The sequence below is a fragment of the Euprymna scolopes genome, chromosome 35, assembly GCF_053919585.1.
Source record: "Euprymna scolopes isolate OS-2025 chromosome 35, ASM5391958v1, whole genome shotgun sequence".
Taxonomy (NCBI): domain Eukaryota; kingdom Metazoa; phylum Mollusca; class Cephalopoda; order Sepiida; family Sepiolidae; genus Euprymna; species Euprymna scolopes.
In genome coordinates, this window is record NC_136516.1 from 20170811 (window position 1) to 20314989 (window position 144179).

At 35.4% G+C, this 144179-nt stretch overlaps 1 protein-coding gene across 1 annotated transcript; it reads right to left on the reverse strand.

The window, feature by feature from the left end:
* Positions 1-5780: 5780 nt before the first annotated feature.
* On the reverse strand, positions 5781-89172 carry LOC145259725 (zinc transporter ZIP6-like). The gene is made up of 8 exons (XM_080117414.1): positions 87657-89172; positions 37463-37781; positions 33449-33618; positions 25486-25656; positions 22108-22249; positions 16924-17265; positions 9082-9269; positions 5781-7773 (listed from the first exon to the last, which is right to left on the reverse strand). The coding sequence occupies exons 1-8, from the start codon at positions 88170-88172 to the stop codon at positions 7630-7632; spliced, it is 1992 nt and encodes a 663-aa protein (XP_079973540.1). The 5' UTR covers positions 88173-89172; the 3' UTR covers positions 5781-7629.
* Between the last annotated feature and the right edge of the window lie 55007 nt (positions 89173-144179).

Sequence of the window (144179 nt, forward strand, 5' to 3'; positions counted from 1 at the left end):
CTCCCACCATCCATATATTGTAAAGAAAGGAATCGTCCGTCGACTACAATACCGAGCAAAAATATTGCTTGGTCTTTTGGTCAAGATCAAAGTGTAGTATCTGTTCTTCAGATGCTGCACTTCATTTTCTTGTTCTCTTTCGATGGAGGAGAAATCCTTCACGACTGAGACAATTTTTATTTTTGTACCTTTTCTCCACGTTAAAAAACGACCCTGGTGTCTAACTCTGTCCCGTGGGGAGGCATAGTAAATAGGTACAATACCGAGCAAAAGCAATATGTAGTAACATCAGTGCATATCAAGAGGAGATGGACAGTTTAAGAGAAACCCTTCACCAAAACAACTATCCAGAGAACATGACATCAGCTCCAAGAAATCTGGACCAGACATCAAAGGACACGACTCAGAAACTCACTAGTTTGTATACCATACAGGAAGAACTTGCTTGAAAAACTTCAACCAATATGTAATCCATATGACATCAGGGGAGTATTCAGGAGCGATTCAACTCTCTGAAAACAGATTTTGAGAGTCAAATCTTCTACAGAAAAAGCCATGACTAAGAACTGTGTACATGGGATCTCATGTAAATGTGGAAAACTATACAAAGGTGAGATGTGTCGTCCATTAAAAGTACAGTTAGAAGCACATTGAAAAGCCATCGTATGTGGAGAGAGTGGAAAATTGGGTGTATCTGGAAGGAAAAGAAAAATCATCTACCATTATGAGATGAAGATAAACTCATAAGCAGAGAAGAACGGTGAAGAGTAAGACAATTCAAAGAAGCAGAACATCTTAGAACTGCACGCCTGTGGAACTCTGTTCCGTCTGCCTGTTTCCCACCGGACTACAACTTGGATGTCTTCAAGTCCAATGTTAACAAATTCCTAATGAACCGCCCCCTTAAGTAAACACTTCATCAAATCTCCACACAAACGTAATGTACTTTTTTTTTTTTTTTTTTTTTTACATGGGTGTCACCACTTATCAAGGCCAAGAGGCCACTCGAGGATAAGGGTTAATAGGTATACATTAGTCATTGTGATTTTAGCATAGTAAACAGTGGGAATTTTGTAACTTGGATTACTTAGGGGGACGATTCAATTAGAACTTGTTCACATGGACTTTTTTTTTTTTCATAGGCATCAACACATTATCAAGGCCAAGAGGCCACTCAAGGATAAGGGTTAAAGAGTGTACAGTAGAAATTGGACAATATAATAATCATTAGTAATGAAAATTTGTTAAATTTGATAACTTATATGGAACAGCTCATCAAGAACTTATTTACGTTAGACTTGAAGACAACCATATTGTAGTCAGCCGGAAAGCAGGAAAACGGAAGACAATTCCACAGGCGTGCAGTTCTAATAAAAAAGCTTTGTTCATGGAATCTACGTTTAGGTTTAGGCACAGATAAAAAGTGAGGGGAATTATTGATAGTGTTTACAGCTAGACGAGTGTTTCTTGTGAAAGTTTTGCGAGGGGGGACCATAGATTGAAGCTCAGTCGAACACTTTCCATGAAAATAACGATACATCAGAGACAGACTAGCAACATCTCTTTTGTGAGATAGAGGTTGCAAGGAAGAGAAAAGGACATCCCCTACGAGACTACGAAGTCTATTTTGAACTCTATCAAGGCAGGACAAGTCCTTTCTAGCAGCTCCTGCCCAGATGTGGCAACAGTATTCCATCCTTAGACGTACCTGGCTCTTATATAGATAGAGAATTGCACCAGCAGTGAGATATCTACTGGATCGATAGAAAGATCCCATCATTTTTTCAGCGGCCTTGGCAACAGATTTGATGTACGTGTTCCATTTAAGATCAGGAGTAATGGTCAAGCCCAGAAGCTTGCCAAAACTTGAGGCCTCCTGAAGACGAGAGCCATTGATTTCAATTGATGCCAGATGGGGATCAGAATGTTGATGATGTAAAGAGAGAAGCTTGGTTTTAGATGCATTAAAAGTAACCAGCCACTCCTTTCCCCATTGTACTACGTGCTCAAGATCAGAGGAGAGAGAATTGGAGAGAACTTGGTCGTTTACCGTCTTAGATGTGCTACCATAAATGGTAGTGTCGTCAGCATAAATGTCTACAAATGATGTAAGGATGTGATTTGGAAGATCATTAATGTAGATCAGGAAAAGAGTTGGGCCCAGGATGGACCCCTGAGGAACACCGGCATTAATACTGTGAGCTTCTGATTTTTGCCCTTCAACTACTACTCTTATGAACCTATCAGAAAGAAATGATTTAATAATTGAGAAGACATTTCCAGCTATACCATAGCTAGAGATCTTATGAAGTAAACCTTTATTCCATACCCTATCAAAGGCCTTAGATATGTCAAGAGCAATTGCCCTAGAAAGGTTGCCTCCGTCGAGAAATTTGCTAATCCTATGAGATATAACTGTAAGCACATCTGCTGTAGATCTAGCAGAACGGAAACCATATTGAGTGTCACTAAGGTTATTTTTGTTGAGATGGTTGATTACTTCTGTATTTAACACAGATTACAGCAACTTACTCATGACGCATAGGAGACTTATTGGCCTGTACTGAGAGGGGGATGAGCGATCACCTGAATTCTTAAATACAGGGCATACTGATGAAATTTTCCAGGGAGATGGGAAACTATTCTCCTTAAGACAACGTTTAAATAGTTTTGTAAGTATGAGTGCTAGTTCAGGTTGAAGTTTTTTGAGTACTATAATTGGAATACCGTCCGGACCAGTTGCTTTAGTGGAATCAAGGTTTTTGATTAGCTTGGCAACATCACGTACAGATATACGTATATCACAGTGTGTTTTCTGATACAGGAGGAAATATTGGGGGTTGGCGGCCTTGATCGCAAAAGGTAGAATTAGCTGCAAAAGTTCTTGACAAAGAGTTTGGCTTTGTCTGATGCTGACAAGATTACCTCAGGTCCATTGATAATAGTTGGGATGGAGCACACGCTTCTGTTCAGAATTCTGTTTGCTATTTGCCAAAACTGGTGGGAACCAAGCCGCTGCTCAGCTACTTGCAATAACCCTCATCCCTGAGTGGCTTCCGGGCCTTGATAAGTATTGATCACTGTAAAAAAAAAAAAAAAAAAAATGCTGGGGGACAATTGATTACTAAGTAGACCTAGTATAGAATTTAAAACAATATGGGAACCGTTAATTATAAATAATTGCTAATTTATACAGTAATAAGTAAATAAACAATATATATATATATAATGAAAATTACAATTGAATTTACCAAAATGATCCAAGATGGTAAAATTAAAGTAAATTATAAATATTAAAGAATTAATATTTATAAAATTATCTCAGCCAGATATAAAAGCTCGATAAAACCAAATAGGAAATAGAGCTTATAATATGAGCAAACAGTTAAAATCCATATGTAAAACTTCAAGAAAAAGTTTCTTGAAGTTTTACATTTGGATTTTACCGTCACTGGATTTTTTATCTTCTACCAGACTATCCATTCGTGTGTAATCACATTTTTCTTTACCATATTCCCTCTGCTTCACTTTTTTTGTTTTTAAGTAAGATCTTTGAATTACTTGTTGTTTCATCAAATACTTCTGCATGCAAAATCCAATCCCGCATTTTGCTAATTCCTATCCTCTGATGAGAAGGAAAGTATTTCTTCGAAACTCCGGATTAAGGACTATCCATTTATCTAGTGTTTCCTTTTCAGATTAAATATGTTTTTAACTCATTTCAAAGTGTTTTTTAACATTTTATTAACTGTTTGCTCATATATATATATATATATATTTGTATGTATGTCTGCCTAAAACTTTTGACAGAGGCGATGAATTTTAACGAGATTGGTATCGTTTTGAAGCTTGACCCTTTGGACGACAAATATCAAAAAATTGGCTAAAGCATTAATTCCTTCATCTTCAACTGGTCAGTTTTCTACAAGGAGGAGTCATTTTTTTTCGCAAGTCATCCACTCTTTTTGATTGACTAGCCTTAATTTTGATGTTCGCCACCAATTTGGATGCAATGGCAAAGACGTGACGTTTTGTTTTCATGTTCTTTTCCTCCTTCGTGGTACAGGTTGGAGCCTGCCTGCCAACTACCACTTAAAAAAAACAAAAAAAAAAAAACACCTCTCTCTACCCAACCTGCCTACTGTTTTGATTCTACTACTTTCTTTTCGGGGTTCCTTACCCGGGTACCCCTGCGAGTTAATAATAAAAAGTGATATTTACGACTATAAATTAAAATAGGTTTAAGGCTCCTAAAATTTGTTCTAGAATTGTCCACAAGGACTTGTGGTGCAGTGGTTAGAGTTCTTGGAAAAATCAATTGTAAAAGTGATATTCTCCTGAAGGTTGAAGGTTCAATTCTCAGTGTGGGCAATTGTAAATACAGTTGTAAATTACTTAGAACCTATATCCAGTCATGACTGATGGAAAAAGAAAATTCTCCATTACATTGGCTTCTTAGAAATTATTTGTATTTTTCAGATTTCTGTCAAACTCAGAAATCTACATAGAACGCTTTATTTAATCTACGAGGATAGCATGCTCTTGTTCCATCAGCCATGACTAGGTAGAAATCCAAAGTAATTCGATCAGAATAATATGTTCTTTTTATTACCAAAACTAATGCAAAGATTTTCTTTACAGTATATATATAAAAAAAAAAAAAAATACTTTTTAAAAATCTTTTGTTTTGCTCTTTGCAAGCATTTATTAGAATTAAGGAGTCACTAGCAGGGTGCCCTGTGATTGAATAAAAAACAACCAATCACAAGCTTCCTTTTTAGATCATCACCAATGACCATTAGAGCGGTTTTTACAAATTCTCTTTTGCTTGTTGGACCCTCAAAAGACAACACTCCTCGTTAGCTCTCCATCATTTTAACACCTGACACACGTGAGGATTTTCAACAACAACTGCAGCACAGAACCTTGAGGCTTCCTTTTTTTTTTTTTTTCCTCAACCCAGGAAACATACACTAAACAGGATGAATCTGACAGATAAGTGCTGCAAAACACGCCTTTTTTTTTTCAAGGAAACATTCTTTCTTCCTTCTCTTTCCTATAAATACAAGTTTTTATAATACTTTGCCCGGGTGTAAAATAGGCTTAAACATGATATTTTAATTTGTCCAAATTTCGTATATATTATTATAGAGTCATGATTTCAAAAGTAAAAACAAAAATAAATAAATAAAAATTTAAAAAAAATGCATTTGGATGCCATCAGCTAAAATCGAAACTGAAAGCAAAACTGTAGCATTCAAATCTGGTGACGTTACCACTGTACAAACGTGACACGCATATGAAGTGATTAAAAATAAACTAAGGTGAATGTACAAAATATATTACGATTTTTGTCAATTTTGACCCGTTTAAAAACTATTTTGACCAGCTAAAAGACCCATAAAAGATCCGATCATTCGAGGCTCCTAGTGCCGCTCTGCAACTTTAGTTTTGGAAGAGATAGTTTGAAAACATGGAGACAGACAGGCAGACATAGCGCCTTTTATATATTAGATTTTCCATTTGTGTTGTGTTCCTTTCTTGTCGACGTCACAATATTTTATTACCATATATAGTTGGGAAATTCTCTACACATTTTAACACTATTCAAACCTTTTCTTTGTTATCCTCACACACACACACACACACACACACACACACACACACACACACACACAGTCTGAATCTTGATTGTCTGTGGCATATCAACCCCTTTAATCTGTCAACGTCACAATACAAAAAAAAAAAAAAAAAAAATCAATTAATAGACAAAAATCAAATGGGAATTAGAAATTAAATGCCAATTTTTATTTAAAAAGAAAAAAAAGTTTTTTTTTTTTTTCATATTACATAAACATTCAAAGATTGGAATTTCAAAAATATTTCATATCAAAGCTACCTTAAAAATTAAATCATTATAAAAAAAGAAAAAAAAAAAGAAAAGGAAAAAAGAAAGAAAAAGTTTTCTTTTTTTGAAGCTTTTGATAAAATAAAAAATAAAATATACTTCTGTATTCATTTTCTTTTATACTTCTTTTGCCCTGGTAGCATAAAGATCACACAAGAGCAGGGGTAACCTTTGCCTCATCCATGGCAGCAGACGAGCGGTGGAACCCTTACCGTATTGGTAACAGCAGCAGACAAGAGCGGAGAGAGCCGCCTTACCAATTGCAACACCGCTTTTTATTTCATGGCTTTTTCAATTTTTTTTTTTTTTTTTTTTTTTACAACATGATGAAGATGATTAAGTCTAAATTTAAATTTAAAAAAAGAAAAAAAAAAAAATGGGATGTTACTTTCTGTATTAAAGATGAAATATTTACACAATTTTTTCAAGCACAATTTTTAAGATATAAACAGCAAAGCTAATGTAGCAGCCAATTTGACCCCCGACCCCATAAAATCTTTGTTGATATGTTAACCTTGCACACCCTATCCCTTACTATTTTTGCCACCAGCAATATTTTGTGATGAAAATTTTTTTTTCTTTGATGTAAAAGTCCAGCAGTCACATATCCAGAGAGAGCAAGACACGAAAAAAAAATGTGTGAGAGAGAGAGGAGAGGGAGAAAGAAGTGGAGGGAGAAAGAGAGAGAGAGAGAGGGAGGGAGAAAAAGGGAGAGAGAGAGGGAGAAAAAGGGAGAGAGAGAGGGAGAAAAAGGGAGAGAGAGAGGGAGAAAAAGGGAGAGAGAGAGGGAGAAAAAGGGAGAGAGAGAGGGAGAAAAAGGGAGAGAGGGAGGGAGGGAGAAAAAGGGAGAGAGAGGGAGGGAGAAAAAGGGAGAGAGAGGGGGAGGGAGAAAAAGGAAGAGAGAGGGGGAGGGAGAAAAAGGAAGAGAGAGGGGGAGGGAGAAAAAGGAAGAGAGGGGGAGAAAAAGGAAGAGAGGGGGAGAAAAAGGAAGAGAGAGAGAGAGAGGGAGGGAGAAAGAAAAAGGGAGAGAGAGGGGAGGGAGAAAAAGGGAGAGAGAGGGGGAGGGAGAAAAAGGGAGAGAGAGGGGGAGAAAAAGGAAGAGAGAGAGAGAGAGGGAGGGAGGGAGAAAAAAAAAAAATGATAAAAGCTAACTATTTGCAGAATCATCATTTAAAGAAAGACACCACAAACACGGATTTCCTAAGTACCAAAAAATTTGAAATCTGACGTGGGTGGAATTGTGTTTTGTAAGAGAATTTTCTTTTTTTTTTTTCAGCATTCTTACGACAAGAATCGTTAACAAGAGACAAAAAAGCAACAATTTATTTTGACCAATGAGAAAATAGTCACTGATCAGCGTGCTTACAATGTCAGCACGTCTGTTCTTTTTTTTTTTTTGGTCCGTTAATTGGGTTGAAGCCAGCAGTCCACATTTTAAAACGATGGGTAAAAATAGACTTTACCCAGAAAAAAAAAAAAAAAAAAAGTCATTTGTTGTCGCTCTTTTTTTCTTTTAAGAAAAAAAAAAAAAAAAAAAAAAAAAAAAATCTAAATGTCGATGTGAGTTTAGCACCCGAGTTCACCTTGGCTGTCGACTGGAGAACCCAAAAAGAAACTGGCTCAATATTAATCTGCTGCTACTGCTGCTGTTATGCAACTCGTGGAAGACACCGAGAGCTGAGAGTCAGAGCCCTCCCCAAAACGAGAGATTCTCAGCAGTTTCACAAAGCATTGATTAAATCGTGTTCGTAGTATGCAATCAGCCACATGATGCCAGCGCCAATGAACAGGCCTAAACACTGGATGAACAGGTGGAAAAATGGATGCTCCCCTTCTCGCGTTTCCACAGAAGAAATTTCAGGTAACTGGAAAAAAAATAAAAAAGATTAAATTTCACATCTGTTTTAAATAAGTTTCCATCTAAAAAATATAAAAGATTTTTTTATCAGGTTGACAAGAAAGCTCTTGCAGTTTTTAACTTCAGATGAACATATCTCGGCTTATTTTACTTGCTAGTAATGTAAAAATCTTATGTTCTAGTGGCGATGAAGTCACTGAAGGCGTATTTGATATTGCCTTGATTCTTGAAGTATTTCTCATGCAGAAAGTTCTTAAGATTGTTGAAAAATGGTAGTCGGTAGGTGAAAAGTATGGAGAGTATGGCGGATTAGGCAGAGTTTCGTAGCTCAATATGTTCAACTTCTGCAGTGTCAGTTTAGCAACGTGCAATCGAGCATTGTCGTGAAGGGGAATTGGACCTTTTCTAATGACTAATGCTGAGTGTTATTGTTGAAGTTTCTGATGCATTTCATCCATTTGTTGACAGTAGTTCACCGCTGTAATGGTTTCGCCTGCATTCAAAAGGCTAATGGACGAGACCGGTCGCAGACTGTCAAACAGTCAGCATGAGCTAATTTTGGGGCAACTCTGACTTCGGGAAGTGTCATGCAGCTTTGTTGGTGTCTAACCACCAAGACGAGGAGGTAGTTCTGGACGTAGTTAAATGAGAAAATTTTTTTACTGAATCATTTTTTAAAAATTTATACTATTTTTCTACTGAATCATTTTTTAAAAATTTTTGAATAGAAAAAGTAGGATTTTCAAAGCAATGTCAAAGCAAGGAGGGGGGGGGGGTAACAACAAGGAGTTAAAAAGCAAGGGTGAAAAAAAAACCCAACAAGGGTGAAAAAAAAAACCAACAAGGGGGGAAAAAAACAAAGGGGAGAAAACAACGAGGGGGAAAAAACAACAAGGGGAAAAAAGACAAGACAAAAATTGTGACTTTTGCTAAAATCAAAGTGTAGTCTCAGAACAGATACTACACTTCATTTTATTTTTTATTCTTAGTCACTGAACGAGAAATCCTTCTAGACTAAGTTTTATCTCAATGTAGAGTGCCCCCTTTTCAGGGAGTTTTCTGCAAATTTCAAAACCAACGAGGTAGAGACAAAAAAAAAAAAGAAGCCTTTCAGGTTATATCGAAATTACATCAAGTACCAGCACACACACTTTCTGTTTAAAGGGTTGCGAAAACTTCATGTAAAGTTTTGTTTGATGAAGCACTTTCAAAATGAAGAGTTGGAAAGGAAATAAATTTTGAGATTATAATTTATAGTTTGTCAATATGAGGCGTAAATGAGATCAGTTCAATGAAATTGAAATGCGATTCTTACCATATCAACTAAAGCAATGTAGAGAAACATCCCGCCAACAGCAGCAAAAATCCATTCAGTAACGGAGCTAATGTTACCGAGTAACACGCCAATAATCATGCCAACCAAACATAAGATGGAAGAGACAATATTATAAATGATGGCTTTTCGTAAACTCATTCCTGCACGGAGTAAGACAGCAAAATCACCTGAAACACAAAAAATGCAGAATTTTATATCCGTATATTAAATTAAATAAATTTTTTAATATACATATACTAGCAGACCACCCAGGATTGACCGATTGTAAAATACGCTTAAATATATTTTAATTCATGTACATTTCGTATTTATTATTACACAGCAAATTCTCTATTGATTATTATATTGTACCCAATATACATCGTAATGATTTCAAAAGTAAAAAGACTCTGGTGCCATCAACTGGAACCAAAACCAAAATATTTAGTGATCCAGCCTTAGTGATTATTAGAGCTAGGACAACAGCATATTCTTTTCATTGTTTTGATTCTCAGGTATATATCCATTAATATCTTATATGTTTATATATATTGTTTTGATCCTAAAGGTATATATCCATTAATATCTTATGTCTTTATGTAGAGTGATGTGGTTCTCGGTTGATTAATTGCGTTTGTGTTGGATATATACTCGAGAGTAAAACAATGAAAAAAATATGCTGTTGTCATAGCCCTAGTTGTTATTTTATGCTTCAACTTCTGTTAATGTCTGAACTATCGCTAGATGGATAAAAGAAAGGCAAAAAATTAAGTGACTTCAAGCTCAAAATGTATATGCATGCATGCTTACAAATCAGTTGATTTAATACTCCCAAAGGACATTTTTTATTTTTCAATTTTGACCAAAATGTAGCTATTTTTACAGGCTAAAAAACAAAATCGAAAGTGTTACCAAGGTCTAAGTACCATATATAACAAGTTTCAAGTATGTAGCCCAAATATTTAGAGAGGAGTTTGGTAGAGACGTTTCAGATACACATAGACAATGTCACTTTTATATATATATATAGATATATATATATATATATATATAAAAATACACCTGTTTGCTAGCATGTCTTTATCCTAAATTCTATGCAATTATGCACAATGTAGAAACTATGCTATGAAAGAATTAAACGTAATCGAGAAATGATACTAATCACTTAATGACACACCATAAAAAATGAATTAATAAACTCTTGTTTTTCAAAAGAACTTGCAAAATAGTCAACCTTCATAAAGTCACTCGCATATATGACAGTATATTAAGTTCATTTTAATAATGTTTGCATAGAAAAAGTAGGATTTTAAAAGCAATGTCAAAGCAAGAAAAAGAAAAATCATTAAATTATTTCAACATGCCTATCAAATTCAATGATTTCAACATGCCTATCAAATTCAATGATTTCAACATGCCTATCAAATTCAATGATTTCAACATGCCTATCAAATTCAATGATTTCAACATGCCTATCAAATTCAATGATTTCAACATGCCTATCAAATTCAATGATTTCAACATGCCTATCAAATTCAATGATTTCAACATGCCTATCAAATTCAATGATTTCAACATGCCTATCAAATTCAATGATTTCAACATGCCTATCAAATTCAATGATTTCAACATGCCTATCAAATTCAATGATTTCAACATGCCTATCAAATTCAATGATTTCAACATGCCTATCAAATTCAATGATTTCAACATGCCTATCAAATTCAATGATTTCAACATGCCTATCAAATTCAATGATTTCAACATGCCTATCAAATTCAATGATTTCAACATGCCTATCAAATTCAATGATTTCAACATGCCTATCAAATTCAATGATTTCAACATGCCTATCAAATTCAATGATTTCAACATGCCTATCAAATTCAATGATTTCAACATGCCTATCAAATTCAATGATTTCAACATGCCTATCAAATTCAATGATTTCAACATGCCTATCAAATTCAATGATTTCAACATGCCTATCAAATTCAATGATTTCAACATGCCTATCAAATTCAATGATTTCAACATGCCTATCAAATTCAATGATTTCAACATGCCTATCAAATTCAATGATTTCAACATGCCTATCAAATTCAATGATTTCAACATGCCTATCAAATTCAATGATTTCAACATGCCTATCAAATTCAATGATTTCAACATGCCTATCAAATTCAATGATTTCAACATGCCTATCAAATTCAATGATTTCAACATGCCTATCAAATTCAATGATTTCAACATGCCTATCAAATTCAATGATTTCAACATGCCTATCAAATTCAATGATTTCAACATGCCTATCAAATTCAATGATTTCAACATGCCTATCAAATTCAATGATTTCAACATGCCTATCAAATTCAATGATTTCAACATGCCTATCAAATTCAATGATTTCAACATGCCTATCAAATTCAATGATTTCAACATGCCTATCAAATTCAATGATTTCAACATGCCTATCAAATTCAATGATTTCAACATGCCTATCAAATTCAATGATTTCAACATGCCTATCAAATTCAATGATTTCAACATGCCTATCAAATTCAATGATTTCAACATGCCTATCAAATTCAATGATTTCAACATGCCTATCAAATTCAATGATTTCAACATGCCTATCAAATTCAATGATTTCAACATGCCTATCAAATTCAATGATTTCAACATGCCTATCAAATTCAATGATTTCAACATGCCTATCAAATTCAATGATTTCAACATGCATATCAAATTCAATGATTTCAACATGCATATCAAATTCAATGATTTCAACATGCATATCAAATTCAATGATTTCAACATGCATATCAAATTCAATGATTTCAACATGCATATCAAATTCAATGATTTCAACATGCATATCAAATTCAATGATTTCAACATGCATATCAAATTCAATGATTTCAACATGCATATCAAATTCAATGATTTCAACATGCATATCAAATTCAATGATTTCAACATGCATATCAAATTCAATGATTTCAACATGCATATCAAATTCAATGATTTCAACATGCATATCAAATTCAATGATTTCAACATGCATATCAAATTCAATGATTTCAACATGCATATCAAATTCAATGATTTCAACATGCATATCAAATTCAATGATTTCAACATGCATATCAAATTCAATGATTTCAACATGCATATCAAATTCAATGATTTCAACATGCATATCAAATTCAATGATTTCAACATGCATATCAAATTCAATGATTTCAACATGCATATCAAATTCAATGATTTCAACATGCATATCAAATTCAATGATTTCAACATCCATATCAAATTCAATGATTTCAACATGCATATCAAATTCAATGATTTCAACATGCATATCAAATTCAATGATTTCAACATGCATATCAAATTCAATGATTTCAACATGCATATCAAATTCAATGATTTCAACATGCATATCAAATTCAATGATTTCAACATGCATATCAAATTCAATGATTTCAACATGCATATCAAATTCAATGATTTCAACATGCATATCAAATTCAATGATTTCAACATGCATATCAAATTCAATGATTTCAACATGCATATCAAATTCAATGATTTCAACATGCATATCAAATTCAATGATTTCAACATGCATATCAAATTCAATGATTTCAACATGCATATCAAATTCAATGATTTCAACATGCATATCAAATTCAATGATTTCAACATGCATATCAAATTCAATGATTTCAACATGCATATCAAATTCAATGATTTCAACATGCATATCAAATTCAATGATTTCAACATGCATATCAAATTCAATGATTTCAACATGCATATCAAATTCAATGATTTCAACATGCATATCAAATTCAATGATTTCAACATGCATATCAAATTCAATGATTTCAACATGCATATCAAATTCAATGATTTCAACATGCATATCAAATTCAATGATTTCAACATGCATATCAAATTCAATGATTTCAACATGCATATCAAATTCAATGATTTCAACATGCATATCAAATTCAATGATTTCAACATGCATATCAAATTCAATGATTTCAACATGCATATCAAATTCAATGATTTCAACATGCATATCAAATTCAATGATTTCAACATGCATATCAAATTCAATAGTTTCAACATGCATATCAAATTCAATAGTTTCAACATACATATCAAATTCAATGATTTCAATATACATTAAATAAAATAATTTCAATATACATATTAAATAAAATAATTTCAATATACATATTAAATAAAATAATTTCAATATACATATTAAATAAAATAATTTCAATATACATATTAAATAAAATAATTTCAATATACATATTAAATTTAATAATTTCAATATACATATTAAATTAGATAATTTCAATATACATATTAAATTAGATAATTTCAATATACATATTAAATTAGATAATTTCAATATACATATTAAATTGTTTTATATAGATATATTAAATTAGAAAAAAATAATCTTGTATTAATATATTAAAATATTTCACACACATTATAGCCCTATTGGTAACAGACCACTATGGACAATAAAAGAGCGAAAGTTCCTTTTCTTTAGCATTGGTCCATGTTATTAAAAAAAAAATTAATTTAATTTCTTCGCAAATACAATTATTCCTGATTGGAATATTTTTTTGCAAGGAAGGCATCTTCCTTTTCTGCAATAAACTTAAATTACAAGATGGAAGTCATTTTTTAAACCAATCTCAAATCATGTAAGGGAGATAACTACGATCAATCAACATTATGTTTTTTTTTTTACACAGTGATCACCATTTATCAAGGCCCGGAAGCCACTCAGGGATATGGGTTATTGCAAGTACATTACGTTAGTGTGGAGATTTGATGAAGTGTTTACTTAAGGGGGCGGCTCATTAGGAATTTGTTAACGTTGGACTTGAAGACATCCAAGTTGTAGTCCGGTGGGAAGGAGGCAGACGGAACAGAGTTCCACAGGCGTGCAGTTCTAAGAAAGAAGCTTTGTTCATGGAATCTACGTTTTGATTTAGGCACAGATATAGAGTGGGGGAAATTTTTCACAGTAGATTCAGCTAGACGGGTGTTTTTCGTGAAAGATTGGCGAGGGGGGGGACCAGAGATTGGAGTTCAGACGAGCACCTGCCATGGAAATAATGATAAAACAAGGATAGGCTCGCAACGTCTCTTCTGTGGGAGAGAGGTTGGAGGGTAGAGAAAAGGGCATCCCCCACTAAGCCACGAAGTCTATTTTGTACTCTGTCAAGGCAGGATAGGCTATTTTTAGCAGCTCCAGATATGGCAACAGTATTCCATCCTTGGACGTACTTGGCTTTTATATAGATAGAGAATTGCATCAGTAGTGAGATCTTCTGGAGCGGTAGAAGGATCCCACCATCTTTCCAGCGACCTTGGCAACAGACTTGATGTTTTTCTTTTTCGACCTTTTCACCTTAACATTATGCGACCACTTCTTGGGGTTTTGTGTATCTCACCAATGCATCACTATTGGTGCTTGTCCAGAATTTCTCCTACACTAAAACAGAAAATTAAAAGAAAAGTCTGATGTACTTAAACGTGATGTAAATAAAATATCACACCAAAAATCATGTAAATTTATTAAGTAGTTTTATTTTTAAATAAGTAAATCAGATTGTGGCCACCTTAAAAACAAGGGAAGATAACTCCCAAATAATTAAAACTTGCAAGATTTTAGAAAGCCATTCTTAACATATGGACATAGGAAAACAAATCCCTTAAAAAAAAAATAAAACTACTTGAGTAATTTGTGATTTTTGGAATATGACATTTTCTTTCCATCTCAGATATGTTAATCATACAGATCGTATCAGAGCACGTATGAAAGCGTGTGAAAATATCAGCAGCAACTGAAGGATAGATGGCTAGCGAGGGTATTACGAGCAGCAACCGTTTGAGCACGTATGCAAAGTAGCAAGTGTGCGTGGGTTTGCATGATAAGGAAAGTGAAAGAATAAATGGACAGCACGTGATCGGAGAGAAGGAAAAAGTGCGCCGGGAGTGAAGGTAAGAGGTACCAGGCGAGATGGACATGTGGCCCTGTGGTGGCAATAAGAGACTTCTAAGCTGGTGTTGAGATTTTTTTTTTTTTTTTTACATAGGCATCAACACATTATCATGGCTAAGAGGCCACTCAAGGATAAGGGTTAAAGAGTGTACAGTAGAAATTGGACAATATAATAATCATTAGTAATGAAAATTTGATAAATTTGATAACTTCTTTGGAACGGCTCATCAAGAACTTATTTACGTTAGACTTGAAGACAACCATATTGTAGTCAGCCGGAAAGCAGGAAAACGGAAGACAATTCCACATGGCAGGGGTTTTGTTAATCTCACGACAGATGAAATGAACAGTATTACAAAAAAAAAAAAAAAAAAAAAAAGCAGGCATTGTTTGGAAATTAACAATAAATGACTTGTGTTAAAACAGGAAAAAAAAGTCAGATATGTATTTCTTTCCGATTTATTTTTGTTTGTTCCTGCAACATTACAAGATATTTTTGTTTTTAATATAGGAGCAATTCTGAAAAAGCACCATTATTTTTTTTTTATTTAGTATGAACCATTGTATTCAGTTTACATTAGTTTTTCATGGTAGCTGGGACAGCTTTTTAGAAACCTAAACTATCTTTAAACAAGTCTTGTTCTTTCTATAAAGGCCATTCTACCCCCCACCTCCATTCTTTAATCTTCCTCAATGAACTCACCTTACTACCTCAATTGTTCTATAATCTAACTAGAGAACTCTCACCAATTCTTTCAATGTGACCAAACCAACAAAGTCTCCTGTTCTGCACAATCTCTCTATAGTGCTCAGATTTAATCTTCCTGGTTTTAATACTAACTTGCTATTAAAGATTCCATGCGTTGTTGAAATGAAACTTGAACAAAGTTACATCATTTGTTTTTGTTAAAAAAAAGTAGTAATGAAATTTTGTCGGATCTTTAATCCAGTTTGATCAAATATTTATTGCTTTCTTTAAAATTAATTTTCATTTATCACAGGATTGCATTTATAAAGATTTTTCATTCACTAAAATTATGCACTAAAATTGGCTTCTGAAACAAGAGCACACAAAAACTGAAAATTTCCCAATTTCCAACAAAATTCAGACAGTCATAATTTTTTGGATGTGCTATCAAAATAAATTTGTATTATTTTTTTTTGTTATGTGGCAATGTTAAACATTTTTAGACATAAAAAAAAAAAAAAAATTTTGATTTGAAACATCTACTACTGTTTTTCTTTTGACTTTTTAATGGAAATTGTTCCAGACAAGGCATGAAACCACTTGATGCAAGAAGCTTAAGAAAAAAAAAAAAAAAAAAAAAAAAAAAAAAATCTTGCTGCAATTCTTAACTTCATACTTATGTGAACTGGGATTTTCTCACCTAAATAACATTAAAAAAAAATAAATAAAAATAAAAAAAAAGACTTAAAAATATTGAAGAGTTAAGAGTGTCTCTCACATTTGCCCAAATATTGCTGCAGTAGTTAAAAAACACCAGGCACAACCATCCCACTGATATTCACCATTATTTTATACCAGATATACAGAATACAGGTCATATTCATTTAGGTGAATAAAAATTCTTATATAATCTATTTTTTATATTAAGAAAAAAAAAAAGCATTTATGAGTAGAAAATATTTATATTTTTTTATAAGTGCGCAGTGAAAATAAAAAAAAAACTGTGTGCTACCACATAAAAAAGGTTGGGAAGAACAGCCTTAAACTAATAAATTACCAAAACCTGGTATTGCCTTAGATTTGTGGACGATCTGTAAAATATACTCACCGATTTCATGAGGCAGTTCATGGCAAAGAACTGCGATAGCGGTACTGCAGCCAATGGTATTACTGTAACCAAAAGCAGCACCGATTGCCAAACCATCACACAAATTATGGATACCATCACCCATGACAACTATCCATGCCATGGCTGGAATGTTGTGACCATCAGAGTCTAAACATGGGAAATGTGAGTGGCCGTGTGATTGATAAAAGTGGGAGTGATCGTTGTTTGTGTTGTTATGTGATGGTGACATCATTGTTGTGTGTTCCTCGTCCGACTGGTGAACCTGCTGGTGGCTGCACTCTATCAAGTCAGCATGGCTGTCTTCAGCCAAATCTTTTAAAGCTAGAGAAAAAAAATAAATAAATATAAAATAAAAAAATGTTAGCTATTCATTTATATTTCATACTAGCTGACCGCCTGGCGTTGCCCGGTCATACAATACACTCAAACATGATATTTTAATTTATGCAGATTGTGTATGTAATATTATAGAATCAATCCTCTATTGATTATTATATATTACGAGAGATTATTTTCCCTGCGGGCTAATTTGCAAACAAAAAAAAAAAAATAAATAAAAAATAAATAAATATAAAAACAATGATAATATCATTCATCAAATTCTGTCCATGTTTGTTTACAATATCACGTCAGCTGATATTTGGGCTTGACGATGAATGCCCTGGAAAAGTCACTACTGATTAATCTTTAGTTTTAAAATATGAAAATGAAAAAATGATTTGCAGCGATTTTAAATGGTACCTCTTCTTTTATCGTAAATTGAACTCCTTAATAAGAAAAAATTAAAATAAAATGGTGCGATACACCCGGACTTGAACAGGGGAACCCTTCGATATGTAGCTGAATGCTCTACCACCGAGCTATATCTCCAGATGACAATAAATCTAAGAACACTTCCAGATATATAAATTACTATTGTGTGAAATTTGCAAAAGATAGGCTCAGCCGTTTAGGAAGGAAGTCACACACACACAGACTTTTCTATAATAGAGATTTTGAAACAAGTTTTATTTTGTTTGCTGATGTTTGCATCTTTGGATGGCTTTCAATTGCTGCCGTCCACACAGCTGCCAATTTGATTCGGAAGAAAAGGCAGATCCATGTTAGCAATAGTCATTAATATTGAACATCTTTAAAATTAAAAAAGGCTTTGAGAGCATTACAAAAAGCATCCCCAAGATGTTGAGTACTTTGGATTATTGCTTCCCATCAAAGGCTATTAAACTAAACTGCTAAAACCATCTTTGGGTTACAACCTGCTCTTTCTATTGAGCACTGTTATGGCTCCCCGGCAACAGCCAAGGAAAAAAGACAGAAGTTATTTATCCTGGCTGACACTGTGTTTAAACATACCTGCTTTACCTAGAGTCCAGAGCACTACTAAAATCAAGCCTACTCATATTTGGATTACTACCTGCTCTATCCAGGGTATTGAGCACTTAATTAAGGAAACCTCTATGCACTACTAAAATTAAGACCCCCCCCCCCTGCTCTACGCAGTGTTACTTTTGAATAAGTTTCTCCTGGGCAACAGCAAGAAAAGAACAAGGAAGTTAGTTATAGTCAGCTAACGTACTTCCTAACTTCCGGTATGATTGCTACCAGAAGCGGTGACAAAGCAAATCAGTTCCTTCATTTTTTTTTCTCACATCTATATCTCCCCTGTGCATGTTTTTTTTTTTTTTTTTTTTTTTTTTTACATTTTTCTGATCTTTTTTTTTTTATTTAATAATCATTAAAAAGTTAATTTTGGTCTTATTTTAATTTGGTCCTATTATTTAAAAAATTTTTTTTTAAAGAATTATTAAAAATGCGTTTAAAAATCTTTTTAAGTAATGAACTATTCAGTTCATGAAGCAATGAAAGCCATGGAACCGTACATAACGAAAACAGTAATGAAAAACTTGGACAAAATTTGAAACCCGTTTAGTGCAATGTGATGGTTGGCAAGGAAATATCTATTTGTACTTTGTTTTTTATGAGGTTTGAAATGTTATTTTGATTTCAATAATTTTATTTGTTATTTTGATTACAATTACAATCTTGATTACAATAATTTTATTTTTATACTTTCGTAAACATTACAAAAAAAAAAAAAAAAAAAAGTAAATAAAATTTTTATTTTTAAAATTTCATAAACATATTTCTTATAAAATTTCAAATAAAATAAAAACTTATTTTTTAATTTTGCTATTAAAATTGCAAATAAAGTCTAATTGCGTTATTTTTTTTATTAATTTTGTTAATTTTTATTGTATATTTTTCATTCACGTCCTTTTTTTCTATCTTATTGCAATAAGTCATTTCACAATTAGAAATACTGAAGAACAATAAAAGTGAAGGGACTAATTTGCTTTGTTACCACTTCTGGTAGCATCCATGCCGGAAGTTAGGAAGTATGCTAACTGACTATTACCTTCATGTTTCATCCATTGTCATATCGCTGTGTTATCAGAAACTCTTAGTCTCGTAAAGCAACGTTTCTCAATGAGGGACCAGGAAATATTTTCATGAGGCTCACAAAGCCAATTTAAAAGGGGTAAAAAACAAAAAAAAATTGTATGCAATTCATTTACATTTGATATTTTGAAAAAGCTTTTATCAAAACAACATTTCACGTTTGTTTGCATCGCAAGTTCAACCGATATTAAAGTCGATATAAACATGTCATTCAATAAGTTGCGGGCCAAACTAATAAAACAACATTTTTCACCTCAAACAAGGCTTGTTGCCACTTGGAGCATAAGGGACTATGATTTGGGATCATGTCTAACAGAATTGTTGAGAGTTGGACAGCATCAAGCAAGATATTTGTTCACATTACATTTAAACTTCTCCAAGCTAGTAGTCACGAAAACCCCCATTTAGCCCCAAAAGTCCCCAGGGGACGTCAAATCCGGGTGAAAATGAACAAACGGTGCAGTTTCAGGCCTTAACATATGTAAATTTGAGTTGTGCACCATGCAAAGAAAAAAAAAAAAAAAAAAAAAAATCCGTTTGCTCCTTACACTAATTTCCATGTTTTTAGAATTTCGGTGAAGATATGTTTATGTGTGGAGAGAATGTGAACAAATTAATTTATGCACACAGCAATTTCCGACACATATTTTTGTTCAAAACTTGTGCATGCAGTTCAACCATTAAACAGATTTTAAGTTTGCTGATTTGGGAGAAAGGATTTTATAAAAATAAAAAGTGCACTTTAACTCGCCAGAAGTATGTTTTTCTGTCCTTTTTTAGAAGAGGTTTACTAGCAGAAAAGAGAAGATAATCCAAAATCAATATCTCAAGTAAAGATAAATAAATAGAAAAAATATGTCAAAATATTAAAAACACGACTTACAATTCCTAAGACTTTTTTTTTATTTAAAAAAAATTATCTTAAAAAAAAAGAAAAAAAAAAAAAATACATTTCATCCATACATCTATTACAATAGAAAAATGTGAGCATGAAAAGTAACATGGTTAAGCTTAAACATGGAAAAGAAAGGACTAGTTAAAACTGGAAAAGAAAAAGGACAAGATATGCTAGTAAAAAATATAAATTTATAACTTAAAATATTGCAGCATTAAGAATTGCTTATATCATGTTATAAATTTAATTTTACAAAATAAAATTTTATAAAAATAAAAATGTTTATAGCATGATTAACGACCATCTTTGGTCATTTGCCAGTTTAATGCATTCTACTCTTCTCAAACAATGTGGTGATTGAATGAATATTGTCACTATGTGTAAAAGTTCTGACTTGTTTCTTTTCAGTATTAAAATATCAAAATATGTGTGGGGGGTGGGGAAGAAAAACAAAAAAACTTTCAAATATGCTAATTTACCGTTATGCAATTTTTTTTATATGTTTAATAATTCAAAAAACATGGAATATTTTAACAGAAATTAAATGATAATTTAAAAAAAGAATATAATTCAAATTTAAACTACATAAGTACAAATAAAGGACACCTGTACAAATAAATCTCACCTGTCTGTTTAAATGTATGTATGTATGTTTGTATGCCTGCCTAAAACTTTCAACAAAGGCGACAGATTTTCACGAGATCAGTACCGTTTTGAAGCTCAACCCTTCGGACGACAAATACCAAAAAAATGGCCAAAAACATTAATTCTTTTATCCTCAACTAGGCACTTTTCTACAGGGAGGGGTCGTCTTTTTTTCACCAATCTTTTCGATTGACTAGGCTTAATTTAAACATTTATCGCTTCCAGTTTGGCAATGGACTCAACAGCAAAGACGTCACTTTTTTTTTCCTTCACGGTACAGGTTCAGGCTTGCTTGTCTACGACCACTTTTATTTATTTATTTATTTTTTTGCTCAACACACACTTCCAAACACCCAAGCAATGAATGCCGAACACCCAGGCTAGTCTATAATTTAAATCTCATCTGTCTGCTTAAATGTATGTATGTTTGCCTAAAACTTTCGACAGAGGCAACAGATTTTCAAGAGATCAGTTATCGTTTTGAAGCTTGACCCTTCTGAAGACAAATATCGAAAAATTGGCTAAAAACATTAATTCCTGGGCACTTTTCTACAGGGAGGAGTCGCTTTTTTTCGCAGATATTTTCGAAAATCATCCCCTCTTTTCGATTGACTAGCTTTAATTTGAACATTCGTCACTTCCAGTTTGGCGATGGGTGTAACAGCAAAGACTTTCATGGTCTTTCCCTCCTTCGGGGTACAGGTTCGAACCTGCCTGCCTATTACCACTTTTTTTTGCTCAACACACCTCCAGGTAACGCCGGGCACCCAAGTTAGTAGATTAAATAAAGGGTTTTTTTCAGAAGGATAACTTTCTATTTGGCAGTAAAAATTGAATGAAAAGAAAACTATTATAAAACAAAACAACTAAAACAATATTTGCAATATAAAAAAAAAAAAAATAAAATTCTTTATTATATTTATTTTTCAATATACAAGTAAATAAAAAAAATATAACATGTTAAGAAACAAGTCGGAACTCCTACGCATGGTGACGGTATTCAATGAATCGCTGCATTGTTCGACTTTTCGGCCTTCATAATAGATCAATAAAATGAGTTAAACCGCCAAATTATTTTGTTTTCAACCATAAAACTAAATTTTTCATAATTCTGTAAAAATATTTACAAGTGGTTCGAGACGAATTTTAAACGTGATACAAACCTCTGTTGGGATGAACCATCATGACGACATCCTCACACGATTGGTAGTGAGAGTTGCGGCTTCGATGCGTGCTCAGTTTACCACCACCATCAGTTTCTCCTTCTGTGATGGTGGCCACCTGAGAGCAATTTCGCTTTCGTTTCTAGAAAAACAAAAAAAATATTCCGTTTATTCATCAAAAGATTACTTTTATATATACTTTAACAAAGGTTGTTAAAAAAAGAAAAAAAAAAAAAAAAAAAGAAAAAAGAAATTTGACTATTTATACTTTAATGTCTAAACAAAATTCAGTGCATATTTAGAATTACGCTTAAAAAAAAAAAGGCAGAAAAATTTGCTATGATGTTTGCACTAGTCATGGAACGAAAATGTCATATTCCAAAAATCATGTGGATTTTGCTAGTAAACGAAAATACTCAGTTATCAAAGGTCAACTAAAGATAAATTTGTTTGTATGACCCTGTTCTGGAATGCATAAATTGAACAACTTCTAAAAGTCGACACATTTCAAAATCATACAAGATTCATGAATAACACATCAGACTCACATATTACATCTCCAATCAAAATAAATTCAGATCACAACACCAGTCACTCCATTAAATCAAAAAGCAAAGTACTAAAACTATTTGGACATATCAAAAGATGTGAAACTGGATTATTTAAGATACTTAGAAGGGATGAGAAGGCTCTACAAACAAATTTATCTTTAGTCGACCTTTGACAACTAAATATTTTCGTTTATTAGCCAAATAGAAAAGTGAAACCCACGTGATTTTTGGGATATGACCATTGTTCAGTGAGGAGTATGTACATCATAATATTTTTTGGTACTTGTACACTAAAAAATGAAAATGTTGAAAAAAAGGTTATATTGTACATATCCGTGTTGAACTGAAGATCTCCGGGGGAAAAAAAAAAAAAAAAATTTCACTTAATTTGATTTTTTTTTTTTTTTTTTTTTTTTTTTTTTTTTACAGCAGAAAAACACGTTTTTATGACAGCATGTTGAAGGGAGCCATTTTGAATTTTTTAAATTTTTGTTTGGATTTTTAGAAACACCACGGGGAAATAATTTAAAATGCCGACACTCCCTTCCCATAATACTAGCTTTTCTTCCTAAAAATCAAACATTTTTCTCGGTATCATAACAAATTGTTTTTTTGCTGTAAAAAAAAAAAAAAAAAAAAAAAAAAACTACTTGATGAAATTAACTGAAAAAAAAAAAAAAACTACTTGATGAAATTAACTGAAATTTTTTTCCGGAGAACTTCATTCCATAATGGATACATACAATTTAAACTTTATTTTTTTTCAATATTTTCATTTTTTAATGTCTTGATTAAACTGTACAAGTACCATTTTTTTTTTTTAAGTGCAATTCTACATATGCACTAACATTTCTGTTCAGATTTGAAAGTATAAAAGTTAAAATTTCTTCAGATGTTTTTAAACAGCTTTCATAAAAAAAAAAAAAGAAAAGAATATTAATATTTAACTTTGCTCTAATAAGTAATAAGCTTTGGAAGATTGTCGGTGAAAGAAACACAATTACCAAAAGATAAACGTTTAAATTATTTCTAGTCTCCATTTTGAAAAAAACAAAAACAAAAGAAAAGTCACTTGCAAATGTGACCTTTTCACTTGCAACGTAAAGCCCTAGATGATACAAGGAAAATCAAAGTTAAGGAGGCTATGCTAGCAGATTTTGTATTTATCATTGCAGAGCAAATTCTCTACTGATTATTATATTGTACCCAATAAATAGTAGTGATTTCAAAAGTTAAATAAAATATGACTTGGGTGTCATCAGCTAGAATCAAAACTAAAACAAATAGCGCTCCAGACTTGGTCGTTACCGTTTGAACTATTAATTCTCATCTCAAAAATCAAGAATTTTGATCTATGATGAAATTATCGAACTTCAAAAAATTATAAATGGAACAAGTGAAGCATGCATGGTCCCCAGTGAGCGCACAGTGAACACGGTATAACAAAAAAAAAAAAAAAAAAAAAAAAAATGACTAAGTTCAGCATTGCCCCCCCCCCCATTTACCTAGCACCATGCAAAACTGCTAAATAGACATATACAGAAAATTTCAGACAAATATGGTAAAATAATCCCAAAAATGGAGTGTTTTTATTAGCCCTAAAAGAGCCTCTGAAGCACATCCAAGTGTTATTGTGAAGTATAGACAAACAAAATTATATAGAAATCAGTTAGTTACAACTTTTCAGAAAGTTTTATAAAAATCCAAGGCATCAATTTTTTTTTTAATAAGCACAAAAGTGTCAATTTTATCCATTTTAAACGGTCAAAAAATCGCTAAAATGTGCAACCTAGCAACACAAGTGCATCCTAGCAAAAAGAGGTTGGTGAAGAGCTTCCATACATGTCTGCTACCTCTTCACCATCCAAAAGTCTGAGGGGGGAAAAAAAAAAAAAAAAAAAAATGTTTCTAAGGAAATTTTTCTGGCATCGAAGAAAAAAAAAATTACTTGAAAAACATACCCACCCACCCACCCACCCACCCAAAAAAATTTGTTTGAATTTTCTTTTATAAAATAAAAATATACTTGTCAAAAAAAGAAAAAAAAAAAAAGATTGCTTAAAATTATTTATTGGACTAAAAAAAAAAAAAAAAAAAAAAAAAAAAATTGCTAACACTTCTTTGAAAAAGAAAAATTTTGCTTAAAAATTATTTGACACAAAAAAAAAAAAAAAAAAAAAAGTTTCTTCACAGTTAATAAAAATAAAAAAATGACAGGTTTTTTCTTTTTCATTTTTGTTGATGTTTCTATATTTAGAATTTTACTATTTTTTTTATGTAGCGTTATGATTTCATCAGCAACGCTCAGCATTATCTGGCTGTGGACGTCATGCTCCGGAGAAAGCTGAACAAACACGGAGTTACGTCTGGTTCAAAGGATGCAAAAGTATCAAAAAATCTGTATGATGTACATACCTATGACGAAATGAAAACATTTAAAAATAAAAAAAAATCATGTAAAAAGCTTGAAAATGATTTAATTTATAAAAAAAACTACTTGCAATCAAGTAGTTTTTTTTAATAAAATCATTTTCAAGCAATAAATGGAATTTGCAGGCATTACAAAAATCTTGCAAGTTTGAATTATTGCAGAGTCATCTTCCTTGTTTCTTGAAAATATTTTAAAGATGGCAATCCTACTCATAAAATTTGATTTTCTTAGTTAATAAAAAAACTATTTGATCAGTTTGTAGGTTTTGGAATATGACATTTTTCATTTCATCATGGATACGTAGCTCATACAGGTTTTTTTTTTTTTAAATTTTATTTAAAAAAATTTTTTTTTTAATATGAGGGAATTTTGAGGAAAAGAATTCCTAAGATTTACCTTTCTTTTATCTGTCCGCATCAATGTGAAAATGGTCATAACTCTTTCGATAATAAAAAAGATTATGATTCCAAGAAGACCAACCAGTCCTTTTAAAATGGAAGTTTTGTCGTGCCCATGGTTAGTCAACTGATTAGGACATATTTCATGTGAATGATCCTCCGATAATGCCTAGATGAAAAGAAAGAAAAAACAATTCATTACGAAAAAAAAAAAACTATAATCGGTTTAATATAATAAAAGAAAAAGTTTTGGTAAGTATGAAGGATTGAACCCGAACCCTTAATGCAAAGTTGGAAATTAAACTGTGAAGAAAAAAAAAAAAAAAAAATGTGCGACATTAACCACTGAGCCACCACGAAATACTAACGGAAACACGTTTGAATTTATTTAACTATTTAGAATTGGCAGGTGCCCGTTTTAATGACTTAATGAGGTCACCTTTGACTGCGGGGTAGTATTTTATTTACTGGGGGGGGGTGTTAAACCAGCTCCCCATAACAAGAGGATTGTCCAAATTAAATAGCAATTGTCTGATATAGGGAGAAACTCCACATTGATCAAAGCTGATTGCTTTTGGACGTTCCCGGCGATCACATCAAGCTCCGTTTCGCTTTGATTATTATATGAAAAAGCTTAACGCACATACGGCGATCGAAAATTGTTGAATATTTATCTTTTGAAAGTCAGGCAAATTAAATAGACAGGCGACCTCGGTTGTTAACTCGTAGATATTATCATTTAGGCATGATATAAAAAGTTTTAAGAAGTTGTGAGGCGACCAATCAGTTCTCGGAAAGAAGCCTTTCTTGGATATACACGAAAATGCACACAAACATTTTCACTTTTATATTTATAGATATTCAAATCAGTCAAACTTGGCCAGGTTAAACTACATTTATTTGTAAGAAAAATGCATTAAAATAAGTTAAAATACAAAACCGCACCCATCTAAGTGGAAAAACAGTTTTAATTTTTGCCTTTGGTTATAGTTATGTTATGGTTAAATCAGTCTTTAACTTGACAGGATTAAACTACATATGGGTATTAATATATTAGGTTGGTGCAAAAACTATCGTTTCCTCACATGTTACTTTTATATATGATTTTTTAATTAATTCATTGATATATATATATATATATATATATATATATATATATATAGCCATGTTATATATCATTTTGAAGCGTGTTTTTATCTCTATTGCAACATGTTATTCGTTACCGTTCTTTTTTTTGTAGGCTTTTCAACAGTATTGACAAAATTTAAATTTGCATGATTTTCTTGTTCCGGTTCAAATTAGGCCGATAAATTGCAGAGACAGCTCATGATATCAATAATGCATTTGGCCCAGGAACTACTAACGAACGTGTGGTTCAAGAAATTTTGCAATGGAGACTAGAGCCTCAAAGATGAAGATGGTTACGGCCAACTGACTGCGGTTGATAAACATTTGAAAGCCTTAATCCTCGCAAAACCATATGAGATATTAATGTTGAACTCAAGTCGTTCGCCATTTAAAGCAAATAGGGAAATCAAAAATAGTTGGATAAATGGGTGCCACATGAATTGAACGATAATAAAAAAAAAAAATCATCGTTTTGAGGTGTCTTCTACGCTCTTTCTGCACAACAAAAACAACCCATTTCTTGAGTGGATTGTGACATGTGATGAGAAGTGGATCCTCTAGGACAACTGGTGATGTTCGGCACAGTGGTTGGATGCCGGAGAAGCTCCACAACACATCCCGAAGCCAAAATTGCACCAAAAAAAAAAGTTATTGTGACTGTTTGGTGGTCTGTGGCTGGTCTCATTTATCACAGCTTCTAGAATCCGGGCGAAACAATTATGGCGGAGAAGTACTGCTGAGAAATTGATGAAATGCACCAGAAGCTCCAACATATGTGCCCGAGATAACACTCGCCGGCAGGTTGCTCAACTGACCCTGCAGAAGCTGAACGAATTGGGCTACGAAACTGCCTCATCCGCCATATTCACCTCATCTCTTACCCACCGATTATCACTTTTTCAAGCACCTCGACAACTTCCTGCACGAAATATGCTTCAAAAGCCGAAATGATGCCGAATCGGCCTTCAATGACTTCATCGCTTCCAGAATTCCAGATTTCTATGCTAATGGGATAAATAAACTTGTTTCTCCTCAGCAAAAATGTGTCGATTCTAATGGTTTTTATTTCAACCAATAAAGTTTATTATGAAAGGAGTTATGACTTTTTTAAGTTGAACGTCAAAAAACGACATTACTTTTGCACCAACCTAGTATAAATATATTGTTGGCCTTGCGCATGCCTTGAATAGCAGTAGTGGCTTTTAATATCCAACTGAAGACAAGACAGCTATGAAATAGGTAAGCAAGCAAAATTTTTGAAACTGGAAGTCAAAAATCAGACAGATGGTTTCATCAACCAAGAAAGCAAGTTGATCTGAGTTTTATCTTTAACTATATATTTTCAGAATGTGTGAGAGAATATATATTTCTATTGCCAGACAACACTGATTGCAATGTTGTCTGGCAGTGGAAATAATATATATATTATATATGGCTACTTCGTTTAATCACATAGATTAATATACGAAAGTATAAATTTATGCGTAAACTTTAAGTATTTACTTTAACAGTGCTCAATACGTAGGTAGAGCTAGGTAGTAAGTTATAAAACATTTTATAACTTACTATATATATATATATATATATATATATATTATAGTACTGGTTACTGCATAATTACTCTGAAGAAAAGATAAAATCCATCTATATTCATCAAGTTCTTAGAGTTGCTGGAACCCTTTCAAAAATTCTTGTGAAATTTGCTTAAATTATTTGCTCGATGATATATGTATGAAATGAGCATTGTAATATTAAGCCACTAACTTAGTGTCAAAAGTTCAATGTAACTTTGTGTGAACTGATTTGCTTGTTAGAATCAGTTGGAAGGATCGACGCACCAACAACAGCGTCCTGAGTGAGGCTGACATTCCTACTATCACCGCTACTGTTGCTCAACGGCAGCTCAGATGGACTGGTCATGTTGTCCGAATGCCGGATCTCTGCCTCCCAAAACAGATTTTCTACTCTCAGCTTGTTGAGGGAAAGCGTGCCCAGGGTGGCCAAAAGATGAGGTATAAGGACAACATCAAAGTAAATTTAAAGCGGTTTCATATGGACCTTCAGACATGGGAGGACGTGGCTGGGAACAGGTTGGCGTGGAGGAGCGCTGTCCACGAAGGTGCTGCGCTTTATAGCAGTGACCTAAATCAAGCTGCTGAGGATAAACGCAAGCACAGAAAGGACAGATTATCAACCAGACACACCCAACCCAACCCCACCCCACCCCACCACCACTACCTTTATCTGCCCAAATTGCACAAGAAAAATTGGGTCTAGGATTGGGCTCTATGCTCACCTGAGGACCCACAGAAGCTACAATGGAGGACAGTCTTACTCGGACACGAGTGACCGCCGATGATGATGATGATGATGATGATATATCTGATAAAAAATGACATTTTTTGCACCAACCTAATAAAATAATGTCTGTCTTTCCATGTATATTCTACCCTATTTTATTCATTACACAAAGCTTATATATATATATATATATATATATATATTACACACACCCCCTGGGACTTAATTGGTTAATAAGATTTTTTTTTTAATAGATATTTTTTTCTCATTTTATGATAATCATATGCACCCTTGAAAGTTGAACACACGTTTGATGAAGTTATATTTCCCGAAATCTACAGATCCTCCATCTGATCCTAGCACCAGTAAGAATGCAACAAATATAAAATACTTAAAAATATATACATGGACACATACACAAACACATATATAACAAATATATTGTATTAATAAAAATGCATCTGCATGGCTTATTCTACCATCATACCTTAATTTGTATCGGAAAAAGTATCGAGTAAACGTTTGTGTCCATTCGTTACACCTTTGTATTGTATTGCCTTCTATAAATTTAAATTTCACTTATCAAAAAATACAAAAAGAAAATAACAAACAAGCAGAAAAAAACAAAACAAAAAAAAACACATTAATTGTAGCAAACAAACGAGATTGGTATATAAATGAAAGTTACCCCCCCCCCCAAAAAAAAAAAACAAAACAAAAAACCTTCACCTTAAAAAAATCACACAACCATAAAGAAAAAAAATATTAAGATAAAAGAAATACATGTGCAACACTTGGCGGACTTGAACGAGAATCACTTCCCCCCCTGCTGTCCAATTTTTATAGTATGTTTTAGTATGTAGTTCAGTTTTTGAGGTTGGTGGTGTTTATTCTGAAAGCCGTTCTTAACATGGGGAGGTTGAGGATGTTTATACTACGCTGGGTTATGTCGTAAAAAATACCAATACCGGTTAAAATTATAAGGAGTGGGGTGGTGATTTTTGTTCAGGTCCGTCCAACACTGATTTTCCAGCACTTTTTGATGATCAGACACTTTTTAAAATCCCGACAAAAAACACGAGCGAAAACGTGATAATCTGGTTGCTAACAGATGGATTTGTGCACAATCAATTTGTTTACTCTGCACCTGCTGGTGGTAGGTTCCTTTTATTTTGCTAAAATTTAACCAGAGTTATGATTCCACATGCAAATTCAAATGTCAGCTGTAACCATTTATTCGCATTTAATTCTTGTTTATGTTTCAATCTATACATGTTGAGATACGTGTGACAAAGACTGTGGACTGGACAATGCCAGGTTGTCTTGCTTGTTGCGACAAGACATCAGTTCTCTTGGGTGGTCCTTTTATCATGAGATTTCACATTGTTGGATGTAACCGTGATGATGGTGATAAAAAGTATAAATCTGTTTTCTTAACAGATAATCAAAATGACCACTAGACGAAGAAAAGATGAAGACAAAGATAAAAACCAGATGACCAAGCCACGACAAGGAGTTATGAATAAGTCTTCGCCAGTTTAAAGACTTTTAATTCACAAGGAGTTGGAGAGTTAAATGTTCTCAAAAGTTTTGAAGATTAAAAAGTCATTGGAAACTTGAAGGGTCCAAACGCAAAGTTATTGAATTTTATTTGACAAGTTTATTTTATTTTCAAAAATGTAACCCCAAGCCGTCGGGAGTGGGGTTACCTTTAAGGTGCGGCCCAACTATGCTCCCAGCGACGCAGACCATAGGGTTTTATATCTAGTAAGTATTGGGTGTTGATGGTGAAATTGGATGATGCAGCAAAATGGTTAATCTGGCAAAGATTCTGGAATCAATGGTGCCAGAAAAGCTGTATGAATATGTACTTGAATGGCATATATATATAAATATAAAAGTGAAAGTGTCTGTCTGTGTGTACCTGTCTATGTACATTTCCCTACGCAATAACTGTCAATTTTCAGTCTACAGACTCGAAATTTGATATACAGTGTATTGAGATTTGGGAAAATCTTTGTAATCCGTTTTCGGCCAGAAATTTGGCTGTTAAGGGGTCAAAGTTTGACCTTTGAGAACTCTACCAAACTCCTCCGCCAATTCTGGGTCTAAACACCTGAAATTTTAGATATAGGTTGCTTGGACATGGATCTAACTTAATAACTTGATTTGAGCCCAAAAATGTCAAGGGGTTATAACAGGGGTCAAAGCTAAAAAAAATTTGACCTCTGTAGTCTCTAAGAAATTACTCAGACAATTTCTGGTCTAAACATTTGAAATTTTACATAAAGGGTATTCAGAGATAGGGCAAGCTTTTTAATCGGTTTAGGTCAAAACTTTGAGTTAGCAATATATAAATGTATGTATATTTGCAGGTCTGCCTAAAACTTTTGACAGAGGGGAGGCATATTTACAAGATCATTATCATTTTGAAGTTCGACCTTTCAGACAACAAATATCGAAAAATTGGCTAAAAACATTAATATCTTCACCTTCAACTGGGCACTTTTCTACGCCAATATTTTCAAAAGTCATCCTCTCCTTTCGATTGTCTAGCCTTAATTAAAACCTACACCACTTCCGGTTTGGCGGTGGTCGTAACAGCAAAGATATCAGCCCCCCCCCCCGTTCTTTTCCTCCTTTGTGGTACGGGTTCGAGCCTGCCTTCTTACTACCACTTTTTTTTTTTTTTTGCTCAACACACACCTCCAAACATCCAGGCAACGTCGGGCACCTATGCTAGTATAATATATATATATATATATATATATATATATATTTGGTAAAACTGGTAATTAGTAAAAACCTGAAGAGAGTGCTCAATACTATTGCAGAGCAAATATGTGTTTTATTATTTTAAAACATTACATATATATATATATATATATATATATATATATAAGATCAAATAGTTAATAAGACATGTTAAAAACATATTTAATCTGAAAAGAAAACACTTAATAAGTGGATAGTCCTTAATCCGGAGTTATTTATTTTATATATATATATATATATATATATATATATATATATATATTATATGTATACAGGATGTAACACAATGTTAAACGAGCGACTCATGCTCTCTACTGATCCAAACTATGGCAACAGGACCATTGCCAGCACTCTCAAAATGCAAGTCAAGACAGTTTAGGGCACATCTCAATGAAGCTTCCAGCCACGGTTATGGTCTTTGGTGTGATTTCAAGAGAGGGCCACATCATGCCATCTCACATCTTCAAAGTCGGCTTGAAAGTCAACACCAAAGTGTACCGGGATGTGCTGAAGAATGCAGTGATCCCCTGGTTCAATCAGGTGGCTGTTGGCAGACCCTTGGTGTGGCAGCAAGACTTAGCGCGGGCCCACAAGTCCAAAGAGACCCAGGCTGGATTCAGAAGGAATGCTACGACTTTGTACCATTCTCCCCCGACCTGAACGGATTACTTCATTTGATCATATATCGAGTACATCACCAATATAACCTCCCACAACATCAAAGCCAGCCTGATCGTCGCCATCCACCGAGTATTCGCTGGCACTTGTGGAATATCCATGTTCTCAGTACCAAATCCATATCGAGACAGTGATTGAGGCTGAAGGAATATATGTCAGCTCTGATACATAACCAAGTTACCCGAATGGATTTTTTCAATAAGTTTTAAAATAAAGTTGTATTGATTTCTTTAGGGTGACAACTTTATCATTTCCACACTTTGTGTGTGTGTATATATGTTTGTATATTTTAGCAGCAAGCACATCTGATTGAACACGACAGTTCTTTTTTCTGATTTTGTTGGATAACTTTTCAATTCGTCAAACAGACTTTCTTTTATTTCGGCTGGCACATTGTATATTATGGCGCACAGTAGTTGTTTGGCCATATTCTTTAAGCGCTTTCAATTGGTAAATCCGATCATCGTCAGGAGTGATTGTTGTTGTCATTTTCTTTATTGAAGCTTGGTGTATTTATAGTTCTAATTTTTAAAATTTGTTTTATTGATTATAAAAAGGTGGATGCAGGATGGGTAAGAGCGAATTACTTTTATTTTGGTTTGATACCGAATTAATACGTACAAGGCGTGTGAATGAATTTCCACTTTATTTATGCAGTTATATTCATTTATATTCGGCTGTATGAGTGAGTCATTTAGGGTTAATGCTGCATATGAAGAAAAAAAAAAAAAAAAGCTCTATAATTCCGAAAAGAAAAGTGACAGAACACCTCTTCACTTCACAAATAACTGTCATCTTCAGTGTTTTCTCTCAGCTTTCAAAAATAACTGTCCTCCCCAATTCATCCTTCTTAAAGCAGCTATTCCCCTCGTATGCAAATTAATGCCACATATAAAAAGAACTCATCTACAAACCCAACTTCTTTGCGTTTCTTTCTCCCCCACCCGCACCTGACCAGCAAACAAACAGATACACTGCCACTTTTGCGAGTATTTTTTTTTTTTAATTAACATCTCAAATATAGACAAACAGCAATCATTCGAAATAACACGCACACAAAAAAAACAAAAAAAACTTACATGTGGTAGAAGATGAAGAAGAGCATCGCCACTGAGAGCTCCAATTGCTACGGCAACCAAACATTGTAAAAGATGGTTATAAAAGACCTTTTGCATGAAAGGTATGACGATTACACCAAGTAGACCAACAAAGCTGATGCCAATCACTGCTAAGGAACTCCAAAGCCAAACTGTAACAGAAACAAATGAGATTTTTGGAAAACATGCATTGGTTGTGAAAGAGAAAACTAGGATTTTCTCAACATTCGACTTGATTATCGATATAAAATGTGTCGGCAATAGACTCAGAAAATGGGTAAATAAGAAAAATTGACATGTAAATAGGTTACTCTCAAGGTGATAAAAAAAGTAAAAATAAGGGCTAAGAGAAGCCATCTCTCACGAAAGTTGATGTTAAAATTTATATATATATATATATATATATATATATATATATGAGAGATAGAGTGAGAGATTAATAATTGTGAAATTATCAATCAAGTTTTCATAGAAGGAAAGATCCAAATCAAATTTATATGTACAATTGTTTCGGAAATGATATCTGTTCATTCATTCGATATCGACAAATAAAACCATCGAGAAATAAGTAAAATATTTCTGAATATTGTCTCCTCATCAGCATAAATGGGAGGGGGGGGGCGACACCAAATTTTAACCAGCTTATTGAAGTAAATATAGTTTGTGAACCTTTGTAAGGGAGTGTTTCCATATTTTTTTTTAAACTGTAAGGAGGCCTCTCGGTGCGCAAACCTTTGATAAAGATATTGTTTAAAATCTAAAAGAGATTGTTAGTGTTTGTAACCATTTTTTAAAAATCTAATTGATCTTATAACTGTAATACTCTGAGCACTTTGTTCATTTAGACCCTGTCTATTACACGATAATATATATATATATATATATATCTATATATATCTATCAAAAATCTTGGAAGGAAGGGTCCCAAACACAATAGTAGAAAGAACGCCACCAGCGGCAAGAGAGGCTGTGCTATATAAAAACTACACCTGGGACTACACGGAGGATTAAATTCTTCATCCACCACAACTACACCTACAGTGATACAAGAATATTCAACTGTATTCCAGCCACAATAAGAAATATAAGGAGAGTGTTCCCTGACACTTTTAAAAAACAACTGGACATCTTGCTGGAATAGATACCTGACCAGCCACCAACACCAAGCTACCAATTGTCTAGTGTATTGGACCTCAATCTGAAGTAGATAGACTGGGTGCAGTAAAGCTCCAGCTTAACTGTGTCAATAACAGATCAAATAACAAACTACAACTACTATATCTTTGAAAAAACTACAACTACTATATCTTTGAAAAAACTACAACTACTATATCTTTGAAAAAACTACAACTACTATATCTTTGAAAAAACTACAACTATTATATCTTTGAAAAAACTACAACTATTATATCTTTGAAAAAACTACAACTATTATATCTTTGAAAAAACTACAACTATTATATCTTTGAAAAAACTACAACTATTATATCTTTGAAAAAACTACAACTATTATATCTTTGAAAAAACTACAACTATTATATCTTTGAAAAAACTACAACTATTATATCTTTGAAAAAACTACAACTATTATATCTTTGAAAAAACTACAACTATTATATCTTTGAAAAAACTACAACTATTATATCTTTGAAAAAACTACAACTATTATATCTTTGAAAAAACTACAACTACTATATCTTTGAAAAAACTACAACTACTATATCTTTGAAAAAACTACAACTACTATATCTTTGAAAAAACTACAACTACTATATCTTTGAAAAAACTACAACTACTATATCTTTGAAAAAACTACAACTACTATATCTTTGAAAAAACTACAACTACTATATCTTTGAAAAAACTACAACTACTATATCTTTGAAAAAACTACAACTACTATATCTTTGAAAAAACTTAGTTGCAAGTCGTTTGCTGAAACAAAAAAAAACTTAGTTGCAAGTCGTTTACTGAAAAATTTCTTTGCTTGTAATTCAATTAACAAATGCAATGATTCCAAGATTAACTTTTTTTTTTTTTTTTTTTATATTACATTTTCACCCCAAACAAGGCACATTGCAACTTTGGTGTAGGGGGCTACTATCAGGGTCAGCAACTACTGGGGCACTATGTAGGGATTTGGGCAGCAAGACCTCGTTTCATGTTGCACTTGAACTTCTGCATGTCAGTACAGTTAGGGAAGCAGGATCCTGGAATGGAATTCCAGAGTCTAGCGGTTCTGGGGTAGAAACTACTGGAGTAGAAAGATCTTTTACATCTAGGGATCTCTACTGTGGGGGTGGGATTTAGCTGCCTGTCGGGTTTGTCGAGGGTGTCTGCGTCGTGGGGGCACAAGTGTCTGCAGTTCGTCAGAGCATTCACCATTAAAATACTTGTAGAACAAGCAGAGGGATGCAACGTTTCGTCGATGGGACAGGGGCTGAAGCTTAGATGCCAGTTCAGGGCCTATCAGGTTGGCGACTCTTTTTTGAACCTTGTCTAGGAGCGAGAGACTAGTAGTAGACGCACCAGCCCAGATGTGACAATACATGGGCGAATGGTGGCCTTATAGAGATACAGGATACTTTCAGGTGTTAGTAGTTTTCTAGCACGGTAGAGAGAGCCTACCTTTTTTGCAGCGGCCCTGGCAATGTTTTCAATATAATTGTTCCAGCTCATGTTTCCTGTGAACGTTATGCCAAGCAGTTTGAAAGATGTACTCTCAGACGGAGTCACTGGCCGTTGCTATTGGTGGCAGAGAAGGTTTCTTGTAGTTATTGAAGGAAACCAGTTTGGTCTTGGCAGCATTGAATGTGACCATCGATTTATGTCCCCATTCCACTACAGATTGGAGGTCATCCTCTAGTGTTTTTGCCATATGTGTTCATTTGTTTTCCTGTCGTGCCTGTTATAGAGTGTGGTGTCATCAGCATATATACCCATCTCAGAGGTAGTTTTGTCGGGGAGGTCATTAATAAATATCAGGAACAATAGAGGTCCAAGAATAGACCCGAGGCACTCCCGCATTTATATCACACTGTTTAGATGTTCGACCATCGAGGACAACCTGGATTTTTCTCTTATCTTTTTTTTTTTTACACAGTGATCACCACTTATCAAGGCCCGGAAGCCACTCAGGGATAAGGGTTATATCTAAGAAAGATTTAATTATGCTAAGTATTCTACCAGTGATACCGCACAATTTAATTTTCCTGAGGAGACCCTTGTGCCATACCCTGTCAAAAGCCTTAGATATATCTAGAGCTACCGCTCTGCCCTCCCCCGCTTTGTCCAGTGAATGGTATATACGTTCAAAGATTACAGTGAGGATGTCAGCTGTGGAACGGGCTTGTCTAAGTGTGGAGTTCGAGGCAAACCGGCTGGCAAGCATATTAGCTTTGTCAGTTGCTGAGCAAACAACCTCGTGATTGTTTCAAAAATCAAGTTAATCTTAATATTATTATTGGCATGATCAGTTAAATGTTTATATTTATTAAAATGTTAATATTTTGTATTTTTTTGGTTAATATTGCTTGAAGTAATTTTAATCTGTGTATGCATTTATAAAAATGAAAGATTTATTATCAAACAGCAGAAACAGTATTTCGAAATTTGAATGGAAATTTGCATTTTTCAAGAGCAAGAGAAAATTTTTTTTTTTTTTTTTTTTTTCAAATTCAAGAGGAAAGAAAGAAAGGGAGAGACTGAGAGAAAGGGAGAGACAAAAAGAAAATGGCAGAGAAAAAGAAAAAAGAAAGAAAAAGAATGAAAAAGGGGAAAAGAGGGAGAAAGCATTTTTCTGCTAAAAAAAAAAAAATGGAAAAAAGAAAAAAGAACAAAAAAAAGAAAGAAAAAGAATGAAAAAGGGAAAAAAGAAGAAAGCGCTTTTCTGCTAAGAAAAAAGGGAAAAAAGAGGGAGAAAGTGCTTTTCTGCTCAAGAAAAAAAAAAAAAAAAGAAAAGAAAAAAAAAATGGAAGGACTCATTCCCTATCTTACCTTCAGGTTTGATATTACTAAGAGTTCTTTCTTCACAATTTTGTTTGCTGTGTTCCGAGTGGTCATGATCATGGTTATGATCGTGGTGGTCAGTGTGGTTATGATCATGGTCAGTGTGATTGTGATCGTGGTCAAAATGTTTGTGAGTTTGGGAAGAAAGATGTTGGTGTGAGATTGTTTCATGATGATGGTGATGAGAACAGGCCTGGCTGTCCAGTTGTTGGATCAAAGCGGGACACAAGCCAAGAAATTGTTGTAGGCTCAAACTGCCGTTGTTGCTGTACTGGAAAGCAGTCAAATAATCAGTAGCAGTCAAACACTGGAGGAGGAAAAAGAAAAAAACAATTAGATGTGCATTTCAGACAGAATTATGAACCAAATTTTATTTACGGCATATCAACCCTTTAAATATTAATGTTGAATCCAGTTATTTTAGGTTTCTGAATTTTTGAGATGAGGATTAGCTATTCATATTATTTGGATTCTTCAGACTACTGCTTTCATCTGGACTCATTTTTCACGTTTTGGTTGCTGTACACCTAACCTTTCTCCAGGTGTATCTTGTTGAACTCTGGAATTTGAACAGAATTTCGAATAGCACTTCATTTACTTTATGCGGGGGTAGCATGCTCTTGTTCCATCAACCATGACTGGATAAAGGTCCTAAGTAATTTGCAATTGTATTTTTCAGTCGCCCACACTGAGAATTGAACATTCAACCTTCAAGAGAAAATCACTTTTACAATTGATTTTTCCTAGTACACTAACCACTGCGCCATGGGTCCTTGCAAAAAAAGTAAAAAGATTGATGCATCAAGGTTTTAATATCTTAAAATAGTTATTAATAACTAGGGCTATGACAGCAGCATATTCTTTTCCTTGTTTTGACTCAGGTATATATCCACCGATATTTTATGTCTTTATGTAGAGTGATGTGATCCTCGGTTGATTGTTGTCGGATATATACTTGAGAGTAAAAACAATGAAAAGAATATGCTGTTGTCATAGCCCTATTAATTACATATTCATGGGTATGTTGGGGAGGAGGTTATTTAGTAGCCCAGTGGTAGTTGTGACCTTAGATGCTTCTTATTTCCTGCTCTATCTGTCTCTAACAGTTATCATCTCATAAGATTGGAGCAATGTTCGATACAGGTTGCTACTACAAATGCATAACACAGGCTGTAAATGACAAAGTTCTCTCTGATTCTCTCTCTTCTGATCTCGAGCGAGTGGTTCAGTGGGGGAAGATGTGGCTGGTTACCTTTAATGCATCCAAAACCAAACTCCTATCCTTACATCATCAACGCTCTGATCCCCAGCTGGCATCAATTGTGATGGATGGCTCTCGTCTGGGTGAGGCCCCGTGTTTTGACAAGCTTCTGGGTTTGACCTTTACTCCTGATCTAAAATGGAACACGTACATCAAGTCTGTTGCCAAGGTCGCTGGAAAGACGGTGGGATCCTTCTACCGCTCCAGAAGATATCTCACTACTGATGCAATTCTCTATCTATATAAAAGCCAAGTACGTCCAAGGATGGAATACTGTTGCCATATCTGGACAGGAGCTGCTAAAAACAGCCTATCCTGCCTTGACAGAGCACAAAATAGACTTCGTGGCTTAGTGAGGGATGCCCTTTTCTCTACCCTGCAACCTCTCTCCCACAGAAGAGACGTTGCGAGCCTATCCTTGTTTTATCGTTATTTCCATGGCAGGTGCTCATCTGAACTCCAATCTCTGGTCCCCCCTCGCCAATCTTTCATGAAAAACACCTGTCTAGCTGAATCCACTGAAAAATTTCCCCCACTCTATATCTGTGCCTAAATCAAAACGCGGATTCCATGAACAAAGCTTCTTTCTGCACGCCTGTGGGACTCTGTTCCGTCTGCCTGCTTCCCACCGGACTACAACTTGGATGTCTTCAAGTCCAACGTTAACAAATTCCTAATGAACCGCCCCCTTAAGTAAACACTTCATCAAATTTCCACACTAACGTAATGTACTTGCAATAACCCTTATCCCTGAGTGGCTTCCGGGCCTTGATAAGTGGTGATCACTGTAAAAAAACAAAAAAAAACAAAAAAAACAGGTTTTCATGCTTTTTTTCCTGAGGAAATACCAGGTGCTGTATGTAGGAGGACCTTGACACCTTTTTGCAAAAACTTATTGCTGCCATCTCCTCTGACTGGAGTATACATGCGACTGGGGGACAGTTTGTGAATTTAATATTCCTTTGACACTTCCTTCTTTGGAGAAAGCCAGTTTAGCCCACCTCGGGTGAATACTGCTGGCAGGCAGACAGATGGAGAAAACCAGATAGCCTCACCAGAAAAAAAATACATTGCATGTAAATAAAATAATCACAGTTAACTCTCCTACAACCTAAGACTGAGCATGTTGATGTCTTTTTTCAAGTTTTTTTGAGTAAGCTAGTTGGCATAATATGCAGGGCTCTACATTGCGAGTGAAACAGTCGCGTTTGCGAGTGATTTTTCAAAATGGCGACTAGAAATAATGAAACGCTTATCTTTTGGCGATTGTATTTCTTTCACTGACACTCTTGCAAAGCTCACTACTGAGTGAAAAATATCTTTTCAATTTTTATTTTAATAAAACAAGCAAAGTCAAACTATTTAAAAAATAAAAGGTTTAACAAAACAATATACATTTTTTTTTTTTTAACAAAAGGTTGTTTAAAAAACATCTGAAGAAATTCGAATGTTTATACTTTCAAGTATCAACATAAAATTTGGTGTATAGTTAGAATTACACTTATTAAAAAAAAAGAATACAAAAAAAAAATTATGATGTACATATTCGTCATAGAATGAAGATGTCATATTCTAAAAATCATGTGGGTTTGGCTAGTAACTTTTCTATTTGGCTAGTAAACGAAAATATTTAGTTGTCAAAGGTCAACTAAAGATAAATTTGTCTGTAGAGCCCTTTTTTGAGTTTTATCCTCAATGTTTTGGCAGATTTAACCGTAGATCTATCTAGCATAATATGGCACAATCACGTTTTCATCAGATCACCGATTAGCAAGGATGAGTCTGTCCAGTACCAGATGGATAACCATTTGGGAAGGCTAGGCACTGTATGTACTACACCTTGTAGAAATTTCCAGGTTTTCACAGTGTTGGTGACCATGGCTATCCAATTGTAGAACCATGGTAATCTCGGGAAGACAAGTAAAAATGGTAGCTTTCTGTCTTGATTCAGGGGTGCATCTCCCCTAGTGAGTTAAACACGTCCCCAGATACCAACCTGGGAATTTCTACGACTCGACATGGTACATACAGTGCATATCCTTGCAAAATGGTCACCCATCTGGTACTAGCCAGGCTCATGATTGCTCAATTTCGGTGATCTGGTGAGAATCGGTGTGTCATCATGATTGTGCCATATATACTGCGTATGGCTTACACTAATAACTGAAGCAGCTTGAATCACCGTGCCTGGTCAGACGTGAACTAATTGGAAAGAGCTGGCCTACCAACCCAGAGAAAATACCACACCCATTACAACAATCCTCACGTTTTTGCCAATTTTTACCTTCACTTAGACTAGTTGTCCCCTGAAGATCAAGAGATCAGTCTACCTGGTGTTATTTACTCCTACCATAGACACCCGGTCTGAACTAAACCGCCATCTTGTCAAAGGAAATTACAACAACAAGCAAAGGAGAGATCACTTTAACCAGAATTTCTCTTATCAAGGTTGGTTGGTTGTTTTACGGCATATCAACCCTTTTCGGGTTATTTAATGTCGAATCCAAAGATTTTGAAGAAAAAATTTTTTTTAATAGAATATATTTGTTGTTTTCACGTCGGTTTCTATTTAACCCATAGTTGGGACCCTAACAGGTACTACCACTCCGGGTCAGAGTGGACTTGGGAGCAATGGTAATTAAAGGGTGGCTCCACACTCCCCAAAGCCCACAAGCTGGGGCCTCACCACTGGATATAGTTTAAGGTCATATCCGGGACCCCCATTGAGGGACTTTTACCCTCTGCAGGGGGGGGGCAGTCGGCGTATTCTAATGCCCCACCGACAGCGCCCTCTTATCAAGGAGACAACAGTTTCTGTTTAACATACATTACCCAGTCTACCCTACTATGCAACTCATAGCTAGGAACATACAAATACACGCATGTCTTCGTATCATGATCCCTCTAATCAGCCATAAAATGGAGAAGTCTAAAATATAGTCCCTTATCCCTTTCAGTGTTTTTCGAGCTAGTCACTCAGTTTGCAGGATGGTCCCAGAATTGCACGACCAAGAAGTACATAGCTGGAAAGTTTATTGCCTTATCTCAACTGCTGAACTGGCAGTTTTAGTTTTGTTGTACAACATTCACCTTTGTCGGGTTGAAACAGCTTCCTCCAGAGGAGGAAATGTCAAGGGAACATTAAATTCACAGGCAGTCCCTAGTCGCTGAACTGGCAGTGCTTCATTTTTTGCTATGGGATCTCAGCAAGTATTAGCACCTGAGAGTCAAAGTGGATCTGGGAGTAATTAATGGCAGCCAAAGAGTGACACGACTTTCTCAGAAGCTCCCAAATTTGGGCATCATTAGCCTAATAAAGTTGTAGGTCACAACTAGGGCAAAGGAAACTATAATAATAAAAATGGCCAAACTAATAAAATGTTATTTAATTGCTGAAACTAGACTCGCCTGGTATGTGAATTTCACTCAAACCAATAAATAGTTAACATTTTATGCGAGATTCTCGAACAAAAATCACCATTTTGTAAATACACTGAAAATATTTTATATCTTAAATTTAACTGCCCACACAATGAAACCACTTTTAAGAATAAAAAAACAGACGAGCATGCACATTTATGTATGCATACTGAAAGAACACTCGTCCCAGGACAAAAACTAATTTCTCCAAAGAGAACTTTCATATCCTCTTATTAAGATTAAAATATAATGCTACTAAACTTTATTCCAGTTTTGATCAAAATCCATGACATGATTTTGATTCTAGGGAATGTTTAAACTTTAAGGCTTAATCTTAAAGAATCATCTATATATATATATATATAAAAGCGAAAATGTGTGTGTGTGTGTATGTATGTATGTATGTGTTGCAAAAACTTTCGACAGAGGCGACGGTTTTTCATGAGATTGGTATCATTTTGAAGCCCGACATCTTGGACGACAAATATCGAAAAATTGGCCAAAAACATTAATTCCTTCACCCTAAACTGGACTCTTTTCTACAAGGAGGGGTGCCGAAAAAAATAATTCCTTCATTTTCTCTCCTTTAAACAGGATTAAGTTTCCATTTTGTTCTGCTTTGCCCCCCCCCCACCTCCAAATTCCCAGGCATTACTGGGCACCCCCGCTAGTCTATTATATAAATCTCACCTGTCTGTTTAAATGTATGTATGTATTGCAAAACTTTTTGACAGAGGCGATGTATCGTGACAAGATCGATACATTTTGAGCTCAACACCTCGGACGACAAATATTAAAAAATTGGCCAAATACATTAATTCCTTCACCCTAAATTAGCCAGTTTTGTACAAGGAGGGAGTCAATTTTTTGCGAGCAATTTTTGCAAGTCATCGTCTTGGTTAGACTGACTTTGCCTAATGGAGCATTGGTAAGACAGATTTTCTTTCACTTTCTTTTCTGTCTTCACGTCATGGGTTTGAGCCTACCTGCCTACTACCACTTTTTTTTTTTTTTTTTTTTAAAACCATCTCTCTCCACATGGGCTGCCAACTATTGTTTTGATTCCCCCCACCCAGGGTTCCTTACTACACCACCTACACACACCCGGCAACGCTGAGTACCCCCCCCCCCCATTTTACCTACTGATGTTATCTATATAAATAAAATGAACTCATTTTTTCCCCCGTCTGATTTTGACATTAATAGGATTAAAAATCAAGATATTTCATGCAAATATAATATGCACAAACGGCAGAACAATATCTGAGGTGTGTTATAGGCTTATTATTTCTCAAATTCCTCGATAATCTTAGATTTCTATACTTTTTCTGCTGAGAAGTCACGGCCAAAATCGGTTAAGATCAATGGAAGTGGTAAAATATTTTCTAATAAATTCCTCCTCCCCCTGCCACCACTTAACACCGTTTGGGGATCGTTCACAAGGAACAGTTGAGAAGAGAACACCGGTTTGGCTTCATAGTTCTTTCATGTGAAGTTATTTAAAATCACTAAACTAAGCTGCAGTGCTCTGTGGCGTAGTGGTTAGCGTGCTGGACAATTCACATTATATTTTCACGTTCGCGCCGACCTACCGTAGTCGTTTTTTTTTTTTTTTTTTTTCCTAAACAACTGGAATGGACTTTTCTTGGTGGCCGAACTGTTAACGTTGCAGATGTTTTTTTGTTTTTTTTCACACTTTATTTTCCTACTTTTACTCATGACTCCGGGTTTGATCCTTCCTACTTACCTACCATAACATTTTTTAAAACTCTCCCCCCCCCCCCCGCGTCCCGGAAAAAAACACTCGGGCAACGCCGGGTACCCCCGCTAATATATATATATATATATATATATATATATATAACAGTAGATGTACCTGTGTGAAAATATTTAACCAATAAACTCTTAAACTACTGTTCATATAACACTGAAATTAACAGGAAATAGCAACCATACTACAATGAGTAAAATCTTTGCTTAGATGGATGGACAGACACATCCACAAGTTGAAATGCAAACTGTTTATTTCAACTTTCCAACATCATAGAAATTTTTTTTTGACATTTTTTTTTTCCTCTTCTTCCTTTCTCTTGAGTTTGCTTCACTGTTGCTGGTCATGTGACTAATTGATTGACCTGTGTATGCCGCATTTTGTGATAAAATTCAAGCTGAAGTTGACAGTTTGCACTTGAAATTTGGAATGCGTTGACATACTATCTTCTCTCCGTCTAAACATGACATCAAAATGTTGAAGTGAACTCGTCTAAGTTACCTGGCAAAGTTTATACTGTTGAAGTGATTGCGTCTAAGTTACCTAATGAATTCGTATCTCGCTGAGAGAAACTATGCTACCAGGAAATCCAAAAAATCTGTTGAGGACTTGGCAGTTAAATATGTTGGAAAAATACCAGCTTGCAGGAGAGAAGACATGTGGGAAACATTCTCACTAGAAAAGATTAAATTGCAAGTGTCTGTGACAAATTTTCTTCTCAAGCCCGAAGAAAATGAATATGTCTCAAGCTGCAGTTTTTCTAAGTTAAAAGAAAAAAATATTTCTATTCTGACCGGACTCAAAGAAGGAACAAGAAAGTTTTTTTTTTTTTTTTTTTTTTTTACCGGACTTCTTGCCTCTTCAGAGAAAGTTATATTTTCAGATTATTCCTTCAGAAAAGTGAGGAAATAAATTCCTCGCTATAAAAAGACACTCTTAGAACATTTCCGATAAATTATCTTTGTCTGCAGATATTCCAACTAATCTACGCAACGACTTTTAGTTTTAAAAAAAAGACGACATTACAAAATGTGAGCTTAAATTGCAAACAGAGAGCAAACTGAATTTCTAAAAAAAAAAAAAAAAAAAAAAGAAAAAAGAAAAAAGGCCTTGTCAAACCATCTGTCTTATCTTTTGTAATTGTTACCGCACAAAGGATTTTTATAAATGAAAGCAAAATCTTAGCAGCAGACAGCTTGAGAACTTTTTTTTACTGTTTTTTCTTTTCCTAATAAAATTGTTTGTTTCTATCCACCAAGTCTTTTTTCTTCTCATTTTTTTGTTGCTTTTCTTTGCCTTTACATTGGTAACATTTTTATACATCGAAGTGATCTTCATTGGAAGTGATGATACTTTCACCAACATATTTCTATTATTTTTGCACATGCACAAATTCATTCATAGCTTGAAGTGATTTATGTTTTAGTTTCGATTCTAACTACTGGCTCCTTAAGTCATTTTTTTTTTTTTTTTTTTTTTTTTTTTTTTTTTTTTTACTTGAAATCTATACTATATATTAGGTACAACATAATAATCCATAGAGAATTGGTTCTGTACTAATATATACAAAATCTGCAGGAATTAAAATATACAGGATGAATCAAAAGTAGGTGGACAGTAAAAATAAAACATTTAGAGATCACATACACATACGACTACATGAAATAAGACAATTATGTTAATGAAAATTAGATGTCCACCTAATTTTGGCTCACCATAAGTATAAATTAAACCAAAATGCACAGAAATAAATCCAGAAGTACTGTACTAAATATTCCTTTTTACCTTAAAAATATAATTCAAAATTAAATCAATGTTAATTCAGGGTTCATAGAGATTGCCAATGCCCATTTTCAAGGTCTCCTCCAGACAAAATTCAAGTTGGAAAAAAAAAAAAAAAAAAAAAAAAAAGTGATATTTTAATCAATATTTAAAATGTGTTAATAGTATTTTGATTTTGAATTTCATTTCGGCTACATCCATGAAACACATAACATCGGCTAGTTTTGTGATAAGGGGAAGTAACTCTTGTATCAACAATACTAGAAACAATATAATGCAATTTTAAGAATTTTATTTTAATTGTATTTTTAATATTCCAGTACAAATTTTTTTATTGTATACAAAGAATACGATTTTCAAGTCATTTTCAAGATATTCCCCATATTTCCAAGGCCTTTCCAAAGTAATGATACAAGCTAACCTACCATTCAACTATGGTGTCGCAATGATACCTATTCTTTTCCTCTCTGACTAAATTGCTGTGCTCTTTTTCTAAGATTATGCCGACAAAACACACCAGACCTTTAATACACAAAATAAAATACATTGTTTCTTTCTGTTTTTATGTGAAGTTTCCCTAATAACAAATACTGCTACACAGCAAAGTTTTGGTAGATGAACACACAAACATGTCAGCTGCAGATTTATCGCGCACATCTTTATACGCAGCAAATTGTCTTTACAAAATCTAATCAAGAAATTTGAGGAAATGGACCTATTGCAAAAAAAAAGACCCAAAGAAACAATAGGAAAAGAAAAGCAAATAATAAAGAATAGTAAAAGTTATGAATTTATTAGGGTAAGGTAGTTGTGATCGTTTTTGTAACATTTTTATACATCCATATGCTCAGTATAGGCTGACTGTTTTCGTTGGGGGGGGGGGGGAGAAAAAAAAAAAGCAAAAGTTACAAATCGATTAAGGTAGGTTGTTTTTATGGTCATTTGGTTAATGACTTCGATATGCTCGGTATAATCCAACAGCTTTCGTTGTTCGCCAGGCATTGCCGAGCGAGACTCATGGTAAAATGGGATGTAAACTGAACTGCAGAATATATATGACAGAGAGCGAGCAAGAGAAGCACAGTTGAGAAGATTTTATATATATATTAGTGATGGGACGATTCCAAAATTGATTCAGATTCAGATTCTAATAACAAAAACGCCCGAGAAAAAAAAGCAAACACAACTGCCGCCCCTATCAAATGAGTTTATCAAATGGCGTCGATTTAAATTTGTTTAAGAAATATTCCGATATTTGCTTTACTTATCTCCGAGAACAAGGAGTTTAAGATATGAATATATTAAAAATCAACTAACAATTTGTTCACATCAGTTTTTTTCTTTCTCTTTAATAATTTTGTGAAACAATCTACAAATAACGGACACTTTCATTTTTTTTATTTGTATCTCACCAATAATTTATATACAAATTACACATTGGGAAACCCATAAATAAATTCTTTTCATGTGATAGAAACTTATGCATTTATAAAAGTGTCATTAGAGATACCGGAAAATTTGACCTAAACCCGTTAAGTTTTTTCTTAAACCCTATAGATTTTTCATGGAAGGGGAGGGGGCAGACATTTTTGTGTGAAGTTTTATTGATCGGATTTCTATTCTAACACTGACTAGATTCATTATTGGTAGACAATTTATTAATATTTTTTTAGCCATCTCATGGAAAATATTTTTTAATTAAAAACTTAATATTTAAAGAGAAAATTTAATATATATAAGTTATAAAATATATATGGCGATTAAGCTACACTGAATATTTCGCATTTCATCCACTCTAGGATTCTTCAGGCTTATGCGCATAAGCCTGAAGAGTCCTAGAGTGGATGAAACGCAGAATATTCAGTGTAGCTTAATTGCCATATATATTCTATAACTTACTAACTAGCTCTACCTACGTATTGAGCACTTTTGAAGTAAATACTTAAAGTTTACGCATAAATTTATACTTTCGTATATTAATTTTATGTGAGTAAATGAAAAAAAAAAATATATATATATATAAACATGTTGACACTATTTTGAATAGGAGTAAATGTGGTATTGTGGCGAGCGAAATGATTCGAGCTAAGAATAATATAGATAGTGTAAGATCTCCACTTTCCCACACTTATGATGACCGTGTTCTGCTATATTTTTAGCAAATAAATAATTCAAAGTGTAGTACCTGTTCTGATACACTATTTTTTCTGTCCTAGTTCAGTGAACAAGAAATCCTTCTAAATTGAGGCAATTTTTATTTTTATCCCAATTCAGAATTTGGAGAGCTGGAGTCTGTATGTCATAAACCAACCTTGTGTCTAAATCAGTCTCACTGAGAAGATAACTAAAACGAATGACAAGTAATAATAAATTTAGGAAAACTCGTCCATGAAAAACGTGTCCATTTTTGTTGGGTAGGAAAACTGGTCCATTATTGATTAAATATCGATTGAAAACATTTTATGCTAATTCTTGAAGGGGATGTTTTTAGGAAACTACACCCACCCTATAATATTTACAAAAATATTTTTACTTGTTTACTATTGTTTCATAAAAGACTAGCAGGACCCGCTAACCAGCGTTGCCCGGAAGCATGCCCCTCTCCTCTCGTAGAAAAATTGAAAGTGCGTTTGTTGTTGTTGCCAAACAACCAACCTCCTCATGTTAAGAACGACTTTCAGAATGGTCACTCCATTTTGGTATTGTGGGTGACTGAAAATATTTGCCACAAATTTAACTTTGATAGTCGTTGTCAAGATCCCTACACGCAAATACTATGAACCAAGAAAGAAGTTAGGAGGTGGCAGTGTCAGTTGGATATAATTAGATTTGATCCTCGCCCGTGCATACTAATGTGCATAATATAGGTTTTATGTGGAAAACTACTTGTATCCGGCAAATGTAGCATCCCTCTGCCTGTTCTACAAGTACTTTAACGGTGAATGTTCAGACGAGTTGCAAGCACTTGTACCCCCTCTACATAAACACCCCCAACAATCAGTACAATCCCACCCCTTCACAGTAGAGATACCTAGATATAAGAGAGCCTTCTACTCCAGTAGTTTCTTCCCCAGAACAGCTAGACTTTGGAACTCCTTGCCAGGTTCTTGCTTCCTCGACTGTACTGACATGCAGAAGTTCAAGTGTAATGTGAACCGACATCTTGCTGCCCAACTCCTCACCTAGTACTCCTGTAGCCTGTGCCCCTAATAGTAGCCCCCTACATCAAAGTGACAATGTGTCTTGTTAGGGGTGAAAATGTAATAATAAAAAAAAAAAAACTAAAATAAAGTAAATATGAGATTTTCTTAATCAGCATAGTGGAAAACTTATAAAAGTCATCATTTCAAAGGAAAGTGTGTAGGTGGATCTAAGGTAAAAAATTTTCCAACCAAAAAAATGTTCTATAATTACCCACCCCCCTGTAAAAACAGTAAAGTACTGTTGTTGTTGTCGCCCAACCCCCAAGCTCCTCATGGTAAGAATGGCTTTCGGAACAGACCCCCCCCCAACCTCCTTCGGCTAGCTGCAACATCCCCATATTAAGAACGGCTCTCTGAATAGTGAGTGGGGAGAGAAAAAAAGAAGGTGGTTTCATTTATTAAGATTCGTTCATTTAGTCATGTAATAATTTTGGGCGCTAAGAACATTAAAAAAGTGAAGTTCGTCTAGTTTATTCATAATTTTGGATGCTGAAAACAAACATTAAAAAAGCTATGTCTTTTTTACTAAGATTTGTTCATTGTCATCTCAAAGTTGGAAGCTAAAAAAAAAAAACAAACAAAAAAAAACGAATATACAAAAATGGAAGTTTACTAAGATTCATTCATTCAATCAGGTCATAAGTTTGGACGCTACAAACAAACATTAAAAAAAGGAAATCCGTCATTTGTTTATTAAAAGATTCGTTCATTTTGTCATTCAATGATTTAGGATACTGGAAATGAAAATCATAAACAAAAGCTTCGGTTTTATAATCTAGGATGCTCACAACACTAAAACTAACAAACAAACAGTAGGTTCAATCTATGAAAACATTTAAGAAAGAATAATCAGCAACTTATCTCTAAAGCTTTATTTATTACGAATATTTTTTTGCTAAGGAGAAAGTAAATGTTACGGTAAGGTAATGTAAACAGTCGCGGTTAACCTCTCGGAAATGCGATGATAGGAAAGTATATTTTTTAAAACAATGCGCAACGATATTGTGTGTGTGTGTGTGTGTGTGTGTAGTTAAAATTGAGAGTGTAACTACGAAAAGTGATGATCATCAGAGTTCTAGCATATTTGTATTTGGTTTAATATTCAGGAAAATGTTGATTTGTGTAGAGGTAGAGGCCATGTTGGTGAAGATGCCAAGTGTTCGTTTTTAGTATGAATGTGTAAACCGGAATAACAGATTTTTACTTTTTCAGAATGTAAGTGGGGAGAAATCATTATTTTCAAATAGGGAAGGTAGTTGTATGCCTATCAGTGTATAATGCAGTTAATCAGGGTGTCATGGCAATATAGTTATATTGTGAATATTTTTACTTGGTCTTCACTGTGGTAGTGGGAGGACTTGTGGGGTAGAGGGAAAAATATGAACCACTTCGTCTAAATATGTTGCGACACTCGTAGGATGTAATCTAACATTTTATTATAATGAATAAATGTGTCCCTAACGGCATGCGAAGCTTACATAAAATGTTGGGTAAAAGTTTAGATATAAAAAAATTGCTACGGTATAGCTGGAAATGTCTTCTCAATTATTAAATCATTTCTCTCTGATAGGTTCACAATAGTAGTGGTTGATGGGCAGAAATCAGCTCTTAGTATTAATGCTGGAGTCCCTATGGGGTCCATCCTGGGCCCAACTCTCCCTGATCTACATTAATGATCTTCCAAATCACATCCTTACATCATTTGTAGACATTTATGCTGAGGACACTACTATCTATAATAGCACATCTAAGACCATAAACGACCAAGTTCTCTCTGATTCTCTCCTCTGATCTTGAGCAAGTGGTACAATGGGGAAAGAGGTGGCTGGTTACTTTTAATGCATCTAAAACCAAGCCTTTATCTTTACATCATAAACGTTCTGATCCCCATCTGGCATCAATTGAAATGAATGGCTCTCGTCTTGGGGAGGTCTGATGTTTTGAGAAGCTTCTGGGCTTCACCTTTACTCCTGATCTTAAATAGAACACATACATTAAATCTGTTGCCAAGACTGCTGGAAAAATGGTGGGATCCTTCTATCGATCCAGTAGATATCTTACTACTGATGCAATTCTCTGTCTATATGAGCCAGGTACGTCCTAGGGTGGAGTGCTGTTGCCACATTTGGGCAGGAGCTGCTAGAAAGGACTTATCCGGCCTTGATAGAGTTCAAAATAGACTTCGTAGCCTCGTAGGGGATGTCCTTTTCTCTTCCCTGCAACCTCTTTCTCACAGAAGAGATGTTGCGAGTTTGTCTCTGCTTTATTATTTTCATGGCAAGTGCTTGGCTGAGCTCCAATCTATGGTCCCCCTCCCCTCGCCAAACTTTAACAAGAAACACCAGTCTAGCAGAAAACACTATCACTAATTTCCCCCGCTCTTTATCTGTGCCTAAACCTAAACGAAGATTCCATGAACAAAGCTTCTTTCTAAGAACTGCATGCCTATGGAATTGTCTTCTGTTTTCCTGCTTTCCAGCTGACTACAATATGGTTGTCTTCAAGTCTAATGCAAACAAGTTTTTGATAACAAATTTATCGAATTTCCATTACTAATGATTACTATATTGTCCCATTTCTACTGTACACTCTTTAACCCTTATCCTCGAGTGGTCTCTGTGATGCCTATGTAAACAACCCCCCCCAAAAAAAACAAAATCTGGTAGTGTAAACCTACAGTAATTTGGTCCAAAGGGGAATTTCTACAATCAAAATATATATAGGAGATAAAATCGATTTTTCAAAGTGTTTGGTTTTTACCTAGTTGAATATGTTTTTAGTGATATAACTTCTTTTAAAGTGTTTATTTAGTTAAAAAAAGAGACTATCCCCTCCCCATAATACATTTGGTTCTCCTGGTTTCTACTTTCACATGCCCCTATTCCCAATTCGTTACAGCGGGCCGACATTAATGAACTTTTCGGGTTTGTATTACTATACACAGATTTGAAAACGTTGTCAAAAAACAAATATATAACAAATGTTATCAAAGGCAAGATAAGTCACTTTTCTACCAAACTTGATAATTTTTTAGTGTTTTTATTTGATGTAAAATGTTTATTCAGTTCAAAAAACATACAGTGTTTATCGGTATATGTGAAAAAGACAAATAGCAAGCTCACAACAAATAAATATTAACAAAGGCAAAATAAGTTAGCTGGCCGACATTAATGGCTTTTTTTTTTTACTGTACACAGATTCGAAAAAGTTGTCAAAAAACAAATATATAAACAAATAAATGTTATCATAGGCAAGATAAGTTACTTTTTTACCTAAGTTGTTAAGTTTTTAGTGTTTTTATTTAATGTAAAATGTTTATTCAGTTTGAAAAATATAGTGTTTATCGGTACATGCAAAAAAGACAAATGGCGGCAAGTTCGCTGCTGAATGTTAAGTTTGGGAAAATGAGTTCAAACTAAAAAACTATAAAAAAATACTGTTAGAAACTCACTCAATATATTTTACCGTGACATAGGCTGGCTGTTCAGTAGGTTTCTAACAGTATTTGGAATACTTTTTAGATTGAACTCATTTTCCCAAAGTTAACGTGGGTTTGTTTTATAATCCACAGAAGTACGAAAAAAATGGCCCAAAAATAGAATATTTAACAAATAAATATTAACTAGGGAAAAAGCTACTATCTATCCGGAAAAGTTTTTTTTTTTTTTTTAATTCATTTTAAAGCATTTAATCGGGTTGAAAAAACATACAGTCGATCGATCAGTATTAACGAAAAAATGGCAGCGAAAACTGACACCCTAAATATTTGAAGTTCTGATAATGCCTTGAACATAAACAAAATACTGTTAGAAACCTACCCAATATATGTTACCATGACATATATTGTATGAAAAACTGATTTTATACTTGAAACAACAATGCGTATATATTTTTTTTTTTCGCTCACATGCCCCTATTTAAAATTCATAGCAGGAGACCGATGTCAATGGAATTTTTTCCATCAAAATGGTCATTAACAATTTTTTTTATGTTTAACATATTTCAGGTTTGTATTATTATACACATGGATTCGAAAAAGTTGTCAAAATTGTGGTAGAAACCCACCTAATAAATGTCACGGTAACATTTATTGGGTGGGTTTCTAAAATCATTTTGTTTTATTTATTTTGAAGTGATTGAGTCTTCATTTTTTTTTCTTGTTCTTCGGCAGCGTTCAACATTACTTGTTTTTCGAACCGAATAAACATTTTACATTAAATAAAAATAAAAACTTATTCTAGTTAGGTAAAAAATTAACTTTTCTTGCCTTTGATAATATTTAATTGTTACATATTTTTTTTTTTTTTTTTTTTTTTTTTTAAACTTTTTCGTGCCCCGTGTGTATAGTAATACAAACCTTTCCATTTTTGTGCTATTGCGATTAGGCTGAAATTGTTGCATGGTGGTTGCCGTTATTAAAGAGCATCCATTAGCTACCGTATGGGCCAAGTAGTAAGTTCCTACGATGAATAGCATTGAAGTTATTATGAACAAAAGTGTAACTATTGAATTAATTTGGAATTCTTTTTTGAGATGAGTAATTTGTAATAATTTTATTTTATTTAAAACAAAGAATTCCATATTAATTCATTCGGTACAGACCCCCCCCCCCCAAAAAAAAAAAATCAAACCTTGATTGCCCTTCAGGGCCCGTTGCGCTGTGGATAAAGATGCGGAATATCTACGATTCCAGGTGAACATTGTCTGAAGGTAACGGTTTCAATCCCACTCAAAGCCAATCAGAGGTCAGTTGGCTAAACCGTGGTGAGGCGACAACAACTATGGAAGGCAGTAATTTCTGTGGATGCAGTTGGGAGATTCAACATTCCCATCCCGTCGCGGTTAATCACCTGATGAAGGCCAGACAACTAGAATATGAGGATAAATAATTCAATAAAATAAAAAGTGTGACTATCATTTTATCCTCGACTTTTGAAAATCAAATCAGTTCTAAATTAGACCATCAACGATTTAATGACCCGGTTTGATAAGGCTTGGTCAAGCGATGTGGACACTAGGCTATATACACAACCAAACTTGGCCAAAAACATTTATCCTCACCAAGAAGGTAAACAACCAATTTGTTGTGCTATTTTAGTGGTTGTTATTGCTCTTTTGTAGGCATTCACAAAATTGAAATAAACAGTCATTATTAGTTAATAAATTTTGAATATAAAAATTGAAATATTTCAATAACAAAATATAAGATGACTAAAACTGTAAATGTCAAAAATTCTTATGGAAAAAAAAAATAAATAAATAAAATTCCTAAAATTATTGTGGCAAATCTAAACAAACATTTATGAAGAGTTTTTTTTTTTTTTTTTTTTAAACAATTCTATAAAATTGATAGAATTTGTGTTTTAACTTTCTGACCAATTACTTAAGAAATCTTCCACAAGTAATTTTTTAATCTTTAGTTATTTTTAAACTTTTTTTTTTTTTTTTTTTTACACACACACACACACACACACACAGTTACCTATAGCTCTTTGATTTTAAAACAGAACATGAATTTTTTTTTCAAAGCTCTGTGATTTCAACAATGAAAAGAAAAAAAATAATAATTTGGTGACTGAAATTACACAGCAATGATTGAAATTTTTTTTTTTTTTTTTTTTAATAAAATAGATTACAAGTTTTAAAGATAAGATTTCCCCCAAGGATTTTAATTTTTATGCTTCTTTAATCTTACCTACGAGTAAAAATCATGAAAGGGTTAAGGAGATGGATAAGAATTGATTGAAAATGATGAATAAACAAATGTTTCTAAACAAATTTGAGATGAGGATTAATGATTTGTATTATTCTGACAACTGTTCTCCATTTGGCAGGGCCTTACATTGTGAGTGAAACAGTCGCATTTGCGAGTGATTTTTCAAAGTGGTGACTAGAAATAATGAAACGCTTATCTTTTGGCGATTATATTTCTTTCACTGACAATCTTCCAAAGCTCACTACCGAGTGAAAAATATCTTTTCAATTTTGCTTAAAACCACATATAGAAAAATCGATCTGTTGACTATCTTTTGTCCCCGCTTTACTGACTTTCATGAAAAACACCCATCTAGCTGAAACCACTATCAATAATTTCTCCCATTCTTTATATGTGCCTAAACCTAAACAGATTCTATGAACAAAGCTTCTTTCTTAGAACTGCACGCCTACGGAATTCTGTTCCGCTTTCCTGCTTTCCAACTGACTACAACATGGTTGTCTTCAAGTCCAACGTAAACAAATTCTTGATGAGCCATTCCCTTAAGTAATCCAATTTACCAAATTTCCACTACTCAATATGACTACACAGGGCTCTACATTGTGAGTGAAACGGTCACATTTATTTGTGAGTGATTTTTCAAAGTGGCGACTAGAAATAATGAAACGCTTATCTTTTGGCAATTGTATTTCTTTCACTTACAATCTTCCAAAGCTCACTGAGTGAAAATATCTTTTCAACTTTTTTTTTTTTTTAATAAAAAAGATTATTTAAACAAAAAAGTTTAATAGAACAATATACTTTTTTTTAATGAAGGCTGTTAAAAAAAACAAAACAAAAAAAAACACACACACGAAGAAATTAGAATGTTTATACTTTCAAGTATCAACATAAATTTTTGTATATTTAGAATTACACTCATTTAAAAAATGAAAAAAAAAAAAACAGAAAAAGAAAAAACTTGATTATGTACATAATCGTCACAGAACAAAGATGTCACATTCCGAAAATCACGTGGGTTTGGCTAGTAACCTTTCTATTTGGCTAGTAAACGAAAATATTTAGCTGTCAAAGGTCAACTAAAAGTAAATTTGTCCATAGAGCCCTTTTTGAGTTTTATCCTCAATGTTTTGGCAGATTTAACCGCAGATTTATCTTGTCAGACTGGAATTTTCTATTGAACTCTGGAATCTGCATGGAATTTCGAACAAAACCCTTTATTCAATCCATGGGGGTAGCATGCTCTCGTCCCATCGGCTATGACCAGGTAGAAGTCTTAATTCAAAATTGTATTACTAATACTGCCTGCACTGAGGATTGAACCTTTAATTTCCAGGAGAGTGTCACTTGTATATTCCCAGAGTTTAACACGATACAGCTGAAGAGTCAGAGGTTACATCGGCCGAAAAGTTGTGAAAAATACTAAAGATGAGAACAGTTGTCAGAATAATTCAAATAATACAGAATGAACAAAGTATGATTATCTTTGAAGACCGTGTATGACAAGCATTTTGTAGCTTGCAGAGAAGCAGTATAGTGGTATTGTGTTCCACATGTGGAATTTGAAAAATTCCACATGTGGAACACATTCCATGTGGAATTTTTGAAAAATTCGACATGGAAATTTTGTTTCATATTAAGGGGTAATTTTACAAAGAGTGAAAAAAAAAAAAAAATAAATAAATAATTATATAAGGTATCTAAAACACAGCATGAAAAAAAAAATCTGATTTGGTTGTTTTGATAATTTTATTTTATGGCATATCAACCATTTTTGGGTTATTTAATGCCAATCCCAGTAATTTGGGAAAAAGTTACTGTGCTTCTTAGTCGATTTTTATTTGTTGTTTTGTCACTTGTACAGTTTAATCAAGACATTAAAAAATGAAAATATCAAAAAAAAAGGTTATCTTGTATGTATCCGTTTTGGACTGAAGATCTCCAGAAAAATAAATTCACCTAATTTGATATAGTTTTTTTTTTTTTTTTTTTTTTTTTTCGGCGGAAAAACACGTTTTTATGACTGTGTTGAAGATAAACATCTTGGAATTTTTTGAACACGCCACAGGGAGATAACTCAATGTAAAGCGTTGACAACCCCCACCCCTCTTTAATACTAGTATTTCTTCCTAAAAATTGAACCTTTTGCTCGGTATCATAACTAGTGTTGGGACGATTCCTAAATTTTTTCCGATTCTGATTCCAGGAAAATGTTGATTAACAATTCCGATACCAAGTATGATTCCGATTCCTGTGGAATGGTTGTTTTGAAATATACCATTATATAATCAAAAGTTCTTGTGCAGCGAAAAAGTGGAAATACAATTAAGGGAATTTCGAAAACAATTGGATTTTTTCGTAAAATTTCTTCCATCTATATATATATATATATATATATATAGATATATATATATCTATATATATATATATATATATAAAAGGCAAAATGTGTGTACGTATGTTCTCTTTTTGTGTATGTCCAAGAAACGCTTTTTTCGAGAAGTGGTCGGTCGGCTCACAACTTCTTAAAACTTTTTATATCACATATAAATCATAATATCTATAAATTAACAACGGAGGTCGCCTGTCTATTTAATTTGCTCGACTTCGAAAAGATAAATATTCAACATTTTTCGCTCACCGCATGTGGATTAGGCTTTTTCGTATAATAAAAGCAGCACCGGTCGCGATCGCCGGAAATGTCCGAAAGCAATCAGATTTTATCAATGTGGAAATATTTTCCTTATATCAGACAATTGCTATTCAATTTGGACAATCCCCCCGCTTCAACATCTTGGGAAAATAAAGATAAAAAAAGCGTTCCCACAGTAAATGAAATACTACCCCGCAGTCAAAGTTGACCTCATTAAGTCATTAAAACGTGCACCTGCCAATTCTAAATGGTTAAATAAATTCAAAAGTGTTTCTGTTAGTATTTCGTGGTGGCCCAATGGTTAACGTCGCACGTTTTCTTTTCACACTTTAATTTCCAACTTTGCATCAAGGGTTCGGGTTCGATCCTCACGCTTACCTACCAAAACTTTTTTTTTTATTAGTAAGTCATGATTAATTCAACAAAAATACAATGACATCAAATTTCAAGGGGAATAACATGTTTTGTTTATCTTTTGATATTCATTTTTTTGTTTTATTTTCTCTTTATCTTCGATAACTCTAAAATTTAACATTTTTTTGCAGCTTCAATCGCTAACTGATTTATGAAATTTAAAAATAACTAAATCTTTGAATAAATTTTTAGCCTTTATATTCAATCGTCTCAAATTATTCCTATTTTTAGGAAAATATTTTTAACAATGTTATTTTTTAAATTGGTTTATTTCTATATTTATTTTTATCTTATATACTTATCGTCCTTTAATGGGTTTATATTACTGTACACAGATTCGAAAAAGTTGTCAAAAAACAAATATAACAAATAAATGTTATCAAATGGCAAAATAAGTTACTTTTCTACCTAACTGGATATGTTTTTAGTGTCTTTATTTAAGGGTAACATGTTAATTCAGCACGAAAAACATACAATGTATTGGAAAATTAAAAATGGCGTCCAAATCTCTTTGACACGGTAAGTTTGGGAAAATAAGTTAAAAATAAAAAATATACAAAATACTGTTAAAAACCTACTGCATATATGTCAGCCTATGTCGCGGTAACATATATTGAGCAAGTCTCTTTTTTAAACTTTGACCACTTTTTCTTACTTCTGTGGATTGTAATACAAACCCAAAGAATAATACTAAAAACTTTTGTGGCATTTCTTGAAGAATCTTGGATTTGATTTGAATTAGTGTTTCTTTTAAATAAAAATTGTTTGAAAATGATTCCAACTTGTAATAAAAAAATACAAATAAAATTCGTAAAATGCCGATGAAAAAAAAAAGGCAGAAGGGATTTAGTTTTGTTTTTATTTGAATATTTTAAACACGAAAAAAATTGGTTATTAAAAAAAAAAAAAAACCTTTCATGGCTTTGTTTTTATGTAATTACACATGCAAAGAATTTTCCAAACTGGAAGTTGTAGACCAGAAGTACGGTTTCAACACCCAAGCAAGAGGATTTGAGTTTTATAATATAATAGATATAAATAATGTACTGCTTGAATTTGATATGATTGGTAATATCTTATTTCCATCAATTGTTTGTTTTTTTTAATTGCCCTATTTAGTATATTGAGACTTCTATGATCTCTATAGATTCTATCATTTCTATAGATTCTAATATTAAGATTAGTCCTATATGGTGAACTCTCTACTGGCTGTCGTGACAAAGGGGCACCAAAGAAAAGATATAAAGATAAAGACTCTCTGAAGAAGTCCCTTGGTGACTGCCACATGGACCACCTCCAGTGGTCTGCTTTCGCTGCTGACCGGTCTACCTGGCGACGTACTGTCCATCAGGTTGTCGCCGCCTTTGAGATCTCTTGCACAGAAAATATGCAGGAGAAGTGCTGCAGGAGGAAGATTCAGGAAGCCTCAGCAGCCACACCTGACATGACTTTTGACTACAGCCGCTGTGGCCAAACCTGCTTGTCCCGCATTGGGCTCGTCAGCCACAAATGTACCTGCAGTTGACGCGGATAACCCCCTTCATAGAATCTTCGTTTGCGAAGTATAGCCAAGAATATTAAGATAATATTTTTTTGTAATTCTTTTTTTTATATATGTGTGTGTGTGCGTGTGTTTAATAATCCAATTGTTTGAAACTTGATATTGTCACAGCTGTAGTTTTATTATTAAAGTGTTGGCAAGCATTAAAATTAATAAACCTTCGGTTGCGATTGTTGACGTAGGTGCACTTAAGTATACGACCAATTTGTATTATGACAATCATGTCCGCAAATTAAAAATGAAGAAAATTGGGATTGTACCAATTTGTATAGATTTAATAAATTATGGAATTCTAAACAGAAATTAATGAAAATAAGTGTTAATGAGTTCTTTGATATAACAGGGGCACAAGCAAAAATTTGTTGTTTCTTTTAGCAAGTAAACTCATTATTTGATCTTTTTTCAAAAAATTCTCTTTAACAATTACAATGTGGTAATACAAGGACGATTCTTTGATCTCTGTATAAATGACATGGAATGAATTTATTTACTCTCTTGTCATCTTTTTAATCACAGCGGACTAACATTTATAACAGCATAACAATTTTGGGATTAACAATATATATTTTTTTCTTTTACACATAATACCCCATCCAGCCAATTCATCATGAAGGAAAGAGTAACTATCAAAAAAAAACCCAACCCTATATAAGAGCTAGATTCATCCTAAAATAGAATCCTAAAATAGAGTACTGATCTTGAGCATGTGGTACAATGGGGAAAGAAGTGGTTGGTTACCTTTAATGCATCTAAAACCAAGCTTCTATCTTTACATCATAACCGTTCTGATCCACATCTGGCATCAATTGAAATGAATGGCTCTTGTCTTGAGGAAGCCTCAAGTTTTGACAAGTTTCTGGGCTTGACCTTTACGCCTGATCTTAAATGGAACACGTACATCAAATCTGTTGACAAGGCTGCTGGAAAAATGGTGGGATCCTTCTATTGATCCAGTAGATATCTCACTGCTGATGCAATTCTCTATCTATATAAGAGCCAGGTACGTCCAAGGATGGAATACTGTTGCCACATCTGGAGCTGCTAGAAAGGACTTGTCCTGCCTTGATAGAATTCAAAATAAACTTCGTAGCCTTGTAGGGGATGTCCTTTTCTTTTCGCTGCAACTTCTATCTCATAGAAGAGATGTGAGTTTGTCTCTGATGTATCGTTATTTTCATGGAAAGTGTTCGACTGAGCTTCAATCTATGCCCCTCCCTTGCCAAACTTTTACAAGAAACACTTGTCTAGCTGAAAATACTATCAATTATTCCCCCCACTCTTTATCTGTGCCTAAACCTAAACATAGATTCCATGAACAAAGCTTCTTTCTTAGAACTGCACGCCTGTGGAATTATCTTCCGTTTTCCTGCTGTCCAATTGACTACAATATGGTCGTCTTCAAGTCTAATGTAAACAAGTTCTTGATGAGCCGTTCTACTGAAGTTAACAAATTTACTGAATTTCCATTACTAACAATTACTATATTGTCCAATTGTCTACTGTACACTCTTTAACCCTTATCCTCGAGTGGCCTCTTGGCCTTGATAAGTGGCCATGCCTAAGAAAAATACTGTTGCCATATCTGGGTTGGAACTGCTCGAAGCACCTTATTCTGCCTTGACAAAGTTGAAAACCGACTCTAAAACCTAGTAGATGATGCTCTTTTTTCTTCTCTGCAACATATTTTCCCACATTAAGAGCCTGCCGCTACTCTATCATTATTTTCATGGCAAATGCTCAGCTGAACTTCAACCTATCGTTCCCCCCTCTTGTCAAACTTTCAGAAAAAAAAACACTTGTCTAACTTCAACGATCATCAACAGCCCCATCCCTCTATCTGTGACTAAATCTAAACGCAAATTCCATCAACAAAATTTCTTTTCTAGAACTGCCCGCCTGTGGAACTCTGTTCCACTGATCTGCTTTCAAGCTGACTCTAATATGATAATCTTCAAGTCCAATGCAAACAAGTTCTTGTTGACCCCCCCCCCCGTCCCTAAATAATCCATTTCTACCACACATTGTTATCTCAGTGGCTACGATACACTTATTAACCCTTATCCTTGAGTGGCTTTTGGACCTTCTCTTGGCATGCATGTAAGATTCAGTTAAAAAAAAAAGGGGGGGGGGGACAATCTGCTTATTCGCTACATATTACTTTGGACCTTTGCTACAAGTGCTCGACTGAGATTCAATCTATGCTTCCCTCCCAAATATTCACAACAAACACTCGAACCTGTAACACGAAAGAGAAAAAAAAAAGTCTCTCATGGCACACTTGTGATGTCACGGGCCTTCGAAATAACGTGTTTTAAATGTACGTTGAGATCGCTTTTGTGAATGACTTTATAGAAATGGCGATGAAAAAACTGATCCCTCCTTGCCAAAAAAAAAAAAAAAACAAAAAAAAAAACAAAAGGCCTAGTTGATGGCCAAAGAATGAATCTTTTTTTGGACAATTTTTACATATTGTTGTCAGAGATCGATCTTTCTAACGATATCAATTTTATCAATGTTTATTGCGTGTCGAAAGTTTTTGGCAGACATACAAACACACAGTTTGCCTTTTATATAATAGATTAGCGGGGTACCTGGCATTGCCCAGGTGTGGAGATATTGAGCAAGGGCCAGGCGTAAAAAAAGAACGTGGCTACCCGATGGGAAAAAAAAAAAAAAAAAAACAGTTTGTTACATGGACACAAATGTGGTGGAAAAATAAAAGGGAAAATATAAAAGTGAAAGAAAAAAAACAAACAATCCTTTATGTGGGTGCAAATATAAAACCTGAAACTTACGACGCGGGCTCCAATATCCATTGCTTCACCATGCTGTCAGCGAACTAATGTCTTTCTATTTTTTCTATTTAAACCAATTCAAGAAAGAACGCTATACGTGGTTGTCTAAATCGTTATGAAGGAATGATTTTTTTCTACCCTCCCTCGTTGCAAACGTCTATTTCTAGAGGAAATAATTGTTTTTTTCGAATTCTCACATATTATTCGACAGAGAAATCGCTCTCAGATGGTACCAGTTTCGATGCCCCTGAGAAGAGTTTTGAGAGACATACAAACATACATTTCGCCTTTTGTATAATAGACTAGTGGGGGTGCCTGGTGTTGCTTGGGTGTTTGTCGGTGTAAAAAAAGAAAGAAAAGGGGGTAGTAGGCAGGCAGGCTCGAACCTGTAATGTGAAGGCAGGAAAGAAAATGAAATAAAACCTGACATCTTACTGCTACGCCATGATGCGACCGGACGTGTAAAGTGTTCAAATTTGGTGCTGTCAACCATTACGCCATAGCGTATAGCGAAATGGATGCGTTGGTAATTAAAATTGCCTCTGATGCTGATGACACCACACTCTATAGCAGGAACGACAGGAAAACAAATGAACATATATCTAAAGTAATGGCAGAAACACTAGAGGATGACCTCAAATCAGTAGTGGAATGGGGACAAAAATGGATGGTAACGTTCAATGCCACCAAGACAAAACTGGTTTCATTCAATAATTACAAGAAACCTTCTCTACCACCTATAGCAATGGCCAACAACTCTTTAGCTGAGAGTACGTCTTTCAAGCTCCTTGGCCTAACGTTCACAGGAAACATGAGCTGGAACAATTACATCGAGGGCATTGCCAGGGCCGCTGCGAGGAAGGTGTGCTCTCTCTACCGTGCTAGAAAACTTCTAACACCCGAAAGTATCCTGTACCTCTATAAGGCCACTATTCGCCCATGTATGGAGTATTGCTGTCATATTTGGGCCGGTGCATCGGCTACTAGTCTCTCGCTCCTTGACAGGGTTCAAAAGAGAGTCGCAAATCTGATAGGCCCTAAACTGGCATCAAAACTTCAGCCTCTGTCCCATCGTCGAAACGTTGCATCCCTCTGCCTGTTCTACAAGTATTATAATGGTGAATGCTCTGAAGAACTGCAAGCACTTGTGCCCCCACGACGTGAACACCCTCGACAGACCCGACAAGCTGCAAAATCCCACCCCCACACTGTAGAGATCCCTAGATGTAAAAGATCTTTCTACTCCAGTAGTTTCTTCCCCAGAACTGCTAGACTTTGGAATTCCATTCCAGGTCACTACTTCCCCAACTGTACTGACATGCATAAGTTCAAGTGCAACGTGAACCAACATCTCGCTGCCCTAATCCCTACATAGTACCCCAGTAGATGTTTCCCCTGATAGTAGCCCCCTACACCAAAGTTGCAATGTGCCTTGTTTGGGGTGAAAATGTAATAAAAAAAAAAAAAAAAAAAAAAAAAAAAAATCTGGCTGTAGGCCAGTTAAGCTTTCAACTTTCTGCTGTATTTGTTTCCCCACGATGTTAAGGGGGAAACCAGCTCCCCCAAAAAGGGGAACTCTGGCAGTGTCCAAATGAATAGCAATTGTCTGATATGAAGGGTTTCCCTCACATTGATCAAAAATAATTACCTTCAAGACGTCCTGGCCAGGAAGGCCAGGAGGCGCTTGTGTTTGCTTTGATCAGTTTCGCTTTTATACGAAAAAGACAAACACTGGAAACCAGGGATTTTTAAAAAAAAAAACTCAATCAAATAAAAGATAGAGACGATGTCCGTTCGCTAATCAGAGATATTACGATCTAGGAAGTATAAGGAAAGTTCTCTATAAACATAACCGACACGAGAAGGACGACGTAAAAAACCTTTTGTGGACATACGCAAACTTGCTACTTCAACTGTTCTACATCTAACTCAAGAACTCATCTATTCCTTCAACGCAGCAATACCATCAAAGTCTGTTTGCAGAAATACTCTCTCTATAACCATCCAGATTTAATCTTCCTCAGAGATTAAAACTTAGCCAGACTCACATTACACGTCCATCATATCATTCTTCTATCATTTCTATCCATGCAACTTATGTCCTCAATCCTAACTAGTCAGGTTTCAATTCCATACATACTGCATACATATGCCTGACGGACCTTCCCCTTGGTTAACATTTATAATTATTTGTTGATTAATAATGGCAGAAGTCTCTTGAATTTCTGCCACTGATTCCTAATTTTTGCAATCACAGTAGCACCTGCTCCAAGAGTATCACCACAGTAGCCAAACTTTGGAACAAAAGTTTTATCATCGGAATATACTTTCAGCACACAAACTTGGGGTTAGCTCTCAAACGACCAGTAATCCCACACTGTGTACCCAATGCTTGCAAGTACTATAAAAAGAAAAAAAAAAAGAAAGCCAAGCATGCAAGATCCCTCTCCATGAGTGAATACTTTCATCATGACTAATGTTTGAGCTAAATTAAAAAAAAAAAAAAAAAAAAAATCCAAGGCATGGTTATTGAGAAAAATGTGAACAAATGAATAGACGAATGGGAGTGAATTACTAGTTTCAATCCCTTCAATTCCTCCTTTGTTGGGGGACCAATGAAAAAAAAAAAAAAGAATAAAAAAGAATTAAAAAAAAAAATGAAAAATGAAAAAAATAAAAATAAAAAAGAATTAAAAAAAAAATGAAAAAAAATAAAAAAGAATAAAAAAAAAAAAAAAAAAAAAAATAATTCAGTTGCATCCGACTACCTTTTTAAAAATTGAGAATTTTACTTTTTTCTGCAAATTTTCAACCACTGATGATTATCACTTAGCAGCATTCACTCTCAGAACTTGACTTTCTATAGCATTCCTGTCTTCGACTTCACATGTAAACTTTCCATTGTTTCGCAGGAAGATTATTTCATGAAATTCCTCCTTTAGCCCTTTATGACCTGACTGAACTAATTCGTTCAGCCATAAAAAAAATGCATATAATGGCATAAATAAAGTGGGAATTAATTTAAACACGCCTTGTACGTATTAGTTCAGTACCTTGGTAGATGCCAGTCACCTTCAGGTTGCAACTGTCATTGCTTACATTCAGTATGCCGCCATCTGTCTCAGAGAGTGGAAGATTTCGTTTGTTGCCACATTTTTTCAAACACTATGGATAATAATCAAGGTAAGTTTATGAAATGCAAAAATTCTCAGTTATAGTTTAATTATTGAACTTTGTATTTTTTTTACAGTTTGAAGACAATCATAATATCATTACCCTTTAAATTAACTAAAATTAACAATATTTTTTTACTTGGCCTTCGGGTCAAGATCAAAGTGTAGTATAGGAGATTGGAACGCCATCTTAGACCCCGAGATAGATAAGGTAGGAGGCGATGCTAGAGGATCAGAGAGGTGCGAGTCCAGCCTGGCTGATCTGATGGCTAGATGCGGTCTGGTCGACAGGTTTCGGTTCGAGCATCCGGGGCGGGAGATGTGGACGTGGACCAATAGCGTTTCCTCCTATCCAAATACCTATTTGGACAGGATGTTAGTTAGGAGAGGCGAAGTAGACTTCTTATCTTGTCCCACGTTCACTTGGCTAGGCCAGACGGACCATAAATTAGTTATGGCCCGGCTGAAGCTAGGAAATAGGCCTAAGTTAGTGGGGTACTGGAAGTTAAACACCTCCCTTCTGGAGATACAAGACTTCCAAGATCAGTTAAGAGAATTGATTAAAAAGGCACTAGTGGGGGCGGTTACCGGGAGTAAGTGGTGGTTAGGTCTCAAAGCCAAGATCAGAAGCTTCTCCGTCAAATATGCCCAGCGCCTCGCACTAGATAAGGCCAAGACGAAGAAGAAGCTAGAGCAGAAACTAGCCCAGGCTACGGGGGAGGGTGATAGGGTTAGTCAGGAACTAGCTAAGCAGGACCTTCTACGCGAGACTAGCGAGCGTTACGAAGGCCAAGTAGTTAGAGCTAGGCTTAGAAAGATAGGCAACGAAGCAGTCAATTCTGATGCAGACGTGCGCCGTGAGGTTTCTAGGCGTGGCTCGGACAAATACATTGCAAAAATCAAACATCCGAATGGACACACCCTGGAATCGACTCGGGAGATCTGCGAGGGGTTTCGAGAACATTTCGAGGAGCGTTTTACGCAGCAGCCCGATCTTCCGGTCCTTGAGTTTAGCGACTATTTGGCCGACTCTCCCCGCCTCGAGGCGGCTAGAGCGGCTAGTTGCGAGGGCCGGGTGACGGAGCGGGAGGTCTTTACTGCGCTGAAGCAGGTCAGCTGTGACAGATCGCCAGGACTTGATGGTCTGCCATACGAACTGTACTTGAGGCTGTCGCCCATGTTTCTGCCTCTTCTGACGGATATGTTCAACCATTGGTTTGCTCAGGGATCCATCCCAGGGCAGGTGACCAAGGGAGTGATCACATTACTGAAGAAAGGTGACGGGCATGGAGGGGAAGAGTTAGACGACTACAGGCCCATAACTCTGCTAAACACAGAGTTGAAGATTTTGGCCAAGGTCCTGTCGAATCGGCTGCAGGTTGTTATCGACGAGTTGGTTGAACCGGAACAGAACTACGCTGTGAAGGGGAGATCGATTCAGAACAACTTGCACCTGATCCGCATGATCCTAGAGGGGGGACTAGATGACGACACGGAAGCCGCGCTGATAAACTTAGATCAGTCCAAAGCTTTCGATAGGGTCGACCATCGTTTCCTGGCATCTGTCTTAGAGGCCGCCGGTTTTAAACCGGACTTTTGCAAGTGGATCTCCATAATGTATCGACAGCCCATGGCTGTCGTGCAAGTCAACGGAAAGCGCTCGAAACCCTTTGTTATCTCTCGGTCGGTTCGTCAGGGTTGTTCGCTGTCGCCCCTGCTTTATGTCCTGGCTTTGGAGCCTCTTCTCCGCAAGCTGAGACATGGGGAGGCAAATTCGGCCCTGCGCGGAATGGCTCTGCCTGGCGGCTCAGCTGCCAAGGTATCCGCGTTTGCCGATGATGTCACGATCTTCGCGTCGGGCTTCAGAGGCATTGAGGTCGTGTCGGAGGCACTCACACAGTACGAAAGAATCACAGGGGCCAAGATAAACCGCAACAAGTCGGTAGGACTGCGGTTGGGCGCATGGAGTGGCAACGCAAACCTCCCTGCGCCCTTCAGCTGGACAGATGGCCCGGTCCGGATCCTCGGCGTGTGGTTCGGACCGGGTCTCCAGCTTGACAAGAATTGGTTGGAGGTACGGTCAAAGGTGGAGGCTGCAGTCAATTCGTGGCTTCCTAGGAAACTTTCCTTAAAGGGTAGAGCTGAGGCGTGCGCCACTTACGTCTTTCCTCTCATCCTTTACCGACTGGCCGTACTTCCCCTGCCTGCACAACACCTAAAAGCTCTTGTCGAACTCTTGGCCTCGCTCCTTTGGGACAGAGGAAGACACTGGGTGAGCAGACAGGTCTGTATTCAACGTCCGTATGAGGGAGGCTTGGGAATGCCGGACTTGAAGTGTCATCGAGATGCTGAGAGGCTGGCCTTCCTGAGCCACTATATGCAGGAGGACCAACCGTGGCACCCCGTGGTTACTGCCGCCTTCCCCGACCTCGTTCTCGACCCTTCCATCGAGAGCTGTCGCAGGCCGCGGGGAGAATCTGCCTACATGAAAGAGTGCCGAGCCGCGCTAAAACGACTACCAAGGTCCAGTGACCTTGTGACTGCTACCCGTAGGGAACTCCACAGGGATCTAGTGAAGGGGGCCGCTGACGACCCGCTATGCGCGCGTTTGGGGTGTCAGCAGAGTGAGATCCGCTCCGCGTGGAGCTGGGCGCCAGGTTCGAGTCATCTGAACAATTCGGAGTTCTCTCTGACCTGGCGATTGGCCCGAAATGCACTTCCACTCAACAACATACAATGCAGTTCTGGGTTTTTGGAGTCGCCTGATTGTCCCCGTTGTGGGACAACGGCCGTGGAAACTACGGATCACGCTTTCTTCGATTGCCGCGAACTCTGCCAGTACTGGTCGTATGTCAGTGGGGTGACGGCTCGCATCGATCCTGAGCATCCTCACCCAATTACTGTATCCAATGTTGTGGACAACGTGAGGCCGCCGTGGGACCGGGAAAGACAAATGGTCTACATTACGATCCTGGCCGTGGCGAGAATGGTGATTTGGACGTCGCGTCTGCAAGGTTGCCGGGGGGTGTTGTCTTTTTCTGATCAAGATCTGATCGCGTTCTTTAAACACCAACTACGGGTGAAGATCAGATGTGATAGAAGAAGGCTGCATCGCGCGGCATTTGACAGAAGATGGATACATGTGGCAAGTCTGTGTGTACGAAGAGGAGCCAAATTTGAATATGTGTTCCCCGCCTAGGTGTGGAACGCGCAGTTCTGTAAAGTTAAATTAAACAAGTAGTCTCTCAGCTAGCTGAGTGTGTGTTCCATCCCTCCCCGATTAGGAAGCCTCCAAGATCCCCATCCCCTCTTACCTGCAATTTTTGTTTTCACCCCTTCCTCTAAATTTTACCCATCTTGGAGAAAAAGAAATACAAACTAACCTCCATCCCTTACCCCCCCCCCAAAAATTTTCTTTTCTCCATTCACCCCCATCTAGAGGGCATCCCCACCTAGAGACTGACCCGCAGAAGCGAGGTTCCTTTTACAAACCTAGTGGAACGGGCAGTCTATCAACTAGACGGGGTTGGGAGGGTCCTACTAATCACCTTTTGTTTTTTCTTCCCCCTCCCTCGACACAAATGAATTATTGTTACCATTTTATTGTTATCTTTTTTGTTTTTACACGTCAATAAAAAATGTTTTAAAAATTGGGAGTTACTAGGACGTCCCCCAATATGAAAGGGTGAATGCGGTATTATGGTGAAAGAAGATACTAGCTGGGAGAAACTTTTGACTTTGTTTAGTTCTGGAGTGACAAGGATGACCAACGACCCCCAAAATTCCCCCCTTTTGAGTTGGCCATGTGCCTAAGTTTTTTGTTCTTCGTTAATTTTGACTGTATTTTTTAACATGAATAAAAGATTTAATATCTCAAAGTGTAGTATCTGTTCTCTGATACATACACAGCGATAGGCAGTGTTGTTCTGGCGACACATTCTCGTGCCCGGCGAGCTTGTTGGGTAGCGTTCTGTCCGCACCCCCACTTGGTCTGTCTTTCTCTGCTCTCCCCCCCCTCACGGGGGGATCCGAGCTGATAATTTACGACCTTCCCGCGAGGGAGGGTCGGAAACACTTTCTCTCTTCCCTCCACTAACTTCCCACTCCCTCTCTCAGTTCTATCTCCCCTCTTGCCGCCTTTGGCGCCACTTCTTTTTGGCGCCAAAGTCGGCTCCCACTTTGGACGCCGACTCCACGTCACTCATTTTGGTGAATTATACAGGGAAGAGAGAGCTTTTTTTCAAAAATGGACACCCCCAGCCCGAGGACCACCAATACCGATACCTCCAGCCAGGGGGCTACCACAAGAAAAACTGCTCCCCAAGAGGACGACTCCCCAACAGGGGAAGCAAAAAGCAACAGGGCATACCGCCCGGACACTAAACCGAAGGACGCCCCCCAGAAGGGAGAAAACTCACCAGCAGCTCCCCAAGAGGGCGACTCCCCACAAAGGGGAGAAAAAACAATGTTGGACTGGGCATCCCATTTCGACAACAAAAATCAAGAGGCAGTAGCCCCAAAGGACGATAAGGGAGACAGTGCTCCCCAAGAGGGCGACTCCCCACAAAGGGGAGAAAAAACAATGTTGGACAGGGCATCCCGCTCTGACAACAAAAATCAAGAGGCAGTAGCCCCAAAGGACGATAAGAGAGACAGTGCTCCCCAGGAGGGCTACTGCCCCAAAAGGGGAGCAAATCAAGAAAACGAGGGGGCATACAGCCTAGACCTCCCCAAAACAAAAGGGGCAAAAGCTCCCAAGGACAATAAAGAGGACAATGCTCCCCAGGAGGCCGACTCCCCAAAAAGGGAAGTATTTCCTGGAAGAAGTATAGAGCAGGGAGAGTCGGTCCCAAAGGAAAGCGGAAAGGGAAATGCCCCTCAAAATAGCAACCCTTCCGCCAAGGAACAGCAAAAACAGTCCAACCTCACCAAAGATCCAACACCAACAAGAGGGTCGGCATGGGGGAAGACTGTAGAGAAGCAACTGTCCCCTCAAGAGTATAGAGACTTGTACTTGACCAAGTACAGACAATACATAGAGGGGGCAGAAATTAAACCAGTGCCAGGCGCTTGGGAGGCAATCGAAGACAGAGTGCTCTCCCTCATCATCTCGGATATGCCGGAAAACCGCCTCCTAGGGATGAAAAAGGAAGACATGGCAGGGCTCCTACACAAGCTAAACATCCCGGTATTATACCTGTACCAGAGGAGCTACGCCATGTGGGACATCCTCCTACCCACCAAGGAAGATGCGGAGAGATTCTCCCTACAGGAAATTAAGTATGGGAGAATAAAACTAAAGCCCGAATACCAGGGCAGGACAAGGACCCGGGTGCAGGTATTTAATGTACCTATGCAAATATCAGCGGAAATCCTGGGATCCTTCTTCACACAGTTCGGCGAGGTGGAAAAAATAACCCCAGTGCGGTCGAAAACCGGCATGCACTTGGGCAGCTACACTGTGGCCATGAGGCTAAAGAAAGAAGGCTTCCAGGCGATACCAGCACAGCTGACATTTAAGGAGGCAACTATGACAGTAGTAGTGGAGGGGCGTCGTCCGCACTGCTGGTTCTGCCAAAAACAGGGTCACATGGCCAAGAGCTGCCCTCAAAGGTCAACTCCTACTCAAGTGACACTAAAGGCGGTCCCAACCTCTGAGACAGCACCAGTGTCCAAACAGGCTGTCACAACTCCTGCAACCGGAGCACCAACCCCAGCACCGGGGAAACCCAAAACTGTGCAGGAGGCCAAAGGGGAGGAATGGATCACGGTAATGAGGTGGAAACGGAAGCCCACAATCCCATCTGCCACCGTCCCACAACCAACCCAACAACTGAGGCAGCAACAACAACAGCAGCCTCCACAACAGCCGCAGCAACAGCCATGGCAGCAGACACAGCAGCAGCAGCCAAACCAGCCGTTGAACCAGCCGCAGCAACAACATCAGCTGCCGCGGCCAATGCCACAACCAATGCCACGAAAACAGCGGCAACAACAAAAACAGCAGCAGCAGCAACAGCCAGAACAGCAGCAGCAGCAACAAAAACGGCTGCAGCAACCAGAAAAGCAACAGCACCAACCGGAGAAACAACAATTAGAGGAGCAGCAACAACCAACGGTCCCCACACCAATTGAGACGGGGATCAAGCGAAGAAAACACTGCTCCTCTGAGGATGAATCTGCTAGTGAGAGGGAGAGGAACTCAACCTCACCACTCCCCGGTTCATTCAAAAGAATAAAAAAGAAAAGGAAAGGGGAAGAAAAGGCAGCCCCCACTCCCTGTGAGCATACACCACCTCTAACAACAGCACAACCCACTTCCACCCCCATACCACATACTGCACCAACACTAGACACCGCACTAACACCAACACCAACATCAGACACCGCACCAACACCAGACACTGCACCAACACCAGAAACTGCACCAACACCAACACCAGACACCGCACCAACACCAACACCAGACACCACACCAACACCAGACACCGCACCAACACCAGACACCACACAGACACTCGTCCCCACACCAATGCAAATTGAGCCGCCATCCCAGAAAGAAAAGAATGAACCCGGGAGGGGGAGAGACCCTTCAGATTCTCCCACTTACGGACTCACTCCAACAGGGACTCTCGCCCTCGAAACGAGAGAGGAACTTTGTTTTGTAGACCCCCTGTCTGTGGCAATGGGCTTACCACACCGGCAGAGAAAAAATTTAAAACCTCTGCTGGACTTCCAACAGATAGGGGGAAAAGACGTTAATGTCCCCTCTAATTTCCCGGACGCCCCACGGCTAACAACTTTCGTCAGGCTTCCTGAGGCCTGCAAAACCAACGTGTGGACAATGCTGGAAGCCGCTGAAGGGGCTGGTCCGGGAATTGAACTGATTAGGAAAAATGACCCTTCCCTTGAGGAACTCGCAAAACAATGCAAGGGAAGGGTCCCAGTGTTGGTCCATCCGTCACTCTATAGGGCCCTTAAATTGACTTACCCTTTGGATGTCGGCGGCATTGTGAGAGAAGGTCAGGACATGAAAAACCTGACCACCTTGAGCATTGCACACAATGTCGGTGTCCTTTCCCCGGCTGACTTCGGAGCTGAGTGTAACACACCTTAAGGTAGGTACCATGGCTTTGAATTTGGCTAGTCTGAATGCGAGGGGCTTGAGATCGGGCCGGGCGGCTCGCCTCCGGCACGACCTCTTGTCCCTGGGAGTGGATGTTGCTGCGATTCAGGAGACGCATTTCGTTTCCTCTGTGGACTGTCAGGTGCTGGCCCGAGACTTTGAGGTTTTCTCAGCATATGGCAGCCCGCGGGGGAAGGGAGTTTCCGTGCTGGTTAAACGTACCCTGTCGGCGACGGTCGACGTTGTCCATAGAGATGCGGTGGGTAGGCTGGTTGTGGCCGATGTTGCCGTAAAAGATTCTGTGTTTCGGGTGATTGCGGTTCATGCGCCCAGCACCGCTCGTGAGAGGGTCTCATTCTTCAGTCAGCTTGACGCGTTTGTAGATTGTCGGAAGCGGGTAGTGCTAATGGGGGATTGGAATTCCATCTTAGACCCCGACATAGATAAGGTAGGAGGCGGAGCTAGAGGATCGGAGAGGTGCGAGTCCAGCCTGGCTGATCTGATGGCTAGATGCGGTCTGGTCGACAGGTTTCGGTTCGAGCATCCAGGGCGGGAGATGTGGACGTGGACCAATAGTGTTTCCTCCTATCCAAATACCTATTTGGACAGGATGTTAGTTAGGAGAGGCGAAGTAGACTTCTTATCTTGTCCCACGTTCACTTGGCTAGGCCAGACGGACCATAAATTAGTTATGGCCCGGCTGAAGCTAGGAAATAGGCCTAAGTTAGCGGGGTACTGGAAGTTAAACACCTCCCTTCTGGAGATACAAGACTTCCAAGATCAGTTAAGAGAATTGATTAAAAAGGCACTAGTGGGGGCGGTTACCGGGAGTAAGTGGTGGTTAGGTCTCAAAGCCAAGATCAGAAGCTTCTCCGTCAAGTATGCCCAGCGCCTCGCACTAGATAAGGCCAAGACGAAGAAGAAGCTAGAGCAGAAACTAGCCCAGGCTACGGGGGAGGGTGATAGGGTTAGTCAGGAACTAGCTAAGCAGGACCTTCTACGCGAGACTAGCGAGCGTTACGAAGGCCAAGTAGTTAGAGCTAGGCTTAGAAAGATAGGCAACGAAGCAGTCAATTCTGATGCAGACGTGCGCCGTGAGGTTTCTAGGCGTGGCTCGGACAAATACATTGCAAAAATCAAACATCCGAATGGACGCACCCTGGAATCAACTCGGGAGATCTGCGAGGGGTTTCGAGAACATTTCGAGGAGCGTTTTACGCAGCAGCCCGATCTTCCGGTCCTTGAGTTTAGCGACTATTTGGCCGACTCTCCCCGCCTCGAGGCGGCTAGTTGCGAGGGCCGGGTGACGGAGCGGGAGGTCTTTACTGCGCTGAAGCAGGTCAGCTGTGACAGATCGCCAGGACTTGATGGTCTGCCATACGAACTGTACTTGAGGCTGTCGCCCATGTTTCTGCCTCTTCTGACGGATATGTTCAACCATTGGTTTGCTCAGGGATCCATCCCAGGGCAGGTGACCAAGGGAGTGATCACATTGCTGAAGAAAGGTGACGGGCATGGAGGGGAAGAGTTAGACGACTACAGGCCCATAACTCTGCTAAACACAGAGTTGAAGATTTTGGCCAAGGTCCTGTCGAATCGGCTGCAGGTTGTTATCGACGAGTTGGTTGAACCGGAACAGAACTACGCTGTGAAGGGGAGATCGATTCAGAACAACTTGCACCTGATCCGCATGATCCTAGAGGGGGGACTAGATGACGACACGGAAGCCGCGCTGATAAACTTAGATCAGTCCAAAGCTTTCGATAGGGTCGACCATCGTTTCCTGGCATCTGTCTTAGAGGCCGCCGGTTTTAAACCGGACTTTTGCAAGTGGATCTCCATAATGTATCGACAGCCCATGGCTGTCGTGCAAGTCAACGGAAAGCGCTCGAAACCCTTTGTTATCTCTCGGTCGGTTCGTCAGGGTTGTCCGCTGTCGCCCCTGCTTTATGTCCTGGCTTTGGAGCCTCTTCTCCGCAAGCTGAGACATGGGGAGGCAAATTCGGCCCTGCGCGGAATGGCTCTGCCTGGCGGCTCAGCTGCCAAGGTATCCGCGTTTGCCGATGATGTCACGATCTTCGCGTCGGGCTTCAGAGGCATTGAGGTCGTGTCGGAGGCACTCACACAGTACGAAAGAATCACAGGGGCCAAGATAAACCGCAACAAGTCGGTAGGACTGCAGTTGGGCGCATGGAGTGGCAACGCAAACCTCCCTGCGCCCTTCAGCTGGACAGATGGCCCGGTCCGGATCCTCGGCGTGTGGTTCGGACCGGGTCTCCAGCTTGACAAGAATTGGTTGGAGGTACGGTCAAAGGTGGAGGCTGCAGTCAATTCGTGGCTTCCTAGGAAACTTTCCTTAAAGGGTAGAGCTGAGGCGTGCGCCACTTACGTCTTTCCTCTCATCCTTTACCGACTGGCCGTACTTCCCCTGCCTGCACAACACCTAAAAGCTCTTGTCGAACTCTTGTCCTCGCTCCTTTGGGACAGAGGAAGACACTGGGTGAGCAGACAGGTCTGTATTCAACGTCCGTGTAGAGGGAGGCTTGGGAATGCCGGACTTGAAGTGTCATCGAGATGCTGAGAGGCTGGCCTTCCTGAGCCACTATATGCAGGAGGACCAACCGTGGCACCCCGTGGTTACTGCCACCTTCCCCGACCTCGTTCTCGACCCTTCCATCGAGAGCCGTCGCAGGCCGCGGGGAGAATCTGCCTACATGAAAGAGTGCCGAGCCGCGCTAAAACGACTACCAAGGTCCAGTGACCTTGTGACTGCTACCCGTAGGGAACTCCACAGGGATCTAGTGAAGGGGGCCGCTGACGACCCGCTATGCGCGCGTTTGGGGTGTCAGCAGAGTGAGATCCGCTCCGCGTGGAGCTGGGCGCCAGGTTCGAGTCATCTGAACAATTCGGAGTTCTCTCTGACCTGGCGATTGGCCCGAAATGCACTTCCACTCAACAACATACAATGCAGTTCTGGGTTTTTGGAGTCGCCTGATTGTCCCCGTTGTGGGACAACGGCCGTGGAAACTACGGATCACGCTTTCTTCGATTGCCGCGAACTCTGCCAGTACTGGTCGTATGTCAGTGGGGTGACGGCTCGCATCGATCCTGAGCATCCTCGCCCAATTACTGTATCCAATGTTGTGGACAACGTGAGGCCGCCGTGGGACCGGGAAAGACAAATGGTCTACGTTACGATCCTGGCCGTGGCGAGAATGGTGATTTGGACGTCGCGTCTGCAAGGTTGCCGGGGGGTGTTGTCTTTTTCTGATCAAGATCTGATCGCTTTCTTTAAACACCAACTACGGGTGAAGATCAGATGTGATAGAAGAAGGCTGCATCGCGCGGCATTTGACAGAAGATGGATACATGTGGCAAGTCTGTGTGTACGAAGAGGAGCCAAATTTGAATACGTGTTCCCCGCCTAGGTGTGGAACGCGCAGTTCTGTAAAGTAAAATTAAACAAGTAGTCTCTCAGCTAGCTGAGTGTGTGTTCCATCCCTCCCCGATTAGGAAGCCTCCAAGATCCCCATCCCCTCTTACCTGCAATTTTTGTTCTCACCCCTTCCTCTAAATTTTACCCATCTTGGAGAAAAAGAAATACAAACTAACCTCCATCCCTTACCCCCCCCAAAAATTTTCTTTTCTCCATTCACCCCCATCTAGAGGGCATCCCCACCTAGAGACTGACCCGCAGAAGCGAGGTTCCTTTTACAAACCTAGTGGAACGGGCAGTCTATCAATTAGACGGGGTTGGGAGGGTCCTACTAATCACCTTTTGTTTTTTCTTCCCCCGCCCTCGACACAAATGAATTATTGTTACCATTTTATTGTTATCTTTTTTGTTTTTACACGTCAATAAAAAATGTTTTAAAAATTGGGAGTTACTAGGACGTCCCCCAATATGAAAGGGTGAATGCGGTATTATGGTGAAAGAAGATACTAGCTGGGAGAAACTTTTGACTTTGTTTAGTTCTGGAGTGACAAGGATGACCAACGACCCCCAAAATCCCCCCTTTTGAGTTGGCCATGTGCCTAAGTTTTTTGTTCAACGTTAATTTTGAATGTATTTTTTTAACATGAATAAAAGATTTAATATCTCAAAGTGTAGTATCTGTTCTTCAGATGCTGCACTTCTATTTCTTGTTCTCTTTCGGTGGAGGAGAAATCCTTCACGACTGAGACAATTTTTATTTTTGTACCTTTTCTCCACGTTAAAAAACGACCCTGGTGTCTAACTCTGTCCCGTGGGGAGGCATAGTAAATAGGTACATCATAATTCAGGTCATAAAAGATTAAAGGAAAAAGAAAGGAAAGGAGAAAGGAAAGAGTAAAGTGAAATAAGAAAAAGAAAGGCAGAGGCATAACATCAAAACAGCCCCTTGCTTCACTCCCCTTTTTTTTTTAATTCAATTTTCACCCCAAACAAGGCACAGTGCCACTTTGAAGCAGGGGGCTACTATCAGGGACTTAATTAGCAGGGTCATTATGAAGGGAGATGAGTAGAAAGATGTTTGTTCACATTACACTTGAACTTCTGCATATCAGTACAGTTGGGAAAGCAGAATCCCGGAAGGGAGTTCCAAAGACCCGCAGTTCTGGGGAAGAAACTATTGGAGTAAAAGGCTTTCTTACACCTAGGGATCTCTACTGTAAAGGGATGAGACTTAGTAGCTTGTCGGGTTTGTCGGGGGTAGTTACATCGGGGAGGTACAAGTGTTTGTAGTTTGTCAGAACATTCACCATTAAAGTATTTGTAGAACAGGCAGAGGGATGCAACATCTCGTCGATGGGACAGAGGCTGAAGCCTAGATGACAGTTCAGGACCTATCAGGTTGGCGACTCTTTTGAACCCTGTCCAGGAGCGAGAGACAAGCAGCAGATGCACCATTCACTTCCATTCACACAATTATTGTATATTAAAGCCTTGTTTATAGAAAAAAAATTTAAAATTTCCATCAGATCTGATCATGATATAGAAATCTGACCGTGGTCAGAACATTAAAAAAAAAAAAAACTTATTACTTTTGCAAACTCGCGTTCACCTCCAACAAAGCACATCACCACTTGAACTAAGGGGTTACTACTTGGGACCATGCCTAGGAAAGATTAACAAGATGTTGGTTTACATTACATTTAAACATTTGCATATCAGTACAGTCAGGAAAGCAGATAGCAGGGAGAGAAATTCTAAAGTCTAGTTTTTCAAGACAAGAAACTATTAGAATAGAAATCCTTTTGGCATTTAGGGACCGCAACAGTAAAGGGATGTGATTTTGTTGTTAAGCGAGTTTGTCGAGAATATGTATGTTTTTTTTTTTTTTTTACATAGGCATCACCACTTATCAAGGCCAAGAGGCCACTCAAGGATAAGGGTTAAAGAGTGTACAGTAGACATTGGACAATATAGTAATCATTAGTAATGAAAATTTGGTAAATTTGATAACTTATATAGAACGGCTCATCAAGAACTTATTTACGTTAGACTTGAACACAACCATATTGTAGTCAGCCGGAAAGCAGGAAAACGGAAGACAATTCCACAGGCGTGCAGTTCTAAGAAAGAAGCTTTGTTCATGGAATCTACGTTTAGGTTTAGGCACAGATAAAGAGTGGGGGGAATTATTGACAGTGTGTACAGCTAGACGAGTGTTTCTTGTGAAAGTTTGGCGAGGGGGGACCATAGACTGAAGCTCAGTTGAACACCTTCCATGAAAATAACGATACATCAGAGACAAACTCGCAACATCTCTTCTATGAGATAGAGGTTGCAAGGAAGAGAAAAGGACATCTCCTACGAGGCTACGAAGTCTATTTTGAACTCTATCAAGGCAGGACAAGTCCTTTCTAGCAGCTCCTGCCCAGATGTGGCAACAATATTCCATCCTTGGACGTACCTGGCTCTGTACGTCGAGGGGGCACAAGTGGAATCAGTTCATCAGAGCACATTCCATTAAAATACTTGTAAAACAGGCACAGAGATGCAACATTGTGATGATGGGACAGAGGCTGTATGGATGTTCGTCCATTGGAACAAAGGATAACATGTACAAAATTGTGAAGCAAGGATTGTGCAATACCTAACCACTTCTCTCCTGAGTTGGCAGTGATTGATTCTAGTGGCAAGAAGTCCAGAATGACTGGAAACAATGTCAAGATAAGCAGAGATCACATACAACACCTAGTGTTCCCAAATAGTAACCCATTTTAGTACTGACCAGGTTACACATTGCTTAACTTTGATGATCTAACAGGAACTGGTGTGTCAGCGTGATCATGTACACTGTAAAATAGCTGAAGAAAGAGTTTTTCTGTTAAAAAATTCAAGGTGCTTCTTCATTATCAGAGCGAAATTTGAAAAACTGGATTCCAAATAAAACTAACGATATTTACTGTTAATGTCACAGTAATGAAACTATCCAAAATTTACGGAAAAAATGATATGGTAGAAAATTAATTATTAATGAAAACAGGTTTTTTGGAGACAATTAGCAAAAATTGAATTTTACTAAAATAATAAAACGGGTGTTCCAATCGTAACAAGGGAGATAATTATTTTCTGAAAACTTGAAAATCTTAGGCCAATTTAGCAAAACTCAATTTTCCCCAATTGTTTTTGAAAATTTTTTATTAATAAATTTTCTACCTTATTGTTTCTTGTAATTTTTGGATATGTTCATTACTGCGACATGACGAGCAAGTAAAGTCCATTAGTTTTACTTGAAATTCAATATTTAGAATTCCGCTATTATAATGAGAAGCCCAAAATTAAATAATTTATCTTAGTTTATTTTTATTAATCGGTTATATGCATGTCACATTGGTAACATCACCAGCTTTGAATGCTGCAGTTTTACTTTCAGTTTCGATTCTAGTTGATGGCACCCAAATCCTTTTTTTTTTTTTTTTTTTCTTTTTTTTTTAACTTTGGAAATCACGACTACAATATATATGAAATCTGAATAAATTAAAATATATTTAAGCGTATTTTATGACCGGGTAAAGTATTAAAAATTGATAATCGAAAAAATATGATTAAAGAAGAAACAATCTAATTTTGACTAAAGTTAACACCATTATACAATCTAACATCACAAATGCATTTGAGAAATGTTATCATCACACATGCAAAAGCTCGGCATATAAAAATCAACAATAGGTTCTTCGACAGAACGGGCGCATTTGAAATGAATATTTCTGCTAAGGGCACAATTGAATCATGATATTTGATGTTTTCAAGCCATTATATAAAAATTTTATAAAATCGTCAACAGATTCTCTACAGTGCAATCTAGACTACAATATATTGTGGATTAAGTCACTGCAGCGATACATGTGAAGCTTCCTCCTGGTGTACCACAGTGGATTCTGTGAACTAGAGTAAGCAATCAATCAATTTGATTGAAGAAAAAAAAAAAAAAAAGAAAAAAAAAATGCAATGGACGATTTCATGGATTTTTGGAAATGTGAAACATTCATTGATCCTCATTCAATCCCGGGTAACACAGGGTTTCCCTGCAAGAATATTATTTATTTATATATGTAAAAGAGCGTGTATGAGCTTGTGAGAAAATATCAGCAGCAGCTATAAGATAGCTGGCTTTGAGGATATTAGCAGTAGCCAAAATAAAAAAGGGCACCATGTGGTCAAGGAGAAGAAAAACTGTGGTTGAAAAAGATGAATGTGTAAAGCCGAAGACGAGAAATTACTGTTTGCGGCTGGCGTATAGTGGCGTAGAAAGAAAAATGCGTGCCAGAGGAGATGGACATGTGGTTAAGCATTGGCAACTAGAGACTTTTAAGCTAGCATTGAGATGGGGAGGCAGAAAAACGGTAATAAACGACTCGTGTTAAAAAAGAAAGACAAGCAGAGTCGGATTTATTTATATTTGTGTTCGTTCTGTTTTCACAGTGCTGGATGGTGTGGGGGTCCAAGAGGGGTTTGAACTGTAGCGAACATGGTTAGAGTGTAACAGCCACGTTATCTCCTATAATATAAATCCTACTTGTCTGTTTAAATGTATATATATATATATATATGTATGTATGTATGTTTGTATATCTGCCTAAAACTTTCGACAGAGGTGACGGATTTTCATGAGATCAGTATCATTTTGGAGCTCGAACTTTCGGATGACAAATATCGAAAAATTGGCCAAAAACATTAATTCCTTCACCCTCAACTGGGCACTTTTCTACAGGGAGGGGGTCGCTTTTATTGAAAGTCATCCCCTCTTTTCGATTGGCTAGCCTTAATTTAAACCTACATAACTTCCGGTTTGGCGATGGGTGCAATAGCAAAGACGTCATTTTTTTTTTTTTCCCCCCCAACATTCTTTTCCTCCTTCGCGGTACGGGTTTGATCGAGCTTGTCTACTACCACATTTTTTTTTTTTTTTTTTTTTTTACTCAACACACCTCCAAACACCCGGGCAACGCCGGGCACCCAGGCCAGTATGTGTACATATATATATGTGTGTGCGTTGCTAGCTGTTTAAATTTAGCAAGTAAAAATGCATTCTTCTGAGAAATATGGCAGTAAGTAAACTAAAACGTTAAAAACGAAAGTAAAAGTTTATAATGTTTATTCGGTTTGAATTTAAAATAACGTGTTTTGTCATGCGTATTATAAGACCGTTGTGGGGAAAGAAGATTGTGGATGTCTGGTGTATTATTTGTTAAGCTGAAAACATAATTTTGGAAGTCTTAATAGCTGTGTAATTGCTGATGAATGTGGTGATTAATATGAAGTGAACACACAGTGTAATACGAAAAAAGTTATCTTAAATAGATTCCTATTGTATCTTATTTTACAACGTCACGGGTTGCAATTCCATTTTGGAGTTTTACATGTTCAATGAAACTAGCTACATGTTAGGGTTTTTAATTTTTGTTTTTAATTAATTTAACGACAGATAAATTAAAAATAAGTTAGGGAGTAACGGTGAAACTGGTTTCAATTTAAATAATTTAGGCAAAATAAATAGAAATTAAACCCAGTTTCTATGTAATATTTATTGATTTAAAAAATGATTTTTACATTTAAAATCACATTAATTTATCAGAAAAATTGGTATTTCTTTTAATTTTCACAAATTTAATTTTGGGATTAAAAAGTAAAAATTGATTTTAAATATTTTTAAACAGTAGGGCATTTTTTAGTGTAGACGGGTTTGTATTACTGTACACATAGATTCGAAAAAGTTGTCAAAAAAACAAATATATAACAAATAAATGTTATCAAAGGCAAGATAAGTTACTTTTCTACCAAAACTGGATATATTTTTCGTGTTTTTATTTAATGTAACATGTTTATTCAGCCCCAAAAAACATACTGTGTTTACCGATGTATTCGAAAATTCAAGATGGCGCCCGACTCTCTTTTTAACACGGTAAGTTTGGGAAAAGGTGTTATAAATAATAAACGACAAAATAATATTAAAAACCCACCGAATATATGTAAACCTATGTCACGGTAACATATATTGAGCGAGTTTCTAACAGTATTTTGTCTAGTTTTATATTTATAGCACCGTTTCCCAAACTTACGCTGTTAACGAGAGAGTCGGGCGCCATTTTGAATTTTCCAATACATCGGTAAACACAGTATGTTTTTGGGGCTGAATAAACATGTTACATTAAATAAAAACACGAAAAATTATCCAGTTTGGTAGAAAAGTAACTTTAATAACATTTATTTGTTATAGATTTGTTTTTTGACAACTTTTTCGAATCTATGTGTACAGTAATACAAACCCTTATTTTAAAGTGTTTATTCGGTTCTAAAAACAAGTATCGAATGTTATGTTAGAACAAGAAAAAAATGGCCAACAATAAAGCGTTAAATTTTTGATAATCGCTCAAAAATAGAAAATTAAAAATACTGACAGAAACCCCACCCACATGTCAAAAACAATTTTATGACAATCGAACACGGTTTTTGTTATAAAGAAATATATTTGAAACCTGCAATGGCTTTTTTAATGATCAATATTGTGATGAACAAAGTAGACATATCAATAAAATTGAGACAACTTCTTGTATGTACGCTTCTCGCCTGTACCTAACTTAGTTTCTTTTTTTTTTAATTAATGAAAAAAAAAAAAAAGGCAAAAACGATGAAACAAAATATAACAAATAGGAAAAACAAGTACTCACTCCACCTACTCCATATAAGAAATGAACCGATAATACATGCATATTTACTTATTTAAAGTGTCTTTACCAAATTGATTTAACTCCAAAAATATTCAAAATGTTATAATCTTTCTCTCCCTTCCTCTCATACGTGTGTGTGTGTGTGTGTGTATATATATATATATATATATATATATATATATCTCCTGTACACAATTTTACGTCGCCTTTGTCGAAAGATCTTAATCCGTCTCTAATCTTGACTTTTACCCTTTTTGTTTTAATTCTTAAATAGACGCTTGTACAGTTTAACATCTCGGCGAATTAATCGTTTTGATCTTAGGAGAGTTCCGACCGCGGCAAGAGGACACTTAACAAAGCCCCCCCCCCCATCTCGTTAAGAATAGCTTTTTAAATTTGTCAGTAAAAATTAAACTGTACAAATGCGCTTAATTTTCGTTAAGCAGTAAACTTTTCGTAGAGAAAAAAAAAATAATATTGTGCCCCAAACTTCTAAAACGGTGAAAATATTTTCGGTGAAAGGAAAAATTAACATGGCCGCTAGTGATTAAAAAAAAAAAAAAAATTGAAATTGGATTTTACAGATTTTAAAAAGGTAGAATAAAATTTTTTTTTTTTTAAATTAGGGCAAAAAATACAGTTTAGGAAACAGAAAAAACAATTTTATTAAGAATTTGGGCGAAAACCGTGCGAATTAAAAGCGAGATATTTCAACGATGCAATACGAAATCTCTACACAAGCACCGATCTCTGTGTGGGTGTGTTTCTCGTACATACGTAACTTTCCGAGGCATTTATTTATTATTTTTACTATTAATTTAATATTTACTGAAATAAATGTTTTTATTTTTTAAATTCATAAAAAAAAAAAAAAAAAAAAAAAAAATTATGAAATAAAAATGTTTAGACATTTTGAATTATTTTCTCCAAGCCTTTTCCACCCGGTAAACGCCGGGTAGGTACAAATGAAGTAATAAGTTCAATTTTAAATCTTTTTTCACCGCAAATTGAATGCACTTTTTTTTTTTTTTTTTTTCAGAGATTTATCAACTCCTTGAATAATAAAAAAAAAAATAAAGTACTTTTGCAGAATACGAACCGTGATGAAATAACATTTTTATTTTATTTTTTTAGAAACCCTTTCTTAGCATAGGGAGAGGGAAGGGCGGTTTTAACTATTTCTATAATTTCACAATAATTTAATAAACAAAATATACCGTCAAAATTTAATATAACTTGAAAATCCGAACCAAATAATAAACAAAGTAAAGCATTGTTCGTATTCTGCATAAATACCAAAAATTAAATAAAAATATAAAATTTAAAAAAAAAAAAAATCTGAAAAATGATCTTCCATAATCCAAAACATCCAGTGTCATTTGAGGCTTTATTTTCCCATTTTTAAATGAGAAAAGTAAAAATGACAATTCGATAGTTGATAATTTTTTAATGCATTTGATATGAAAAATAAAGTTTTCTTTAGAAAAGATTCAAGTTAGTGATTTAAGATGTGAAATTTTTTTTTTTGTATTTAATAAAATTACGAGATAACTTCGTGCGTGTACATGTGTCGTTTGTCGCGCAAACAATTTTTAAATTTTGCTAATTAAAAAGAAAATGCAATAAGCGTAAAATAGTCAAAAAAAAAAAAAAAAAAAAAAAAAAAAAAAAAGTATACATTCCACCGGAATGCATTTTTGTTTCTTCATAAAAAAGTTGGTCATTTTAATCGGTGAGTTTAAAAAGGAATTTCCAAATTTGAAAGGCTTTAAACTGTCGAATAAAAACCATTCAAATTGGTCCAAACATTCTTGGCACATCCTCAATAAAAAGGAAAAATTTTACTTATTTTTTTTATTCATTTATTTATTTATTCATTTATTTATTTTACACACACCAAATCAATTAGAAAAGATTAAACAATGTATACCTTTTGATTTGTAGTAGTTTTATGATTAAACGATACCTATTAAATTCAACATGCGAAATCCGATTAAAAAATATAATTTGGAAAAAAATAAAATTCGGTAAAAAAAAAAAAAAAAAAAAAAAAAATGGGTAAGAAAGAAATAAAAAAAAACCAACTTCGGTAAAAAAAAAAAGAAAAAAAAAACAACTTCGGTAAAGAAAAAAAGAAAAAAAACAACTTCGGTAAAAAAAACAAAAAAAAAACAACTTCGGTAAAAAAAAAAAAGAAAAAAAAAAAATTCGGTAAAAAAAAAAAAAAAAAACAAATTCGGTAAAAAAAAAAAATGTTACAAATTTTAAAAGTAAAAATAGAAAAAAAAGCACATGTCTGGAACTGCAAAAGAAAAGACACGTGCTATGTTATCGTTAGAGAAAATTTGTTTACGGATACCTTTTTAATTTAATTTTTTTTTATTTGTGTTTGTGTCTACCTTTATGTTTTCTTTCGTCAACAACTGGACATTCCAAAGGTGAAAAAAGGGGTAAAAAGAGGAGGGGGAGAGGGGGAGAAAGTCAGCTTCCTTGTCTTACATGGAACAACTAAAATCAACCACCGATTCTTCCTTCCCTCATTCATTCAGAAGATGGACACAGAAGATGAGGGATAAAAGGGAAATAACAACGATATTCGTGGCAGAATTTTAAAAGAAAAATATTAAAATTAATAAAAAATTTTCATTAAAAAAAAAAAAAAAAAAAAAAATTCTTTTTCATTAAATTAGAAAAAATACTTGGTCACTTGTGCAATCTGTTACCGCGCTGAAATAATAACGTTATTAAAGCCATTTTAACATGAATAGGGGAAGTTTTTTTTTGTTTTTTTTTTTAACAATTTTGTACTTTCACCTAACAAGTTTAATAAACAAAAATATCCTAAAAATTTAACTTGAAAATACGATTTTAAAAAATAAAGCGTTAGCACTAAAATAGTTCGATTAAAATATTTTTCGACAAATCTTCCAAACTATTTACTTTCCTCCCCATGAGGGCATAGTTAGATACAAGATCGGTTTTTAATGGGGAGGGGCAAAATCCAATTCCCAAATAGGGGCACTTTGGATTGAGAGGAAAATTAAAATTGCCTCCATCTAAAAGGATTTCCCGTTCGCTAATCAAAAACAGAAGAAAAAGTGTAGCACCCAAGAACAGATGCTACGCTTTCCTCTTAAACCGAAAAGTGTGTACTAGCGATTCATTATTGTTTAAAACCTTAAATCATATTATTAATAACGAAAATAATTTTTAAATATTCAATAAAACAAAAATAATAATAAATTTAATAATTTGATAAACAAAAATTTTAAATAGGAAAAAAAAAAAAAAAAAATGAATTCAATGTTGGGTTTTTTTAAACTTCAAGTTTTGTAAATTGAGAGGGGGGAACCCCCCCCTCCACAATTCTCAAAATTATTCGGCGCTTCTACACTATTGGGACGAGATTTTGTAGTCGATAAACTCGAGTTTTCAGAAAAAAAAAAAAAAAGAATAAATGGCTTCAACTGATTTTTTTGTCAATTCTAATAAGTTATTATGGTAGTTTCCAAAATATGCAGTCGAAATTACCTGAATATTACTGATTATTAAAAGGCAACTTTAATCGTGGTAGCAGGTGAAAAATTGCCGCGATCTTATTTAAATCGAAACGAAAAATTACCTCCCTTTCGAACTCTCCTGTGTCTTACGATCATTTTCAAATTCTATTTTTTATTTTCTTTAATAAATAATTTTCTACCTTATCGATTTTCGTAATTTTTGGATATAATCATCTTAAAAATACGAGAAATACGTGGATATCATTGTTTTTATGTGAAATTCAGTTTTGCGATTTCCGAAATTTCGCCCAATAGTGTAGAAGCGCCGATTCTTCTTAACCCCTCCTCCGAAAAAGATGTTTTTGATGTAAAATTTTCTATTCTCTGAAATGATAAGTAGGTCTAACTTATAAGTTGTTTTTTTTTTTTTTTTTTTTTTTTTTAAATGAAATCGAGCTGGTTGTTTAAATAATTTTTCTGAAAAGAAAAAGTTTTCATTTCAAAGAAACCACGTTGTTCTCTCACTCTCTCTCTCTCTCTCTCTTTATCAGCGAAATGGGAGTCTGTTCTCTCTACCTGCCTCTACACGAGGTTAATGACATGGTCGTCTTTTAAACGTGGTTTCCCATAACCCCAAATAATATAGAGACATTTTTCAAGTGAACAAATAAATAAACAAATAATATTAATCCAGGCAAAACCTTACGAATGTAGTTGTCACTGACGAGAAGCAGTATTAACCTGTCCTTTTCAGGACAAACTCATCCTTCTTCACCGAAAGGAGGAGGTAAGGCAGGGAAGATGGCCTCAAACCGAACGGACACACTGCATGATCCTAGCCGGATCTATCTATCATATCATCACATTAATAGATCCAGCTGGGATCAGAGTGCACTTGTTCGGTTTGCGGCAATCCTCCCTGGCATTATCTTCTCTATCCTAAAGAAGGACAGAGACAAAGTAACGGATCCGATTAGGATCGAAGTAAAATGTAGCGGCTCGGTTTGAGGATATACTTCCGAGCATTATCTCCTTCATTCGGTGGCGTTTAGGGTACTTCTACAGAATTTAAACCGAACTGTTATTTTATTTATTAACCCTAAAGTAAGTTTTGTTTCACAAAAATCGTAGTTTGTTCCGAGGACCATCATTTTGTGATGTTTCACTTTTTCTCGGAAACTACTGATCTGATCTGACTGAAATTTTGTATAGACTTTTGAAGTGCAGCAAACTAAGTAGTATGGTATCCATTCGATGTATTGTTAGGGTTTAATAGGGATTAATATTTAACGCAAAAGTACGAATTACACCATATTAAGAAATCAATTTGGCAAAGAGCCCCCATTTTAAGTCAACGGGCTATAACTTTTGCCAGTTTTTATTATATTTTAGTCAAAAAATTACGCAGAAGTCAGTTTTTTTTAAATTTAATATAGTATTTTCAAGTTTTATGATACCCTTTTTTATTTGCTGTTAGGTGAAAGTTAGTATAGAATAGTTACAAAGCGACCTCCCTAAGTTAAGAATGGGTTTCTAAATAACGTTATTACAGCATGGTAACTTCTCTGCATAAGTACAAATATATATATATATATATATATATATATATATATATATATATATATATATTACTATTTAAGATTAATTACCTTAGGAGGTAAGGATGCTCGCCGTTTCCAATTTTTTCCAGATTCCGGATTGCTTTTTCCATCATGCTCTGCAGTTGGAGGACGAGGCGAAGGATTTCCTGGGGTCGTGATTTCCACATCCATGCGTTTCTGGCTGGTCACAGGGAGGTCACTGGTGAGCAAAACGTCGGTGTCATTATTCAAAGGACGGAGGCCTAAACTATAGAGCAACAACTTGAAACTGTCCAAGGTAAACAGGTCTCCCCCCTGGCCATACTTGTCGAAGAGCATGCGGACATAGTAGACACTCGCGTTGCCGCTTGGTATAAAGATTTGCTGATCGGAATTGGGATTCTTGGGTTTTTCGTTCGTTTCCAAGTGAGCATCCGAGATGTTGGTGGTAGCTGTATGGTTCCAGTGGTCAGCATCTGAAGAGGAGGGTCCCGGTTGACCCTTTTCGGACTTTGCCGGGGTAGGGAGAAGTAATAAGCAGAGGAAACAGAGGATGCAAGACTTTCCTGTAAATACTGGACACATTTTCTTGATGTTATTTTACTGAAAGAAAAGTGATTTTTTTTTTTTTTTTAAAGAAACCGGTTTATCCCTTTACGGAGGGAGAGAGGTCAATAGTAATAAGATGTATATAGATAATATTAGTCTTTTTTTTTTTTTTTTTTTTTTTTTTTTTTTTTGTAAATTAAAATTAAAACTGAGAAATTATTTTTTGTTTAAAATAAACTTGTTCATTTCCAAGTTAAAAAAAAAAAAAGCGCGTTTTTTTCCTTCCTCCAAATTTCACATTTAGAAGAATTTCGCTTGTTTTTTTTTTGTTGTTTTTTTTTTTTTTTTTAAATAGTTTGCGGTTTGGAGTATTTCATGCGACATAAATCGCAAAATATATCCAATTATTATTATTATTTGTTATTGTCAGGATAAGGTCCGTCTACTGTTTTCTTCCAAGTTGGGTGCGAGCGAGGGATAAGAAGAGACGAGGAAATTTTATCAAGCGATACCTTCCATTGCAAAAGGAATTCTTATTATTATTGCCATTGTGTATTTATGTAAATATATATTTTTTAATATATAAGAAGAAAAGATAGATGTATACTTTGACGACCAAAAATAAAAACTGATCAAGTCAGAAAGGATTTTTTTTTTTGATTAGGGGTGAAAAAAAAACCCGAGTCCACTTAGGAGAGAGAAATGGTCGCCGTGAATGGAATAAATGCCTTCCCGGTTTGCGAATTTCTAGCTTTTCTTTTTTTTTATATATTTAAGTCATTTTCCCACAATGGGGGGGAGGGAATCATTATGTTTACATTCGAACGTCCCTAGTTGAAATATCTGACACAACACAAACACATGTGTGTGTTTTCTTTCTGGGTGCGTGTGTGTGTGTGTGTGTGCCGCCGATTTTCACGTTAATGTTTGGGCCGTGTGCACAGGGGAAAAATGAAGAGACGTGAAAGAAAAAAGCAAGATGGCGACGGATTCACATTTTTGCTGAGAATAAAACCGCTTCCTCCTCCTCCCTCTTCTTCTTTCTCATCATCACTCTCCTACTCTCTTTTTCTCATTGCCTCCACCTCACACTCTTAAGTCTCCTCCTCCTCCATCTCGTATATGATTATTCCTCCTACTGCGGCCACATTCTCTCCTACTACTTCACCTTTTTCTTATCTTCTACCACCTTATTCTTTCTTTCTTTCATTCATTATTTTATTCTATTTTTCTTTTTCAGATTTTTCACGTCTTTCATATTCTATGGTATGGTTACCATGAGAATACTACAAGAGTCAAACAGAAGGAAAAGTTTCCTGATATTTTAGCGATTTTTGTAAAATTTTGTCTTTGTCGTTTAAGTACTACCTGCAGTAAGGCTCGAATCCTGTTATCTGTTACAGGTTTGAAGCCGATTCTACGAAATTGATATTTGGACTTCTTGCAGTATAGCTAACAGCCGATATATATATATACAGAATCAATTTAAACTGATAAGAACCTTAATTTTTTGCCCATTACCAGTCATGGCAAATTCTCTCTCCTCAAAATTTTAAAAGGTCTGGAAATTTTTAATTTTTGTACCTTAATTTTTCTTACCTGATGATATCTAATATGATTGAAACGGCGGTCTGCACATTGTAGCAAGATATGACTGTATTTACATTATATATATATATATATATATATATATATATATATATATATATATATAATTTTCTCTCTTATGATTGAGCACTATCAACGGCACTTGTTGGAATTCAATTATCTTCAATTTTTGGATATCTTCATACCACCGGGAATATATATATATATATATATATATATATATATATATATATATATATATATATATATATATATTACCGGACTATCCATTCATGTGAAATCTTTTTATAATTTTTCTTTTACCTCCTACTCCCCTTACCCCACCCTTTTTTTTAACCAAGTAAGATCTGTGACTTACTTGTAGTTTCACTAAATACTTTTACATGCAAAATCCGATCCCGCATTTTGCTAATTCCTGCCCTCTGATGAGAAGGAGAGTATTTCTTCGAAACTCTGCGGAGTCGAAAATTGGAGCTGCCAAGGGGTCAAAGTTCAGAAGATTTGACCTTTGCTATGTCTAGCAAACTACTCAGCTAATTTTGGGTCTAAACATTTGAAATTTTACATAACGAGTATTCAGACATGCGGCAAGCATTTTAATCAGTTTTGGAGCGAAAATTTGACTGCTAAAAGGTCAAAGTTTAAAGAGTTGACCTTTGCAGATTCTACCAAATTCCTCCGCCAATTTTTGGTCTAAACACTTGAAATTTTAGATGTAGGTAACTTGGGCATGGGTAAAACTTTGTATTTTGATTTGAGACTAAAGTAATAAATGTTATGGGGTCAAAATTGGGGTCAAAGTTAAAAAAAAATTGACCTCTGCGATCTCTACGAAATTACTCAAAAAACTTTTGGTCTAAACATTTGAAATCTTACATAAAGTGTATTCACACGTAGGGCAAGTTATGAACAGTACATAGGGCCTGAGCAAAGCCTGGCTGAACTGCTAGTATATATATATATAGGCCGCCCAGCATTGCCATCCATAAAATACGCTTAAATATGATATTTTGATGAATGCAGAGTTCGTATTTATTATTATAATATCCCATCGACGAAATGTAGCATGCCTCTGCCTGTTCTACAAGTACTTTAATGGTGAATGCTCCGACGAAATGCAAGCACTTGTACCCCTTCGACGTAAATACCCTTGACAAACCCGACAAACAGCAAAATCCCACCCCTTTACAGTTGCGATCTCTAGATGTAAAAGAGCCTTCTACTCCAGTAGTTTCTTACCCAGAACCGTTAGACTTTGGAATTCCCTCCCAGGTTCCTGCTTCCCCAACTGTACTGACATGCAGAAGTTCAAGTGTAACGTGAACCAACATCTTGCTGCCCAACTCCCCACATAGTACCCCTGTAGCTTATGTCCCTGATAGTAGCCCCCTACATCAAAGTGGCACTGTGCCTTGTTTGGGGTGAAAATGTAATAAAAAAAAATAATATTATATTGATACCAATGTATAGAAATGAGTTAAAAAGTTTCAAAATAAAAATGACACCGAGAATCGAAACCAAAACGTTTAGCTAATGATTTACTTTTTCTTTTGACGTTAATACCTGAGCTATAAAGATATGTTTGCTGCAAGGCTAAAAATTAAAACATGAATCAATAGCTATTACGTTATGCGTGCATATTCTTTGTTTTATCGTTATTTCCATGGCAGGTGCTCGTCTGTGCTCCAATCCCTCGTCCCCCCCCTCGCCAATCTTTCATGAGAAACACCCGTCTGGCTGAAACTACTGTCAATAATTTTCCCCACTCTTTATCTGTGCCTAAATCCAAACGTAGATTTCATGAGCAAAGCTTCTTTCTTAGAACTGCATGCCAGTGGAACTCTCTGCCGCTTGCCTGTTTCCCACCTGACTACAACTTGGACGTCTTCAAATCCAACATAAACAAACTCCTGACAAACCGCCCCCTTAAGTAAGACACTCTATCAAAACCCCCAATACTAATGATTACTACAATACTATCTCATTGATTACTGTACACGCAATAACCCTTATCCCTGAGTGACCTTCGGGCCTTGATAAGTGGCGACCCCCATGTAAAAAAAAAAAAATATTCATAATGCCATCGTTCTACCTTCACCTGGCAAATTCTATTTCTTTAATTTTCACACTTTTGCACCGATTTTTCTCCGCTAAAACCCAAATATAAAGTTTCACATGGATTTGAATACCCTATATATTCATGTTTCATGTCTGTAGATCAAAAACTGACAGAGGAGTTTGGTAGGTAAAATTTTTTAAACAAATATATATACGCATACATAAAATATATATAGAAAGAGGTTTGTGTTTACTATAATCTTTTTACACAAATATTACACAAGTATAAATCATGTAGAATATCTTCATGAATATAATTACACGTAATAGTTAACTTAAAGATGATCATCCCATAAGAAAACTGAAAAATCTAATAGGGAATTAATCATGTAGCTCTCCAGCCTTATTCAATAGCCTCTGAGCCACGTCCAAGCGCATTTAAAAAGTTAAAAAATAATCTTGTTTAACCTATAAGTGTATATTTATGCATGCGTAGAAGAGCACTTTAAGTTGACTTACGCCTGCTAATTACAATTATTTTTTAATCAAATTTGTTCCATGGGTTTAAATCCCCTATATATCAAATTTCTGTAAACCAAAAATTGTCAAAGGATTTTGGTAGGGATCATCATCAGAAAAGATCATCATATATTATTGAGTACAATATAATAATCAAAAAGAATTGGCTCTATTATAATAAATATGAATTCTGTATGAATTATATATATATATATATATATATATATATATATATATATATATATATATATATATAAAAGTGAACGCGTCTGTGTGTGTGTGTATACATTTCCCTATGCAATAACTCTGTCAATTTTAAGTCTACAGACTCGAAATTTGATATACTTATGAAATTTGATATATATATATATGATATACTAGACACCCGTCTAGCTGAATCCACTGTCAAAAGTTTCCCCCACTCTTTATCTGTGCCTAAATCAAAACGCGGATTCCATGAACAAAGCTTCTTTCTTAGAACTGCATGCCTGTGGAACTCTGTTCCGTCTGCCTGCTTCCCACCGGACTACAACTTGGATGTGTTCAAGTCCAACATTAACAAATTCCTAATGCACCGCCCCCTTAAGTAAACACTTCATCAAATCTCCACACTAACGTAATGTACTTGCAATAACCCTTATCCCTGAGTGGCTTCCGGGCCTTGATAAGTGGTGATCACTGTGTAAAAAAAAACAAAAAAAAACAGGGTAGTGAGATTTGAGAAAATCGATGTGATCGGTATCTGGCCAGAAATTTGGCTGTTAAGGGGTCAAAGTTCAACGATTTGACCTTTGAGAACTCTACCAAACTCCGCCGACAGTTTTGGGTCTAAACACTAGAAATTTTAGATATAGGTACCTTGGACATGGATCTAACTTAATAACTTAATTTGAGCCCAAAACAATAAATGTTAAGGGGTCATAATAGGAGTCAAAGTTAAAAACATTGACCGTTTTTTTTTTTTGCTCAGCATACACCTCCAAACACCCGGGCAACGCCGGGCAGCCATGCTAGTATATCTATAAAAGTGAACGCGTCTGTGTGTGTGTGTGTGTGTGTGTGTGTGTGTGTGTGTGTGTGTGTACATTTCCCTATGCAATAACTCTGTCAATTTTAAGTCTACAGACTCGAAATTTGATATACAGAGTACTGAGATATGGAAAAATCTTTGTGATCAGTTTTCGGTTAGAAATTTGGGTGTTAAGGGGTCAAAGTTCAATGATTTGACCTTTGAGAACTCCACCAAACTCCTCCGACAATTTTGAGTTTAAACACTTGAAATTTTAGATATAGGTATCTTGGACATGGATCTAACTTAATAACTTGATTTGAGCCCAAAACAATAAATGTAAAGGGGTCATAATAGGGGTCAAAGTTTAAAAAGTTGACCAATTTTTTTCTTTTTTTACTCAACATACACCTCCAAACACCCGAGCAACGCCGGGTTGAAATGCTAGTATATATATATATATATATATTGTACCCTGCCACACGTTATATATATATATATATATATATATATATATATATTATATATATATATATATATATATATATACTAGCTGTACCCTGCCACACGTTGCCATGGCTCAATTTGGTGTAATGGAAAATTCTAATAAAAAAAGAAAATGCATGTTTCTTATATTCTTAGTACAGCAATCTACTCCAAAAAAGTTTAAAAAAAAAGGCGAAAATGAAAAAAAATGGTACTGTTGCAGAATTGGATCTGGATTCTCGGGAGTTACCGTTAATCATGGCTTGGGCTCGACCAACATTCAGCGGATTAAGCCGAAAGTTGTTGAAATGCTGATTAGAGTTTTTTTTTTTATTGTATTCAAAAATGTGAGTTTTTAATTAATATTTGGGTGAGTGTGTGTGTGTGTGGGGGGGGGATTACTATACACAGATTCGAAAAAGTTGTCCAAAAGCGAATAAATGAAAGTTTGGGAAAATGAGTTAAAACTAAAAACTATACAAAATACTGTCAGGAACTCACTCAATATATGTTACCGTGACATAGGCAGACATGTATTCGGTGGTTTTTAACAGTATTTTGTATAGTTTTTTTAGTTTTAACTCATTTTCCCAAACTTAACGTGTTTAACACAGTCTGCCGCCATTTGTAATTTTCAAATATAGCAGTAAACGCTGTGTTTTTCGAGCCGAATAAACATTTTACATTAAAAAAAACTAAAAAATTATCCATATTGGTAATAAAGTAACATATCTTGCCTTTGATAATATTTGTTATACATTTATTTTTTTGACAACTTTTTCGAATCTATATGTACAGTAGTACAAACCCAATAAAAACACTAAAAATTATCCAATTAGGTAGAAAAGTAACTTATCTTGCCTTTGAAAATATTTACTTGTTATATATTTGTTTTTGTTGACAACTTTTACAAGTCTTTGTGTAAGTACAAACCCAAAGGGGGTATTTTTCTGTCTAATTTTATTTTTGGTACCGCGCTTAAATTTAAATTTCACAATATCTTTTTGGGGGGAGGGTATTTTTTTTACATTAGGTCTACTTCCACAATTTTCGAGTATGCTGAATAAGAAAATCTCATTCAAAATTTGCAGAGGCAAGTAGTTTTCGAGATATAAAGACCTGTACTATGCACTATAATTCACTGGCGGCCATGAATAAACACCCCCAACCTCCCCATATTAAGAACGGCTTTCAGAATAAACAACGCCCATGCCTAACCACATGTTTTAACCATTTACCTGTCTTTCATCTGTTAAAAACGGCTTTTGGAAGAAATACCACTATTCTCCCCATGTTAAGAACGGCTTTTGGAATAAACACCCCCAACCTACCCATGTTAAAAATTGTGGAGGTGGAGCTAATGTGAAAATTTACCTTTTGTTTTTTTAATAAATTGTTAGTTGAAAGCACAGAATAGTGACAAAACACCATCTCCTCCTCTTGGTAAGAATGGCTAAAAAAATAACGGTTTACTTGGTAGAAACTTTTCTGTATTTCACCTAACAATTTCTGGTGCTAATGAACTTACTGATCCGCGCCATGTTTTAAATCGTATTTCCAAGTTTAATTAAAGTTTTATGATATGTTTTTTATTCAATTGTGAGGTTAAAGTACAGAATAGGTACAAAACACTCTCCCCTCCCCGTGTTAAGAATGGCTTTTTAAATAATAACGTTATTATTTCAGCACGTATCACTCTCTGCATGAGTACCTAATATTTTTATTTTATTTTTTTTTCATCCATTCTTACCATAGAGAGGGGATGGTGTTTTGTAACTATTCTGTGCTTTCAACTAACAATTTATTATTAAAAAAATATATTGTGAAATTATAAAAAATAAAAAGATATTGTGAAAGTTGAATTTAACTTGAAAAAAAAAACAACGTGAACGGTGCGTTCAACATTGTAGCTGGAGCTTATTTGGCAATAAGGTCACGTTAGTCGATTAATGGGTGCTAATGCACTTACTGATCCGAGCTATTTTTTAAATCGTATTTCCAAGTTTAATTAAAGTTTTATGTTTTTGGTATTTTTTTAGATTAGGTCCACTTCCACAATTTTCTTTTAAATGACGACTTTTATAGGTTTCCGACTATGCTGAATACGGAAATCACATTGAAATTTTGCAGAAATAAGTAGTTATCAAGATATAAATAGTTGTTTTATGCAATGTATTCTTTGGCGGCCATCTTTGTTACGCACATAGATTTGTTTATGACGCGCACACACGCTCGTAAAAAAGATGGCCGCCAGAGATTACAATGCATTATACAAATTTTTATATCTCGATAACTACTTATTTCTACAAAATTTCAATGCGATTTCCATATTCAGCATAGTCGAAAATGTATAAATGTTGTCATTTAAAAGAAAATTGTGGAGGTGGACCTAATCTAAAAATTTACCATTTTTTTTATTCAATTGTAAGGTTAAAGTACAGAATAGGTACAAAGCACCCTCTTCTTCCCATGTTAAGAATGGCTTTTTAAATAATAACGTTATTATTTCAGCACGGCTCAATAAGTGCATCAGTACCCAATTTCTTTAATAAAGAAAAAGCATTCATATTTTCTTACATAAAAACAACTTCTGTAAAAAAAAAAAGAAAAAACGTGTACTTTAAATTTTTGTTAACAACGGTTTTCTTTAAAAAAAAAAAAAAACTACGGCAAAACCCCCCCCCCAAAAACAAAACATTAATTGGTACTCATGCAGAGAGTGATCCATGCTGAAATAATAACGTTATTATTTAAAAAGCCATTCTTAACATTGTGAGAGGAGGGTATTGAAGTAAAAAAAATTAAAAAATTAAAAAAAAAACGTTTACAAGTATTTTTGATATAGATGTACATAATATTACTTTGATAAGTATGTTTTAACTTAAATAGGGATGGTATAATAAAATTGTGGGATCTGCGTTCGTGCCTGGCCTCCATGGAATTGAAATAGGCATAAACTTTAATAAAGACTTTTCATATCTATCTGCGTAAGTATACTTTGATAATGATGTTTCAGTTTGAAGAAATATTGTATAATAAAATTATGGGGTGTTCGTTCGTGCCTGACCTCCATAGGATGGAAATATGTCACAAAGTTTAAGAAGGTTTTTTAATATAGATCCACAGAATATTGTGATAAGTGTTTCAGTGTGAACAGGTATGGTATAATAAATTATAGGGTTTATCTATTTTATTTTTACTTTCATCATATTTTGCTTTGGTTTTGATACCCCCAAATTCGAAGCTATCTCTTTACAACCCTTCCTTTTCATAACCTATCATACTTCCATAAATCAGAGTCCATTTTCTGTAGGCTATTTTTGAACCCAGTCAACGACGGGTACTTTTGCTAGCATATATATATATATATATATATATATATATGTATATATATATATATATATATATATATATATATATATGTATATATATATATATATATATATATATATAATTTTAGTCATTCAATGAATTTAAAAATTTATGACGTGAAATCTTTAAATTTCAAATCAAAAGATTTTTATTATTTTAATAATACCAGTTGATTGTTAGATAATTTTATTCTGAAGTATATATATATATCTATATATATATATGTATATGTTGTGTAGGGGTACATTTTTAAAAATGACCGGAGTTCATATTGGGGCACATATATAACGATAGTGATGATGAGGGAGAGAAGACATTTCTATATTTTACATCATGACGACGACTGTGACAATTCTTATTAATATTCATATTCTTATTATTATTCATATTAATACGGTTGGGCAATATGATGCAACAGTTCTTATACATATAGAGAGGAGGAGGAGGAGATACTTCACTTATGATGATGGTGGAGAGGACACAATACTTGGAAGATCTACACAATAGTTCTTACAAGATGATGATAAAAACACATTTTCCTTTTTGGTGTAAGGATTGATGACACGAGACAACACAGTTACAAACATAGTTCCTTCCTTTATTCTTCAATCGCGATCGGTGACGTCAGGAATTCCAGCCTTTTTGACTACATGGTTTTATCTTCTACTCTTCGCCTCATAGGGATCCCACTCTCCAGCTCTATCACCGTGTGTGATCTACTCTGATTATCTCATCCTCATCAACTCTTGACTCACAACTGACTTCTAACTTCGAACCCTTAGATTCCTATATAGAGAAATCTCCTTTGTTTATGATGTCAGAAGTGTGTTTTTCAAATGTGACTAATTTTCACGTAGCTTTACATACGTTTGTCCAAACACACTTTTGGCAAACAAAAGAATCCTCAATTCTAATTCTAACCTATTTTTAAACCATATATTTTTAATTTGCATTGTTCATTCTTTTAACTTTTAATTCTAGAAATCTGAATATTAAATATATTCAGATTTCTAAAAGAATTGACTCTTTTTCCGACATAAACGATATTTAACTATTTCTAATAGAATTTGCAATAGACTTAATTTCTAACATTCCATTCTTTATTATCCTTAACACTTACCTACAGGGTTCGATTCTAACCTTATCCTAATATCATTTTCACTTATCTAGTATTCTTCTTACTTACATGAGAAGGGACAGCCTTTCCATGTAACACACACACACACACACACACACACACACACACACATATATATATATATATATATATATATATATATATATATATATTTGGTAATGTGATTGATAATTTAAAAATCAAATTATAATTAAATTAAAAATCCGTTTCATAAGAAGGAACAACAACAAAATCAATTATTTGTACGATCGTTTTGGAAAACAGTGTTTTTATTGTGGTAGACATCAAGTTACGGACAATAATTATTACATATAGTTTTTTATCAAACAAGGTTTCCTCATCAGCAAATATTGGGAAAGGTTTTTATTAAATGTAAAAGACTCCACAATGCCATAGCCAGGGAGGGACATACACACAACGAAAAGACAATTGGACTCCCATTCACCCAGAAATTCTTAAAGACCTTGTTGCAGAATGCTGTATTGCTGTCAACAAGGACTTCTAAGTGGCTGGTGATGCTTGCTGCATCTTGTCATCTCAAATGACGCCAAATTGAAAACTTGTGGGCCCGCAGTCAATGAGTGATAGAAAGTGTTTGCCTTGGTGGTGGGAAATGGAGAAAGAGATTACCGATTTACGACCAGCTATTTCGACGTTTCTTCATTTATTTTTTGAATTTTGTTGTTCAGTTCCGATACAGTTATCTATATGATATATCTTGGGTTGAGTGGTTGTGATTGAAATAATTTCTTGTATGAAACCACAGTCATAATAATTTCTTGTATGAAACCACAGTCATAATAATTTCTTGTATGAAACCACAGTCATAATAATTTCTTGTATGAAACCACAGTCATAATAATTTCTTGTATGAAACCACAGTCATAATAATTTCTTGTATGAAACCACAGTCATACTAATAGCCATTCAAAAGTACTACCAAAAAGATACATAGACAACTTTAAACACATCTAATAACTAACAAAAGCATCATCATATCACCAGCAGATAAAGCTGCATTATTATTGCCATTATATTATATATCTATCTATACTTCTATAAATATGTTTTTTTGTGTATGTGTGTATTGATATTCATATTAAAAACCCTTTTTTCTATTTATTTGCTTTCCCACAAAAGCATGTGAAAATTAAAAAAAAATGGAATTTGCCAGGTGAAAGTCGAACGACGGCATTACGAATGGAATTTGAGTTTAAAATGAAAAAGTTAACGTATCATTGTGAAATTGTACTTTAAACAGAAACATTCATTTCGAACGCGCCCCTGTCATATACAAGAACCTTCTATTGATTTTATATGCTTGGCCTTTCAGCTTTCCAAATGCACTTTTCATGTTAGGCTGTGTAATTTTGGTCAAAATCGCCTGACATTGAATTAGTTTGATTATCGATTATCAATACTTATCGATGACATTCCACACAAAACCTATCTAAGAACACTGCCAGGCAGATAAAGTACCTTCGTGTGAAATTTCAAAAAATCGACCGTTTTTTAGTCCATAGGCAAAGAACACACAGATAAAGTTCCTTTCATATAATAGTAGATATATATATATATATATATATATATATATATATATAATATATATATACTGTTATATATATAATATATATATATATACATACATATATATATATATATATATATATATATATGTATATGTATATATATATATGATGATTGCAACACACACACACACACACTGTATATTGAAGAACCAGGGTAATCTCGGGAAGACAAGTGATATGTCCTAAGGTGGCCTATTATACAGACAACCAAAGATAAAATATTCCGTGAAATGAATAAATAAATACACACTGTGGTTGGAATACTGAAAGAGAAGTTTATTTACATATTTACATAGAGACAAATAAAGCGTGTTAACATTCAGGGAGAAGTCTCTGTTCGAAGAGTCCGATGAATCCGGTGACTCAGTTTCTTATGTAGAATGTTTCGGGTAGGTTACCTATCTCCACATAACATCTCCTCCAAGCCAATTTTTCCTTGGAGAATTTTGCTTAATACCGTTTATTTTTAGGTCAGGGGCTCAGTCGGTTGACTTTTCTTTTCACCCTTGTACTTTTTCTCCTCAACACCGTTTGAGGGGGTGGAGCTGGTGGTGAAACTGGTACTCTCTGACCTGGAGTAGAAGATATTACTCTCGGAGTAGGTTGTGCTATGGGTAGAGGAATATTAAAAGAGTCGTACAATACCTCTAAGGGCAGTTCATTATCTTCTGCCTGTTTGTAATCAGTGTGTCGAGGTCTTAGCTGATTTATATGCCTGCGACAGTCAAATTTACTACTTCTTACCGAATATAGCATGTGTCCAATTCTTTTCATAATCATCCCCTCCTCCCAAACGCTTTTCACAGCCCTATAATTCAAGAAGAATATTTTGTCACTAGGTTTGTAGAACCTTGTCGAATGATATTCTCTCGTTGCTGTTATCTGATTATTTGCATTTGGTAAAATCCTGTCAAATACGGATCTGATTCATTTTTATTTTATTTTATTTTTTAATTTCTATTTTCCAATTTTATAGTTTATTAATTTAGTTTCGTGTTAGTTATTAAATACGGTTAATATATTTGTCCCGATGTTTAATGAGATACGGTTTAAAAAGGGCTGTAGCTTTTTTATTTAGTATGGCTTCTAGTAATTTTAGTTGTTGTGTGCAGTTGTTAAGATATCGAATTTTAGTATCTTTAGTTAAGATATTTCTAATGTCGGACGAATGTAGGTTTTTATCGTGGGATGTTAAGTGTTGTTTTATGGTGCTTTTATCAGCTAAATGATAGGTTAGTCATCGCGAGAGTGTTGTTGCTGTGTGGCCTATGTATGCGTTGTATGAGTTTTTAGAGTGGGTTTGGAGACATTCTTTAAAAGGGCAAATAAATTCATACACTATATTAGTTTGGTTTAGTGTGGTTGGGTCACACTGTTGGGTCACACTTCAGCCTCAATTACTGCCTTAATATGGGTCTGGAACTGGGACCATGCCTTTTCCACAAGTGCTGGCGTGAGCTCAGCGAATACTCAGAAGATGGTGGCGTTCAGGCTGGCTTTGGTGTTGTGAGAGGTCATGTTGGTGATGTTCTCGACATACGACCAAACGAAGTAGTTCAGTAGGTTCTGGTCAGAGGAAGAGGTGGGGGGGGCAATAAGAGAAAGGTACAAAATCGTAGTACTCCTGAAGTCAAGTTTGGATCTCTTTGGATTTGTGAAACGGCACTGAATCCTGCTGTCACATCCAAGGTCTGCCAATGGCCACCTGATTGCACCAGGGGATCATCACACTCTTCAGCACATCCAGGTACACTTTGGTGTTAACTTTCAAGCCGACTTTGAAGATGGGAGGTGGCATGATGTGGCCCTCATTTGAAACCACGCCAAAGACCATAACTGTGGCCGGAAACTTTGTTGAGCTGTGCCCTCAAGCATCTAACTGCCTGGATTTGCATTTTGAGGATGCTAGCAGCGGTCCTGTTGTCATAACTTGGATCTGTAGAGAGTATGAGTTGTACAGTGGTGCATCTCTGATCTTGCTCGTTAAACATTGTGTCACATTCAGACATGATAGAAGGCTCCTATTGCTCTTGGGATTTGTACACCACTGGTCAAATAGTAGATGGTCTGCAACTAGAAAGAAAACCGGTTTTCATCAAAGGGAAATGGAATCATGCCATCTTGTCTAGGGCAACAATTTTATCTTTACACCCTGTACACACACACACACACACACACACACACACACATATATATGAATATATAAACAAGCCTTATTCCATGGAGTTTCAAAGAGGATCAACAAATTTCCTGCCCTCGCATATTTTAATGTTGTTGAAATCTGTGAAATCGTTCATTTTTCAATCAAATTGATTGATTGCCTGCTCTAGTTGGGGACCCTATGCAGTGCACCAAGAAGAAGCTTAACATGTCTTCCTGCAGTAACATAGTCTACAATACATTGTAGTTTATATTTCACTGTAGAGAATATACTATTATTTTTATAAAATTATTTTATATATGGCTTAAATTAAGATTTAAACTTTAAAAGTCAAGTATTATGGCTCAAGTATGATCTAAACAGGAGCATTCATTTTGAAAGCGCCCCTGTCTTATCAAAGAACCTACCGTTGATTTTATACACTTGACCTTTTTGCTTGTGCGGTGATAAAACTTCTCAAATGCACTTGTGATGTTAGGCTGTATAAGATGTTAACCTTGGTCAACATTGGACCGTTCCTTCTTTAATTTGATTTTTACGATTATTGATTTTCGATACTTATTGGAGGCATTCTGACACAAAACCATGTGAATCCATGGCATATCAACTCACATGCTATGTGCCTAAGTCATCCATGCAGAGATGACTGAAAAAGCGCAACCAGATTACAAAACTTACTGCATTGTAAGGGAATTCAATGGATATTGTGAGACATGTTTGTTTCAGTCCAAGACATGGCAATGGTTTAGGAATTAATATTCATATTTGAACTACAGGGACTGGATTGAAATCATCTTGAAGCATGTGTTCCTGGAAAATAAAGAATTCACAAAAGGACTGTAATGAAATGATAACTCATTGCCATAAACTTAAGAATATTTTGCATGGAAAAGGAAGAAGATAAACAGTCGAATGAAAGAGAGAGAAAATACATGTACAAAAACAAAACAAAAAAAAAAAGAAAAGAAAAGAAAAAAGAAACAGAAAAGGAGAGAGAGAGAGAAATAAAGGACTAAAGGATATAAAAATTCTTCCAAACTTCATGACTAGATGTACTTTTTCCTTTTTCTTTTATTGGTTGCTTCACACAGCTAAGTGTTATGTACTCCCTCCCCAAAACTCACTTCCCCAACAACAACAACATACAATAGGTCACTTCAAACAAGCTTTCCTTTAGCTATAGATAAAGGGAGATAACTCAACTGTTTTACATCAGAAATTAACAAAAACAATTAGGAGATAATGCCAAACAATTTTCCCTCATCCATAGAAAAAGGGGGATAACTCAACTCTCTTAACTCCGAGCTTAACACTAAGTACTTTATTTTTTTTACCCAAGCCCAATCTCCAACTCCCCTCCCTATATTTTTATAATAATCGTGCCACATTTTTTTTTCTTTTATCGTTCACCTCTTATAACATCATGATTGCATTCTTTTCGTTCATCCCTTACTTGGCCCTTGGAGTTTGTTCTTCTTAAAACTTGAATCTTTTACATTAATAAAAATCTCTTATATATAAATACTAGCGGAGCGCCAGTATTGCCCGGTCGTAAAATACACGTAAATATTATATTTAAATTAATGCAGATTTCTTATTTAGTATAAACAGAAATACCGTAGGTATTAGACATAACATTAAATTGAAGTAAAAAAAACAAAAAAGAAAACAACAACAACAAAAAAAAAAACTGAAAGAAACCAAGGCATGTGCATGCAAGTATTATATTTTTCCTAAACTGTTCATTTCTTGTAAGTTAAAAATACTCTAGCTGAGATCCAAACCAAAATCTAAAGACAGTGAGTCAAGCACAATAAGCTTCACATGATCTTTAAAAAGTGTTTTCAAACCAACTGAGACTTAACGTAAGGAAACTAATGTTTCACGGCTGCGCATGCGCAGTCATGACACTGTTGAAAACAGATAGAAATCTAATCACCCCCCCCACGTACCAATTTTTTAATTATGACCTCTTAGCAGCCCTTTTATTCTGGATGAAAACCGATTAAAAAGTTTTCCACATGTCTGAATACTCTATATACCAAATTTCAAGTCTGTAGATCAAAAATTCGTTGAGTATATAGGTTGAGAAGTGTCCTCACAGAGGCACACATTCTCACTTTTATAGATATATAGATATGTTCAACAATTTATTTTGTTCTTGCTAGCTGTATGAATCGCTTTGGAATTTGAATGTGTCATAAACGTCATTATATTTTTTTTTATGTGTTGCGAGCAACATAGGTTGGAGACAACAATAAACGGTGTCAAAGTTTCTGTCAAAGGAGTTATTGCTCAAATCCTGACCTCCCCTCGGCTCATAATATATATATATATATAAATATATATATATAAATATATATATGTATAAAATAAAATAAAATAAAATAAAAATTACAATTAAATTTACCAAAATGATCCAAGATGGTAAAATTAAAGTATATTATAAATATTAAAGAATTAATATTTATAAAATTATCTCAGCCAGTTGAAGTTATACATTTGGATTTTACCGTCACTGGATTATTTATCTTCCACCAGACTATCCATTCATGTGTAATCACCTTTTTCTTCACCATATTCCCTCTGCTTCACTTTTTTTGTTTTCAAGTAAGATCTTTGACTTACTTGTTGTTTCATCAAATACTTTTGCATGCAAAATCCGATCCCGCATTTTGCTAATTCCTACCCTCTGATGAGAAGGAAAGAATTTCTTCGAAACTTTGCGGATTAAGGACTATCCATTTATCTAGTGTTTCCTTTTCAGATTAAATATGCTTTTAACTCATTTCAAAGTGTTTTTTAACATGTTTTATTAACTGTTTGCTCGTATATATATATATATATATATATATATATATATATATATATATATATATATATATATATATATATATGCAATAAGAACCGAGTTTATATTTATATATATATATATATATATATACAATAAGAACCTAGTTTATATATATATATATATATATATATATATATATATATATATATATATATATATATATATATATACAATAACAACCGAGTTTCTTAAAGGGGCTGACGTCCTGACCTCCCCTGGGCTCATAACAATATATATATTGCTGAGCACTTTAAAGTTGAAATAGAAAGTCGGTCACCTAAGCTTGCATGCATAGATCATGATGTTATAATCATTAGATTGGTTGTGGGGTTTGTTCCCTGCTAATGGAGTCAGAGATGGCTTCGTGCCCAGGGTTGAATCTCTCTGCACTGCTGATTCCTGAAAACATGAAACACTAGGTATGAAAAATTTGTTACTGCAATAATTAACACACACACACACACACACACACACACACACACACACACACACACACACACACACACACACACACACACACATATAAATGATGGGACGATTTGAATATTTTTCCCAGTTTTAATACAATTATTGATTGTTTCAAATTTCCGATTCTGATACAATTACTAATTTCGATTATTTTTAAATCCATGCATATTTAGTTATAGAATTATTTTTTTTCGGTGGGGGGGGGGATTACTGAAAATACCCGTGCATATATTTTGGAAATATAAAAAAACACTTGGGGGTGGAAGGAATTTATATATTTTAATTTATTATTTCATCATTTAGTACCAGTAATGGAAAATTAAGTTTTAAAGAAAGTCAAAATTGAAACAATTAAAAGAATCGTTTGTGGCATCAGAAAATAGACACAAAATATTCCGCTTCCAATACTGATTCCTATATTCCAAAAAGTTCTGATTTTTCCAATTATGATTAATCATCCATGGTAATCTATCTATCTATCTATCTATATCTATCTATCTATCTATCTATCTATCTATCTATCTATCTATATATATATATATATATATATATAAGTGATGGGAAAATTCCAAAAATTTTTTAAAAGATTCCGATCCAATTACTAATTCCGTTCTAAATTTCCAATTCTGATTCAATTCCCGATTCCAATGCCGGTTCTTTTAAAATTAATAAATACTTAATTAGAGATTCGTTTTTTGTTTTTTTTTTTGTAAATTTGCAAATTATTACATAAACCCCGGGGGAATTTTCGTATATATTTTTCTCAAACGTTTTCCTAGTAATTGATTGAGAATTATAAGAAAAATTATAATTGAAAGTTTTCATAAACAGTTGAAAATAGTCGACAATTGGTAGGCAAAATGAGAAAACGATGTAAGAACAAAATATTTATCAATGTGTCCTCCCATTATTACAAACGAATATCTAAATAATAATGTTAGTATTAAAAAAAAAATTTTTAACAGGCGTGGGCTTTGTTAACTATTCTGTGCCTTCTCTCTATGAATGAAGTTCAAGTTTTATTTTGATTATAAAAATTTGGTGGGTTATTAAATTGATTTGTTTTGCTGTAAAAAAACAAAAACGAGATGCAAATAATAATAATAATAATAATAATAATAATAATAATAATAATAATAATAATAATAATAAGAAGAAGAAGAAGAAGAAGAAGAAGAAGAAGGAAACTCCTCGAAATGAAACTCTATAGCCGAAACCTAACTAAAGGAATAAACACATGGGTAGTGTCACTAATAAGATACTCTAGACCATTTATAAGCTGGACCAAAGAAGAACTAAGGAATCTCGACCAGAAAACCAGGAAACTAATGACTATGCACAATGCACTACACTTGAAAAAATAATTCCTGCAGCAAGAGACAAGGAAGAAACAAAGAAGATAGAAAAAGAAATGAGGAATAAGACAAGGAAAGAAAAATGTAAAGAGAAACAGACGATTCATAAAGATTACAAAAGAAGAAACTAACGAAAACACTTGGAAATGGCTACAAAAAAAAAAAAAATTAACAGGGAAACTGAATCACCAATAACAGCTGCACAAGATAACACAATTAGAACCAACCACATCAAAGCAAGGATCGACAAGACACAAGGAAACAGCAAATGCAGACTCTGTGGACAAAGAGACAAAACAATAAACCACATAAGTGAATGCAACAAAATAGCCCCCAAAAATATAAAAATCAAGTGGGGAAGGCAGTACATTGGCAATTATGCAAACAATTGCATCTTGAACACACAGACAAATGGTACAAACATAAACCGGTGCGTTTTGTCAATCATGGAGGAGAATTGGTCCCTTCATATAGACCAATCTCAGGCACATACGGTGGAACTTCTGGTGCATTTTGTCAATTTGTTGGCAGTACTTCTTCGCCATAATTATTTCGCCCGGATTCAAGAAGCTGTGATGGATGAGACCAGCTGTAGATGACTAAACAGTCACCATAACCTTTTTTGGGAAGTGTTGTGGAACTTTTCCGGCATCCAATCACTTTGTCGAATGTTGCCAGTTGTTGTAGGGGGATCCACTTCTCATCACACGTCACAATCCGCTTGAAAAATAGGTCGTTTTTGTTGTGCAGAAGGAGCGTAGAAGAAACCTTAAAACGATGATTTTTTGATTATCGTTTAATTGATGCAGCACACATTTATCCAACTTTTTTGACTTCCCTATTTGCTTTAAATGACGAATGACTGTGGAGTAGTTGGGTTAGGGTTAGGGTTAGGGTTGAGTAGTTGACCTTGTGTTCAACAACAATTTTTCCTGTGGTTTTGCGAGTTTGAATTAAGTCGACTGGCCGCAACAGTTTTCATCTTCGAGGCCCTCGTCACCATTGCAAAATTTTTTGAACCAACGTTGTGCCACATGTTCGTTAGTGGTTCCTGAGCCAAACACATCATTGATATCACAAGCTATCTGGGCAGCTTTTCGGCCTAGTTTGAACTGGAACAAGAAAATCGCATGGATTTTAATTTTATCCATGGTATCAAAAAGCCCGCAAAAAAAATGAATGAAGAGATTGAGAACAGGAACGAATAAAGCAATTCGATAGAGCGAAAAACACGCTTCAAAATGATATATAACATGGCTATATATATCAATGAATTAATTCAGAAATCATATATAAAATTAACATGACCTCCAATCTGTAGTGGAATGGGGACATAAATGGATGGTCGCATTCAATGCTGCCAAGACTAAACTGGTTTCCTTCAATAATTACAAGAAACCTTCTCTGCCACCAATAGCAATGGCCAGTGACTCCCTGTCTGAGAGTACATCTTTCAAACTGCTTGGCCTAACGTTCACAGGAAACATGAGCTGGAACAGTTATATTGAAAACATTGCCAGGGCTGCTGCGAAAAAGGTAGGCTCTCTCTACCATGCTAGAAAACTACTCACACCTGAAAGTATCTTGTACCTCTATAAGGCCACCATTCGCCCATGTATGGAGTATTGTTGTCACATTTGGGCTGGTGCATCTGCTGCTAGTCTCTCGCTCCTATACAAAGTTCAAAAGAGAGTCACCAATCTGATAGGCCCTGAACTGGCATCTATCATGCCTTGACAGAGTACAAAATAGACTTCGTGGTTTAGTGGGGGATGCCCTTTTCTCTACCCTGCAACCCCTCTCCCACAGAAGAGACGTTGCGAGCCTATCCTTGTTTTATCGTTATTTTCATGGCAGGTGCTCGTCTGAACTCCAATCCCTGGTCCCCCCTCGCCAAACTTTCACGAAAATCACCCGTCTAGCTGAATCCACTGTGAAAAATTTCCCCCACTCTATATCTGTGCCTAAATCAAAACGCGGATTTCATGAGCAAAGCTTCTTTCTTAGAACTGCACGCCTATGGAACTCTGTTCCGTCTGCCTGCTTCCCTCCGGACTACAACTTGGATGTCTTCAAGTCTAATGTTAACAAATTCCTAATGAACCGCCCCCCTAATTAAACACTTCATAAAATCTCCTCACTAACGTGATGTACTTGCAATAACCCTTATCCCTGAGTGGCTTCCGGGCCTTGATAAGTGGTGATCACTGTGTAAAAAAAAAAAAAAAAAAAAAAAAAGCTTCAGCCTCTGTCCCATCGACGAAACGTTGCATCTCTCTGCCTGTTCTGCAAGTATTCTAATGGTGAATGCTCTGACGAACTGCAGACACTTGTGCCCCCACGACGTAGACACCCTCGACAAACCCGACAGGCAGCTAAATCCCACCCCCACACAGTAGAGATCCCTAGATGTAAAAGATCTTTCTACTCCAGTAGTTTCTTCCTCAGAACTGCTAGACTCTGGAATTCCATTCTAGGTCCCTGCTTCCCTAACTGTACTGACATGCAGAAGTTCAAGTGTAATGTGAACCGACACCTTGCTGCCCAAATCCCAACATAGTGCCCCAGTAGTTGCTACCCCTGATAGTAGCCCCCTACACCAAAGTGGCGATGTGCCTTGTTTGGGGTGAAAATGTAATAAAAAAAAATAAATAAATAAAAACATATGTGAGAAACGATATTGTTTATGCACCAACTTAATAGTAGGAGCGCTAGGAACGATACTGAAAAACTTTGGAAATAGAATGGGATAGATTGGAATCAGACGGATAGCAGAGAAGATACAACGAATTTTAATAAGGAAAACTGCAGAAATACAAAGGAAAAACCTTGAATGTGGACTAACACCACACATAAACTACACACTAACTGAACACAGAAACGAATCCAGATGCAAAACACAAAGGAACATCACATGGAATCGTGAGAACTGAAACTGTATAATTGTAGGGGCTCCTTTTTGTGGGTGTCACCATAAACGGGCACCACACCAAATAATGGGCAAGGAGGATAGAAAAACCCGGGAGAAAAAGCACTAGCCAGACCTCCGCTGGAGTAGTGCAAAGAGGACTGGGACCTTCAAGAGGCTTATTGTTACCCAAATTCCAGTGAAGACCAATAGTCGCCGCCAACGAGAAATCAATGGTAAGCGGCTATTGCAGTAACGCAAATTGTTTTGCAAAAGTTTTTGAAAGAGGTGGAGAGTAATGGAAATTTGGGGAGACTTGTTGTCACTTAGACTCCAGGGAACACCTCAATTTGTTCTGAAAGAGCAATCTTTGATGATGGCTTCTGCGACTACTTCTTGTGAGTAAATAAATAAATGGTGAAATATTTTTAAAGTGGTTACTTTGAAAACCTTAAATAAATTAACAGGACTTGTTTTATTTTTTAGCCAATTTGGAATTATAACATTTTGTTGTGAAAGAAATAAAGTTATCATTAGAACTCTGCAACCTATGTTAATCCACCAGAAAATAAAAATGTGATTCTTCCTTTTTCAGGCGATTACATGTAAACGGCATAAAAAAAAAAGAAGCAAACAAACAAAAAGTCGATTTTGCATATACAGTTAACTTAAAGTTCAGTAAAGATCGCTCTTTCGGACCAGGCAGAATAGTCAGTTTTGTTTGTTTTAAAATCTTAGTCATGTTAATGTTCCTGATCAAAATTTAGTATCAAATATGTCATTGGGAATATGAATGATAAAAAATGAGTGGTTTTATGAAATAATCGGCCAGACTTAAGGTTAGTGGTAAAAAATTTGGTTAACTGCCATAAAAGTTAGAATGGCCTGAAAAGAGGAGAGTCATTGCAACCCACTCCAACCCACTCTAAATTCTACAATAATTATTTGTTTTCTTTTTCATAATCGCCTAAAAAAGTAGAATCTCATTGAGGGGATGATTTAAAATATACATATAATTTCTTTTTTTTTTTTAATTTGATTAATCTCTAAGTTCATACTTTTACTATTTTATCCCAAGTTTTGATAAACTCATGAGATTTTTGTGATTTTCACTTATGGCAAAACAAATAAATAAATAAATGAATAAAACATAGGGTTATTTCAACGATGGCCACTCCAGACAACACAAGACCAGGAAAATTATATATAAAACGTGCCAGGAGCGGCTTATCCCTTTTAATTTAACTGTTAACGCTGAGGTGTAACATTGACTTTTATCACCTAGGTGCTAAAATAAGTGTGAGCATTTCAAAAGGTTTCCTAAAGCAATAAAAGTAAACACTTGATTATTTACTTTGTTTGCCATAATTTACCAATAAAATAATTAAATTGGACCCAGAAATCCTGGTTCCTTGTCCCTTACTTTCAAGTTAGAAATAAAAAAATATCTTCTGACAAATAAATAAAAACATTTGTGTTTGTTTCTTTATAATTTCCATGAAAAAAGAAAAAAAAAAAAAAGAAAATAATCGGTTTGGAATCGAAAATGAGGCTCAAATTTTCCCAATTCTGATACCTGCTTCCAATACCCTGTTATGGCGAGATGAGCAATTCACCGCCGGAACTTTTTATGGAAAGAACGTTATTATCACCGGTCACCGGTTGTGAGAGCTTTCCCTGGGCGGGAACACTTAAAAAAGTAACATGATGTCTCTGTAAATATTCTCAATAAACTTCTCTATTTCTTTATTACTTCAGAACCTCTTTATCCATTTATTTCCCTGGTGGAATACCTTTCTTGAATATCCTTTTATTACGGCCACCCACCGCAGGATATATCATACCCCCAAAAGTTCCGATTTTTCTGATTCCCGATTCCGATTAATCGTCCCAGCACTAATATATATAAATATATATATATGAGAATAATAAAAATAGGATTCCAACGAAAGAGAGAAATAAAAAGGAACCAACCAAGTTATGCGTTCATCAACGTTTCATCTTTATTGCAAGACTTCCTCTGGATGAATTAAATACAGATAATAAAACATCAGTACAAATGTTTGAAAATCAAATTTGGATGTAATGAAATGTATGACCCTGTTCCATTTCAGAAATAGGAAAACTCGTTGGAAATTTTTTTTAAAAAAAGGAGGGGGGAGGGTAATAGCACGTTGTAAAAGAGAGTAAGATTTTTTTTTATAACATAAAAAAAAATCTTACTCTCTTTTAAATATGGTTTGTTGTTTTCTTTATTTCATTCGTCCAGAGGAAGTCTCAAAATAAAGAAGAAACGTTGCTGAACACATAATTTGTTTTTTTCCTTTATATATATATATATATATATATATATATATATATATATATATATATATATATATATATATATATATATATATATATATATCCTCGGGTTTTTTTATATTCAAAAGTAATGGACTAATGAATTCAACGAGGTTGTTAGATAGTGCTCAATAAAAAGAACTGATAATACTTGTTTATTGTTATATAAACATGCTCACATCCCGCTGCTACAAATAGCCACTTGTTTCAATCAAACAACAGATATCATCAGGCAGCGACTTGACTATTCAAAAGTTCAATGAATAAGTCAAGTCGCTGCCTGATGATATCTGTTGTTTGATTGAAACAAGTGGCTATTTGTAGCAGCGGGATGTGAGCATGTTTATATAACAATAAACAAGTATATATATATATATATATATATATATATATATATATATATATATATATATATATGTAACGTGGCGTGAATGTTACAGTTCAAACCTGTCGGTATGTATGTGCATAGACAAATATTATTGGTTACGTATGTGCATACATGTTTCAGTGAAATCTCAATTTAGAGAGACCTACCTCATCAAACTGTAAAAAAGAAGCGACACATTTTTCGGTCTGATGAGGTAGGTCTCTCTAAATTGAGATTCCACTGAAACATGTATGCACATATGTAACCAATAATGTTTGTATAATAAAAATACTATATACTTGCTCTCTTCTCCATTGAGCACTCTTTAATAATTACATGGGTTTCAGTGGATCGCCATCTAGGAAACCAAACTATACAACCATTATATATATATATATATATATATATATATATATATATATATATATATATATATATATATATATATATATAAACTACTTCATTTACTCACATAAAATTAATATACGAAAGTATAAATTTATGCATAAACTTTTAGTATTTACTTCAACAATGCTCAATACATATGTAGAGCTAGTTAGTTATAAAATATATATGGCGATTAAGCAGGGATTAAAGATTTCCTTTGATCAATCTGGATATTTGCAAGACAGTCATGTCTGTATCCCCCCCCCCTCTCTCTCTCTCTCTCTCTCTCTCTCTCTGAAACCTCTAATCCCTGCTTAATCGCCTCATATATTTTATAACTTACTATATATATATATATATATATATATATATATATATATATATATATATATAAAAGTGAACGTGTCTCTGTGTCTGTCTGTGTGTCTGTGTACATTTCCCTACGCAATAACTCTGTCAATTTTTAGTCTACAGACTCGAAATTTGATATACAGGGTACTGAGATTTGGGAAAATCGATGTGATCGGTTTTTGCACAGAAATTTGGCGGTTAAGGGGTCAAACTTCAACGATTTGACCTTTGAGAACTCTACCAAACTCCTCCGACAATTTTGGGTCTAAACACTTGAAATTTTAGATATAGGTTCCTTGGACATGGATCTAATTTAATAACTTGATTTGAGCCCAAAACAATAAATGTTAAGGGGTCATAATAGGGGTCAAAGTTAAAAAAAAAAAATTGACCTCTGCGGTCTCTTTCAAATTACTCAGACAATTTCTGGTCTAAATATTTGAAATTTTACATAAAGGGTATTCAGAGATAGGGCAAGCTTTTTCATTTTAAAGTTCGACCTTTCATACGACAAATATCGAAAAATTGGCTAAAAACATTAATATCTTCCCCTTCAACTAAGCACTTTTCTACAGGGGGGGGGGTCACTTTTTTCGCCAATATTTTTTAAAGTTATCCTCTCTTTTAGATTGTCTAGCCTTAATTTTAAAAAAATGTTGCTTCCGGTTTAGCAGTGGTCGTAACAGCATAAACGTTAGGTTTTACCCCATTTTTTTCTTTGCGGTACGGGTTTGAGCCTGCCTTCCTACTACCACTTTTTTTTTTTTTTTGCTCAACACACACATCCAAACACCCAGGCAACACCGGGCTGAAATGATAGTATATATATAAAAAAATAAAAATATATATATATATATATATATATTCGTATATTTTTGCAGCAAGTCATTATGCAAGCACTGTGATTGAACACGGTTGAGTTATTCTCTTTCCTGATCTTTCTGGATATCTTATCCATGAGCCAAGAGCTCGTTTTAATTTCAGCTGGCATGTTATATAAAATGGCGCCCAAAAGTTGTTGTTTGGCCATATTCTTTTAGAGCGCTTTCTATCGGTGTGGCCGAGCAACAACTTTTGGACGCCATTTTATATAACATGAGATCAAAGATGCGCCACTGTACAGCTCATGCTCTGTACCGATCCAAGTCATGACAACAGGACCATTGCCAGCACCTTTAAAATGCATTGCTGGATTGCCATAAATAACAGGGACGTGTCCAGGGTGATGAAAACAAAGTTTCCAGCCACAGTTATGGCCTTTGGTGTGGTTTCAAGTGAGGACCACATCATGCCACCTCACATCTTCGAAGTCTGCTTGAAAGTCAACACCAAAGTGTACCTGGATGTGCTAAAGAGTGTGGTGATTCCCTAGTGCAATCAGGTGACCGCTAGCAGTGCAATAGCAGACTCTATGCAGGATTCCAAAGAGACCCAGGCTTGGCTTCAGAAGGAGTGCTACGACTTTGTACCCTTCTCTCACTACCCCCCCTTCCCCCAACCTGAACCCGTTGGACTACTTCATTTGGTCATACGTTGAGAACATCCATAACATGATCTCCCACAACACCTGTATGTTGGGTATTGCAATGTTTTCAGTGAATTTGTGACGCTCTTATAATCATATGGATTTAGGGGGTATGAATAGAGAAGAGGACGTTTCTTAAAATAGAGGACAGAAGTTAGGTTAGTAGAAATCAGTTAGAAATAATTATAAAGTAGTATGAAACAAAGTATAAGTTATAAAATAATAAAGAAATAAAAGTAAAAATAAAATTAAAAAAATGAAAAATACGAGAAAAAATTTTTTACAATAAAAAAAAACACGTAATTATCTAACTAGGAATAGAAATGAAATCACTTGTCATGAAGTCTAACTTATTATTGCATATTAACAAAAGATTCATAATAAATTTCTATAATCCAGTTCGCGAGAGGATTCAGAGTAGGTGATGGCATGTGATGAACTAGAAAGGGTGTCCCTTACTAACCACAAACGATGGTCATTGAACACATACCCCCATAACCTACCATGGCAAACCCCTTAACCACATTACATTAGCAAAGATACTCGAGTGTGCAGAAAAGTCTCGACCTTAACATTTAATCTTGACCTTGAAAAACAGTGTGTACCATCCCTAGGTTGGAGACAATCGTCATCCCAGGTTTGGATATGATCGGTTCAGTGGTGTAGTCTGTAGGAGAGTATATATGCATAGGCTATGATATTGACCTTTGACCTTTACCTTGAAAAATGGTGTACACAGTTCCTAGGTAGGGAATCATCATAATGCCAGGTTTAGTCATGATTGGTCCAGTGGTTTGGGCTGTAGGAATGTTATTACTTTTATTTATTGTGGACTATTATCCTCATCTTTTCTTAGTTGTTTCACGTTTCGGCCAACTATTCCGCGACGGATACAAACTCTGAATCTCCTGACTGCATTCACTGTAACTACTGCCTTCCATAGTTCTTGTCGTCATCCCACCACGTTTTGGCCAAGTAAGCCTAATAATAATAATATGTAGGAAAGTTATACACACACACACACACACACACACACACAAACACTATTTTATATATATAGATGTAATATCCACAATTAACATACTATATCGCATAGTTTCCTATCTTCTTCTCTCCACTTCACAATGTTTTACTCTCTTCCTCTTACAACCCATTATTTTGTTCCTAATGTAGTTATTGCTAGACGTCACATCTCTGATATGTCATGCTGCAACCCACATTGAAATTAATGTACATTAATATATATTTTTATATTGTTGCTTTTTGATTTTCTCTTTCACACACACACACACACACACACACACACACACACACACACACACACACACACACACACACACACACATATATATTTTATTTTTTCTCTTTTATATATATATATATATATATATATATATATATATATATATATATATATATATACTAGCATTTCAGCCAGGCGTTGCCCGGGTGTTTGGAGGTGTATGTTGAAAAAAAACAAATTAAAAAAAATGGTCAATTTTTAAAAAATTTGACCCCTATTATGACCCCTTAACATTTATTGTTTTGGGCTCAAATAAATTATTAAGTTAGATCCATGTCCAAGGAACCTATGTCTAAAATTTCAAGTGTTTAGACCCAAAATTGTCAGAGGCATTTGGTAGAGTTCTCAAAGGTCAAATTGTTGAACTTTGACCCCTTAACAGCCGAATTTTTGGCCGAAAACCGATCACATCGATTTTCCCAAATCTCAGTATCCTGTATATCAATTTTCGAGTCTATAGACTTAAAATTGACAGAGTTATTGCGTATGGAAATGCATAAACACAGACAAACAGACACTTTCACTTTTATATATATATATATATATATATATATATATATATATATATATATATATATATATATTATGTTGGTGCAATAATAATGTCGTTTTTTGACGTTCAACTTCAAAAGATCATAACTCCTTTCATAATAAACTATATAAATCGAAATAAAAACCATTAGAATCGACACATTTTTGCCAATGAGAAACAAGTTTATTTATCCCATTAGCATTGAAATACAGAATTTTGGAAGCAATGAAGTCATTGAAGGTCGATTCAGCATCATCTCAGTTTTTGAGGCATTTTTTGCACAGAAAGTTGTCAAAATACTTGAAAAAGTGATAAACGGTGGGCGAGACGTCCAATGAATGTGGCAGATGAGTCAGAATCTTGTAGCCCAAACAGGTGGGTGAGCGTTGTCATGGAGGAGAATTGGTCCCTTCATATTGACCAATCTTGGGCACATACGTTGGGGCTTTTGATGCATTTTATCAATTTGTCGGCAGTACTTCTCTACCATAATTATTTCGCCCGGATTCAAGGTGCAATTTCAGCTTCGGGAAGTGTTGTAGAGTTTCTCCAGCATCCAACCACTTTGCTGGTTGTCATAGAGGATCCACTTCCCATCACATGTCACAATCCGCTTGAGAAATGGGTCGTTTTTGTTGCATAGATCAAAACGATGATTTTTTTTATTATCGTTCAATTCATGCAACTATTTTTGATTTCCCTATTTGCTTTAAATGGCGAATGACTGTTGAGTGGTCGATCTCAAGGTTAACAGCAACTTCTCATGTGGTTTTGCGAGGATCGGCTTCAATTAAGGCTTTCAAATGTTTGTTATCAACTGTAGTATACTGGCCGAGACCGTCTTCATCTTGGAGGCTCTGTCACCATTGCTAAATTTCTTGAACTACCATTATGTGACGCGTTCATTAGTGATTCCTAGGCAAAACACATCATTGATTTCATGAGCTGTCTCGGCAGCTTTTCGGCTTACTTTGAACTGGAGCAAGAAAAGCGTGCAGATTTGAATTTTGTCTGCAAAAAAAATAAAATGAATGAGAGAGTAAATGCGCTTCAAATATTATATAACATATTTAAATTAATTATTGAATTAATTCAGAAATCGTATAAAAGTAACATATGTGAGGAAATGATACGTAGAGAGAGAGAGAGAGAGAGAGAGAGAGAGAGAGAGAGAGAGAGGGCGATTTTATTTGTTTTTGTTTTTGCGATACGTTTTGAATGAATTCAATTATTTACGAAAGTGCATTTTTACCTAAATGCAAGTTGAGAATAATTTTCCCTCTAACCAACTTGGTACCCCCACATGGGGAGCGGCATAGTCAACCATATCGGAGCCTATTCATGACCAGACACACACAGACGTTCAGCTTTATATATATATATATATATATATATATATATATATATATATATATAATATAAAGCTAAATGTCTGTGTGTGTGTGTGTGTGTGTGTGTGGTCACGAGTAGGCTCCTATATGGTTGACTATTTTAAAAAACTGATTACATATAATGTACTAAGACACAGGAATGGGTATGTTTGATCTGGCAGAACGGTGGTTCATTAAAATTGTGGGGTCTGCATTCGCGCCTGGTTCACAAAGTATGGAAATAAAATATTTAAAAATTAAAAAAAAAACGTTTACAAGTGATTTTGATATAGATGTACATAAGAATACTTTGATAAGTATGTTTTAACTTAAATAGGGATGGTATAATAAAATTGTGGGGTCTGTGTTCGCGCCTGTACTCCATGGAATGAAAATAGGCACAAACTTTAATAAAGACTTTTCATATCTATTTGCGTAAGTATATTTTGATAATTATGTTTCAGTTTGAAGAAATATGGCATAATAAAATTATGGGGTGTTCGTTCGTGCCTGACCTCCATAGAATGGAAATATGTCACAAAGTTTAACAAGGTTTTTTAATATAGATCCACAGAATATTGTGATAAGTGTTTCAGTGTGAACAGGTATGGTATAATAAATTATGGGGTTTATCTATTTTATTTTTACTTTCATCATATTTTGCTTTGGTTTTGATACCCCCAAATTCAACCCAAATTTACAAGCCTTCCTTTTCATAACCTATCATACTTTCATAAATCAGAGTCCATTTTCTGTAGGCTGTTTTTTAACCCAGTCAACGACAGGTACTTTTTCTAGTATATATATATATAAAAGAAACAATCAATACAGTGGAAATGAAATGTTTATCCGGTATAATCTAAGGTAAAATTCAGTGTAATATAAATATTAATATATTACTGAATTAATTCCAACCAAATAAAAAAACTCAATACAGCTGAGAATATTTAACCATATATTATCTTTCAATAACAATAACCCAGACAGTAACCAGGGAACATCTTTATTTACTCTCATAAAAAAAACTTATTTATAAGAATATTCGTTTCTCAATTAAGTGGGATATTATTTGTAAAGCCAAATCATACACCTCTGGCTCAAAATTTTGTAACCTCTGCTTATCTGAGGCAGTTAAGATAATAACATCACCTCAATCCAAGAATATAATTAATGCAAAGAGTGAGCTAATTCTCCAATGCAAACATAAAGCAAAGTTTAAGTATTCCAATTTTGAAATTCTTTAGCCCCATTTAAATTCAGACTGCCTGATAATAAGCCTTTTTTCTTCTTGTCTTTTTTTATATATAATCTATATATGTATGAAATATATATATATATATATATATATATATATATATATATATATGTATATATATGTAATTATATATATGCATATATATATATACATATGTATATATATGTAATTATATTTCTGTTAAGTTACATTATTGTTTCGGCTACACAGCCGTTTTTTTGGCCGTCTGTAGCGTCCTCAGACTTTTACAGAAACAGGGTCCTGTAAAAGTCTGAGGACGCTACAGACGGCCAAAAAAGATATGGTAATAAAAAATAAAAAATAAAACGCATATTTGCTCTACAACAGTATTGAGCACTTTCTTCAGTTTTTATTAATTACCATCTCCACTATATATATACATATATATATGTAATTATATATATATATATATATATATATATATGTATATATATATATATATATATATATATATATTATTCTATTATTTTTTAATTTTTATCTATTAAATTAAATACTTTCATTTATTTTTGTAGCACAATTACGAAGTTTATCCCCACATTCAATTTCAATTAACCATTTTACTTAAATGTTTATTACAATTTTTTCCTTAGATTTATTATTATTATTATTATTATTATTATTATTATTATTGTCTTTTGTTTTTGGTTTTATTATTTTTGCTACCATTATTATTATTGCTAAGTTTTTTACGATTATCACCATTACTACAATTATCATTATTAGTATTAGTGATTTCTGTTGTCCCCCCCCCAAAAAAAATAAGTAAAGTAACGGAGGCATCGTATTAGTAATTTCTGTTGTTGCACCCCCCCCTCAAAATTGAGTAAAGTAAAGGAAGGTTCATGATAAAAAAGGTGTAAGGCCTGAGATGTGAAGATTTTTTTTTTTGGTGCAACCTGTGGAAAGAAAAACGACGTCCGTTGATGAGGCAGAAAGACCCTGATTTTTTTTGTTCAGCTGCTTGTCAAGAATTTATCGAATAGTGTCGATGGCAGGAGTGAATGATGCTCCTGAAATTCAATTTGGGTTTATTAAGAGGTCATGGGGTCACATGGACTGTGTTGACTTTCAAGGACCCAAGGATTAGTGTCAAATGGCATTAATTGTAGATGTAATTTTATTTTATTTACATACTAGCGAGGAGTACCCGACGTTGCCCGGGTGTTTGGAGGTGTGTATGGAAACTCCGTGGGTGGGGGTGGGGGTTAAAAAAAAAAGAACTAGGTATGAGGATCAACCCGAACTCTTGAGGCAAAGTTGTAAATTAAAGTGTGAAAAAAAAAAAAAAAAAAAAAAAAAACGTGCGACATTAACCATCGCCCTACAGCGAGATGCTAACAGAAACACGTTTGAATTTATTTAATTACTTGGATTTCGCAGGTGCCCGTTTTAATGAGTTAATGAGGTGAAGTTTGACTGCGGGATAGTATTTCATTTACTGCGGAATGCTTTTTTTTATTTTTATTTTCCCAAGATGTTATAGGAAAAAGACTAACCCACATGTGGCGAGCGACAAATGTTGAATATTTATCTTCCCGAAATCGAGCAAATTAAATAGACAGGCGAGCTTCATTGTTAACTGTGAGATATTACGATTTATATGTGATATAAAAAGTTTTTAAAAGTTGTGAACCGACCGACCGCTTCTCTGAAAAAAGCCTTTTGTAGACATACAGAAAAAGTGAACACACATACAAACATACATACATTTTCGCTTTTATATTTATAGATTATTATTTATTGGATTATGGTATGACAGTTTTCGTTGCCATTGGGGTGAGCACATATGTATTTCTTTTTTAGTTTTATGTGAGTATTAGAAAATGTATGTTATACGTTTTGATAAAAAGGGCGAAGGAGTGTTATATAGTTAGAAACACGAGAAATTATCTGCTATTTATCTGTCGATCTATCTATATATCTATTTGTATCTATCGATCTAGCTATCTATCTATCTCGATCTATCTATCTAACTGGCAAGGTAAACAAGAGATGGGATGTGAAGCTATGTTTTGATAAAAGTTGTCAAAACATTATCGGGATATAAAATGGACAAGTTGCACCGGAAGCTCTAAAAATAGCTGACCAGAAGGACGTGGTTGTTACCCCGTGATCAGGTTACCTGGACATAGAGTTGGAGTTGGAATTTGGATGTAAAGAAGAGCGGACAGGTTAACGGTTGCCCCCCCCCCCATTTGAAGGGAGATGACATGTCTCCAAAAATGGAGATTAATAGCATTAACCACAAGCAAAGATCCTTACTTTCCATTCTTCTGCATTTAACACCTGGCAAGCGAATAAAAAAACATATAAAACTAACTATCGTTTTGGAGTGAAGTGCATTCATTCAAACAGTGTCCAGCTTCCCTCCAAGAACTGATTAATTCAAGGTGGACCCACAAGATCAACGATGCAGTTGAAAAAGTTATGTCAAATACATGTATGACACACACACGCCCTCATAAGACATTTAGACGATCATGGAAAGAACTCAAATAGTTCACAAAGATAATTTGGGTTCAGATAGTGAAGAGCCACGGTAGAAAAAAAGTGACAGGTACATGCACTCAAACCCAACAACGTAAGATTATCATTATTTTCTTTATTGTGTTTATTATTATTATTTTTATGTTTTTTTATTTTAAATTTTATTATTATTAGTAGTAGTAATGTTGTCGTTTGCCGTTTTGGTTGCCATACTTATAACTTTTAATCAGCTACCTTCTGCCACAGTTCAACATTTTAAATTTGGCCCCTCCCCTTTTGATGTTAGCATCCATTGACCTTGTAAGTCTTCAATACACATTGATGCATGCTTGCTGTCTGGATGGCTTCTGCTTTCGAGACTGGCACCTAAAATTCGGGCTGCTCTAATTTTAACTGACCTAAATTTTCAATTATCAATTTCTGAATTAGCCATTTCTAGTCTAGCCAACGATGGAAGCGTCCGTCTACAGTGATCTAATGACTATAACATCATGATCTGCACATGTAAGCTTAAGTGACCCATTTACATTTCAAATTTAAAGTGTTCAATAATAGGAGCCGAATATATATATATATATATATATATATATATATATATATATATATATATATATACAGTAGCGTCCAAAACTAAGGGACAAACATTTTAAAACCTAATATTTGTTAGAAGTGTTTTTTGGCTGATAACATTGTTTTTCTCAATTTTGTCCCTTGCTTTTGGACGTTCCTATTTTGAAAATAAATAAATAATTGTCATAATTCTTTTTCTATCCTTTACGAATGATTGAAATTTTAGTATGTTAGTATGGATGATAACGACTACCAGTTGTCAAATTTTCAGCTTTTCACAGTTGTTATTTCTAACAAATATTAGGTTTTAAAATTTTGTCCCTTAGTTTTGTACGCTACTGTATATATATATATATATATATATATATATATATATATATATATATATATATATATATAGTTTTGTATGCTACTGTATATATATATATATATATATATATATATATATAAAATTAATGCAAAAAGTATAAACATTGTTTATTATATATTAACATACATACATTGTTTATTATATATATATATATTCATACTTGAAAATAGATGACGTCATAAACGGTTATTTATGACGTTATCCATCTCTCTGTGACGTCATCCAGTTTACACAGTGACAATCAAACAAGCCACATACTTACTTGACCCCCTAAATCAATAAAGATTAGATCATTCCTTTAATGGCCTGATTATTTTTGAGTTTGCGGTTTGGTGCTAGTTCTGCACAGTTCTAGGCGGTCCACCTTCCCAGGTTTTGTTGTCTCTCTTTGAGAAGGTTGGTTGGTTGGTTGCTTTGTTTTATGGCATATCAACCCTTTTCAGGTTATTTAATGCCGAATCTGGTGATTTTGAAGAACGATTTTTTAATATAGTATATTTGTTTTTTAAGTCGTATTCTATTTAACCCATAGTTGGGACCCTAACAGGTACTACCACTCCGGGTCAGAGTGGACCTGGGAGCAATGGCAATTAAAGGGTGGCTCCACACTCCCTAAGGCCTGCAAGCTGGGGCCTCACCATCGGATATAGTTTAAGGTCATATCCAGGACCGTTCTTTGAGAAGGGGTTAGTTTATTGCTAATCACCTGAGACGTCCTTACTGGAGAATGCTGATGGGGCTTCCCAGGCACTTTTGCGGGTTAGAGTGACCCTTGTTGGGGGCGTTCATTTCTCAATCCCACTTTCCGACCCTGGTGTTTAACTTCTTGATGTGGGAAAGAACTAAATATCTTCAGATTATGTCAATGATACGTCTTTGGCAATCTCCGGCAGATTCGTGGCCATTTGAGATAGGTGGCCCTTTTCTGCTGACAGCATTCTTCTGTGCAGTCGTACAAGGTTCATCTTCCTAGACTTTACCTTCCCCATCCTTTGAGAAGAGAGTTAGTTTATTGCTAATCGTCTGAGGCACTTTGACCAGGGAATGCCCAAAGGTCTACTCAGGTACTTTTTGTAGGTCAGAGTACACTATTTCTTGGGCGTTGGCATTTAAATTAATCCCATATTGTGTCACATTTTTATGTAGAGGAAAAGAGGTAAATCACAACCATCATTAAGCATGCCTGCTCGATGGAAAATGACGTCATACACTTTGGTGCAATCGAGACATCCCGAAAAGTTAAGATTTACCCCTGTAAGAATGTCTGTGCATATAATGAAGCAAAAGTTATACCAGCTGTTATAACACATCTGAACCAGCATTGCTTTATTATTGTTGTTGTTATTATTATTAGTTTTTTGGCTTTTTTTTTTTACTTGGGGAGTCATCGTTTATCAAGGCCTGAAGGCCACTCGAGGATAAGAGTTAATGAGTGTAAGGTGGCAGTGAAGTAATCGTTAATGATTTAAATTGGGTTGAATTTGATTATTTATGAGGACAACTTAATAAGAACTTGTTTACAATAGATTTGAATGCCATCATGTTGTATTTAGCCGGGAAGCATGCCAGTGAAGCAATATTCCAAAGACGGACAGTTCTGAGAAAGAAGCTTTGTTCATGGAATCTGCGTTTACATTTAGGCACAGATAGAGAGTGGGGAAAATAATATATAGTGTTGGAAGTTGCTGGAGTGAGTTGGGGGCTGCTGAAAGTGTTGGGAACTGCAGAAGTGAGCTGGGGCTGTTGAAATTGCAGGAAGCTACAGGAGTGAGCTGAGGGCTACTGGAGGTGTTGGAAGCTGCAGGAATGAGCTGGGGCTGCTAGAATCGCTGGAAGCTGCAAAGGTGAGCTGGAGGCTGTTGGAAACTGCAGGAGTGAGCTGGGGCTGTTGGAATTGCAGGAAGCTGCAAGAGTGAGCTGGAAGCTGCAGGAACTGGAGTGGCAGATTGTGAGAGGAGTTCTATGAGGAAGGAAGCAGTAGTGAGTGAAGTGGGTATCGCATTCTGATAGTTTGTGTGTCACCCTTAAAAGGACGGTTTGAATCGCATCATTAGTTTGAGAGTTAGCCCTGAAAAGGTTGTTTGGGTACTGCTACTGTTAACCCTTGTTCAGACGGCTTCTGGGCTCGTCAAGTCAGAATGAGAATCTTCTAAAACCCAAGCTAAGCTAAAGATTTGCTGTGAAGTCGTTGGCTTCATGTAAAGTTGTTGATGTTACAGAAATTGGCTCGATAAACAAACAAATGACTATAATTAATTTCACGCCGGATTTCTTAATGGCAAAAATGTATGGAGTGTTTATTGCTTGAATATGTATTAATCATGGCCCCAAATAAAATTTGGTTGCTTTTGTTTCGTTTGTGAAAAATGAAATTTTATGTTTTTTTCTTTGTTGTTGAAAAAAAATTGTTGCTATTTTTAGCATGCATGCTCGTGATGTGTCGGTTATGTCTGTCTTTGCCGATGGGCATATTCAAGTTTTATTCTAATATTATGGCAACACATCAAAGGCCGTAAATGATGATGTTCTCTCTGATTCTCTCTCCTCTGATCTTGAGCGTGTGGTACAATGGGGAAATAGGTGGCTGGTTACCTTTAATGCATCTAAGACCAAGCGCCTATCTCTACATCATAAACGCTCTGATCCCCATCTGGCATCAATTGAAATGGATGGCTCTCGTCTAAGGGAGGCCCCAGGATTTGATAAGCTCCTGGGTTTGACCTTTACACCTGATCTTAAATGGAACACATACATCAAGTCTGTGGCCAATGTCGCTGGGAAAATGGTGGGATCCTTCTACCGCTCCAGAAGATATCTCACTAATGATGCAATTCTCTATCTATATAAGAGCCAAGTACGTCCAAAGATGGAGTACTGCTGCCGCATCTGGGCGGGGGCTGCAAAAAACAGCCTATCCTGCCTTGACGGAGTACAAAATAGACTGTGGTTTGGTGGGGGATGCCCTTTTCTCTATCCTGCAACCTATTTCCCACAGAAGAGATGTAGCGAGCCTGTCATTGTTCTATCGTTACTTCCATGGCAGGTGCTCGTCTGAGCTCCATTCTCTGGTCCCCCCTTGCCAATCTTTCTCAAAAAACACCCGACTAGCTGAAACCACCGTCAATAATTTTCCCCACTCCCTATCTGTGCCTAAATCAAAACGTAGATACCATGAACAAAGCTTCTTTCTTAGAACTGCATGCCTGTGGAACTGTTCCGCTTACCTGTTTCCCTCCCGACTTCAACCTGGATGTCTTCAAGTCCAACACAAACAAATTCCTGATGAACCGCCCCCCCCCTAAGTAATGACACCTTACCAATTCTCCAATACTATTGCTACACTATCCCTTTGATTACTGTACACACAATAACCCTTATCCCTGAGTGGCCATTGGGCCTTGATAAGTGGTGAACTCCATGTAAAAAAAAAATAAAATAAATAAAAAAAAAAAAATAAAGGAGCGATACGTTTTTCAAAATTTTAGATATTATTTTTCCAATGATTTAAAAAATACCAACTTTGTCGGGGTTTGTTGTGTAATATTTAAGGTTTTTTTTCTGGATAAACAACTGCCCTTGATATAATAGTAAAAGAATAAGATAGAAAAAACGGATTTTGTTTGTCTAAATAATTATTGTTCGTTTTAATTAAAAACTGCACAGCTTGATCTAGACACACGAAAGTTTTCGTTTCAACTTAATTCTTAAGCTGAAATGCATCTTTCGCATGTATTTTTAAATCCTGCGGGTTTGTTGAATTATTGAAATGTGACAACTTCGACGATTGGACTTTTTTTTATTTTTAATAACTCACTGGACAGCAATGATTTTACTTTTTGAATGTTGTCTAGATTTCTAAATTTAGGGTATTTTTACTGAATCAGGAAATAGCATTTGTTTCCCTCCATCAGGTCCGGTTTGTGTGCCAAATTTTTAGTACACTGTAATCACGAACTCATCTAGGGAAATAGCCAGTCCAATGCCAGTTTTGCTTAGGAATAATAAGTTTGGTTTGGTTTGGTTTTCTGTAATTGGGTTTCAACCTTTGGAATGTTGGACATGTTAGTGGGGGTCTACGTTGGAAATTGGTGTTCTGAGTTTAATCTAGAAACGAAGAAATATTTTTGTAGACCATGATAAGGTAAAGCTTTCCGTTGCTTCCCAACTTGATTCGAGGATGTACCTTCCCCCGTGAGTTAAACACATCCCTAGATATCAACCTGGAAATTTCTATGACTCGACACGGTACATACAGCACGTAGCCTTCCCAAATGGTCACCCACTTGGTACTAGCCAGGCTCATTGTTGCTTAACTTTGGTGATCTGGCGAAAATTGGTGTGTCAATGTTATTGTGCCATATATCTTGCTGTCTAGCTGGTGTTAACGCAAAGAGGTTTTCTGCTTGGCTCTATAGATCTACTTCGATTAGATTTAGACACTGCCAACCATGATGTAGTCAGTGTCACATTCAGCACTGTATTAGCGACGTGTGGTGAAAGTGCAGTTAAGTGAGGCTCTCCGTATGATGACAAGGTCCAGTAGGTGCCAGTGATGGGATACTGGATGCCACCACGATACTTGCATGATAGTAAAGAATGGTAATTCAGGGGTTGTGGGAGGAGTACAAATTAAAGTATCCTGTCCATTTCCATTTAACTGGGTAGTGGCACGAGTCCAAAATAATATATATTTCTCTTTTCCCCACCCCCTTCTTTTTCTTTTTCTCTCTTTTAACACATAGACATACACTTTTAGAGATTAAAATCAGTTTTTTCTTTTGGGAATGAGTTGATCAAAGGGAATTAATTCCTTTATTTAAAAAAATCAGTTTTTTCTTCTGGGAATGAGTTGGTATATGGGAATTAATTCCTTTATTTAAAAGAATCAATTTTTTCTTTTGGGAATGAGTTGGTATAAGGGAATTAATTCCTTTATTTTAAAAAATCAGTTTTTTCTTCTGGGAATGAGTTGGTATAAGGGAATTAACTCCTTTATTTTGAAAATCAGTTATTTCTGTTGGGAATGAGTTGGTATAAGGGAATTAATTCCTTTATTTAAAAAAAATCAGTTATTTCTTCTGGGAATGAGTTGGTATAAGAGAATTAATTCTTTTACTTAAAAAATCAGTTTTTTTCTTCTGGGATTGAATTGGTATAAGAGAATTAATTCCTTTATTAAAAAAATCAGTTATTTCTTCTGGGAATGAGTTGGTATAAGGGAATTAATTCCTTTATTTAAAAAAAATCAGTTATTTCTTCTGGGAATGAGTTGGTATAAGGGAATTAATTCTTTTACTTAAAAAATCAGTTTTTTTTCTTCTGGGATTGAATTGGTATAAAAGAATTAATTCCTTTATTAAAAAAATCAGTTATTTCCCTTTGTAGTATGATTCTGTTCAGTCTCAGGAGATCCATCATCCCAGAATTTACCTTCTCTTTTCAAAAGAAATTATTTTATGCTAATTGCCTGAGACGTCCCTACCATAGAAGGCAGACAGGTCTGTTCAGGCAGACCAAAACATGTTAGTCCTAGTATGTTAGCTTTTCAGGAACTACACCTGACTTTATGTGTAACTTCCTGAAAAGGAGATAAATATCATACCTCAGTTATCTCCCCTATTGGAACACACCAATAAAAAATAAAAAATAAAAATACCCCCCCCCCAATAAACAACATATTTCTTAAATATAGCCAGATGATCTACTTTCTTTTGTGAATCAACCTCCTCCTCTGAGTGATTCGACCACACACTGACCAATCAGTTGGCAGGGCGCATTGATTCATCTGTCCCCTAAGGAACTTTTTTAGTCCCTTTTGGAAAACACAGTCAGCTAGCAGAGAAAAACCGACCAGCAGAGAAAGTGTCAACGAACGTTGCATGTTCGTCACCAAAATGTAGACATGGAAGGCTAGTAACTTATTAGAATTGACAAAAAAAAAAAAGAAATCAATTTTAAATGTTTAAAAGTTTAAAAAGGATGTGTCCTCTATAGTATTAGACCTAACTGAATGGTTAATTGTAGGTATTGACCATTTCATACCCTCTAAAAAGTTTCAGCAAAAACCTAACAGCCAGCCATGGTTCTCTCCAGAATGTGCTGCTGCCATTGCGCACAGAAATCACTTTTTCCACTGCTTCAAACGTAATAGATGTATGGAAACTAAAGCCGTTTTCAGGACTGCCAGCAACCATTGTAAGAAAGTAATAAGGAACGCAAGAGAGTTGTATGCTCAATCTGTTAAGTCCAAAGTAGCTGAGCAGCGGCTTGGTTCCCACCAGTTTTGGCAAATAGCAAACAGAATCCTGAACAGAAGCGTGTGCTCCATCCCAACTATTATCAATGGACCTGAGGTAATCTCGTCAGCATCAGACAAAGCCAAACTCTTTGTCAAGAACTTTGCAGCTAATTCTACCCTTTGCGACCAAGACCGCCAACCCCCAATATTTCCTCCTGTATCAGAAAACACGCTATGTGATATACGTATATCTGTACGTGATGTTGCCAAGCTAATCAAAAACCTTGATTCCAGTAAAGCAACTGGCCCTGATGGTATTCCAATTATAGTAATCAAAAAACTTCAACCTGAACTAGCGCCCATACTTACAAAACTGTTTAAACGTTGTCTTAAGGAGAATAGTTTCCCATCTCCCTGGAAAATCTCATCAGTATGCCCTGTATTTAAGAATTCAGGTGATCGCTCATCCCCCTCTCAGTACAGACCAATAAGTCTCCTGTGCGTCATGAGTAAGTTGCTAGAATCTGTGTTAAATACAGAAGTAATCAAACATCTCAACAAAAATAACCTTCTTAGTGACACTCAATATGGTTTCCGTTCTGCTAGATCTACAGCAGATGTCCTTACAGTTATATCGCATAGGATTAGCAAATCTCTCGACGGTGGCAATCTTTCTAGGGCAATTGCTCTTGACATATCTAAAGCCTTTGATAGGGTATGGCATAAAGGTTTACTTTATAAGATCGCTAGCTATGGTATAGCTGGAAAAGTCTTCTCAATTATTAAATCATTTCTTTCTGATAGGTTCATAAGAGTAGTAGTTGAGGGGCAAAAATCAGAAGCTCACAGTATTAATGCCGGTGTCCCTCAGGGATCCATCCTGGGCCCAACTCTTTTCCTGATCTACATTAATGATCTTCCAAATCATATCCTTACATCATTTGTAGACATTTATGCTGACGACACTACCATTTATGGTACCACATCTAAGATAGTAAACGAGCAAGTACTCTCCAATTCTCTCTCCTCTGATCTTGAGCATGTAGTACAATGGGGAAAGGAGTGGCTGGTTACTTTTAATGCATCTAAAACCAAGCTTCTCTCTTTACATCATCAACATTTTAATCCACATTTGTCATCAATTGAAATGAATGGCTCTCGTCTTCAGGAGGCCTCAAGTTTTGACAAGCTTCTGGGCTTGACCATTACTCCTGATCTTAAATGGAACACGTATATCAAATCTGTTGCCAAGGCTGCTGGAAAAATGGTGGGATCTTTCTATCGATCCAGTAGATATCTCACTGCTGATGCTATTCTCTATCTATATAAGAGCCAGGTACGTCCAAGGATGGAATACTGTTGCCACATCTGGGCAGGAGCTGCTAGAAAGGACTTATCCTGCCTTGATAGAGTTCAAAATAGACTTCGTAGCCTCGTAGGAGATGTCCTTTTCTCCTCCTTACAACCTCTATCTCACAGAAGAGATGTTGCGAGTTTGTCTCTGATGTATCGTTATTTTCATGGAAAGTGTTCAACTGAGCTTCAATCTATGGTCCCCCCTCGCCAAACTTTCACAAGAAACACTCGTCTAGCTGTAAACACTATCAATAATTTCCCCCACTCTTTATCTGTGCCTAAACCTAAACATAGATTCCATGAACAAAGCTTCTTTCTTAGAACTGCACGCCTGTGGAATTGTCTTCCGTTTTCCTGCTTTCCGGCTGACTACAATATGGTTGTGTTCAAGTCTAAGGTAAATAAGTTCTTGATGAGCCGTTCCATATAAGTTATTAAATTTACCAAATTTTCATTACTAATGATTACTATATTGACCAACTTCTACTGTACACTCTTTAACCCTTATCCTTGAGTGGCCTCTGGGCCTTGATAATGTGGTGATGCCTTTGTAAAAAAAAAAAAAAAAAAAAAAAAAAAATTTAAACCATTGTTTTTATCTGAAAACTAAGTTTATCGAATACAAAATCTGTATGACCATCTGATTGGGATTGTCAAAAATCAATTGAAACTGTTGTTTTTTTATCTGAAAACTCAGTTTATTGACTACAAAATGTGTATGTTCTCATCGACTGGTTCCAATATAGGGAATCGATTTATTGTATTAGAAACTATGCACACACGTAAGTATACCAAAGAGTTTTTTTTTGTTTTTTTTACATAGGCATCACCACTTATCAAGGCCAAGAGGCCACTCAAGGATAAGGGTTAAAGAGTGTACAGTAGAAATTGGACAATATAGTAACAGTTAGTAATGGAGATTCGGTAAATTTGTTAACTTATATGGAACGGCTCATCAAAAACTTGTTTACGTTAGACTTAAATATTGTAGTTAGCTGGAGAGCAGAAAAACGGAAGACAATTCCATAGGCGTGCAGTTCTAAGAAAGAAGCTTTGCTCATGGAATCTACGCTTAGGTTTAGGCACAGATAAAGAGTGAGGGAAACTAGTGATAGTGTTTTCAGCTAGACGGGTGTTTCTTGTGAAAGTTTGGCGAGGGGGGACCATAGAATGGAGCTCAGCCGAGCACCTGCCATGAAAATAACGATAAAGCAAAGACAAACTCGCAACATCTCTTCTGTGAGAAAGAGGTTGCAGGGAATGAGAAAAGGATATCGCCCACAAGGCTACGAAGTCTATTTTGAACTCTATCAAGGCAGGATAAGTCCTTTCTAGCAGCTCCTACCCAGATGTGGCAACAGTACTCCATCCTTGGACGTACCTGGCTCTCATATAGATAGAGAATTGCATCAGTAATGAGATATCTACTGGATTGATAGAAAGATCCCATCATTTTTCCAGCGGCCTTGGCAACGGATTTAATGTATGTGTTCCATTTAAGATCAGGAGTAAAGGTCAAGCCCAGAAGCTTGTCAAAACATGAGACCTCCCCAAGACGAGAGCCATTCATTTCAATTAATGCCAAATGGGGATCAGACCGTTGATGATGTAAAGATAAAAGCTTGATTTTAGATGCATTAAAAGTAACAAGCCACCTCTTTCCCCATTGGACCACTTGCTCAAGATCAGAGGTGTGAGAATCAGAGAGAACTTGGTCATTTACTGTCTTAGATGTGCTACCATAGATAGTAATGTCATCAGCATAGATGTCTACGAATGATGTAAGGATGTGATTTGGAAGATAATTAATATAGATCAGGAAGAGAGTTGGGCCCAGGATGGACCTGTGAGGGACTCCAGCATTAATACCAAGAGCTTCTGATTTCTGCCCATCAACCACTACTCTTATGAACTTATCAGAGAGAAATGATTTAATAATTGAGAAGACATTTCCAGCTATACCATAGCTGGAGATCTTGTGAAGTAAACCTTTATGCCATACTCTATCAAAGGCCTTTGATATGTCAAGAGCAATTGCCCTAGAAAGGAAGCCTCCGTCGAGAGATTTGCTAATCCTATGAGATATAACTGTAAGCACATCTGCTGTAGATCTAGCAGAACAGAAACCATATTGTGTGTCACTAAGAAGGTTATTTTTGCTAAGATGGTTGATTACTTCTGTATTTAACACAGATTCCAGCAACTTACTCATGACACACAGGAGACTTATTGGTCTGTACTGTGAGGGAGATGACCGATCACCTGAATTCTTAAATACAGGGCATACTGATGAGATTTTCCAGGGTGACGGGAAGCAATTTTTCTTAAGACAACGTTTAAACAGTTTTGTAAGGATGGGCGCAAGTTCTGGTTGAAGTCTTTTGAGTACTATAATTGGAATATCGTCAGGGCTAGTTGCTTTACTGGAATCAAGGTTTTTGATTAGCTTGGCAACATCACGTACAGATATACGTATATCACATAGTATGTTTTCTGATACAGGAGGAAATATTGGAGGTTGCCAGCCTTGGTCGCAAAGGTTAGAATTCGCTGCAAAGTTCTTGGCAAAGAGTTTGGCTTTGTCTGATGCTGACAAGATTACCTCAGGTCTATTTATGAGAGTTGGGATAGAGCACATGCTTCTGTTCAGGATTCTGTTTACTATTTGCCAAAACTGGTGGGAACCAAGCCACTGCTCAGCTACTTTGTACTTGACGGACTGAGCATACAACTCTCCTGTGTTCTTTATTACTTTTTTACAGTGGTTTCTGGCAGTTCTGAAAGCGGCTTTAGTCTCAGTACATCTATTACATTGGCAGCAATGGAAAAAGTGATTTCTATGCACAATGGCAGCAGCACATTCCGGAGAGAACCATGGCTGGCTGTTAGGTTTTTGCTGGAATTTTTTCGAGGGTATGAAACGGTCTATACCTATAATTAACCATTCTGTCAGGTCTGATACTATAGAGGACACATCCCTTTTAAACATGGAACACAGATGTAGATCTGATATAAATGTGCGGAAGCTATCCCAGTCAGTCATAGAGTATCGATATACTGTACGATGGAGAGGTACATCTGGAGATTTATTACATTTCATTTTTATCTTAACTGATACAACTGAGTGGTCGGAAGAGCCAAGTGGAGACAGAACAGAAGCTGAATACAGTTCAGAGTTGTTCTGTTAATTTTTCTGTTCATTTAAAAATTGTAAATGTTGGGCAACAAAACTTGAAGAGTGCATATTTGAAAAAAAAAAAAAAATTATTCAAGAAAAAAAAGGTTTCAATTGATTTTTGACAATCCCAACCAGATGAAAAAACTCAATATGAGATAGAGCAATAATACAAGTAAAGGTTTGGAATTAGAGTCGGTAAATTAAAAATTTACAACAAATTTATTATTCGACAAGGAATACAAAAATTTAAAGTTTTTCCCTCATTCCATGGAGTTTCAATGAATAGCTCATATCCTCAGAGAAAACGTTTATTTTTTTATTGTATTTTCACTCCAAACAAGGCATAGTGCCACTTTGCTGTAGGAGGCTATTATCTGGGCCATAAATTGCAGGGATACTATGTAGGGAGTTTCGCACAAGATGTTTGTTTACATTACATTTGAACTTCTGCATATCAGTACAGTTGAGGAAGCAGGAACCAGGAAGGGAATTCCAAAGTCTAGCAGACCTAAGGAAAAAACTATTAGAGTAGAAGGCTTTCTGATATCTAGGGATCTCTACTGTGTAGGGATAAGACTTTGCTGCTTGTCAGGTTTGTCAGGGGTATTTATGTCAAGGCCTGTAGTTCATCTGTGCATCCACCATTAAAATACTTGAAAACAGGCAGAGAGATGCAACATCTTGTTGATGGGACAGAGGTTGAAGCTTAGCTGACAGTTCGGGACCTATTAGGTTGCTGACTCTCTTTTGAACCCTGTTCAGGAGTGAGAGACAAGTAGCAGATGCACCAGCCTATAATTTTGCTGGTTAGCACATAAATTGAAAACTAAAGTTCGTATGAAATTTAATAAGAGGCTAAAATAAAAAGGATATTCCAAGGTGAAGTCCAGGCTCAATAAAGAAAAGTAGAAATATGGTGGTATAATCCAGGGCCATGAAAAAATATGGTGGTATAATCCAGAGCCATGAAAAAATATGGTGGTATAATCCAAGGCAAAGAAAAATATTTTTTAAAGTTCATATGTATCTATGCCTATGATGCAGTCCAAAAGAAGATGTAATAGGGTAAAAATCGCTGCAAAAAAGAAACGTCTAAAAAAATTTGCTGCAATAAAAAAAATTCACTGAAAAACTAATTAGAAGATATTTACTGAAAATTAATTAGAAGATATTTACTGAAAATTAATTAGAAGATATTTACTGAAAATTAATTAGAAGATATTTACTGAAAATTAATTAGAAGATATTTACTGAAAATTAATTAGAAGATATTTACTGAAAATTAATTAGAAGATATTTACTGAAAATTAATTAGAAGATATTTACTGAAAATTAATTAGAAGATATTTACTGAAAATTAATTAGAAGATATTTACTGAAAATTAATTAGAAGATATTTACTGAAAATTAATTAGAAGATATTTACTGAAAATTAATTGATATTTACTGAAAATTAATTAGAAGATATTTACTGAAAACTAATTAGAAGATATTTACTGAAAACTAATTAGAAGATATTTATTGAAAATTAATTAGAAGATATTTACTGAAAATTAATTGATATTTACTGAAAATTAATTAGAAGATATTTACTGAAAATTAATTAGAAAATATTTACTGAAAATTAATTGATATTTACTGAAAATTAATTAGAAGATATTTACTGAAAATTAATTGATATTTACTGAAAATTAATTAGAAGATATTTACTGAAAATTAATTAGAAGATATTTACTGAAAATTAATTGATATTTACTGAAAATTAATTAGAACATATTTACTGAAAACTAATTAGAAGATATTTACTGAAAATTAATTAGAAGATATTTACTGAAAATTAATTAGAAGATATTTACTGAAAATTAATTAGAAGATATTTACTGAAAATTAATTAGAAGATATTTACTGAAAATTAATTGATATTTACAGAAAATTAATTAGAAGATATTTACTGAAAACTAATTAGAAGATATTTACTGAAAACTAATTAGAAGATATTTATTGAAAATTAATTAGAAGATATTTACTGAAAATTAATTGATATTTACTGAAAATTAATTAGAAGATATTTACTGAAAATTAATTAGAAAATATTTACTGAAAATTAATTGATATTTACTGAAAATTAATTAGAAGATATTTACTGAAAATTAATTGATATTTACTGAAAATTAATTAGAAGATATTTACTGAAAATTAATTAGAAGATATTTACTGAAAATTAATTGATATTTACTGAAAATTAATTAGAACATATTTACTGAAAACTAATTAGAAGATATTTACTGAAAATTAATTAGAAGATATTTACTGAAAATTAATTAGAAGATATTTACTGAAAATTAATTGATATTTACTGAAAATTAATTAGAAGATATTTACTGAAAATTAATTAGAAGATATTTACTGAAAATTAATTGATATTTACTGAAAATTAATTAGAAGATATTTACTGAAAATTAATTAGAAGATATTTACTGAAAATTAATTAGAAGATATTTACTGAAAATTAAGTAGAAGATATTTACTGAAAACTAATTAGAAGATATTTACTGAAAATTAATTAGAAGATATCTACTGAAAATTAATTAAAAGATATTTACTGAAAATTAATTAGAAGATATTTACTGAAAATTAATTAGAAGATATCTACTGAAAATTGATATATTAAAAAGAATATAATAAAATAAAAAAAGCAATTTCTATCGTCGTCAGATAAAACTAGCTGATAAAATTTGACAATCATTTTGTGAGCTAACCGCTTCAATATAATCCTAAAAAGATTATCATTGATTGGACACTATTTAACCAGATTATGAAAAAAAATCATTATTTCGACATTTAAAAGGGGTGATCACTTTTTAGTTACAACGTTCTGGTAAATCAGTCACCCATTTTATAACCAGTAGAAATGCGGGTATATCAAAACCATAGAAAGTAAAAATGACATGAGCTTACCGCATTTGTAAGTCAGAAATATTTTTGTTTCTCAAAGAAAAAAAAAAAAAAGATAGAATGAACATGACATTTTTTGTTTTTTATGAAAATAAAGTTTCGAATTTTTTTTTTTTTTAAACTTATTTAGTTTTTGGGGTTTGTATTACTGTACACATAGATTCGTAAAAGTTGTCAAAAACAAATATATAACAAATAAATGTTATCAAAGACAATATAAGTTACTTTTCTACTTAACTGGATATGTTTTTAGTGTTTTTATTAATGTAGTATGTTTTCTTTTTAAATTTTTTAAAGTATTATAAATTTCACTAACATGCTGGAGAAATGTTTCATAATTTTCCATCCCATTGTCAATTTTCATATCGTACGCCTCCCGATACATTGCTTCGTCAACATGGGAACATTTCATATCTCCCAAAGACACTTCCGTGTTTAGAAAAAAAAAAAAAAAAAAAAAATGGGTGACCGATTTACCAGAACGTTGTAACTAAAGCGTGAGCGCCCCTTTCAAATGTCGAAATGATTTTTTTTCAATTCTTTTTCATAATCTGGTTAATTAGTGTCCAATCAATAATAATCCAGTGAAAAAATTTCAAAAAAACCTATCAGTATAGAAATTACGCATGGGGGTGATGGTTGTACAACTCCGCCCCTAAAAATAATATAGAGAAAACACGGAATATTTTGTATATTCATAATATTTTTTTATATAGGGTAGGAAGTTGTATAGTTTTTCTTTTATGGAGATCTTCTGTTTTGAATTAGCCGTCTTTTGAAAATTTCAGATTGACAACACTGATGAAAAGTTAAGAATTTAGCGATTTTCTGGAGATTTTTTCCTCCTAATCTAGCGGGTTTGGAAAATCTCAGTTGGCAACACTCCAACAGACATAACTCCAAATAATTCAAACTTGCGAGATTTTAGAAAAGCATTCTTAATATAGCATAGGAAAAACTCAAACTCCCTTAAGAATGATTTTCTTTATAAAAATAAAACAACTTTATCAATTTACGTGATTTTTGGTGTACGCTATTTTCTTTCCGTCACTGGTATGTACATCATACAGGTTTTTCTTTATTTTTATTTTATTATAGGGAGGAAGTTATGGACGAACGCCCAAAATTCTTCTAAGACGTTTTCTTTTTTTCAAATAAATGTTTATATTTGCCATATTAATTATTTATTTATTTCTTAATATTCGGGTCTGTATTCTGTCTTGTTTTCACTAGTTATCAACTTTTGTTTTCTTGCGCAGGCATTCAATTTTTGCACATGCACAAAAAATTGTTAAATCATCCTTTATAGCCATAAAATCTTCTCTTCCATTTGAGCAAATGCTTTGGAACACACTATCACTGCTTCTTTGACACAGAACTCTAGACTTGTGGCCTTCTTTTCAAGAACTTTAATCTGCTGAGCAAAAGCACTCTACAGTTGAAAAAGAGGTCTACGCAATTGTAAAATTGTAGATCTGAAAATGGCTACATTTACTGCTCAAAGAAACAATTTTAAGTTGACCACTGACTAAAAATCAGTCTCTTTTATATTCGACTCCAAAGGCAAGAGCAAAATTAAAAATGGGAAGATCACAAGATGGAAGCTAGAACTTGCCTGTTTAGAAGTAAAAACAAGGTTCCTTAAGGTGGCACCTCAGACTCATAAAAGTAAGTCAACCATTTAAAAGAATAAGTGTGGATTTCAAGAGACCATCACCTTCAAATTCTCGCAACCATCACATACTGACAATGATTGACAAATACTCTTGTTTTCCTTTTGCTTTCCTTATGCCGATGTTTCAGCTACCATTGTCGGGAAACTTCTGATTAGCCTATTCTCTATATTTGGAAAGCATTCTCTTGTACACTCTGATCGTGGAACGGCTTTCATGTTGGATGAATTAAATGAATTCTTACTTTCTTGAGGTATTGCTACCAGTCGGACAACTGCCTCCAATCCTCACGGTAATGGAAAAGTGGAGAGATATAACAAAATTATCTGGCAAACAATGAGTTTGGCTCTACAGTCGAGAGATCTTCCTATTATTAATTGGGAGAGAGTACTAGACATAGCCCTCCACAGCATTCGTTTGTTGCTGTCCACCTCCACTAATTGTACTCCCCACAAACGTCTTTTCAACTTCTAAAGGAAATCAGCCACTGGAGATTCTATTCCTATATGGCTAACAAACACTAAATTCTTCCTTCTAAAGCGACATGTACGCAAAAGCAAATATGAGCCCCGAGTCAAGACTATTGAAGTACTTGAAGTCAATCCTTATTATGCTCATGTACGCATCAATAATGGATGAGAGATTACTGTGTCCCTACACCAGATATCTTCATTGAGTGATTGATCAACAATTTTTTTTTTTTTACAAGGAAATCACTACTTATCAAGGCCCGAAGCCCACTCGAGGATAAGGGTTAATGAATGTAAGATGGTAGTGTCGTAATCATTAATAGTGTAGATTGGATAAAATTTGGATTATTTAAGGGAACGGCTCAACAAGGACTTGTTTACATTGGATTTGAAGGCCACCATATTCATTAACCATTATAACGCGAATGCCCATCCATAGAAATTGACACAAACACACAAAATGACGATGACGTTGCTGTTAATGTGTACAATGTTGGCGTTGTACACACCGCCGTGGAGATACCTAATGCTACGCATAGTTTTTTAATCAAAGTTACTCATAGGCGAGAAACACACACATGCGATCTTATTTTATAGTTTGTTTTTAAGACAGAAATCATGGTTCTTATTTAGAATTCAACCAAATTAAAAAAAAAAAATTACAAAAATTTTTTATGATGTACGTACCCGTCACAGAAATGTCATCTTCCAAATATCAAGTAAATTGACCAAGTAGTTTTATTTTTACAATGGAAATCATGTTTAAATGATTTAAAGCGATTGATGTGAAATTAATTGGTAGCATTACAAGGCTGATCTTGCAAGTTTCAATTATTTCGAACTTATCTGCACCCCCCTTTTTTTCAAGATGATGACGCGAGACAGTCGTTTTTCTTTACTCATGAAATTTTTTTTTTTTAGTTAAAAAAGTTGATCAATTCACGTGGTTTTTGGAATATGACATCTTCGTTCCGTGACAGGTACGTACATCAGAAAAGATTTTTGCTGCTTGTTTGATGATCTGGCAATCTCTAATAATTGCATTCCTAAAATTAAGACATCGGAAATGGTTAGATACAGTTATGTAAATACGGAACGGAAGTCACTAAGCATGAAACGAAATACGAAACCATATAGAAATATTTTATTAAAAAAAATTATTTTAGTTTAAATACTTTTTGTGTTACGATATGATAAAAAATACTAAACTTTTATTTTTTTTTTACATTTCTTTAAATGATTTTTTAAATTTTAACAACATTTTTTTTTTGTTTGTTGCGGCGTCAAACAAGAAGTGTTAAAAGTAAATTAATTTTTAGAAATAAAATATTTACATAGGAATATATTTTAAATATAAAAAATTATTTATTCAATTGAATGTCTATCCACCGCGCCAGGGGCCCGAGGGGTGATCAAGGTTGGATATTTTTGGTCTTATAAATTTATGTTTATTCATTCTGATCTTCCCTGGCTGGGTGCAGTTAGGAGATTCGGGGTTCCTATCCCATCGCGGTTACCACCTGACGAAGGCCAGAGGAATAGTTGGCCGAAACGTTATGAAACAACAACTAAAAAATGAGAATAATTGTCCGCAATAAATAAATGGATATAAATAATACTCATCTCAATAATGAATTCCAATTAAAATAATATATATACCATTCGGTACGGACCCGACCATGGAAGATCAGATAATAAAAATAAACGTGGATTTATAAGACCAAAATATCCAACCCTAATCGCCCTTTGGGGCCCGTGGCGCAGTTGATAGAGACGTTGAATCTCTATGGTTCCAGGTGAGAATTTTCTGAAGATAGTGGTTTCAATTCTACTTAAAGCCGGCCAATGTGAATCGACAACAACTATGGATGGCAGTAATTGTTGAGGATGCAGTTAGGAGATTCGGAGTTCCTATCCCATCGCCGTTACCACCTGACAAAGGCCAGAGGAATAGTTGGTCGAAACGTCGTGAAACAACAACTAATAAAGATGAGGACAATAGTCCGCAACAAATAAATTAAAAAATTATTTATAGTAATATAAAAAAAAAATAAAAGTTTATTGTTTCATAATAACACAAAAAGTGATAAAACTAAAATAATTCTTTTGAAATAAAATATTTCTATATGGTTTCGTATTTTGTTTCATGCTTAGTAACTCGTTCCATATTTACACCAACTGTATCCATTTACGCTGTTTTAATTTTGAGAACGCAATTGTTAGATATTGCCGGTGATCTTTTAAACCAAAACATTTCATATGACAGTGACACATAAGTACATATTTATAATGCCTCCCCACAGGAGGACGGAGTAAGACACCAGGGTCATTTTTTTAACGTGGAGAAAAGGAACAAACATAAAAATTGTCTCAGTTGTGAAGGATTTCTCCTCCACTGAGAGAGAACAAGAAATAGAAGTTCAGCATCTGAAGAACAGATACTACACTTTGAAGTAGGTGATAATGTTTTCACCTGAAATGCGTTAGTTTAAAAGATCACCAATCTAAACAAACTTAAGGTTTTTCTCTATTCATTTTTTTAGTTCGATTAAATTCTAAGTATTTATCCAAGTTACGCATAGGCGAAAAATACACACACACACACACACACACACACACACACACACACACACACACACACACACACATTCAAAGGCATGCACACACACACACACACACACACACAAGCAGCCACATAAACACACACAGAAAACATACAAACACACACACACAAACATACACATACGCAAAACGCATACACAGAAACAGAACACACACAATGAAAAGACATGTAAACACACACACTAACACACACACACACACAAAACACACACACATACAGACACACTAATACACATACACAAACACACATACGAACAAACACAACACACAAACACACACACAAACAGACACTCACTAACACACACAGACACAAAACACACGCACAAGCACACACATACGAACACACTAACCCCCTCCCATACACACATACATACGCAAAACACACATAACACACATAGACACAAAACACATGCACAAAACACATGCACAAAACATACACATAAACACACACAAAAATACACACACACACACACATGCAAACCATATAAACACACGCATACACGTTTCGTTTAATATAAAGATAAATGGTTTTTGCGGCCTAAATGAATGAATAAAAATGCGTTCTATCTAATAAAAAACTGCGATTACAATTTATTTTATATTTAAATATATTTTTTTAATTATTCGATTTTAGTTTCCTGGGTTTTATTTTTAGTTCCACTAAATCTTTAATTAATAATAAATATTAAAATATACGTAATTTATTTCAGTTATATATAGGCAAGAAACTCTCTCTCTCTCTCTCTCTCTCTCTCTCTCTCTCTCTCTCTCTCTCTCTCACACACACACACACACACACACACACACACACACACACACACACACACACACACACACACACACACAAGTTTTCTGTTTTTGTTTTTTTGTCTCAGAGGAATTTTATTAATAGAAATTTTCCGCGTGACTTGAATGAAAATGTGAATGCAGAGACGAGACTTTTTCAAACTATTTTTTTACCTTAGCTCATATTAAGAAAAAAAAAATCGTAATTTTGGAAATTTGTGAGAATCTTTGGAAGATAAAAGAGTACATTTAAAATCAATCACGTTTTGATCCAGTTAAGTATATTTAACATAGCTATGCATGTAAAAACACACGTAAAAATGGCATTATTGTACATTATCAACCCTCCTCTAAATCCTCCCCCCCCCGCACAAAAATAAGATTCTACCTTTTTTTAAGCGATTACGTGTAAACACTCTGAAAAACTTGGTGGAAAGAAGAAAAAATATTTTAGAATTTAGATAGGAAGATCAATTTCGTATATGAATTCAACGTTAAATGATGCCCCATTTCCAGACCATTCTAGTGTTTAAAACATGTAAAGTTGACAATTGTTGTAAACTGTTTATTTTTATTTTTTTTGCTAGTGTTGCGATGTGTTTTTTAGGAGGTTGGGTGCGGGAAGTTTGTGATATGTCCTAAGGTGGCCTATTATTCGTACAATAAAAGATAAGTATTCCGTGAAAGGAATAAATAAGACAGTCATTTGAGGCCTGTAGAGAAATCAGCACATACCCGAATCCTCTTATTTTTCTTTTTAACATATACAGTGAGGCTTGCCCACTCAGAATAGTCAACTTTTTCGACTACACCCTTTTCCTGCAATCTCTGCAGTTCAATTTCAATATCTTCTTTTGACAAAAAAGGCATGTTAATTTTTTGGCTTAAAAACAGGTTTCACATTTTGCTTTAGTTCAAAATTCACTTCGGTCTTAGTACACATACCTAACCTCTCAGAAAAAATACTCTGTGGAATTCACTTTTTAATCCCCATTTTGGAATTTTTCTTTTCAGCTACACTCACACTGTTACAAAATGAATTTATGGGTAGCTCCCATAAATCAAACAAAAAAAATGTTTTTGATGCAAGAGATACATTGCAATTAAATTCTCCTATGAATTTTAATCTCTTGCCGGATACTCCTTTGGCAATTTTAAATGTTTTTTCCAGTTTTGGACTCCCAATCCTTTTCTAGGTCACTTCGTCGATAATTGAAATATCGTTACCTGTATCCAAAAGTAGTTTCACTATGTGACCATTTATTTTGCTATTGACAAATTTTCTTTTACTTCCTCATCTCACTTCTTTTGACAACACCACATTTACTTTAGACTTACATTTTTGTCTTTGTTTATTTTGTTTAGTTCGGCACTGGGAAGCTCGGTGTCCGACTAAACCACATTTGGCACAAGGTTGGTCTTTAAAAGGGCAATTTTTTCTTAAGTGCGAACCCGCACAGCTCCAACATTCAAAACTTTTTCTTTTGTTTTACCATTAGGACGTGAGATGTAGTTTTTCCCTCTATCCTTTTTCACATTTATTAATTTCTGACATTCTTCTGTCACTTTTTGCAAGTTCATTTTTTTTTTTTTTTTTTTTTTACAAGGGTGTCACCACTTATCAAGGCCCAGAGGCCACTCGAGGATAAGGGTTAATAGGTATACATTAGTCATTGTGATTTTAGTATAGTAAACAGTGGGAATTTTGTAACTTGGATTACTTAGGGGGACGATTCAATTGGAACTTGTTCACATTGGACTTTTTCTTTTTTTTTTTTTTCATAGGTATCAACTCATTATCAAGGCCAAGAGGCCACTCGAGGATAAGGGTTAAAGAGTGTACAGTAGAAATTGGAAAATATAATAATCATTAGTAATGAAAATTTGTTAAATTTGATAACTTATATGGAACGGCTCATCAAGAACTTATTTACGTTAGACTTGAAGACAACCATATTGTAGTCAGCCGGAAAGCAGGAAAACGGAAGACAATTCCACAGGCGTGCAGTTCTAATAAAAAAGCTTTGTTCATGGAATCTACGTTTAGGTTTAGGCACAGATAAAGAGTGGGGGGAATTATTGAGTGTTTACAGCTAGACGAGTGTTTCTTGTGAAAGTTTTGCGAGGGGGGACCATAGATTGAAGCTCAGTCGAACACTTTCCATGAAAATAACGATACATCAGAGACAAACTCGCAACATCTCTTCTGTGAGATAGAGGTTGCAAGGAAGAGAAAAGGACATCTCCTACGAGGCTACGAAGTCTATTTTGAACTCTATCAAGGCAGGACAAGTCCTTTCTAGCAGCTCCTGCCCAGATGTGGCAACAGTATTCCATCCTTGGACATACCTGGCTC

Bases quoted from the DNA above. Each gene is read 5' to 3' on its own strand.
- LOC145259725 (XM_080117414.1), bottom strand. From the start codon at position 88,172: ATGTGTCCAGTATTTACAGGAAAGTCTTGCATCCTCTGTTTCCTCTGC. The intron at 25,657-33,448 runs GTAAGTTTTTTT...CTTTTCATCTAG, and splicing joins TTCTTCATCTTCTACCACAT to GCATTATCGGAGGATCATTC. The intron at 22,250-25,485 runs GTAAATCTTAGG...TTGTTTTTCTAG, and splicing joins TGCGGACAGATAAAAGAAAG to AAACGAAAGCGAAATTGCTC.